The 144,179-nt window shown below is 43.0% G+C and overlaps 2 protein-coding genes and 1 long non-coding RNA gene across 4 annotated transcripts in view; all 3 read left to right on the top strand.

Moving 5' to 3' along the window:
* TSPAN32 (tetraspanin 32) overlaps positions 1–45,498 on the top strand; it is a 47,436-nt gene extending 1,938 nt beyond the window's left edge. Inside the window, exons 2-8 of one of the 2 annotated variants that reach the window (XM_075836961.1) lie at positions 4,144–4,258; positions 7,161–7,258; positions 18,146–18,220; positions 28,382–28,483; positions 29,318–29,398; positions 43,482–43,565; positions 45,194–45,498. In XM_075836961.1, coding sequence (XP_075693076.1) covers positions 4,144–4,258; positions 7,161–7,258; positions 18,146–18,220; positions 28,382–28,483; positions 29,318–29,398; positions 43,482–43,565; positions 45,194–45,358 — 720 coding nt within the window. In that variant the 3' untranslated portion in view covers positions 45,359–45,498. The remainder of the gene's footprint in view (positions 1–4,143; positions 4,259–7,160; positions 7,259–18,145; positions 18,221–28,381; positions 28,484–29,317; positions 29,399–43,481; positions 43,566–45,193) is intronic. The other variant, XM_075836964.1, reaches the window with a different exon arrangement.
* Positions 45,499–61,751: 16,253 nt separating this feature from the next.
* LOC142660359 (uncharacterized) lies at positions 61,752–76,334 on the top strand. The gene is made up of 3 exons (XR_012850469.1): positions 61,752–61,846; positions 62,151–62,256; positions 76,030–76,334. It is a non-coding gene; the product is annotated as an uncharacterized LOC142660359 (long non-coding RNA).
* Positions 76,335–85,796: 9,462 nt separating this feature from the next.
* CD81 (CD81 molecule) lies at positions 85,797–130,385 on the top strand. The gene is made up of 8 exons (XM_075837616.1): positions 85,797–85,955; positions 112,071–112,185; positions 114,035–114,132; positions 114,984–115,058; positions 115,768–115,878; positions 124,530–124,598; positions 126,977–127,060; positions 129,719–130,385. The coding sequence occupies exons 1-8, from the start codon at positions 85,890–85,892 to the stop codon at positions 129,779–129,781; spliced, it is 681 nt and encodes a 226-aa protein (XP_075693731.1). The 5' UTR covers positions 85,797–85,889; the 3' UTR covers positions 129,782–130,385.
* Positions 130,386–144,179: the final 13,794 nt, after the last annotated feature.

Here is a 144,179-nt window from a genome sequence, read left to right as displayed (position 1 = left end):
GTATGTCTTCCATTTTCTTACTATTGCACCAACAGTTGTCTCCTTCTCACCCAGCGTCTTACTTATGGTTTTGTAGCCCATTCCAGCCTTGTGCAGGTCTATGATCTTGTCCCTGACATCCTTAGAAAGCTCTTTGGTCTTGCCCATGTTGTAGAGGTTAGAGTCAGACTGATTAATTGAGTCTGTGGACAGGAGTCTTTTATACAGGTGACCATGTAAGACAGCTGTCTTTAATGCAGGCACCAAGTTGATTTGGAGCGTGTGACTGGTCTGGAGGAGGCTGAACTCTTAATGGTTGGTAGGGGATCTGTGCAGAATGCAAATAAATATATATAATTTTGACTATGTGATTTTCTGTTCGTTTTTTTATATAATCTATCTCTCACTGGTAAAGTTAACCTAGCCTAAAAATTCTAGACTGTTCATGACTTTGACAGTGGGCAAACTTACAAAATCAGCAAGGGTTCAAATACTTATTTCCTTCACTGTATGTTGTAAACGTGATGTACGGTATGTATGTATGTAGTGCTATGATTAGGGATGGTGTGCCCTGTGACGTGTGTGCACTTTGAATTCCTGGGTTGCATGGACTGGTGGGCCGCTATACGCAGCAGTGTTGCCATGTCCTGTCATGGTATCTGATAGCGGGACTGATCATTTTCGAGCTTTCAGCTAAGAGGAGAAGGTGCCAGCATTAGCGCAGGCCCAAAAAAGGATGACTTAGACATTGGTGTGTGCGATGTGATGCTGAAGGGCTGCACCACAATGTTGAGAGGAGGGCCAGAAAGAAGTAGATATAAAAGATTGGTTTGACGCCAAGGGGCTGAGTGTGGTTTGTCCACGTGAGGTGCTGGAGAACCTGTACTTGACCTAGAAAACAGTTAGGCCTGGGGCTTGTCCAACGAGTGTGAGTCGGCGGACTGGAGGATGGGAATGTGTGAGAAGGAACCTTAGGAAATGCTGTGTATGGATCACCTAAAGTACTGTGGGGACCCAAAGTCAAAAAATGCCATCATGGTGTCATCTAGCAAGCCATGAAGAACGTCACTGGGGAGCAGATGGGGAACCCACGACCACCTCTTATGGTGGCACCAACTGCAACAAAGAGAGTTATGGGATAAAAGAATCTATAAGTTGTTCAACATGGGCATGGAGACAGTGAGGACATCATGTTTGCTTATATCTCCTGAAGTAGCCCCAGAAGAAAGCAATGGTGCATAACTGGAACACAATCAACATTAGTACCATTAGTAACCCGCATATTCCCTTTACCAATATTCACACTATAGAACTGGATTTGCTATAGACATCTACTGTATGCTGCAAAATCATCAATGGACATTTATCAAACCTGTTTCAATATTGTAAACCATCATCTGAACTGAAAATATTCAATCTGAATGATTTTCCTATAGTCAGAATTAATATACAATAGAGAAATTGTTACATTTTATGTGATCTATTGATGACTATTATTTTTTTTTTCAGTTCTCTTTTTATTAAAGCTTTTATATTTACCATAAGTAAAAAACAAAAGTACATCACAGCAAATGTAACATAGTTGTCAGGATCCTGGGGTATATAAACCCACTAGGCCGCCCCGCCGTAGTGGAGTGGCAGCTGGCCAAACAACAGTCTATACAAAGTCTATGCAAAGTCTTTAGCCAAAGAGTACATGCAAGAGTCCAGACAGAAACGAGGTGCAGCAGAGGATTCAGCACAGATGGAGCTAGACGTGGCAGATGACACCAGACATGGTGTCACTGACACTGGGTTTGTGGACCCACTAGGCCGCTCCGCCGTAGCGGGGAGGCAGCTGACCAGGTCACAGTCTATGTGAAAGTAAGATAGCAGACAGTAATGCTTAGGTACCTGAAATAGTCCGGACGGTAACTGTGGCTTCAGCACGGATGGAGGCAGGTGCGGAAAGTGGCGCCAGACGTGGCGGGCAGTATCCGATGAGCAGATGGCACTTGATGTGGCAGATGGCACTTGACGTGGCAGATGGCACTTGACGTGGCAGATGGCACTTGACGTGGCAGATGACACTTGATGTGGCAGATGGCACTTGACGTGGCAGATGGCACTTGAACACGGGTAGGCACAGGAACAATGCGGAATACAGGAACGGTAACAGGGCACGGGTAACAGCTGGAACGGGAGACACTAAGGGACCATTTGCGAGACAGACAGGGAAAGACTAACAACGCTCAGGCAAGGATCAGAAGGGCTAGGGCATTCTTATAGGGCAGGAAATCATGTGGGTTAATGAACATTGTTTTCATGTGCGTACGCTGGCCCTTTAAGAACGGGGGCGAGCGTGCGCGCGCACCCTACGGGACCCGGACGGAGCGTAAGTGAGCGCTGGCATCTCCTAGGAGGGAGACGGAGGCCAGCGCTCACAGATCCATGGCTGCGGGCGTCGGGAGGTGAGTGAACCCGACGGCCCGCGGCCATGGGCGCTACAGTATCCCCCCTCTTACGCCCCCTCTTCTTGGGACCAGAGTGAGAGAGGAACTTTTTAATAAGAGTAGGGGCGCTGAGGTTCTCTTCTGGCTCCCAGGACCTCTCCTCAGGACCAAACCCTCTCCAGTCCACCAGATAGAAAGTCCTTCCTCCAACCCTCTTGCGGTCCAGGATCTCCTTTACCTCGAATACATCAGAAGGACCGCTGGAAGCAACTGTGGAACTAGAGATCTTGCTGTAGCGGTTCAGGACCACTGGTTTCAGGAGGGACACATGGAAGGAGTTAGGGATTCTGAGGGTAGGGGGCAGCCGCAGCTTATAGGAAACAGGGTTAATTTGTTGCAGGATCTCGAAGGGACCAAGGAACCTGGGAGCAAACTTGTATGAAGGCACCCTCAAGCGAATGTTTCGAGAGGACAGCCAGACTTTAGTCCCAGGAAGATACTGAGGCTCTCTTCTTTTGGTATCTGCCTTACGCTTCATGCAATCTACCGCCTGCAAAATAGAGGACCGGGTCTGTTGCCAGATTTGCAGGAAGTCCTCATATGCAGAGTCAGCAGCGGGTACCTGAGATGAAGTCGACACTGGAAGAGGAACTCTGGGATGTTGACTGTACACGATGTGAAACGGAGTGGAGGTGGTGGACTCACTTGTGTGGTTATTATAAGAAAACTCCGCCCATGGTAGAAGCTGTACCCAATTATCGTGCTGTGAAGAGATGAAGTGGCGGAGATAATTTTCCATGATCTGGTTGATCCTCTCAACTTGCCCATTTTTACTGGGGGTGATAGGCAGAGGAAAAGTCCATGGCTGCGGGCGTCGGGAGGTGAGTGAACCCGACGGCCCGCGGCCATGGGCGCTACACATGGCAGGTGACACCAGATGTGGCAGATGACTCGAGACGTAGCGGATGATACCAGATGTGGCAGATGACACACTCGACTCTAACTAAAGGCTTAGGCTCAAACACAAACCCAGCAACAGGATACAGGAAGTAGGATATGGGAACACTGGTAGCAGGAAACAACTAAGGGACTGTTTGCAGAACGAACATGGGTAGACAACAACGCTTAGGCAAGGAGTGGAAGGGCAGAGCCCTTTTTATAGTCCGGGGTGATCTGGGGATTGGTCAGGGAAGATTTCACATGTGCGCGCGCTGGCCCTTTAATAACGGCACCGAGCGAGAGGGCACCCTAGGGTTCAGAGCAGAGCAGGATGGCCGCATGTTATGTTGTCTCCGAGGAAGGAGGTGCTGGCCGAAAGCCAGAGGTCTGCGGTCGCAGCCGTCAAGAGGTGAGGAATGACAGCGGTCCGCGACCACGGCCGTTACAATAGTAGTAGGGGAGGACAAAAAGTCCAGAAAGTACAATGGAAAAACAATGTAACCGAGGTGGGAGAGGCAAGAGATGATGGTGTCAGGTACATATTACATATTTGACATATTAACCAATATAATTCTGTAAAAACAACAAAGGTTATCCAACAGCACCAAATTTTACAGAATTTGTGGTGGGTCCAAGATTCCCAAGATGAGAGTTGCTTCATGAGAACACATGTTTGTGGCCATCTATATCTTTGCGTCTCTGGCCATGTAAAGTAATGTTTGTGTCTAGTATTTGTATATAAGTTTTATAGCTATGTATTTATATTAAATTGTGTGCACCTGGTTGGTTTTAGGTCCTGACAGTTGGTTGCTGTATTTTGACTGTAATAACCGGGTTGGGCTCTCACTTCACCATATTTACAGAGGCCTCCCCCGCTGACAATACAATCAGATATCTGCATTATACCAGTAAGTACTGATGGGCAGTTGCCTAATTTTGTCTTTTAGTTTTAGCTTTCTGGGAACAGTAAACATTGTGCACATTGCTGGCATTTATCATTTCATATAACCTTATGTCATTTTAATAATCTTTTTCTGATACAGAGCTCCAAATCCTCTGCATAGACATTGTTAACATCCTGACTGCCTGCAGCCACCACTAGGGGGAGTTTAGGCGCTTACTGCATGTTGTTAACCCCTACCCGACATCCGTCGTATAAATATATATGAGGCGGAGGTCAGGTGGGGGAGTATGGAGCTTGCTCACGGGCTGAGCCCGCTCCATAGAACGAGCGTGTCAGCTGTATCTTACACTTTAGTGTAACGAGCAGCATCCCGCTCGTTTAGCCCCTAAGACGCCGTGGTCAATAGCGACCGCAGTATCTATGTCGTCAGAATGAGGGGGCAGCCCGCTCAGACGTGCCATTGGCTCCCAACGATGCAATTGTGGGGTGCCAATCGTCGTCATGGCCGCCGGCAGGGCTTCATAGGAGACTGTCAGCATCAATGTATACTACAATACATTAGTAAATCATGTAAGCGATCCAAGGATCGCTGGTTCAAGTCCCCTAAGGGAACTAGTAAAAAAAGTTAAAACTTTTACAGTTTTTTCAAATATATAAAAATACTAATATTAAAAGTTAAAAAAACCTTTTCCATTTAAAAAAAATTAACATAACTGGTATCGCCTCATCCATAAAAGTCTGAACTATCACAATATAACATTATTTAACCCGCACGTTGAACGCTGTAAAGAAAAAAAAGAAAAATGTCAGAATCATTTCCATCACCTCAATTCCCACAAAAAATTGAATAAAAAGTGATCATGAAAGTTTAATGTACCCCAAAATGGTACCGATAGAAAATACAATTCCACCCGCAAAAAATAAGCCCTCACACTGCTCAATCGACAGCCTTTCCGTTGAGGGGTTCCACCGACGGAAAGGCCCGACGGAACCCCTCAATGGAAACCAACGCTAATGTGAACACAGCCTAAGTTATGAACTTAGATGTGATCGGTAACAGCTCGATCCTACATGTCAGAGACACGTAAAAAAAACAAAAACTTTAAGCTGATCATGGACATTAGATAATAGGATATTTGGATTTTTACCTGTGTAATCCTTCCTTTCCCTCAAAAATAAGCAGCGCCTGAGATGTCTAACAAAAACGTAATCCCCTGATTTTAATATCCCCCCTTGAATCACCCAATGTAAGTAACATATACATTCAACTGAGCTTAATGTGTATGATAATTGGGAGGTATGGGGTCATAGGGTGAAGAACTGTTCACTCAACAACTATTGTCAGAGTCCCCATTTTGCCCCAATGCAAAATCCTTTATAATACTGGTGTCTTATTATGTGGCAGAGTGGCCTTTGGACGCTACCAGGCATCAGGGACCAGGTGTCACTGCTACCTCTGCACCCCCTATAGCTATGCCCCTACCTATTGAATATCTTCGGGCAGCTTTAGGGCACCTAAGATTTATAGGCTTTATAGACTTGAAACCCATGAAGGTGGTAATGTCTATCCTGAAGGTGCAGTATTCAGAACAGTCAGCAGAGGGCGGTGGTACACTGGTCGAGAGTGCTGCAATAGCAGAGGAGACCTAAAGAGGAAGTGGTGCGCACCGTTAGCTTCGGTGAGAAAGCGGGAGTAGGGTTTAACTCTGATAACAGAGAGTCTGGCATTAAGAAAAGCAGGCGCTTGCTGGAGAGAGAAAAAGGAAAGGGGAATCCAGCTAAGAGTCTTTCTGTCAGAGGGATTGCGCTTCTAAATACCTACCAGCTAGAGCTCGATAGGATAGGGCGGTGTCCTGCTTGCAAGGAGTCAACAGAGCGATCATTTGGAGTTCTTACTAGAATACTGTTTGGACAGAGAATCGAATTAAAAGCCCAAAGTGAATACATAAAGAATGAGACTCCGGGATGGAATAAGTGAGGAGTCACCAGGGGATATCACTTGAATATCACTATATCGGAGTGAAAAACTGTGATGCATTATAACAGGACTTAGATAGTAAACAATACCACAGCAACTTAGGCTATGTTCTCACGGAGTATTTTGGGGGAGGAATATCTGCCTCAAAATTCCGTTTGGAACTTTGAGGCAGATATTCCTCTCCCTGCACGCCGATTTTCGCGGCAATTATCGCGCCGTTTTTCGCCCGTGGCCATTGAGCGCCGCGGGCATAAAACAGCGAGATATACGCTTTCTCCTGCCTCCCATTGAAGTCAATGGGAGGTCAGAGGCGGAAGCGCCCGAAGATAGGGCATGTCGCTTCTTTTTCCCGCGGGAAAAAGACGCCGACGCCTCCCATTGAAATCAATGGGAGGCGTTCTCGGGCCGTTTCTGCCGAGATTTGCGACGCGGTTTCCGCGTCAAAAAACTCGGCAAAATACCCCGTGTGAACATAGCCTTAAAGGGGAGAAGTTAAAGACATTTATGCTAGTTCTAAAGCAATACTGCATGTGTGTTGTTATCTTACTACTATTCCAAGTAATGTGCAACTTCTGCCCAAGTAAAAGCAAGAAGAATCGGTCTATCCAACTCTGCGTCTATTATTACGCACATTACAGGCTCCAGCAATGGAAATCCAGCCATGAGCAAGTGATAAGAGATTGCCGTTATAGATGTAACCCAATCAGGAAGTATCTGAAGGAGAGATTAGTACATAATCTACCAGTACCCACCACTCAACACTGATGTGTTATCTATTGTATGTGTAGAGATGAGCACGGCGTGGTGTGTTGGCCGGAGGATGTCTCACTAATGTGTAGATGGAAAAGTTACTCTGTGTGCAGAAACTGTATGAAAAAACGAAGTCTAGATATAATTATATATGTATAATTCCCTCTTCTTTCCTCAGTGGTACTGTATGGCAGCTTTGTGACTGGGCTACTCATTCTCACTTTCCTACTCAGCACCATATCGGTTTTACGGGAATCCCAGCATTTCATGGCAACTGTAAGTGTAAAAAAGTTCCGAAAGAATAGAGATGAATTCACAGCAGAACTAAAATCTATCACTTTAAAGTTTCCCATGAGAGACATTTGTGACATATCTACAGGATATGTCATAAATGTCAGATAGATGCGGGTCCCACCTCTGGGACCTGCACCTATCTCTAGAATGGGGCGCCCTAAACCCCGTTTTGCCGCTCTGTGTTGCAGCAGAAGCAGGTGAATTCCAACCATGAATTAGGAAATAGCGTCGCTGAGCTACGCTGGTTCCGTAAGTCCCATAGAACTGAATGGTAGTTACAGAAACAGCGCTGCTCGCATATTACGCTGTTTCCGTAACTGCCATTCACTACTATGGAACTTACGGAAACAGCGTAGCTCATCGAGTTATGCTGCTTTCGTAACTCCCGACAATATAGTCAGAAAGTGGCAGAGGGAGCAGAAAAAGGTAGAACGAGGTTTAGGGGGCCCCGTTCTAGAGATAGGTGCGGGTCACAGAGGTGGGACCCACATCTATCTGACATTTATGACATATCCTGTGGATATATTATAAATGTCTCTGATGGGAAACCCCTTTAGCCCTTTCAGGACCCGACTCATTTTTGTTTTTATGCTTTTTTTTTTTCCTCGCTGCCTTCAAAAAATCATAACTTTTTTTATTTTTTAATTGATAGCCATATGGGGCTTTGTTTTTATGAGACAAATTGTACTTTCTGATGGTACTATTTAATATTATGTGTGAAAAAATTCAGAATGGGGTGGAATTTGAAAAAAAAACAACAGTTCCGTGAAAATGACACATTACCTTTAATCTGCGGGTCAGTGCGATCACTGTGATACAAAATTGATATAGTTTTGTTATGTTTTAGTACCTTTAAAAAAATGCAAATGTTTGAAAGAATTTACAGAGCTGTGTAAGACGTCTTTTTGTATGTGGAAAGATGTAGGTTTTATTAATACCATTTGGGGGAATGTCTGGCATTTGAAGTGACAAAAAAAAAAATACGATTCGGCTATTTTAACCTTTTTTCCCGCTACGTCTTTCACCGTATTGAAAAAATATTTCTAGATTTTTATAGTTCGGACATTTTCGGACGCAGGGATATCTAATGTGTTTATGTTTATTTTTATATGTGATCTAGGGAAAGGGGGGTGACTTGAATTTTTATATATTTTTTCTTACTATTTTTTAACCTCCCTAGGGGGGCTTGAACTTGCAATCATTAGATCGCTTATGCCATAGACTACAATATCACAATATTGCGTTCTATGGAAAATTAGTGCATTGCTATTGAGACCTGCCGCAGGCAATCTAGCAACCTTCCTCTAGCAGGGCTGGGAGTGTTCACAAGGCTCTCAGCTGCTTGAGGAATACACCGGCTCCCGCGATCTTGTTGCGCGGGAGAACGTGACCGGCCCCTAAGTGAAAGTTAAAACCCCTCAGATGCCAGTGGTCACATCTGATACCAGCATCTGAGGGGTTAAATGCTTGCAATCACAAATATTTCTGATCGTAAGCATTGCCGCTGGGTCCAACACAGCAGAGATCCGGCGGTTATGGCACCTGTTGGGCCTCTCAACGAGCGCCATTTTTAACGAGATGAATACATACGGTATTCATTCCATCAAGACTATGGAACCCTTGAACAATGGAGACAAACTGAAACCATTGGCACCGGATCCGTCACCATTGAAAACAATGGTGATGGAACCGGAAACCTATGGTTTCAGTTTGTGTCAGTCAGGGCTCCGTTCCGACGGAAAGCTCAGTCGAAACGGAGCCCTGACGCAGATGTGAACGAAGTCTTATATGTATGTAAATGTATCTGAAGGTTCTCAGAACTAGGGATATAAGAGATAAAGTAGTGGTCACAGGGGTGGAGAAGAACTTCACTGTCAGCCTCCAGGAATGGCTGATATCAGGAAGCAATAGATTGTATTCAAGTGGACCGTAAATGGATATATACCGCTTTCTGTCTTGTGTATTTTGTCAATACATATAATGTTTGTTTCTGCAGCTTGATGAAATTCTTGCCGCCTTATCTATAGGGGACATTTTTATAAATGTATATTTTTTATTTATTTTTTCCTATCTTTTAAAAAGGTTAAAAAACTGCTTCTATGTACAATCTTGAAGTGTTAAAATTAAAACTGCATTGCCCTCTACTGGATGACATACATTGTAGCTCCAGACAAATTATTTTCATAGCTTCCTTCAGTAACATAAGGATCAGCAAGTTCTAAAAAAAGTCAAATAAATAATTAGAATTGAAACAAATTTTCTATCACGTCACAATATGGCACCATATGTAAAAATGTCCATGATTAATTTATTTCGGCATCAGGCTGGGCTCACACATAATGGTGCAGAGTCTTCAACCCATCTAAAGACTTGACCACACGTAGCGGAATTGCTGCGTATATTCTGTTCTTAATTGCGGACGGAAATTACGCAGCGGAATACAGTAGCAGCAAAATGGGTGAGATTTAACAAATCTCATCCTCACGCTGCGTAAAAATTTCCGAGTAAAAATTCACCTGCGGTGCGTGTTTTTCATACCGCAGCATGTTAATTCCTGGTGTGGAAAGTGGACTAAATGTCAGCAAAAAAAATGCAGCAAAATCCGAACCTTTTTCTGCAGTAAAAAACGCAGGAAATGGTGCCGTTTTTCCTTAGCGAAGTGTGTGCTTGTTTTAACGGAAATGCTGCAGCAATCCCTTTTCGTGTGGACAAGCCATAAAACTGCGAGAAAATACATAGTTATTATATATATATATATATATATATATATATATATATATACCTGTCTATAAAGTATATGGTAGAAGACTATAAACAAAGCCCCAACATAAACAGTGCCAGCCGATTGTCTGCAATAAAAAAAATTCCAGCAGAGTGCCCCCAATAAACAGTGCCCTTAATAAACAATACCGCCAGCAGAGTGCCAATATTCCTGTAGTCATACAAAATTAGAGATGAGCGAATTTCCCAAAATTAGTTTTGTATCCAATCCAATCCGAATAAATTCACCGCAAATCTTAATGCTGCGATTGTCCTGAAAACTTGTGTCTGACCCTCTAACACAAAGCCAGTATTAGTCATGTCAAAGTGACAGCAACATATATGGGTAGGGGGAGGAATAGTGCCTTTTGTGAAGGCTGCCTGCAAGGCAATATGGTGAAACCGTCTGAGGTCATGTGATACTTTTTACAATCTGTACAAATGGCAGCCGTCGCTCACCAGCAGCCACCATTTTGTTATGATTCATGCGATGCAAATCCCAAAAGTTTCTGAATATTTGCCGAATCTAAAACTTTTGGAATATCCAGATGGAATTCGATTAGTGTAGAATTGATGATAGAAATCCATCCACCACTAGGGGGAGCTCACTCCATAGATATATATAGATAGTTCTGACAACAACCTAATGTGTAGCACCACAAAGTGTGAACCCAACCTAAGTCATGAGCTATGCTAGCGGCTAGTGTTGACCCAAAACTATGCTTGTAAGCCCCATCAATACGGCAGCATGCCGATCAACAGAAAGACCTAACGGGACTTTCCACTGACAGTACAGTCATTGCAACTATATTAACCATGTAGTCGTAGCCCATAGCACTCAATACCACACACTGAAAACCAAGCTTCAACAAGAGTCGTCCTTTGTGGCCGGCGCCTTCTGTTTTATGTATTTTTTCTAAACCACAATGTGAATTCTCCTCTAAAAGTGGTTAAAGTAGATCCACAAGGAAAAAGTAATAATCTCTAATGCGGTTACATAAAGCTCAATCCATGCATGCCATCTACTGTGTACATGATTTATGTTCTGTACTGTGTCTATATGTAGCGTTTATAATGTTATACAATGTTATACAAAAAGCTTCGCCCATTAAAGAGGATCTTGCATTAATTGAATTTATCAGAAATAACTGAGCATATGAATGGTGCTCTAATTCCCTAATGCTGTCCCTGAGATAAGAACCCCTTTAGGTTGAGTTTACCAAAAATTTTTAGTAGTACATGATATTTATTACAGCTTTTTTCATATATCTGCAAACAGTGGTGTAGCTCTAAGGGTTGCAACGGTCGCAATTGCGACCGGGCCCTTAAGCCTGGGGGACCTACGGTGCCCCCGTAGCCACACAGTGCTGACTGCGCTGGTCCCGCTTCCTGAATGCTGGAGCAAGAAGCTGACAGCTCCTTGCTCCAGCATTGACTCTGCCGTGAGCGGCTCGGCGCAGGCAGGCGCGATGTAGTGTGGTGATGTAGTGAGTCACTCACAGCACAGACAGGAAGAGAAGGATCCTCCACCCGTCGTGGGAACGGGATAGGTAAGTAATTATGTTATTATTTATCTATTAGGCACTATGCCACATTATACTGGGTAGGGATGGGGGCCGATATGGTGGCTGCTACAGGAGCATTTTACTATATGAGGGGCATTATACTGTGGGGGCATTATATTGTGGGGACAGCAATGGGGGGACATTATACTGTAAGGGGGGCATTATACTGTAGGGACAGCTATGGTTGGCATTATGCTGTAGGGGCAGCTATGGGGGCATTATATTGTGGGGGCGGCTATCGGAAGCATTATACTGTGTGGGGGCAGCTATGGGGAGCATTATACTGTGGGGACAGCTATGGGTTTATTATGCTGCATGGGGGCAGCTATGGGGGTATTTTGCTGTATGGGGGAATTTGTTTGGGCATTGTACTGCATGGGGCATCTCTGTGGGCATTATACCTTGTATGGGGGCATCTGTGTGGGCATTATACTGTGTGGGGCATCTGTGTGGGCATTATACTGCATTGGGCATTATTCTGTATGGTGGCAGCTATGGGTGCATTATACTGTATGGGGCATCTGTGTGGGCATTATGCTGTATGGGGGCATTTTACTGTATGGTGGCAGCTATAGGGGCATTATACTGTGTGGGGGGTATTATACTGTATGGGGTATCTGTGTGGGCATTATACCATATGCGGCATCTATGTGGGCATTATACTGTATGGTGTCATCTATGGGAGCATGATACTGTGTGGGCTGAACCGGGTGTGTATGAGCAGGGATTGTGTGGGATTATAGGTGTGGCTTAAAAGGAAAAAAAATTGCAGCTGCGCACCGCATCGAATGTCCCTCTGTGATACTTGAAAGCAGTGGCGGACACAGACTGCAAAAGGCCCCTGTGCAGATAATGTGCCAGGGCCCCCCCGCCCCCCCCCCAATACCGACAAAGTTACCTAAACATATATATGCATATAAAAATAAACCTTACTAATAAAAATTATGAAGGAAGATTTATATTGTACATTTTATTACCAGTTTAGAACACAAGTAACACATTTTTTTCCGGGTTAAATTCTTATCTAAACTAAGTCCCTAAATGTGGGCAAAGAAAATGAAAAACCTATACTCACCTCTCTCCATATACATACTGTCTGTCTGTAGCTGCTGTAAATATTGCAGCAGGGCTTCTCCACTCACTAATGGCTCTCTGTGGCTGTGTGTCGCTGTCAGCTCTGCTCTGTCCACAAGTAGCCGAAGAACTGTGGAAGCGAGCAGCAGAGAGCAGAGCGCAAACTCCCCCCCCCTCTCCAGCTGAACTGCGCCTTGCCGGCGCCACATTTCACAAGAACTGAACTGTGGCAGAGCGCAAAACTCCTCCCCCCTCCAGTTCAACAGCTGATCGGCGCCCTGCCGGCGAGCAGCTATGTGTAATACACGCTGCTCGCTCTGGCAACTAATATGCCACGGGGGACTGAACTGTCGCGAAACTCCCCCCCCCCGAACAGCTATGTAATACACGCTGCGCCACGGGGGGGGGGGGGGTGCTGATGGGCCCGTAGCTTCTGTCCACGGGCCTCCGACTCAGTGATAGGCCCAGCTACTGTCCACGGGGGGCCCGCTGATGGGCTCGCAGCTACTGTCCACGGGCCTCTGTCTCAGTCCTCAGCATCGCGCAGCTGAGAACTGAGTCGGCCAGCAGAGGAACGGGCCCCCTTCCCACGCGGGGCCCTTGTGCAGCTGCACCGGCTGCACATGCGGTATGTCCGCCCCTGCTTGAAAGTATAGCACTGTCTACAGGGAGGGCTGTATAGCACTGTATGGGGAGGCTGTATAGCCCTGTGTACAGGGGGCGCTGTATAGCAGTGTCTACAGTAGGGACTGTATAGCACTGTCTACAGAGAGGGGCAGTATGGCACTATTTATAGGGGGGCACTATCTATAAGGGTGGGCTGTGTGTGGCACTCAGAGGAGGGGGCCCCAGTCAAAAGTTTGCTATGGGGCCCAGTGTTTCCTAGTTATGCCCCTGTCTGTAAATCTATTTTCTACCACCCAGAATTTTTTTTTCAGCTGTTGAAATGTTATGATAGGAATATTAGAAATAGGCTTCATGATCCGTGTCATACAGACACATAATACAGCGCCCGCTATGAGCCCATACTGTATATCCATTTGCCTCTGATTTTATACAATGGCACATGGAGGATTTTTGTTATGGATTCATACGGAATCGTGGCATAGTCCAGTGCATGACATATTGCGAAAAAGCTATTCACGGAGGCATCATAGAGTGGCACACGGAGTGCCTAAGGATCCATAAAACAGCTTTGTCATGTGCATAACTCCTCGATAATATTAGAAATCAGCAGTTCACACTGATAGGCCATTTTCACACCGCAGTATTTTACATCAGTATTTAAAAGCCCAATCCAGGAGTAGATCCAAAAAACAGTAGAGGTGTAAATCTTTCCATTACACTTTCTCTCTGTTATGTTCCCCTCCTGGTTTTGGCTAACACATACTGATGCAGAATACTGACAAAAATACTGCCATGTGAAAGTGATCTAGCAGTGATTTCTCTTTGTGGCCTTGAGGGGGCAGTACTGAGTTGTCAATCCCCCTTTTCCAAATATCCTCTGAGTTTTCCAGTTCTTCGAAATTGATAACCTATTCTCAGGATCGGTCAGGGTTCGACTCCTGACACCCCCGCGATCAGCTGTTTTGAAGGGGCTGCAGCACTCGTACGAGTGCTGCAGCCCCTTCATTTCCTTTACTGTTTATACTGTGAATCGCCGACACACTTGTAGTGGCGGTTCACAGTCCTACAGCCTTGTCCCATTGAAGTAGATAGGAGAAAGCTGTAATACTGTGAACCGCCGCTACAAGGAAAAAAAGGGGAAGCAGCACGTCTATGATCGCTGCGGCCCCTTCAAAACCGCTGATCAGTGGGGGTGCCTCGGTGTCGGACCACGACCGATGAGATATTGATGATATATCCTGAGGACTGGAAAACCTCTTTGAGGTTAAAGTGTGGTTACTCTATTACTAATCCTCAGAGAGTACTTTTCTGATAATAATCTATTTTCTATAACAAACACTCGGCTGTAGAAATCATAATTTTTTTGGGGTCCTTTAACATGACATTGATGCGTGCACAGAAACTATAGTGTGGATCTATAAACACTGTGTGTGCTGCCATATGGTACCTCTACGAGCACTGTATTCTAGCCATGCTTCTAGGAGAGAAACCTTAGTAATAGGGCACGTGATGCAGCATTCCACGATTTCTGGGATTCTGTATAAATCAATGAAAAAATTAAAAACGTCAATGTGCCCCCATATGAAATTAGCATGTCCAGTAACGGCCCATAGTGGGCAACTGTGATCTATGGAGAACAGAAGGAGGCACAAAATGTATTGAGTGCCACATCCTGATGTATAAGTAACATAAAGGGCTTGTTCGCACTGGTCTATTATATTTTTATTTTTTTTTGCATTTGGAGCCAAAGCCTATCTTATTATCTAAATATGCTGTGGAGTTGAATGCAGTCTTTTGCTCTCTGTCATCAGACAATTCAGGCTTTAATGTTTCTTCAACTCACAAATGTCCAGTTCTGAGAACTTCCAGGTAAACTTACTGCGTAATATTATATAACAGTAACTAGTTTTACAAGCTTCACTTTCATAAGTCCAAGTTGGTTTAATTTATCACCTTTAGGGCTAGTTCACACTGAGTATTTTGGTGCTGTTTTTGACGCAGAAACGGTGTCGGAAACAGCACCAAAAAACTTCTGAAATCACCTCCCATTGATTTCAATGGGAGGCAGAGGCATACTTTTTCCCGCGAGTGGCAAAAAACAAACGCGGGAAAAAGAAGCGACATGCCCTTTCTTCGGGTGCTTCCCTCTCTGACCTCCCATTGATATCAAAGGGAGACAGAGAAGGAAGGAATTTTGAGGCAGATTTTTCCGCCTGCAAAAACTCCATGCAAACAGGGCCTTAGGTGTCCTTCACAATGGGGCAGATGTAATGCAGTTTGAGGTTTACACAGTGTAAATAAGGTGTCACAAAATGCGCCAAATTCATCACAGTGGTGAATATTTTATGATAAATTTGGCGCATCTTACTTGTCCTGCTAGACATTTTTATGCTTCTTATACCACCTTTGATTTGGCGACAGAATTTTGTGCCAGTCATAAGCCACGCCTCCCTTTCAGTAAAGCCACACCCCTTCCAGAACGCTTTTAAAATCTGCCAAGATGCGTCAAATTTTGGCACAATTTACGACACATTTGAGCTGCAGACACATTAGTACATCTGTCCCAGTTTTTTTCTTTTTTTTGTGTTTTAAAAAAAACGTCTGGAGTTTGAAGCATTTTTTATTCCATGCTACACAGGGTGGATACACTGCGTAAAAGTACACAGTGTATCTGTCCTGGAACCCACATAGAAATTCGGCTGAAAAACTGCGCCAAATTGTGGTGCAGTGTTTCGACCGGAATCTCTGCTTCAGAAAACAGTGGCTGAAAAAAAAAGTTTATACTTACCCTGGTCTCCATTGTCATAAAGGCACTTTCTTCTGTTCAATTCAGGCTGGCCTCCTGAGATGACGCTGCAGCCCTGGTGACTGCTGCAGCCTGTGATTTGGCTGCAGCAGTCACATGAGATGAAACGTCATCCCAGGAGGCCAGCCTGAAGAGAACAGAAGAAAGTGCCGTTATGACAATGAAGACCGGGTAAGTATAACATTTTTTATTCATTTTACAGCTTTTCCGTCGCAAAAATCGCAACATTTGCTATTTCCTTTATGCTACGTGTGAACATACCCTTGTGGTGTTTTTTCTACTTGCGTTTTTGGTGGAATTTTTTTATTTTGCGAGATATTGTACCTGCGTTTTTTGGAGAATTTTTGATAAAAACACCATTGACCAAAAAATACTATTCATATGCCACAAACTCTAAGGCCTTGTTCACACAGTGCAGATTTTGCCTGTATTTTTCAAACTCAGAATCAGGAACGGAACCTAAACAGAAGAAATATAAAAGAAAGGCCTTATAGGTCTGCTCTCCTGGATCCAATTCTGGTTTTGGCAAAAAATACGCATGCAACTCTGCACTGTGTGAACAAGGCCTAAGGGCACGTTCAGATGTGGTGGCAATTAGGCAAAGAATCTGCTGTAAAATGTGCATTTTTAAGTGTTCGTCTAGAGGAGGCAGATTTTGCAGCAAACTTGCCGCAGTAAAAATCTGCTGCTTTTCCTCAACAGACTGTTCATGCTGCAGAATATAAATTCCACATCACAAGCCAACTAAAAAGCCGAAAGGTCTGTTGCGGATTTCTAATGCTGCCTGTCCGCAGCAAATCTGCCATGCCTGAAAGTGTCCTAAGGCATCATGCACATGACCACTCCCGCAAAACTTGGATCCCAGTAGCTTTGCAAAAAAGAAAAACGGATGTGTGCATGGCCCCATAAAAGTGAATGGTTCAGTATGCTATCCGCAAAATAAACGGATAGGACATTGAAGAAAAGAGCGGTTGTGTGCATGAGTGTAGGTGGGCATTTTCATATTTCACTATAGACTGTTATTGAATATCTGGCCAGCTGTACTTAACACCCCACCCGAAACCAAAAAAAAAAACATTTCTGCAATCCCATTCAGATGAATCAGACAGTCGCAGAAATTTCTGCTTGTGAATATAGCCTCAATATTTTTGATATGTTATGTGATTCAATGCTGATGGTATAAAGTGGTTAACCCTTAGGCTGGATTCACACGAGCACATTATGTCCGTAATGGACGGAACGTATTTCGGGCACAAGTCCCGGACCGAACACACTGCAGGGAGCCGGGCTCCTAGCATCATAGTTATGTACGACGCTACGAGTCCCTGCCTCGCTGCAGGACAACTGTCCCGTACTGTAATCATGTTTTCAGTACGGGACAGTAGTTCCACGGAGAGGCAGGGACTCCTAGCATCGTACATAAGTATGATACTAGGAGCCCGGCTCCCTGCAGTGCATTCGGTCTGGGACTTGCAGCCGAAATACGTTCCGTCCATTACGGACGTAACATGCTCGTGTGAATCCAGCCTTAGAATAAAGCTACAATATCCAGCTAATAACAAAGTATTTGGGATATAATGTGATGCTCTCCACAATCCCCCATGATCACCATATATCACTTCTTATGTCAACTAACCAACAAATACTATTAATAATATACGAAACATATGTATTGGGTTTGATCGCCACTTGAATGTTGAGGGTTAAAATTGCTATTGTAATCCATTGCCTATGTTCTGTATGGCTGAACATTACACTGGACATTGGATTGGTGTCACACTAGAACCTATAAACTGTATGGACACAGCAGACAATATTAGCAGAGATCATTTGCTGTAATAAGATAGGAAGCGGAGTGCACTCACTGGGTTCTTCTAGTGTCCTATGCTCGCCATGGAGAGGTTTGGCCGGACATTATTTAATCATGCAGAACATGAGCTGCCTCTGCTCGCTGTATGGGGAAAACTTGAAACATGAAGTGAATTGAATCAGTTTATTTTTAGATAATTTCTTCAAGAACGGTTTCCTATCCTGCAGGCATTCATTGGGTTTGGCTTCCTGTTCTGTGCTCTCATGGCTGGACTGACTTGGACACAAGAATGCCAGAGTCAGGTAAGTGGATCATTGTCTCGCCACACGTATGGTATATAAAATAAAATTGAACCAAACCAATATTTCCTTTGCTGCATATAAAATAAGTTAAACGGTTATTCCCACCGTAGGCATTTATAGCATATTAAGAAGAAATGCCATAAATGTCTGATAGATGCGAGTTATGCCCCTATGTTGAAAATGGGCATGACCCGCGACCATCGTCCTAACTGGTGAGACGGACGCCACATCAGGGCAGAGAATGAATGGAGAGGCGGCCTGTTTCCATAACTCCCATAGAACTGAATGGACAGAGCACGCATCGGGCGACCACCTCCCCATTTATTCTGGCCGCCTCACCAGGCTGGGTTGGGACTACCGTTCTCGACATAGGTGCCGATGCCAGAGCTGGGACCCACATCTATTATGCATTTATGGCGTTTCATGTGGATGTGTCATACATGTCTAAGACGGGAATAACCCTTTAAAGGGTAACTAAACTTTCAGAAAACTTCTAACATGCCACAGTGATATATTAGAAGTTTTGATAGGTGGGGTCCGAGTACTGAGACCCCCTTGGATCGCTAAAACTAAGCGTCAGAAGCGCTCAGGTGGTTTCTGATCGGCCGAAGTAACGGTGTACGGGCTCAATAGAAAGTCTATGAGCCCATACACCACCTGCTCGGCTTTCCGATAAAGCCGATCAAAAACTAAGTGGCTCAGCACTCACCCGAGCACTTGGCCACTTCGTTTTAGCGATTGGTGGGGTGATTGGTCTCAGTGCTCGAATCCACACCGATCAAAATTTCTGACATGTCACTATGACATGTCAAAAGTTTTCTGAAAGTTTAGTTACCCTTTAATCAACTGTATGTATATATGTGCACAGTATAAATCCAGAAGACCAGTAGCTGAATGCAAAATATAAAATCCTCTTGCTGTGATAAAGAGACCTCTTGTGATCTACAAATTGTTCCCAACATCTTACATATATTCTGGTCATGATCCAGCAGTAACACAGACACATCATGATTACGATAGAAGTTGAATCCAGCGCTTCAGAGTAAAATGTTCAACCTTTATTTTTTGTTGGTTAAAAAAACAAACCAGTGACATCAGGGGGTGGGTGTACAAAGCCTACGCGTTTCTGACAGTTCTTCTGTCCTAACTCAAAGCTTTTCACACCCACCACCCCCTGATGGGACCCTGTGTCTGCTGTGTCTGCAATTGGGCACTGAGTTCAGTCTTCGTGAGACTGTGGGTGAGATGTGGCAGAGGCCTGGAGTCCTACGTTCCTGAGGGGTATTGCACCTGAACACGAATCTTGTGGTTGTCGCCAGGGGAGAAGTGTTAAACAATGACAGAGGACCTGCTCTGTAGTTTGGGAGCCATGGCTGGGTCCATGTGGGTTGCGAAAGTGCCAGCCCAGGGAGGGCGTGAGTAGCCAACGTCTATATAGAATATTTCACATAAAGAGTTCAATTGGCATATACACCACACACTTCAATAAAGCAACTTCAGCACTATCCACGTAATGGTCAAAAAACATGTCAGGAGATTTACGATGGTGCTCAGTGTCAACCACACGAAAATTGGAAGATAACGTAATATAAAAAATCAAGACGGAAAATAGACACGGTGCTGACCGATTCAATGTCTCTTCACTTGATTTTCTTTCCGATAAAAACGACATCGGCTGCAGGAGCAAAACACGGTATTCCAAACATCTGCACGACAGCCATTTCACGTCACATGACGCTTCATGCTGGTGCTGCCCAGGATGAATATACTTCCTACATGGCTACTTTCGTCCCCCCTGGGCTGACATTTTCACAACCCACATTGACCCAGTCAGGGCTCCCAAACTACAGACTAAAATGATCACTCTTAGTAAAAGGCGCTCCTGCGCTGATGTGAAAGATTGAGCCAAATCCCCAGTCGAGGCAGAGTATCACAGTGAGTAGAAATGTATTTATTTAAAAAAGACATGTGTAGTAAAACAGCATATATCTCAATGTCTAAGGTCTTTAACAAGCCTGATGAAGACCTTAGTCCGAGGTCGAAACGCGTAACTTCTTGGACCACCATGAGACATATGCTGTTTTACTACACATGTCTTTTTTAAAGAAATAAACTTCTACTCAATGTGATACTCTGGCTCGACTGGGGATTTTGCTCAATCTTTCACATAAGCGCAGGAGCGCCTTATACTAAGAGTGATCATTTTTTTCAAAATCATTTGGAACCTCTTCTTCACATCGACTCCTGCTGATTCTCCAGCCACCGGTATTCACTCTGAGGGCCAGCAGACTGCCTATATACGGAGCACCAAGGCTCCATACATTTGATGATCGAGTTGTGCCCACCACCTAGCACAACTCCAAAAGGTGAGTGTATTCTACACATACACATTAGTGCTATCACTGACCACCCTGTTTCTGCAGCATTACCCCAGAGGAGCGCTCTGTGTCTCTCTTTTATGCCCAATATAATTGTCAAACTACAGAGCAAGTTCTCTCTCACCGCTCAACACTCCTCTACCAGCGACAACCACAAATTACCTCTCTACCCATGCCTGGCAGCGATCATGTGAGTCTCTTGCTGCAAACACCCATAGAGGAAACACACAATTTTGCAGATTTACTATGGTGTCTGAATCTCGAATGTTTTTAAAAATACGCCAAGTTTTAGCAAAATTTGGTACATTTAATTTTATACTAGTTTAAGAACCAATGTTTGCACCGCACTAGACACTTTTAAAAAGTGTCTAGAAACAGGAAAGTGAGTGTGACTTAAAACGTGCCAAATTTTGTTGGTAAAAGGAAGAGAAAAGTGTCTAGCATGTCTAGCAAGATGCGCCAATCTTATCATACAGCATGCACCACTAGGATAAACTAACAGCGGCATCCATTAAACAAATACGTCATGAACTGGGGTCATGAGAGTTCATGACGTATCCATTAAACAGATACCATTACAGTCTATGAGTGCCAGATGCCTCTATTGGGCATCCGTGTAACGTATTCATCACCTATAGACTAAATGGCGTATATGTCATGGAAAGCAATAAAAAATCCCAATGATGTATACCTTAAACGGATGCCTGTGATGTGTGCCATACAGTGAATGCGTCAATCTTAGGCTCCCATGTTAAAAAAAGTTTTTTACAGGATTCCGTTACATGGAATAAGGTAGTCTTCTAAGCTATTTCATACCTAAAAAAATAAGGTATACTGACGTACCACCCTGTCAGGGCACTCTTTTGGCCTCCTAATAGAGCCCTGTGTACACATTTAGCGTCGACTCTAGGCCGTGAGCTTTCCCGACGTATACCCTAAACATAGTTCAATAACAGGAGGAGAACTTGGCCTTAAAAAGCAGTGTATCATGTTTGTTGGCAAATACAGTGCCCCCCTGCTCAACAATGCCTGCCACATGTTGTTCAATAATACCTTTTTCTTTGGAAAACTTTGCCAAAAATTCTCATTTGTGTCATAATGAAAGCCATACGTTTCTATGCCATTACCCCAGAAAATTAAATTGCTGCAGTGATAGATTTCCCCCATAGCGTTGTTACTGTTAATGCTGACTTACTTGCTGTATCAGTAGATGAGAGTTTTATATATTCAATTCCAGGGTGAGGGCATTAAATATTTTATTCCAAGAACCGCACGTCACTGTATTGATCCATGTCACTAAGAGGTGATGAATAAGCGTCTGCGGATATTGTCCCTGATTAAACAATGTTCTGTACAATCCCTGCATGGGAACATAGAGAAGTGAAGGGAAAAAGTCAATGTGGGGGTGGAGGACAGAATCAAATACAGTGAGATATAAATCCGGAAAGTGGGTGAAGAAGATCTGAGCAAATCAAACACTTCAGGAGACACAGACTTATCTGTTTCATGCTCTTTCTTGTGTTAACAGCAAGTAGTTATTAGTGTTTCAGTGATCTTTAGCCAGCGCTTGATGTGGGAGCCGAGAACTAGCTTTTAAGCAACATCCTACACTATTTCACTGTTACAATATACAGAAATTGTCCAGTATTTGTGTAAATAATTTGCTTTTCCTCCCTTGTACTGATTTTTAGTTAAAGCGTACCTAACTTTTCAGGTGACTTTTCAGAATAAGCCGTCATATGTGTAAACATAAGGAATAACACTACTGCCCATTATATGACTTGTATGTGGCATTATTTAGCAGTTTTTCCCACTGCAGGCTGTATCTCTAAGGCTTTATTCAGACGAACGGGAAAAACATCCGTGCAACGCGCGTGATTTGCACGCGCGTTGCACGGACCTATATGTGTCTATGGGGCCGTGCTGACATGTCCGTGATTTTTCCTCAGCGTGAGTCCGCTGAAAAAAAGTCACGACATGTCCGTTCTTTCGGCGTTTTTTGCGCATCACGCACCCATTGAAGTCAATGGGTGCGTGAAAACCATGCATGCCGCACGGAAGCACTTCCGTGCGAACTGCGTGATTCGCGTAAGAGCTGTCAAAAGGATGAATGTAAACAGAAAAGCACCACGTGCTTTTCTGTTTACTAACATCCAAACGGAGTGTCTTTGAGCTGAGCGAACCCGGACAACCGAACCGAACTTCACCGGGTTCGGCCGAACTCGTTTTGGCCGAACCCGGCAAAAAAATTTCGGGGTACGCGACGTCAGGAGATAGTCACTGTCCAGGGTGCTGAAAGAGTTAAACTGTTTCAACACCCTGGACAGTGACTTCCGATCCCAATATACATGAACGTGTAAAAAAAAAAGAAGTTCTGACTTACCGATAACTCCCGGCTTCTTCCTCCAGTCTGACCTCCCGGGATGTCAATTCAGTCCAATTCAGTCCAAGTGACAGCTCCAGCCAATCACAGGCCAAGCACAGGCTGCAGCGGTCACATGGACTGCCGCGTCATCCAGGGAGGTGGGGCCGGATGTCAAGAGAGGCGTGTCTCCAAGGACGCGTCACCAAGGCAACGGCCGGGAGGGAAGTTCTCTGTAAGTACGAACGTTTTTGGTTTTTTTAACAGGTTGCTCGATATTGTGATCGGAATTCAATGTCGAGGGTGCTGAAAGAGTTAACTGCCGATCAGTTAACTCTTTCAGCACCCTGGACAGTGACTGACGTCGACTAGCCTCATCTCTATGATGGCGGCTGCGCGAAAATCACGCAGCCGCGCATCATACACGGATGACACACGGAGCTGTCAAGTGGTTTTTGCGCGCACAAAACGCCGCGTTTTTGCGTCCGCAAAAACGCCACGCTCGTGTGAATCCAGCCTAATACTCAGTTGTTTCAAAGTTAGTGGGCGGTGCCTAACTGCTATAATTTCTTCTATACACTGCACTCATAGAAGAGGAGAATCCTGCTCTCCTGTCTTTATCTATTTTATATTATGAGTAGTGTAGCTGGGAATCCAGCACTGGGTTGAGTTTTACATTTTACCAGCAGTGCCTCTGTGTGTTTCTCTCTGCTTTTCCTCCACATGCTCCCCCTCCCATTTCCATAGACTTGTATAGGCATGCAGTGGAGTGACACCCCCCCCCCCCCCCACACACCTTCTGCAGCCTGTCTCTTCTGCTCTGTAACCGGGGTCGGCCAATGCTTTACAACAAGGGAGGACCTCAGATTATAGGAAGGGAGACACATAGTAGCAGTAACTTCACCCAGACTTTGCATAGATTTAAAAAAAAAAAAAGAATTTTAACTGTAAGTAAATGACAAAGTTGTTTTATATCAGATATACTATTAGATCAGCATAAGTTGTTTGAAAGTTAGCGTTTTCTTCTCCGTTGAGGTATAAAGCTAAATTCAGAGTTCTGCGGGTTTTCTGTTACCAGGGCATGTTGGTAACTCACATGACAGTTATACAGTTAGAGGTGTTGTAAGAGCAAAGGTTTCCCAGCAGAGAATAGATAAAGTGTTGTCTGTTTCCAAGGGCAACCAACAGAATTTTGAATGTAGCTATTTACAGGTAAAGGAATAATAAGAAAGTATATGAGATAAGTGAAAGTCCATCCTTGAACACCAGAATCACTTAATACTATATCTGTACAAAATAGTTAACAACCTCTATAGGAGCCATAATGGCTATATTTCCTGTTGTCAGATAAAAGAAACACTTACTAAAAGACGGTTGAACCGTGTGTTAAAAACATGAAAGAAGAAAAGAACTTGAGGACTTATTTTTATATATTTTTTTATATTTATTGTGATTTTTGGGTAGAAATGCTTTTAGGTAAAAGGAGTGGGATGGGTCGTCATTATGTGATTGGTTGGAGTTGGACCTTCTAAACCCTGCCAGTCACTAGTATCAAGGGACCTGTCCAGGCACAGTGGCACATTCGTACGTGTGGTTGTGCCTGGTACTGCAGCTCAGCCTCTTTCAAGTGAATGGGGCCGAAATGCATTACTAGACATAACCGAATAAACATTGAAGGGCCACAGCAATCACTGGATGACCACAGACCCTTCATTATGAAAATTGATGGGGGTCCCGGAAGTGGTATCCCCACGATCACACATTGATGACCTTTCCTAATCCCTGCCTTCTTGGTTATGTCCGGCCTCCTTAGCTGTCTGCCAAATGCAACTGGAGGAGATCAGAAGGAAATCAAATGAAATCTCTGCAGGATTTTTACAAGAATGTTTGTTGCAGGAAGATAAAGAATATCCTGCTGTCTGACAAACACTGTGGGAAAGTTTATCTTCTGTTTACTTTCATCATTCATTTTTAGGTTTAAAGAGGCTCTGTCACCAGATTTTGCAACCCCTATCTGCTATTGCAGCAGATAGGCGCTGCAATGTAGATTACAGTAACGTTTTTATTTTTAAAAAACGAGCATTTTTGGCCAAGTTATGACCATTTTTGTAGTTATGCAAATGAGGCTTGCAAAAGTCCAAGTGGGTGTGTTTAAAAGTAAAAGTCCAAGTGGGTGTGTATTATGTGCGTACATCGGGGCGTTTTTAATACTTTCACTAGCTGGGCGCTCTGATGAGAAGTAACATCCTCTTCTCTTCAGAACGCCCAGCTTGTGACAGTGCAGATCTGTGACGTCACTCACAGGTCCTGCATCGTGACGGCCACATCGGCACCAGAGGCTACAGTTGATTCTGCAGCAGCATCAGCGTTTGCAGGTAAGTCGATCTTACCTGCAAACGCTGATGCTGCTGCAAAATCAACTGTAGCCTCTGCTGCCGATGTGGCCGTCACGATGCAGGACCTGTGAGTGACGTCACAGGTCTGCACTGTCAGAAGCTGGGCGTTCTGAAGAGAAGAGGATGTTACTTCTCTTCACAGCGCCCAGCTAGTAAATGTATTAAAAACGCCCCGATGTACGCACATAATACACGCCCACTTGGACTTTTACTTTTAAACACACCCACTTGGACTTTTGCAAGCCTCATTTGCATAATTACAAAAATGGTCATAACTTGGCCAAAAATGCTCGTTTTTTAAAAATAAAAACGTTACTGTAATCTACATTGCAGCGCCGATCTGCTGCAATAGCAGATAGGGGTTGCAAAATCTGGTGACAGAGCCTCTTTAATGTTCCTTTAAAGAATGGAAAGAGTCACACTATGATATTGTCTACATAATAATTATGAGTTCTGCCTTGCAATTAGCACATTTTTACATTTATTTTTAGAACAGGCATATGTGTAATTAAAAGAGAAGTTCTGTATACTTAGAACAAACAAGTAATAAGTCCATGGGTGAGGTGTGTACAATGAAGAGGGTCCCTATAGCAAAATCCAAGCAAGTTACTCCTCTTCCCATGTAGCTCTGGATGATGCCTTGGGCCCTTCCCCTGAAACTAATAGTGAACTGGATAAATATTTAATAGTTTTTTCGGTCACTTTTAGGGCTTGTTCACAAATTAAAAGTACACATATATGGTATCGCCGCGACCGTAATGACTCCATTAATAAAGTTAATATGTCATTTAAACCGCAAGGTGAACACCGTAAAAAAAAACGCAAAAAACAATGGCAAAATTGCTAATTTTTTCCATTGCCCCCCAAAAAAGTCATAATAAAAATGAATCAATAAGTCCCATGCACCCCAAAACAGTACCAATCAAAACTACGTCTCGTCCCGCAGAAAACAAGCCCAAAAAATCACTACATTGATGGAAAAATAAAAAAGTTACGGCTCTTGGAAAGCGACGATGCAAAAACAAATAATTTTAGTTCAAAAGTGTTTTTATTGTGCAAAAGTCGTAAAACATAAAAAACATCTACATATGTGGTATCGCCGTAATCGTACCGACCCATAGAATAAGGGTAGCATGTTATTTATGTCGCATAGTGAACGGCGTCAATTTAAAAACGCATAGAACAATGGCGGAATTTCAGGTTTTTTTTATAATCCCCCCAAAAAAAGTTAATAAAAAAATTATATGTACCCTAAAATGGTGCTATTAAAAAGTACAACTAATCCCGCAAAAAAACAAGTCCTCATACAGCTATGTAGCCGAAAAAATAAAAAAGTTATATCTATTTGAATGCGACTATAGAAAAACGAATAAAATAGCTTGGTCATTAGGGCCTAAAATGGGCTGGTCACTAAGGGGTTAAATCTGGTACCTGTTGTACCCCAGTGTCGACCCCAGATTCCAAGCCGGGACTAGTGGAGAGAGGACCGTGCATGCGTGCAGCTCTCTCCATTCTGTTGTATGGGAGTTACGGAAACAGCCGAGCAGCGCTTGCTCAACTGTTTCCGTAACTCCCATTGAACTACAATAGACCCTGTCTAAAATCTGCGGCCAGCGGCCTCTGCACCAATCCTAGTGGGGATCAGGTGACCCCCATTGTCTATATAGGTGCGGGTCTCTGAGCTGGGACCTACATCTATGGGACATTTATAGCATATCCTGTGGATATGTCATAAATGTCTGAGATGGAAATACCCCTTTAAGTTTAGTGTTGCCAGGGATTACAATCAATAAATTGCAATTCTGTTAATCCTTTCACTCTGGTCACTTAAATGCAAGTTTCCATTGTGCTCTGTACACTTTTAGTCCTATCACCACAGGAAATAACAAAACAGCTGCATGTTACTCGGCTGTGCAGAAGTTGCTATTGGCTGAAGCTGCAACTCATAGACTTCCTGCTCTGCCCACACCCTACAGGCAGTCTGCACATAATACTGGTGATAGAAAGAACATCTAATATAACATCTAACACTAATATAATAATGTGTCTGATCTCCACATAATCTAGTGTTCCCTGCAAACAGATATTTCAGAGTAGAAAAGAGACTTGGATTTCTGACTGGATGTCTGAAAAAATGTGTGATCACTAGAAACACAACTTACTTTATCCCACATATCTCCAGTTCTGAGAACCACTAGAAACAATTACATATGAGTACACACAAGTGAAATCTATGTCAGCTCCTAGCTATTTCCACAATAATTTATGCTATAATTTACGCCAGTTTTCTGGCATAAATTAAAATACATTTGTCAGGCCACGGTGGTCCCACCCCCTTGTGTAAGCCACGCCTTATTTTCAAAAAGTGGCGAGGGCAGCGTAAAAGACCCAAAAGTTTGAAAATTCTGACTGTTGGGTCTGGCGTAGAAAGGTGGATATATTTCCCCCAAAGTATGTAAATTTATTACAGCAGCCAGGCATTATCACAGATTTCCATAAAGAGGTTTTCTGGTTTAGAAAATCCATTTTCAAATACCATATTAAAGAATTCTTAGATAATAGAGAATCTTCCACGTTAAGGATCCTCATGTATTAACCAGAGCAGAGAGCAGCTACATAGAGTGTCTCTCTCTCTCTCTCTTTAGTGGACCTGTCACGTCCGTGCATTACGTGGACAGCAAATTGATTTCAGTGGGAATTGTCTGATGCTTCATTTCACCTGTGGTGGTGCTGCAGAGGAATTTAGCATTTGTGGTTGGCTTGCTGTAGCCGATCGCTGAGGGTCACAGCAGCCTGACGTCCAGTGATCGGCTTATTTTTGAGGGTCCCTTCTACAAAAAAAATACAATATTAATAGGGGAGAACCCCTTTAGAATGATGACATCTCATCTTATATAACTGACTGGCACATTCAATGTGGTAGAAATATAGTTATTTCTGGGTTCTATAAGAATATAGTTTTACTTTATTGTGTACTCAGTTACTATGTCTCATGATCATAAACTATTTATCTAATTTCTGTCAGGTTGACGCCTCCATCTTGGATATCTATGATAATCTCTATGAGCAGGTTCTTAGAGGATATCCCGAAAAGGCACAGGAACGTCTTTTTCAAGCACATGACATAGTAAGTACTTTAGACAAAGGATGATGAAAAAAAAATTTGTGTTCACAACTGTTGGATAGTGTCCCAAGTTGCTGGGACTATCCATGTTCACTTATGGTGATGATCATTTCTACTCAGCATTAAGACAAAGTCTCTTTTCATTGAAAATTTTTGGGAGCCTCTATGGCTGAGCCTCTGCGGTTCTGTACTATGGAGTCATATGCACTATATGCTGCTCTGTATGGTGCCTCTGTACAGCACCATATTTTGTTCAACTCGGAACTTGAAAGGATATATTGTACATGAAAACTAAGGCTAGGGCTCCATGGAGTTAATCGTGAGTCATGGTAAAATTGCATACTTGCTATTGTAATGCAACTTTTTCCACCATAGGGAAACATTGAGGTTGTGCAAGGTGTGACAATGCTGCCATTTTTAACCATGACTCGCCATGGAACTTTAGCCTTGGATGCTCATTATTAGGTTAGGTAAAAGTTCCTGTAAGGGTGGGTTCCCATATATCAGTTGTTTTTTGCCTGAACCGGAAATAACTGATGAAGTTTTGTGCACCTTTTGCACCAGTCTGGCGTCCATATTTAGGCTAAAGCCCGGTAGGGAAAACGCTGTATGCAACATTCTTCTGTCCTCCAAGGGAAGACAACGAATGCAACTGATGTCAGAAACAATCCCATAGAAAAGCATAGGATCAGTTCTGGCATCAATTTCCCTCCGGAGTTCTGTACCTTATAATGAACCAATATGGAAGTTGGAAGTAAACAGGAATACGGTCAGTACATTTGTCCCAGTTTTTCTTTTCAAAACAATGGTACTAGTTATAAATTTTTCTGTTCGTAGTTTCAATGCTGTGGGAAGATTTGGGAACAACAGGGGACATCTACTCCACACATTCCCTGCAACAATACAGCAGATGACAAGGTACTTTCCATTTGGCTTGAAGCAATCTGCCAACTCTTATGTTTAAGACTGGGTTAATGTGGTTGGATATAATATAGGTAGAAAGTGTAAAAACATTGAAAAAATGTGCAAAATAAATAGTAGGATATGTATAAACATAATAGTAGGACAGACGTCATAGGACTCTGCTGGTAAACATGTCGTATAATGTCATTAATGGGATCTGCTTCGCAAGATAGTAAGGCACGAGGTACCAGTGAAATACATGCTTCCGTGTGGCGGGCATTGTTTTAACGCCCGTCACATGGATGTATACTACGGTCGTCTGAATTCGGCCTTAGGCTAAGTTCACATCTCGTTTTGTGCACACGTTTGTGGTATACCACGAAGTATACCTTTTTAAAGTTACAAAAACGCATGCATTTGTAACATATGCTAAGTTTTTTTAGAATATATGTCGTATACGTTTGTGTCTGTCCTTACTTTTAAAAACGTATAAGTTTTTTGTTCTTGAGCTAAATCAAACTGTGTAAAGTCAAGATTTGTAAAGTCAAAATAAAAAGGAAGAAGTAGGGAGTGGCTGCAGTGTTTTCTGGCGCCAGTACTGATGGGTTTGGCAGGGGGAGGCACTGTTTTATCTCATAATCTGGGTAATTTCCCATATATGTTGATGAAAACATATACGATTTTCCTATGCAAACATAGGGTTTGAGATTGCATACGTTGTCCATACGTCACCATTGACGTCAATAGAAATAAAAACGTATACGTGTGGTATACGTTTTGGAAAAGTACTGAAAAGCGTAGTAGACTACGCTTTTCATAACTTGGAAAAAAAAGGATAGAATGTAAGCACACAAAACTTATGCACAGACTACACCATTTGGGCACCCGTCCTGACCATAGAAATCTATGTACAAACTGTGGTGCATGTTTTCACACTGTTTTTTCATGTCAAAACGTGCACGTCAGACGTACAGTAAGGGCTTGTCCACACGTTGCGGAATTTTTGAGTTTTTTCCATCCGGAATTGCGGATGGAAAAAAAACGCAGCAGAGTACAGTAGCAGCAAAGTGGATGAGATTGAACAAATGTCAATTGTATCAACGCTGCTTATTTGTTGCAACAAATAGCAGTTGTTGCGTTTTTTGCAGCAGGTTCGCATGCAATCCCGCGGCAAAAAAAGAAACTCCCCAAAAAAAAAAAGCCAGATACTTACCTAGAAGTCTGTGTTATTTCCTCCAGCGCAGCCTCCTGGGGTGATGTTTCATCCCATGTGACCGCTGCAGCCAATTGGAAGAAATGTCATCCCAGGAGGCCGACCTGCCAAAAGGCCGGCTCATGCTGCAGTTTTCCGTAATGGACATTCCAGGCGAAAAACTGCACCACAGTCTGTGCAGTTTTTCACCCGGAATTCCCTGCATGCTTTTACGTATCCATCCCATGTGAACGCCTAAAAACGAGATGTGAACTTAGCCTTAGCAGCATGCTTACAGCTGTCAAACATGCCTGATCCTTTTTTCTGAGACAGAAGATGTCCGGGGACCCGGGACTTTAAGTATTTTGGAGGAGGAATATCTGCCTCAAAATTCCATTTGGAACTTTGAGGCAGATTTTCCTCTCCCTGCACGCCGATTTTTGTGGCGATTGTCGCGCCGTTTTTCGCCCGCGGCCATTGAGCGCCGCGGGCATAAAACACAGTGAAATACTCTTTCTCTGCCTCCCATTGAAGTCAATGGGAGGTCAGAGGCGTAAACGCCCGAAGATAGGGCATGTCGCTTCTTTTTCCCGCGAGGCAGTTTTACTGCTCGCGGGAAAAAGACGCCGACGCCTCCCATTGAAATCAATGGGAGGCGTTTTCGGGCCGTTTTTGCCGAGTTTTGCGACGCGGTTTCCGCGTCAAAAAACTCGGCAAAATACTCCGTGTGAACATAGCCTAAAGCTGACTCCATACCCAATTCCTCTGAATTTGACTGGTTCAATAAGTATGGCCAGTTTATCTGTAGTCAATCTGTTTTAAAGTAGTGTTTTTTCCATTTCTTCTTGTCATTAGTACACATCTGCAAAGGCGACTGAGAGATAAACTATTATGTTTCTTTTTATTCTTTAACTTTTTAGCTGGCGATGACCTGCTTTCCATCTGCTCACATACTCATGCTTACATAACGCTCGCATTGTCTTCATTTTTACTATTACAAAAGTGGACAAAAGGTTACTGCTGCCGACACAGGTTCATGCTGCTGTCTTTGATGAGAAAATCCATTTAAAGGATTAGTACCCCCACAGAACGTGATGGCATTTTGCTAGGAAATGCCATCACTTTCTGATCATTGACTTCCACCGATCGTGAGATTGAAGGGGCCCTTTACATTTTTTCTCTGCAAAGTGGTGCTGCCAACCACTGGCTTTTTCCCTCGAACTGCAGCATGGACCCATTCATTGTATAGCGGTAAACTAGCACAGTGCCCTCTTCATTCTCAGGATCGGTGAGGTTCCTGACAGTTAATATTGCAACAATCAGTGATAGGAATAAGCCTTAAAAGGCTTTGTACACCTCCGAGAGCGTTATATATATACACTACCGTTCAAAAGTTTATGGTCACTTAGAAATTTCCTTATTTTTGAAAGAAAAGCACAGTTTTTTTCAATGAAGATAATATTAAATTAATCAGAAATACACTCTATACATTGTTAATGTGCTAAATGACTATTCTAGCTGCAAACGTCTGGTTTTTAATGCAATATCTACATAGGTGTATAGAGGCCCATTTCCAGCAACCATCACTCCAGTGTTCTAATGGTACATTGTGTTTGCTAACTGTGTTAGAAGGCTAATGGATGATTAGAAAACACTTGAAAACCCTTGTGTAATTATGTTGGCACCGCTGTAAACAGTTTTGCTGTTTAGAGGAGCTATAAAACTGACCTTCCTTTGAGCTAGTTGAGAATCTGGAGCATTACATTTGTGGGTTCGATTAAACTCTCAAAATGGGTAGAAAAAGAGAGCTTTCATGTGAAACTCGACAGTCTATTCTTGTTCTTAGAAATGAAGGCTCTTCCATGCGAGAAATTGCCAAGAAACTGAAGATTTCCTACAACGGTGTGTACTACTCCCTTCCGAGGACAGCCCACACAGGCTCTAACCAGAGTAAAAAGAGAAGTGGGAGGCCCCGCTGCACAACTGAGCACCAAGACAAGTACATTAGAGTCTCTAGTTTGAGAAATAGACGCCTCACAGGTCCTCAACTGGCATCTTCATTAAATAGTACCCGCAAAACGCCAGTGTCAACGTCTACAGTGAAGTGGCGACTCCGGGATGCTGACCTTCAGGGCAGAGTGGCAAAGAAAAAGCCATATCTGAGACTGGCTAATAAAAGGAAAAGATTAATATGGGCAAAAGCACACAGACATTGGACAGAGGAAGATTGGAAAAAAGTATTATGGACAGAGGAATCGAAGTTTGAGGTGTTTGGATCACACAGAAGAACATTTGTGAGACGCAGAACAACTGAAAAGATGCTGGAAGAGTGCCTGACGCCATCTGTCAAGCATGGTGGAGGTAATGTGATGGTCTGGGGTTGCTTTAGTGCTGGTAAAGTGGGAGATTTGTACAAGGTAAAAGGGATTTTGAATAAGGAAGGCTATCGCTCCATTTTGCAACGCCATGCCATACCCTGTGGACAGCGCTTGATTGGAGCCAATTTCATCCTACAACAGGACAATGACCCAAAGCACACCTCCAAATTATGCAAGAACTATTTAGGGAAGAAGCAGGCAGCTGGTATTCTATCTGTAATGAAGTGGCCAGCGCAGTCACTAGATCTCAACCCCATAGAGCTGTTGTGGGAGCAGCTTGACCGTATGGTACGCAAGAAGTGCCCATCAAGCCAATCCAACTTGTGGGAGGGCCTTCTGGAAGCATGGGGTGAAATTTCTCCAAATTACTTATCTATATATATATATACAGTGGAGGAAATAAGTATTTGATCCCTTGCTGATTTTGTAAGTTTGCCCACTGTCAAAGTCATGAACAGTCTAGAGTTTTTAGGCTAGGTTAATTTTACCAGTGAGAGATAGATTATATTTAAAAAAAAAAAAAGAAAATCACATAGTAAAAATTATATATATTTATTTGCATTGTGCACAGAGAAATAAGTATTTGATCCCCTACCAACCATTAAGAGTTCAGCCTCCTCCAGACCAGTTACACGCTCCAAATCAACTTGGTGCCTGCATTAAAGACAGCTGTGTTTGGAGGAAGAGAAATGCTGCCTATGACCCAAAGAACACCGTCCCCACTGTCAAGCATGGAGGTGGAAACATTATGTTTTGGGGGTGTTTCTCTGCTAAGGGCACAGGAAAACTTCACTGCATCAATGGGAGAATGGATAGAGCCATGTACCGTCAAATCCAGAGTGACAACCTCCTTCCCTCCACCAGGACATTAAAAATGGCTCGTGGCTGGGTCTTCCAGCACGACAATGACCCGAAACATACAGCCAAGGCAACAAAGGAGTGGCTCAAAAAGAAGCACATTAAGGTCATGGAGTGGCCTAGCCAGTCTCCAGACCTTAATAACATCGAAAACTTATGGAGGGAGCTGAAGATCCGAGTTGCCAAGCGACAGCCTCGAAATCTTAATGATTTACAGATGATCTGCAAAGAGGAGTGGGCCAAAATTCCATCTAACATGTGTGCAAACCTCATCATCAACTACAAAAAACGTCTGACTGCTGTGCGTGCCAACAAGGGTTTTACCACCAAGTATTAAGTCTTGTTTGCCAAAGGGATCAAATACTTATTTCTCTGTGCACAATGCAAATAAATATATATAATTTTGACTATGTGATTTTCTTTTTTTTTTTTTTTTATATATAATCTATCTCTCACTGGTAAAATTAACCTAGCCTAAAAATTCTAGACTGTTAATGACTTTGACAGTGGGCAAACTGACAAAATCAGCAAGGGATCAAATACTTATTTCCTTCACTGTATATAGATATATCTATCTATATCTATATCCGGGCAAGCCGTGCCGATCCTATGCGCTCCAGGCGCCAGCTGACGGAAACGATCCCACTGCGAGCGAGAGAGCTTCAGCAACACAATTTTAACCCCCGGGCACATGTACCGCCACCACCCAAGCATTTAAGGACAGACAAACTAGCACTAAATGCCGCAACAACTGAACAACTGGGGGAGAGGACGCCGAGATATTATTGATAGCCAATACCACACCAAGATTGTCACAGTGAAAACGAATCTTCTTGTCCCGAAGCCTATTCCCCCAAATGGTCACAGCGACCACGATGGGAAATCGCTCGAGCAGGGCCAAGTTTTTCGGCAAACCGACTTCCACCAATTCGTACGGCCACCCCCGGCACACCACTAACCACCACAATAGGCCCAAAAACCACCCCCACAAGCTGCGTCTGTAAATAAATCCAAGTCGACAGTCGAGAGCCCCAGACATCCAGAGGGACCGCCCGTTGTATTGCCCCAAAAAAATATTCCACACCCCCAAGTCCGCCCGATGTTCAGCGCTCAACCGCACGAAGTGATGTGGCGCTAGCAAGCCCGCAGTCGCAGCAGCCAAACGTCTACTAAACACTCTGCCCATAGGCATGATTCCACACGCGAAATTCAACTTCCCCAATAAGGACTGCAAGCTGCGCAACGTAATATTTTTGAGACGACACGTCTGCTGCACCTCCGAACGAAGAGCCCTCAATTTATCCTCCGGGAGCCTACATTCCATCGCGACAGAATCAATTTGTATGCCCAAAAAACGAATAACCGTAACCTGACCCTCCGTTTTATCAGGAGCCACAGGGACACTGAAATCCCTAATGACCCCCTGCAAAGCGTACAGAATGTTAGCGCATACCGAGGATCCGCCCGGACCAATGCATAAAAAATCATCGATGTAGTGAATAACGGAATTGACCCCCGCAACCTCCCGCATCACCCGTTCCAAAAAAGAGCTAAAGGCCTCAAAATATGCGCATGACAAGGAACAACTCATGGGCAAACAACGATCGACAAAAAACTCCCCCTCCCAAAAACAAACCAACAATTGTTGGCTATTAGGATGTACCGGCAAAAGCCGCCTCAATGTCCGTCTTTGCTAACAGTGCTCCTTCCCCCGCTGCCCTAACTAAACCCACCGCCTTGTCAAAAGACGTGCACACCACTTAACATAACACTGGATCTATGCCGTCGTTAACTGACGCGCCCTTGGGAAAAGAAAGATGGTGTATCAAGCGAAACTTGTTAGGCTCGCGCTTAAGCACCACACCCAACGGGGAAACAACAAGATCAGCCAAAGGCGGCTCCAAAAAAGGCCCCCCCCCGCCATGCGAAATAAAGCCACTTCTTTGCGGATTTTCTCAGACACCACATCGGAGTACTGGTAAGCAGTCCGAAGATTCCGACGAGTGACTGGAACTTCGTATGGGGGAGGGGGGAAAACAAAACCTACACTGAAACCATTGGAAATTAAACCTGCCCCAGCCCTATCCGGATATCTACTTAGAAAGGGGGCCATCCTTTCCAACTTCACCGGCATATCCCTCTTGACCAGCTGAACCCGACTGACTGCCCCCTCTTTTGCCCTTTCGCAAGCACCTAGACGCACCATGGGAGGACCCGCTGCAATTGGAACAAACGTGCTTGAACTTGCACGTTGCTCTAAATTTACATTGGACGTCGTTAAATTGCCAGCAAAAACCGAGTTTCGAACCGGAAACCCTGACCGGACTGGCCGACCTGCCGCCCGGACCCACTGCTCCCTGGAAAGGACTGACCCGGCTTAACCGGAGCAGTTACCCTCAACCATAGCGCAATATCCTTCTGATCCCACCTAATGCTAGGCCGCACCGCCTTCCGCTGCTGGAACTGCTCGTCGTAACCGCGCCTCCCCGATAGAATCCAAATAACAAAAAAGGGCAGAACAATTGTCCGGTGCCTTCTCCCCAATCACGCTATATAGCGAAAGCTTGCAGCCAATTAACAAACGTCTGCGGAATGAGCCGATAACGCCGAAGTTCTTCCTCCTCCTTCTTACTCTCATCCCTTTTTCCCTTATCCAAATTAAATATAGCCAGGGGAAGAAGAGAAAATATTTCCACGTACTCGTCCTTCCAAATACGCTCACGAACCTCCTGTTTCAGATGCACCCCCAGCGGGCCTTTAAAGCACACAAAGACTTCACCCCATGCCGCATCATCAAGCCGGACCCTATCCCCATCCTGTGACGCATCCGTCTGCACTGAAACCGCCACAACCCCCGCAGAGCCCGCTATGGTCCCCGTGACCAGAGGCTGTCTAGCCACCACCGGCTCTGTCACCCCCCCCAAACCACCACCGGGGACACCACAGACGCAACAGGTGCCTGCGACCCATCCAAATTTTTAACTTTCTCGCGCAAGCAGCCTACTAGTTCCGCTAAACCGCCGCTACCCCCCCCCCCACTGGCATAACCACCCCCCTTAAAGACCCGTACGCGGCCGCGCTGCCCGACACACCCCCGACTCCCCCCGATATTAACCCCTTCCCGCTCCTTGACGTACTATTACGTCATGGCAGCTGTATCGTTCGCGCTCCATGCCGTAATAGTACGTCTCGGGAGTAACGGCCGTTTCGGCCGTCCTCCCGACACATACAGGAGCTGTGACGCTGCTGTCTTGTTCAGCAGCTGTCACAGCTCCTACAGCGGGGACCGATCGCTGTGTCCCCGCTGATTAACCCCTTAAAAGCCGCGTTCTATAGAGATCGCGGCTTTTTAGGGGTTAAGCTGCCATCGCCGGCCTGCTACGCGATAGCGGCCGGCGATGGTGACTATGGCAACCGGACACCAAACAATGGCGTCCGGCTATGCCATAGACGGAAGCCTAGTGGGTCCTGACAACGTCAGGACCCACTATGCTTGCTGTCAGTGAGTAGCTGACAGTTCTAATACACTGCACTACGCATGTAGTGCAGTGTATTAGAATAGCGATCAGGGCCTCCTGCCCTCAAGTCCCCTAGTGGGACAAAGTAATAAAGTAAAAAAAAAGTTAAAAAAAGTTGTGTAAAAATAAGAAAATAAAAGATTTAAAAGTATTAAAAGTAAAAATCCCCCTTTTTCCCTTATCAGTCCTTTATTATTAATAAAAATATATAAACAAACAAATAAACTATACATAATTGGTATCGCCGCGTCCGTAACGGCCTGAACTACAAAATTATTTCGTTATTTATCCCGCACGGTGAACGCCGTAAAAGAAAATAATAATAAACCGAACCACAATCACAATTCTTTGGTCACTTCACCTTCCAAAAAATGGAATAAAAAGAGATCAAAAAGTCGCATGTACCGAAAAATGGTACTGATCGAAACTACAGTTCGTTACGCAAAAAATAAGTCCTCGCACGGCTTTATTGATTGAAAAATAAAAACGTTATGGCGCTTAGAATAAGGTAACACAAAAAGTGAATGATTGTTTACAAAACGTATTTTATTGTGCAAACGCCATAAGACATAAAAAAAAACTATAAACATCTGGTATCGCCGTAATCGTATCGCCCCGCAGAATGAAGTGAATATGTCATTTATAGCGCACGGTGAACGCTGTAAAAAAAATAGAATAAAAAAACAATAGTAGAATTGCTGTTTTTTAGTCACCACGCCACCTAAAAATAGAATAAAAACTGATCAAAAAGCCGCATGCACCCCAAGAAAACTGCAATGGATTCCTCAAGGGGTCTAGTTTCCAAATTGGGGTCACTTTTGGGGGGTTCCCAATGTTTTGGCACCACAAGACCTCTTCAAACCGGACATGGTGCCTAATAAAAAAGATGCTTCAAAATCCACTAGGTGCTCCTTTGCTTCTGAGGCCGGTGCTTCAGTCCATTACCGCACTAGGGCCACATGTGGGATATTTCTCAAAACTGCAGAATCTGGGCAATAAGTATTAAGTTGCGTTTCTCTGATAAATCCTTTTGTGTTATAAAAAAAATGGTATAAAGAGGATTTTCTGACAAAAAAAAAATGTAAATTTCACCTCTACTTTGCTCTAAATTCCAGTGAAACACCTAAAGGGTTCATAAACTTTCTAAATGCTGTTGTGAATACTTTGAGGGGTCTAGTTTCTAAAATGGGGTGTTTCATAGGGGTTTCTAATATATAGGCCCCTCAAAGCAACTTCAGAACTGAACTGCAACCTAAAAAAATAAATAAATGAGGCAATACTTCGCTTCTTACATTATACTGATAATGAGCCGTGCCCACCCCGAGATGACCCCAGTTTTGACCGTTTGTATAAACGGAGACCCCTATTAGACCGTTCCAGTGCCCGGTTTTCCCCAGCATACACCCCTGAGAAGTGTATTTCTATTGATGAGTCCCTGGTACATTTTAAAGGGAGGGTTCAATTCCGCGAGTACCTGCCGGGTAAGAGGGCAAGGTATGGCGTGAAGATGTAAAAGCTGTGCGAGAGTGCATCAGGGTATACCTACAGGTTTAGGATATATGAAAGAAAGGCCACCCCCAAACCAGACTGCATCCTGGACTACAATAGGTACATGGGAGGGATGGACTTGTAAGATCAAGCCCTGAAGCCCTACAGCGCCATGCGGTGTGGTATAAGAAGCTGGCCGGGCACATCATACAGATGGCATTGTACAATGCGTACATGCTACGTCGATGTGCAGGCCAGACGGGAACTTTCCTGGAATTTCAAGAGGTGATTATCAAGAACCTAATCTTTAGGGACCAAGAAGGGGGGGCACCCAGTACTTCTGGAAGCGAGCCCACACGCATCGTACCAGGGCAACACTTTCCAGGAGAAGTTCCCCAAACTGGCAAGAAGGGAAAAAGTCAAAAGAGGTGCAAAGTCTGCTATAAGAGGGGGTAAGGGAGGACACAATATATCAATGTGACACGTGTCCCGAATAACCAGAGCTCTGTATGAAAGTGTTTTAAAATTTATCATACATCCCTTGGTTTATAATTTACCCCAATTTTACTTACCCTGATGCACTCCACACAGCTTATCCCCCCTCGTCTTTCCCCTCTGGGCCCTGCTGTGTGTCCAGGCAGCTGATAACAGCCACATGTAGGGTATTGCCATATCCGGGAGAACCCACATTACAGTTTATGGGGTGTAGGTCTCCGGTCAAAATGCTCACTACACATCTAGATGAATGCCTTAAGGGTGTAGTTTTTAAAACGGGGTCACTTCTTGGGGGTTTCAACTGTTCTGGTACCTCAGGGGCTTCTGCATACATGACTTCGCACTAGAAAATCCCCAGTAGGCCAAATGGTGGTCCTTTCCTTCTGAGCCCTCCCATGGGCCCAAACGGCAGTTTATCACAACAAATGGGGTATTGCGGCCCTCAGAACAAATTGCGCAACAGAATGGGGTATTTTGTTTCTTGTGAAAATAAGGAATTTTCAGCCAAAACTACATATTATTTGAAAAAAATAATTTTGTTTTCATTCCCAGCCCAATTCAAATAAGTTCTGTGAAAAAACTATGGGGTCAAAATGGTCACAACACCCATAAATGAAGTCCTTGAGGGGTGTAGTTTCCAAAATGGGGTCATTTGTGGTTGGTTTCTATTGCTTTGATACCTCTGGGGCTCTGCAAATGCGACATGGCACCCGAAAACCAATCCAGCAAAATCTGTACTCCAAAGAACACACAGCGCTCCTTTCCTTCTGAGCCCTCCCATGGGCCCAAACGGCAGTTTATCACCACAAATGGGGTATTGCCGCACTCAGGACAAATTGGGCAACAGAATGGAGTATTTTATTTCTTGTGAAAATAAGAATTTTTGAGCTAAAATGACATATTATTGGAAAAAATATATTTTTTTTTAATTCCCAGCCCAATTCAAATTAGTTCTGTGAAGAAACTATGGAGTCTAAATGGTCACATTACCCATAAATGAATTCCTTGAGGGGTGTAGTTTCCAAAATGGGGTCACTTCTGGTGGGTTTCCATTGCTTTGATACCTCTGGGGCTCTGCAAATGCGACATGGCACCCGAAAACCAAACCAGCAAAATCTGTACTCCAAAGAACACACAGCGCTCCTTCCCTTCTGAGGCCTCCCATGGGCCCAAACGGCAGTTTATTGCCACAAATGGGGTATTGATGCACTCAGGAGAAATTGGGCAACAAAATTGAGTATTTTGTTCCCTGTGAAAATAAGAAATTTTGGTAAAAAATTACATCTTATTGGAAAAAATGTCATTTTTTTAATGTCACAGCCCAATTGAAATAGGTGCTGTGAAAAAACTGTGTGGTCAAAATGCTAACAACAACCATAAATGAATTCCTTGAGGGGTGTAGTTTCCAAAATGGGGTCACTTTTGGTGGGTTTCCATTGCTTTGATACCTCTGAGGCTCTGCAAATGCGACATGGCACCCGAAAACCAATCCAACAAAATCTGGACTCCAACAAACATATAGCGCTCCTTTCCTTCTGAGCCCTCCCATGGGCCCAAACGGCAGTTTATCACCACAAATGGGGTATTGCCACACTAAGGACAAATTGGGCAACAAAATGGGGTATTTTGTTCCTTGTGAAAATAAGAAATTTTGATCACAAATGACATTTTATTGGAAAAAATGACATTTTTTTCATTTAAGAGCCCAATTCAAATACGTGCTGTGAAAAAACTGTGCGGTCAAAATGGTAACAACAACCCTAAATGAATTCCTTGAGGGGTGTAGTTTCCAAAATGGGGTCACTATTGGGGGATTCCTACTGTTTTGACACCTCAACACCTCTTCAAACCTGGCATGCTGCCTAAAATATATTCTAATAAAAAAGAGGACTCAAAATGCACTAGGTGCTTCTTTGCTTCTAGGGCTTGTGTTTTAGTCCACGAGCACAGTAGGGCCACATGTGGGACATTTCTAAAAACTGCAGAATCTGGACAATACATATTTAGTAGTGTTTCTCTGGTAAAACCTTCTGTGTTACAGAAAAAAAAATGAATAAAATTGAAATTCAGCAAGAAAAATGAAATTTGCAAATTTCACCTCCACTTTGCTTTAATTCCTGTGAAATGCCTGAAGGGTTAAAAAACTTTCTAACTGCTGTTTTGAATACTTTGAGGGGTCTAGTTTTTAAAATGGGGTGTTTTATCAGGGTTTCTAATACATAGGCCCCACAAAGCCACTTCAGAACTCAAGAGGTACCTTAAAAAAAAGGCTTTTGAAATGTTCTTAAAAATATGAGAAATTGCTGTTTATGTTCTAAGCCTTGTAACGTCCAAGAAAAATAAAAAAATGTTCAAAAAACGATGACAATCTAAAGTAGACATATGGGAAATGTGAACTAGTAACTATTTTGGGTGGTATAACCGTCTGTTTTACAAGCAGATGCATTTAAATTCTGAAAAATGCAATTTTTTCAAAATTTTCTCTACATTTTGAAATTTTTCACCAATAAACACTGAATATATCGACCAAATTTTACCACGAACATGAAGCCCAATGTGTCACGAGAAAACAATCTCAGAATCGCTTGGGTAGGTTTAAGCATTCCGACGTTATTACCACATAAAGTGAAATATGTCAGATTTGAAAAATGGGCTCTGAGCCTTAAGGCCAAAACTAGGCTGCGTCCTTAAGGGGTTAAAACAGCAGGAAAAGGTAAAGAAGGAGATAAACACCCACCTGGCTGCTCAGGCGCTGTGATCCCGCCAGCCGGACAGACTTGAACGCACTGATGCTCATCTACTTCTACGTCCTCCAATTCAGCCGCCATCTGCGGCCGCTGCCCAAAAAAGCAGTGATGGCACGGAGATCCCCGAGACGACTGGCCCGAGGGGCCGACATCCTGAAGAGGGCTGATGTTGAAAGGGACGGCCGCCTGCCGCCCATGAGGCGGTTTCCACACCGCAGACAGCACGCCACGAAAATCCGGACTCGTATCAATCTGTGATGCAGCCCCTGAAGAAGCCAGTCCCCTGGTTGGCACATCACCAGGTGGGGCTGCCGACATCCCTCCTTCATGCACAACACCAGACGGAGGGGGGGTATTTGGGAAGCCAGGAGCTGACCACCCCTCAACTGCCGGGAACCGCCGCGGCTGGGGATTTCTGTCAGGCCTGGACCGCCTAGGGGATGCAGCTCTCCCTTGTGAGCGGCCTGCAGCGACCCTGGAGGGGCTTCCCCTGCGGCGCCAAACCCGCGGGACCTCCTCAGGACTAAGCCTCGCCGGCGGGCGGGTACGCCGAGACTGGCAAGCCGGCGCAGCTGCAGGGGAACCGGAACCTGGAATGCTCCCAGGGGCTGAATACTAACGAGCTGCCCACCGCCAAGTCCAATACAGCGGGGGACGACATCGTAGGGGGAGGTGCGCCACACCTCGCAACGGACACCGCGCAATGTGAGTGCCGGGGCCCAGCTGCCTGAAGCACAGGCAACCCCACCAGTCTCGTCACTTGAGCCTCCAGCCAGCCTGGATCCTGCTGTTCGGCCGCTCCACGAGGCCTTCAAATGACGCCATTACCACGAAAGCAGGTAAGACTTCTTGACTTGACTGGGATTCACTGGATTTCGATGTATTTCTTCCCACTGTTTCCAACGCACTGAGGAAACAGTGGGAAGACCACGTTACCACCCCACTCCTCCCATCCAACCACTTCCATCTCCTTACACTATTCCAAACCCTCCCCATATCAACTTCAACACTTTAACCCATTCCTCACCTACTCCCTTCTATATCTGTCATGGTGGCCTCCCCTTACTACTTTCAGGGCGGCAGTGTGGCCGCCCCTGGACCCGCTGTCACTGAACCTTTTAGGCCCGCTGACCTGACTGATTTAGGTCTCAGTGCAAGATACAGCTGCTGTGTATACAAGAGACAAAGCAGCTGTATCTCAAAAAGTAAAAATACATTTTAAGAAAAACTAATTAAAAAGTTGCACCAAACACACTGATAGACATTTTTGTTTAAAAAAAAATAATTAAAAATTGCTTTTGAAAGTTCTACATAGCCTTTAAAGTGATAAATAAATAAAAAATTAGAATATACATCTGAAGTTTGAATAAGGTGGCTAAATACTTACATGCTTAACGCTATATATTGCTTTGAACCATATAGGACTGTGTTTCTGTAATCTCTCAAGTTCTGCATGTGCACTGGTATTGGGTCTGGACTTTGCTGCTGTCTTCATTGGGACTGACGGTACGTGCTACTCAACTACTTCATGTAGACCCGTGGGACTGAATTTATGGCCATTTTCCACATAAGATATACAGTGTTTCAATAGTGCATGTCCTGGAGCCTGAAGGTTTTTTTTTTCATAATGCCCATAGTACTGAAAGGTGTATAATGCATGCATTGAGTTTTAGCAACTGATTTCACATTTGCCAATTTACTTTCTTTGGCAGATTTCCCAACAGCAGGTGGTGAGACATCTGCCCACCTTGGGAATCATCTTAGGCTGCCAAACATATCTCATAGATCTCACCAGTAGCACATGAATGCTGAACAAAATCCTATCCTTTTACTTAACGAGGCTCTGTCACCACATTATAAGTGCCTTATCTTCTACATAATGTGATCGGCACTGTAATGTAGATAACAACAGTGGTTTTTATTTAGAAAAACTATCCATTTTGACGGAGTTATGACCTATTTTAGATTTATGCTAATGACTTTCTTAATGCCCAACTGTGCGTTTTTTTAGCTTTTGAACAGTGGGCATTGTAAAGGGAAGTGCATATGACGCTGACCAATCAGCGTCATACACTTCTCTCCATTCATGTATTCAGCACATGGTGAATGTGCTGTCACTTACTCACACATTAACGTTACTGAAGTGTCTTGAGAGTGAATAGACATCACCTCCAGCCAGGACGCGATGTCTATTCACACTCCCGACACTTCGGTAACGTTTGTGTTGGAGTTAAAGTGTAGCTAAATGTTCGACAAACTTCTGACATGTCATAGGGTACGAGAACGGAGACCCCCACCAATCGCTAGAACGAAGCTGCAGAAGCGTTCGTGTGAGCGCTCAGCTGCTTCGTCTGTTCGGCTTTTTCCATCATTTTATATATATGTATTTTTATATATATATATATATATATATATATATATATATATATATATATATATATATATATAAATGTCTAGCAGTGTGTTTGGTGCAACTTTCTATTGAAAATGATTTTTACTTTTTGAGATACGGCTGCTTTGTATATTGTATACAGAGCAGCTGTATCTAGTCTAGCGCACAGACCTGTATCCGTCAGGTCAGCGGCACTGACGGATTCAGTGTCAGCGGGTCCTATGTGTCATCCACCTATTATCAATTACGTCTAAGTTATGATCGGTAACATCTCGTTCCTGCATATCAGAAATACGCAGGACCTGCTGAGACTGAACCCGTCAGTGACATAGGCTTTAATGACTGTATTAGAAACGCACCCATTACACTAATGCAGTAACGTTCTTTGTTCACAAGAACTAAAACCCAATGTGATTTTTATTGATGAGTCTGCAATTTTAAGAGTCCCGAGGCAGGAATCGAATTGGTAGATGAAAGTCTTTGAATGTTGGGGAGTGTAATAAGTGTATTGACAACTAACAGTCGTCCCCCCCCCCCTTAACTTATAATGTGTCTTCCAGGCTTATTAAATAGAATGACACAACATTATACACTATTCTGACCGTCAAAAATCAAAGGAAGCCTGACGGAAAAAAAAAAAACCAAAGTGTGAACATTGCCTTAGTAATGACACCTATTCTATATTGCAGCCCACACTGATCTTGGCTAATACACCATTCTTGCTGTTTTTGTTTCTCGACAGGTATATGGCATGGCACTGTCATCTTTTCTTTATTTCTCCCTACCAAGAGGAAACATTTGGGAGAGAAGAGGAGAATATAGCTTAAATGGCGGCTTAACAGGACCCCCAGATGCCACAGCAGATACCCCTCTTATTCAGCTGCTGCCCTACCAGTCTGCACAATAAACATTGTATAAGTGTGCTTCATAGTTAGATCAAATTAGGAGAAAGACATAATATATAGTAAAACTTATTCAATGGCAGACATTTGACAGTAACCATTTTTGCACTTAAAGAGGAGCTGTTAACTCTCCTGACATTTCTGTTTTAGTAAAACTTATATTCCCCATAAAATAATAATTCTAGAGCATTTTTTCGCAGAACTCTGCATTGTACTGTTCCTCTGTCATTCCTCCTATAAATGAATACATTGACAACTAGGTGTTACCAGTTCGGGTGTGTCCCTACACAGACGGACACTGTCCAATCAGTGCTCACAGTCATAGACTGTGTTGGGACACGCCCCTTTGAATGGTAACAACCAGTTGTCAATTTATTCATACATTTCCAGGAGGAATAACAGAGGTACAGCACAATGCAGAGTTCTAAGAAAAGATGCTCTGGAATTTAGATTTTATGGGGAATACAATTATTCACTAAAACAGACATTTCAGGAGAGCTGACAGGTCCTACTTAAGTTATTTAAGGGATTATTTTTATCAAGACATTGCCTCTCACAGCACAAAAAATCATCTACTAATCAATATGGAAAAATATAACTCAATAACTCTGCTGAATGGCTAAGAGATCTCTCAATATGGAGGGGTGCATTTTTCTAATTATCCCCTCCAATTCCAGTGGGCATTTTAGGAAACTGTTAAGTGAGTGCAAATGCACTGTTAAGAAATGTCTGTCACTTTTAGGTTGTCTTGACTACCAGCCAAGCTTCTGAGTAGCCCTGGTTTGAGATGCACAGCCAATCTTATCTCTCTGTCTGCAACCTATCAGAGCCAAGGGTGGAGTATTTGAGTCTGTTAAATTTTCTCATTGTTGCTTGTGATTTTCTTGTGTATGCAAGTGTCTGATCAAGCTCCTGGTTACACCCTGAATCACCTTGACTACTTGGACTCTTGGAACTGGACTTCGGCTTTGTCTTTGGATTTACCCTGTGCTCACTGATTTGGATATTCTGCTCACAGCTGGTTTTGACCTCTGCAACTCCTGGTATTCTGTTTTGCAAATTGGACTTTTAGTCTCTCCTGGTTTGAACGCTGCATGTTGACCACCCCTCTGGCTATCTGGTTATCTGTTCTGGTATTGCCTGCAAGTTCACCTCCTGTCCAACACCTGATTCTGTTAAAGCAACCTGGGTTCTATGCGGCCAAATCCAACCTGCCTTGCGGCAGGCAGGCTCTGATGAAGACCAAGGTGTAGCCTTAGACTCTGCTGAGTGGTGACGGACTTGAGGTAGCTGATTTACTTGTACGCTTGATCCAGACTGTCTCCAGCTGCCTTTGGGGAATTGCTCGTACAGAAATTCCATAAATTTTCACTCTAGGGAATTTCTCATTCCTTGACATGCACCCTCTTGTTGAGGGTTATAAAGACACATAGAAGATGTCCTAATGATAATGTAAAATCATGGACCTTTGTGGGGCTGCACTCCAAGTGAGGATATCGGTTCAATAATCCAAAGATCCAATAGGATATGAAACACAGGCTTTATTAGCACTATTTAAAGGGTGTAAGACCTCAAATAGTAACGCGTTTCAGGGTAATGATCTCATTGTCTGAGGAAGCAGTGCTGTTTCCCCAAAGCGCGTTACTATTTAAGGTCTTGCACCCTTTAAAAATATCACTTTGATTCCGCCCATTTAACCCCTTAGATGCCGCAGTCAATAGTGTCAGCGGCATCTAAAGAGTTGGCGACTCCCTCCAGCAGCCCATCGCCCCCCCCCCACGATGTGATCGTGGGGTGCCCAATGGTTGTCATGAAAGCCTGGGACCATTAGTATTGCAGTCTATCGTGCAAGTGATTCAAACATCGCTGGTTCAAATCCCCTAGGGGGACTTCTAAAAAAAACTGTTCATTAAATTTTTTTTGTACATTAAAAAAACTAAGAGTTAAAAAAACAGGTATCGCCGCATCTGTAAAAGTCCAAACTAATATAATATAACATTATGTAACCCGCACGGAGAACGGCGTAAAAAAAACAAATTTTGCCAAATATTTTTTTCTTTATAAAACTAATAAAACATAAAATAAATATATACATCTGATATCGCTGTAATTATATCAACCCATAAAATAAAGTTAACATGTCGGAATCGCTATTTTATGCCCATTTTATCCCACAAATATTATTTTTTTCCAGTTTCCCAGAGCATTATATGGTACGTTGAATGGTGGTAAGAAAAACTACAACTTGTCCTCCAAAAAGCAAGCTCTCATATGGCTATGTCGACGAAAAAATTCAAAAGTTATGGCTTTTGGAAGGTGAAAAAAAAATAATAATTGGTATACTATATACTGAGACTAAGCAAATAGAGTTGTTTACTCTGTCTGTCAAGTAAAATATACACCTAAAAGAAAAATGCTTTTACCTAAAACTGTAGAAATCAAATTATTCTCTCCTGTTTGCCATTTCCATTTTGTATATATTTTATAGCAATTGAAGAGCTACAAGGCTATGTGCCACATACCAGGTCTGGAATTAATAACTTTTGCTGACCACAAGAATTACGACACAGCCCAAATATTGTCCAGCTATGCATGTAACCCCCTTATTAAAGTGAAGGAGTGGTCATTTTAAGAAAAGGTATAAAGTTCCAGATCTATTCACTCCAATGTGTGTGTGGTTATTAGACAGCTATGAGAAGTATTTGCACATGGGGGTATCTAAAAAATGCTCACCCTAAAGGATTCCCATTTTCAAATACCCTATTAACAATACTGAGTTAAAAGAGAGAGTTCCCCCATTTGCAACCTGCATATATAAGTCAGGACGGGGAGTGGCTGCAAAGACCAGGCAGCAGCAAGACCTTAGAGAACAAAATACATAATTATTTGCACAGTATAGCTGTGAGGCATGTATAATGTATGTGGGCACTGTATGGTGCTGTTACATGTGTACTGTATAGGACTGTTATATGGGCTCTGTTTGGCACGGTTATGAAGGTACTGTATGGACTTGTTATGTAGGTACTATATGGCATGCTAAGTGCACTCTGTGGGCAGATTGCTATATAGACACTGTAGGGTGCTGTTTTGGGAAGTCTTAATAGCGCTGTTATGGTCAATCTGTTTGGCAGAATTATTTGTGTTAAAGTGTAACTAAACGTTCAACAAACAACTGATATGTCATAGTGACATGTCAGAAGTTTTGATTGGTGGGGGTCCGAGCACTGAGACCACCACCAGTTGCTAAAATGAAGTGGCAGAAGCGCTCGTGTGAGCACTGAGCCGCTTTGTGTCTGTTCGGCTTTTTCCGGAAACCAATGAATCGAAGTACGGGTTCAATAGAAAGTCTATGAGCCCGAACTCCGATACATCGGCTTTCCGGAAAAAGCCGAACAGAAACGAAGCAGCTGACCCCAACCAATCAAAACTTCTGCCATGTCACTATGACATGTCCGAAGTATGTTGAACGTTTAGTTACCCTTTAGTTAATTTATATCTGTAACACTCATAACGTTTTTATATTTTTTGCTCTAGATGAGGTCTTCAAGAAAATGTTTGATCTAGGTTCACGCCCTTGTTAGTTTTGCCGGAAGCTGTGCCTGACGGACTCCAAGGCTGGAATCACACAAGCATGTTCGGTCCGTAAAGGACGGAACGTATTTCGGCCGCAAGTCCCGGACCGAACACACTGCAGGGAGCCGGGCTCCTAACATCATAGTTATGTACAACGGCATTCCCTGTGGTGTTCAGGGTGGATTCGCTGCGCAGCTTGACACAGTGTATCGGCCCTGAATACGTTTGTGTGTGTTCCTACCCTTAAAGGAAAATCTGTCACCACTTTTATGATGCCCTCTCTGAGGGCAGCATATGGTAGTGACCCACACACTGATTTTTGTCGTTTTTAAATCAGTGGTTGGAGGTTAGAGGTGGACAGGAGGAGTGGGAGCTCATGAATAGGTTATTAATGGAATCACTCCCTTTTGTTTTACAAATCCCACACTCAAGCATTTATGCCAGGCCGTCAGCAAATCCAGGCTGTGTTATAGTAGTAGGAGCAGCCTGTCAGTCCATTTACAGCATAAAGACTGACATAAACCACAGCCTGCAATTTGTTGACAGGTCAGCAGGGTAACCCTGTGGGAATCTAGTAATATATATCTGCGTAATTCATTAAAGCTTGTGCAGTTATTATGTAATTTCTGTGTGTAATAATCCCTAAAGTTCTGCATTACTTACTGCGGTTCTGCGTTGCTCATGCAGCTTCTAAATAAACAATTTATGAGAACTCTGAAGTGAAGTGAAATATTTTCCGGCAGTGTGTTGCAAAAATGTTTACATACATAAAACATATTATCACTAGGTATTCATAAGTAACATATGGAAAAATAGATGTATACAGTACCACATATAATACACTCCTATCACCCATGTAAGAAAAAGTTGCTGCCCCCTTAGTTGCTCAATCAACAGCTTTTGACTGATGTAATTGAAAATTTTTGAGAAGTGATACACATTTTTTGGGGCAATATATCAGTTTGGAAAGTGTTACAAGGTCATTGCTGACTTTTTGGGACTCCAGAGAGCGTTATTATTTTCCCGTTCTAGTTACCTTCCGTTATATATTAGTAAAATACATTAGAAGAACCGGTCTGGTTAGCAGCAGGAGTGGCCTGAAAACAGAGCAGGCGGTGGGAGAATGTTAACTTCTATCTGGGCACTATATGTACTACCTGTGCACTGTATTCAGTAAATGTAGGCACTGCATGCCACTCTGTGGGCAATATCTACACTATTTATCTTGGTATCATATGGCAATATTTTTCTAGAGGCTGTATGGCACTAAGGAAGTATTTTCATATATAAATATGGGCATTACTAGGGTGGAGCGCTGCACATTTCTGTCTCTTGTTTTCTCTGACATAGAATCTATTTTCTCTAACAGTGGGGTGTACTTTAATATTTTTTCCCTTTGATTATTAAAGTGGTCGTAAGATTAACATGTATCATCTATGCACAGGATTGGTGATAAATCTCTGATCGCTGAGAGTCCCAATCACTTGAACGAAGGTCTTGAATCCCCCCTTCTTCCTCTTCACTGCAGTGAGGAGGAGCTTGAATGGAGCGGAGGACAAGCATTCACCCTGCCACTCCATTCAATGTCTATGAGAATATACTCGGCTGTCTTTATCATTCTGATAAACTTTGAATAGTGCGTCATGGCGCATGCTCATCCTCTTCTTCATTCAAGCTTCTCCTCACTGCGATCATGAAGTGAGGTGAAGCAGGGGTTCGGGACCCTGTTCTAGTGATCAGTAAGGGTCCCTGCAGTGGGACCCCCAGAAGTCAGACATTTATGACCTATCTTGTGGATCAACTATTTAGAGACTTTTATATTTTGTAAAGATGTAGGACATGGGTCCAATTTAAAGTAACCGGAATACCCCTTTAAATGTGAGAGCATGGTGTTCCTTGTACCCTTCGTCTAATTAGTGGGATTCCTGAGAGTGAGACATAACAGAAGATTTAAAGCCTGAGAAAGCATTCCAGTGACGTACCGCGAACACTGTTGCTTAGGAAATAGAACTGATGAGGCATTCACAGGATTTCCTTTTTGCTTGGTAATAAATAAGGCTTTTTTAATTGTTCAGGTTTAGATGTAAGGCTTGTCAAAATCGACACAAAAATTTACCCAAATTGCTGTTAGACAACACACAATGCAGTTTAGGCATCTTAATTGTATTTCAGATGAGATTTTCGGTCATTTATAGAACTTTAATGGTTATTGTGTACAGTCACAGGTTATATATGACCTATGAGCTGAATTCACACAATAGTATGGGGAATTTCAGTTACAGTAGCATTGCCAGATGTTGAAAAGAGATAAAACTCAGTTGGCTATATTCCGCCTTCTGTGTGCTTTTATATCTTTAGTGTTTGTACTACTCATAAAAATGTCACATTCAACAAATGATTTTTGGGCGAAGCCTCTTACCGGTTTAATAACTTTATACTACCCAGTTATATCTGCACTTCTGCACCATCTCAAGCAGTTATGAAATGAAAAAAATGTTGGCCTGGGATATGTCCATGGTCTGTAATTCTTTATTTTATAGTAATACATAATCATAAGTGAAGAATTTGAAGTCGCTAGTGAAAAAGGATTTGTACTACTTTCCTCTAACAGAATTGCTGTCCTATCTATGGTGCCTTGATGAAGCCTTTACAAAGAACCAAATCATGGCACTGAAAAATAAGAGGTCCCATGGTCTTGTGTCCCTTGCCCTATTTGTCAGCCCTCTAACTTATAGACATGTTCCTTACTATATTTAATGTGGCCCTTATAAAACTATATCCAATCACTTGATTTATAGGTTAAAGTTCAGTCATATGTGTGTAAAATAGTAAGATTGAAAATACTACTAAATACTACTTTATTCATTATATTTATCTTGGGTGAAGGGTGGCGTTTTTGCTACGTTAGGCAGGACGTTTAATAGTGCACCCTCCCCACCGGCATTAGACATAGAAAATTGAAAGCGTAAAGTTTTTAGATTTAAAGCGTACCTACGTTTTCAGATGACGTTTCAAAAAAAGCTGTCATATGTGTGTACATGAAAAATAACAATGTCTCTGACCATTATATGACTTGTATTCTTCATTTTTTCGCAATTTCCCCCCTCTACAGGCTCTATTTGTAATTCTCAGTTGTTACCGAGTTTGTGGGTGGAGCCTAACTGCTATCTTGTCTTCTATACACTGCACACATAGAAGAGGAGAATCCTGCTCTCCTATCTCTGTCATATACAGTGAAGGAAATAAGTATTTGATCCCTTGCTGATTTTGTAAGTTTGCCCACTGTCAAAGACATGAACAGTCTAGAATTTTTAGGCTAGGTTAATTTTACCAGTGAGAGATAGATTATATAAAAAAAAAAAAACTAAATCACATTGTCAAAATTATATATATTTATTTGCATTTTGCACAGAGAAATAAGTATTTGATCCCTTTGGCAAACAAGACTTAATATTTGGTGGCAAAACCCTTGTTGGCAAGCACAGCAGTCAGATGTTTTTTGTAGTTGATGATGAGGTTTGCACACATGTTAGATGGAATTTTGGCCCACTCCTCTTTGCAGATAATCTGTAAATCATTAAGATTTCGAGGCTGTCGCTTGGCAACTCGGATCTTCAGCTCCCTCCATAAGTTTTCGATGGGATTAAGGTCTGGAGACTGGCTAGGCCACTCCATGACCTTAATGTGCTTCTTTTTGAGCCACTCCTTTGTTGCCTTGGCTGTATGTTTTGGGTCATTGTCGTACTGGAAGACCCAGCCACGAGCCATTTTTAATGTCCTGGTGGAGGGAAGGAGGTTGTCACTCAGGATTTGATGGTACATGGCTCCATCCATTCTCCCATTGATGCTTTTGAAGTAGTCCTGTGCCCTTAGCAGAGAAACACCCCCAAAACATAATGTTTCCACCTCCATGCTTGACAGTGGGGACGGTGTTCTTTGGGTCATAGGCAGCATTTCTCTTCCTCCAAACACGGCGAGTTGAGTTAATGCCAAAGAGCTCAATTTTAGTCTCATCTGACCACAGCGCCTTCTCCCAATCTCTCAGAATCATCCAGATGTTCATTTGCAAACTTCAGACGGGCCTGTACATGTGCCTTTTTGAGCAGGGGGACCTTGCGGGCACTGCAGGATTTTAATCCATTACGGCGTAATGTGTTACCAATGGTTTTCTTGGTGACTGTGGTCCCAGCTGCCTTGAGATCATTAACAAGTTCCCCCCGTGTAGTTTTCGTCTGAGCTCTCACCTTCCTCAGGATCAAGGATACCCCACGAGGTGAGATTTTGCATGGAGCCCCAGATCGATGTCGATTGACAGTAATTTTGTATGTCTTCCATTTTCTTATTATTGCACCAACAGTTGTCTTCTTCTCACCCAGCGTCTTACTTATGGTTTTGTAGTCCATTCCAGCCTTGTGCAGGTCTATGATCTTGTCCCTGACATCCTTAGAAAGCTCTTTGGTCTTGCCCATGTTGTAGAGGTTAGAGTCAGACTGATTAATTGAGTCTGTGGACAGGAGTCTTTTATACAGGTGACCATGTAAGACAGCTGTCTTTAATGCAGGCACCAAGTTGATTTGGAGCGCGTAACTGGTCTGGAGGAGGCTGAACTCTTAATGGTTGGTAGGGGATCAAATACTTATTTCTCTGTGCACAATGCAAATAAATATATATAATTTTGACTATGTGATTTTCAGTTTTTTTTTTTAATATAATCTATCTCTCACTGGTAAAATTAACCTAGCCTAAAAATTCTAGACTGTTCATGTCTTTGACAGTGGGCAAACTTACAAAATCAGCAAGGGATCAAATACTTATTTCCTTCACTGTATGCATATATATATATATATATATATATATATATATATATATATATATATATATATGTATATATATATATATATATATAAGCTGCAGCAGCATGGAGGAGATTATACAGCAGTAATGAGCAGTGTAGCTGTGAATCCAGCACTGGAGAGAGAAAGTAACACTTACCAGGAAGCTGAAGTGTCTGTGTCTTTTTTCACTCCGCTCCCCCCTACCATCTCCGAAGACTTCTATGCAGGCTGTGAAGAAACAATCCCCCACTTCCTGCAGTCTTCTCTGTAACAAGTGACAGATTGTGTTCGACAACAGGGGGTGGACAGCAGAGTACAGGAAGGGAGATACCTAGAGGCAGTAACTTCACACAGAATTTGCATGGATAAAACAACTACAGTTTAACAGTTAGTAAATTAAAAAGTTGATCTACATCAGGTATACTATTTGATGAACATAAGTTCACACTAGAATTGTATAACCCATTTCTCTGATCCGTTTTTAGATCAGAATAAGGATAAAAACGAATCAGTTAAAAATCCCTATGAAATCAAAATAACGGATGCAAACGGATTACAATCTGTTTGTATCCGTTTTACATTGACACCAATGATAAAAATAAACCATCCGTTAGACATCTGTTTTTTTTTTTATCATTGATCTCAATGGACGACGTAGGCAAATATGATTCTATATATTTGTATCCGTTTACACACAATCTATCAGTTTTTCTTTTTTTGTTTTTCTTCTATCAGTTTTCACTTTAAAAAAACGTATATTTTTTTAGGTAAAAAATGGTCAGAAACGTATACCGACCTATGAGTATACACTAAACGTACACGCTATAAAAAAAAAAAGACATAAACAAAAAATGGTACACGTTTGTATAAGTTTTCAATAGTCCAAGTTTTTATAAAAAAAACGTATATGCTCGGCCAGATGTTTGCACCTCACTAGACACTTTTTAAAAGTGTTCAGAGAGGGGGCATGGCTTAAATGAAAAAGAGGGGAATGGGTTAAATGGAATATGGGGTAAGGTCTTGAGATGCACCATTGTGCGCCAAAAAACACCAAATTCTGATGAAAAATAAGGCAATTTAAAGGTGGTATAAGAAGGAGTACAAGTACAGCTTCCAGCAGGTTAAGTAAAATGAAGCAAATTTATCATACAGCATTAACCACTGTGATGAATTAGGTGCATCTTCTAACTGCCTGGTCTAAATTAAAGGGTATCTAAACGTTCAACAAACTTCTGACATGTCATAGTGACATGTCAGAAGATTTGATTGGTGGGGGTCCGAGCACTGAGCCCCCCACCAATCGCTAAAACGAACACGTACTCCAATACATTGATTTCTTGAAAAGGCCAAATAGAAATGAAGCGGCTCAGTGCTCACACGAGGGCTTCTGCAGCTTCGTTTTAGCGATTGGTGGGGGTCTCAGTGCTCGGCCTCCACCAATCAAAACTTCTGACGTGTCACTATGACACATCAGAAGTTTGTAGAGCGTTTAGTTACACTTTAAATTATGCCTCGTTTTTGAAACAGCGTCATAACATTGCGCCTTAGATGCACTACCCAGGTTTAAACCATTGAAAACAATAGGAAGCCGTTTGCAAGTGTTTTCATGGCGTATTTCCTAGCATAATGCAACCGTTTTACACTCCGAAATATGCCTAAAAAAACTCTGTGTGAAAATAACCTAATACTTGCTTTTGCAACTCTCTATTTCTACATCTTACCACTGCAGACTGATACTAATATAAGTCGTTAGGTCAAGATATGTGTAACATCTTTCCAAGTATGTGAGAGAATCCTGACACAAAAACAATGCCGCTGCCTCTTTCTGATTCCCTTTCAGACCAATTTTTTTTTTTCTTTGTTTGACAGGACCTGGTTAAATGGGTTGCCTGCTTTTGCCAATTCCTTTTTCGTTAGATGGGTCCCTGGAAAATAGTCGTTCACAGGCTGTTCTGCTGCTGTAAACACCAGCGATCAGTTTTGATTTGTGTGAAATCCTGGTAGTAAATGTTCAATAACCATTAGCGCCACCACAGGGAAAATTAAGCATTACACAGTGCTTATTGAAGTCAATGAGTTGGCTGTGGAATGTATGGATGTGCCAGGTTCCTCTAGAGACAAGACAATCTTTGTAGACACTCTCCACTCCACCAGTTTATTTAACTGGACATGCCCTTTAAGGCTTAAATGTGTGGTTGACCAGCACTTCTTCTGAAACTAAGCTGTCTCTCTTCACACTCTCCTAAATGGGTATTCCAAGCGATATTGAGACCTGGGGCAGATATTCTTCTGCATCAATGATAATCTGCTCTACTACAGTACCAGGGGTAAACATTGACTGCACATGGGCCCCCTTGCAAAAAGTGAGTCTGGGACCCCCTTCGATGTAAACAAGGCTACTCAAAAAAAATTAAAATATTTATACAAACATTTTAATTAAAAAAATGTAGACGTTGAATATTCATACAGTACTTTATACAGCACTCACACCTTTATCATGTCACACATAGCCTGCCACACATACCCCCCCCCCCCCCACACACATCAGTCATATGTCGCAAACACGTCACTTACATATTGGACACATGCCGCATACATGCTACCCACACATTGGATACATGCTACCCACACATTGGATACATGCTACCCACACATTGGGTACATGCTACTCACACATTGGATACAGATCCGGCCAAAAATATCAGAAACAATAGCACAGCATGCTGAGCCATTGTTTCCTGTAAAATGACGGACACCATGAGGGAAACCTGATGGTACCCATTAAAGTTAATGGATTCCGTCAGGCGCTGATGGATTCTGTCATTTAATGGAACCGGCGCTATCTGTATTTTTGTTGTTCCGCTGCTCTGATGGAGCAGTACAACGCAGATGTGAACGGTTTTAGCACTAGCACAGATTTAATGCCCAAATGAGTAGTGTTAGGGCACGTTCAGACGTGGCTGAATTGCTGTGGAATTCCGCTGCGGACAGTCCGCAGTGCAAATCCGCAGCAGTTTGTCCATTGGTTTCCACACCTTTTTAGTTATCTTCATGCAGACGTTGTGGAAAACTCCGCTGCAGACCATAGGCTGCGGTGCGGAATTTGGTGTCTGCAGCATGTACTGTCTGTTGCGGACTTGATGCATACTTTTTGCTGAATTTCTCCATTGACATTGAGTCCATTGAAAAACCGCTCCAAAAACGGTCGTAAATTACGCAGCGAAAAACGTGAGTAGTTACAAAAATGTCTGAAAATTAGGAGCTGTTTTCGCCTGAAAACAGCTCCATAATTTCAGACGTAGTTTGCTAAGCCGTGTGAACATAGTCTTAATCTAGAATCTTTTAATAGTGCATGTACATAATCAAGTTGATATCCATCTTGATATTCAGAACACGTGCTCTTATATCAGCATAATGTACAAAATAAAGGAATAAAGGTTGAGACCTGTTAGGGTATGTTCACACGGCCTATTTTCAGACGTTTTTCGGGCCGTAAACGCCCCAAAAAAGTCTAAAAATACAGAGGCTGAAATCCTGCAAACATCTGCCCATTGATTTCAATGGGAAACACGGCGGTTCGTTCCGACGGGGCATTTTTTTACGCGGCCATTTTTTAAAACGGTCCATCAAAAAATGCCTAGTAAACGCCTCGGTATATTACATTCCTAAAAATGCCTGATCCTTGTTTCCTCTGATGGCTTCAGATCCCAGCATATCAAATAAACACACAAACACATATTTTTTGATATTTTATTTGAAAAATATTCCCATTGTTTATTAAAATAAAGAATATCCTGCTTGTTTGTGGTTTCCATGTAGCACCAGGAGATTTTATTTATACTACAATATGGATTTCTTATTCTTTCTATATGTGCTGCGTTGCATCAATCGAACGTATTGTTAGTAAAAAATTAAAGTTGTGAGAGTTGACAGATCCCATTTGCCTTTTCACTATGTTATATAGATATTGAATATAATAGAAGAAGGTGATCATTTCTTACGTCTATAACTGTCCAGACTAACCTACCTAGTGGACGGACATTGATCACTATGGCGTTTTTTTAGATGTTGTACACGAGTACAATGTCAATACAGACAGACCTTTTACCACAGTTTTATAAGAAATTAAGTCTCCCTCCTGACTCGTGCATGAAGAAGAAGCAAAACCACTGAGTATTAAACCGCATTGCTAAATAATGGGCTAATGGAAATGAAGGAGAGCAAAGTTTCTTCCATTGTTTATAATAAAGCCACAGTCATGTATTGATAGTATTGTAGCCAGAAATTCTCTCCAAGACTTTGCTTATATTGTTCCAGTCACTGTTCAAATAAAAGAACATTCATAATAGGCAAGGGAAATCTTAAAGGGGCTGCATGAGATTAGGAAAAAAATTCTGCTGTGTTTTTCTTTCCAGAAACAGCGCCACTCTTGTTTATGGGTTGTGTCTGGTATTGCAGATCAGGCTGATTTGAAAGAAAGGGGCTGAGCTGAAATCGCAGAATCGGACCATGGACAAAACTGGTGCAGACCATTTATTTCGAATCTACTAAACTCCTTTTACTTCTTATTAACTCCCCGCACCCCAGTCCTACAAACTCGATAAGCTGATATTTAGCAAATGTGCAGAGCATCAGTAATCAGAATCCTTGCCATTACCATTGTTATACAGGTACCAGGTATTTGGTTCTTTATATAGTATATGCTACGCAGCAGTTATTGGCAGAACGTATTCATTCACATTGGTTTCTATCTCCTATGGGGGCTCATATTTTCTCATGTTCTATGGACAATATAATAGAAAGTCAATTAAGCTATTAGTCTGTCATAAGGGTCAAACCAGAGTATTGGGGAAACCCATGTATAGATTATTCTGGTCATCTTTGAACCCATGGCCTCAGTACTGTTTGGGAGTACATATAACCATCGAATTACTGTATAGCTAAGGCCGGGTTCCCACGGGTCAGATACGCTGTGTAAAAACTGCGTCCGAACTACTATTTTCCAGGGGACCCATCTAAAAAAAAAGGAGATGTCAAAAACTCGCAGCACCTTCTGTCCGAAAAACCGAAGCACATTGTGGTGTGTTTTTTTGGAACTAAATTTCCGCTGCGGAATGCAGCACTGTGTAAAAAAACAACCATTCATACTCCCCCCCCCCCTACCTCTTCTCTGCGCGTAGTCCGGCCGCCCTGGATGAGGTTGCGGGCAATGTAACGCTGCAGCCTGTGATTGGCTGCAGCAGTCACATGGGGTGCAACGTTATCCTAGGAGGCCGGACTGCAGGAAGAAGGAGAGAGTTCTGGGTAAGTATGAGTTATTCTTTTCCTGAGTTGCGTTTTTTGCGATTCCGCTGCAAAAGTTGCAAGACTGGCTTTTTGTTGCAGGTTTTGTATCCCCATTGAATTCAATGGGGAGAACCCACAATAGAAAAGCAACGAAAATGCAGCATAAATTGACATTTTGCGGATTTAAATTCTGCACCGCAGGTCAATTTATTAGCGTTTTTTCCGCACCGTGGCCATGACATTCTTTAGATCTCATCCACTTTGCTGCTACTGTAAATGCTGTGGAATTTACGCACAGAATTCCGTTATGGAAATTCCGCAGCGTTTACTCTACGTGGGAATCCGGCCTAAACCTACAATAAATTGATAACACAGATATGTTTTGAAGCAATTATCCAAGTCTTTGTTCTATAGATTTGTCATTGTACTATACAGCGGTTCAGCTGTGGAGAGGGCCCAGCAAAATTATAAATGGGGGTTAATTTTTTATTGAAATAGTGTGTTATTATTTAGACATTGTAAGGCTGTGTTCACACGGCAAACAAAAAATGGCTGTAAAATACGGAGCTGTTTTCAAGGGAAAACAGCCTCTGACTTTCAGCCGTTTTTATGCATCAAGCGTTTTTTTATGCTTTTTTACGTCCATTTTTTGGAGCTGTTTTTCTATTGAGACAATGAAAAACGGCTCCAAAAATGGTTTAAGAAGTGACATGCACTTCTTTTTACGAGGTGTTTTTTTACGGACCGTTTTACAAAATGGCTGCGTAAAAAACGCCCTGTTGGAACCGCCGTGTTTTCTATTGAAATCAATGGGAGGCATTCAGCCTCTGTATTTTTAGACATTTTTTGGGGCAATTACGGCCCGAAAAACGGCTGAAAATAGGTTGTGTGAACATACATTTTGTGTGATCCTGGCCTAAAGGAAGTGTATTTTTAGGAGCTATGTTGCAACACCAAAAACTAGTATAAGTTTCACATAGTTCAGAAGTGGATGGTGGATCTCATGAAAAAAGGAACAAAAGAAGAAATCAGGACAGTCGGACATCTAGAATGGAATTCCCGCAGCAATCCAGGCATCTTCTGTAATATCTATGTCTTTCTACGGAACTGTTGAGTAATTTTCCCCATTAAATAACTGATTGATTGACTGGTTTTAAGCAGAAGCATTGCCTGTCTGGGGACCTCTTGGGGAATTACTCAGTAATCATCGCCGCATGCTTTTAGCACTAGTTTCTTCATCACTTAGTGAAAGAGGAAAAGAGCAAATAGGCGGCTTCTCCCCGTGGTCATACATTTAACTGTTTAACCTAGCAAAGAGCCGGCTCAACTGCAATTTTATGTGTAGCCAGTGATTTATGAATAATAATGATTTGGTAAATTACTGTAATATATTCAAGAAGACGCACTGTCAGGAAATGAAGGCCAATTCCGGATTTCCTGCATACTAATATCTGACGTTACCATTAAAAATGTCCTTTCACATTTATAAGATGAGAACTCTCCTTCACCTTTGGGTTGTGGCATCATTAATGGAACTTGTGCATTATAAATTGTCTCATACTTCCAGACACGAAGTGATGCTTGTAAGATGAGTGACAAAAGAACATCGGCCAACAAAATAAAATCTTGACCCTCAAATTCATTGTAAAAACAGCCATTATATAACACTATAACTGAGGGCTCATTCACACAGTTGTATTAAAGGGGTTGTTTGTGCATAGGGTGTTTTTTCATACTACTGACCTATCCACAGGATAGGTCATCATTTTATGATCAGTGGGGGTCCGACACCCGGACCCTGCACCGATCAGCTTTTTTACGGCTGCCTCCGACACCAGAAGTTATGCAGTAGTCGGTGCCAGAAGCAGATGGCTCCCTACACTATATAGCGGCCGTGCTGCAGTACTATAGCTCTGCTCCTATTGACTTGAATAGGACTGCTATACAGTTATCGGAGCCATCTGCTTCCGGCACCGACCACTGCATAACTTCTGGTGCCGGAGGCATCCATAACAGCTGATTGGTGCAGGGTCCGGGTGTCGGACCCCCACCTATCATATTCTGATGACCTGTCCTGTGGATAGGTCATCAATATAAAAAAAACACCCCATGCCCAGACAACCCCTTTAATGCCCCAGACAAGCGTTGCATTGTATAGAACTGTAATATTACACTATAGAAGTCTACCTTCGTTCAGAGACATACATAGGTACTACATCGGTAATTTTCCCCTAGAATCATTGCTTCTAGCCGAGTATATCTCCGTAATATGGTCCTGTATAGCGGAACCATGAAACGGCACACTGAGTGTATACAGCTCCATAGTACAATGCCACAGGGACACTCCTAGGCTCTGTTTATACAGCACTCCCGTGTGCATGAGTCCTAAGGCTTCAGTCACACTAGTATTTTATCTTTAGGGTTTATAATACCTATGAAAAATAAAGGAATAGATATGTTGAAAGTCCCCATTTACTCTTTTGGATTCAGATTATAATTTTGGCGTTATTTTACAATATTGAGAAAATGCATTGAGTTTAATGGTAAATAAAATGGATAATGGAACTATTGTTATTTTGGGGAAAATAATACTAATACTACTGCTAATAATGATAACATGTATTTATTAGGCCACGTTCAGATATGGCAGGTTTGTTGCAGATTTTTGTTTCAGATTTTGCACTGAAAATCTGCAACAAGGTACAGGCCCGGGAAGAAGAGGCGCCCAGGAAGAAGAGGTGCCCGAAGGGAAGAGGAGGCGCCCAGAGACTGAAGTGGAGGAAAAAGGACCCGGAAACGGTAGGTACATATGGGGTCTGTTTTAGGAATCAAATTAATTTAGTCTGATTTGGGTATAAATTAAATTAGAAGCCTGATTACAGATGCAAATTAAATTAGGATTCTAAATTTTGGGGTCAGGTTGGAATACTGAATTAATTTATGGGTCTGGGGTCTGAATTAATATAGGGGTCTGATTGGGAGTGTAAATTTATTTAGGGGTCTGGTTGGGGGTCTAAATTAATATGAGTCTGGTTGGGGGTTTGAATTAATTTAGGGGTCTGGTCAGGGGTATAAATTCATTTTGTATCTGGTGTCTATGCAGGTGACGTGTGTGCGACAGGTGAAGAGGAGGTGATGACGACTTTGTCAAGGTGTGGAAGATCGTTGAGTCTGCAGGAGCCAGAAACAGCAGCCCGCACTGCAACCTAGTGAGTGACTCTGCTGTGAAAAAGCAGCAGCTTTAGATCAATATGTTGCCCCCATCCACCTGTCTCCCACCATCCCCTCCACAGAGCCAGAACCCCTGTCAGGATGCATATCCCCCCTGGCCCCACTCCCGCCCGTCATTTTCTGTTCCCTTAGCCATCTCCCCCTGCCCACAGAGCCACTGCACCTAGTCTCTCCCTCTTGTTCCCTGACAAAGCCCCTACCCACCTACTGTCCCTGCCCTGCCTCTCCACAGAGCCACTGCCAGTTTGCATCTCACCCCAGTCGCCCTCATGCCATTTCCTGTTATTGGGGGAGCCCCACCACTTTAACTGTATGGGGCCCTAACGTTTCTGATGGCGTGTAACAGGTGAGAGGGGGTATAGGATGATTACTGCCCCGCAGAGGAAATTGCACAGCGAGAACTTGAGAAAACAGAGGCACAATCTTCACGGTTACAATATTTGGTACATAATCTTGGCGGTTTCACTAATAAATAGTTTCTATACTTGGCAGTATCTGATATAACTGGTGAGAACGGGACATGGTGTTGGCTAATGGTTCAGTATTAAGTTAAACTTGTGGTGCGATACGCCATTCAGCCCAGCAATACAAAGTCTTTTTGGATCAGTCACTTGGTAGCTTGCGTCCTACATGGCAATCTCAACTCGCCCTGCCCGGCTATCCAATCTGGCAGGTCTCGTCCTGCCCGGCTATCCAACAGTGGCACAGGCCCCCTTGGCAAATACACCCACTCTGTACCGACTTCTTTCTCCCTCTCCTGCTTATCCGACACACATCACTCTTTCTGTCTCTCTCCTCCATCACTCACCAACTGTCACTATAAAAAAAAATCATTGTTATTTTCTTTTTTAAAGACTAGGCTCCTCCCATTTTATTTTTTTAAAAGGGGCCGCACGTCGCAATTGACCTCTGATGCTAATGTGCAATCACAGAGTGCCATCTGTACAAAATATATAGTGCTCTATGGAAAATTACCTTTTATCCTATTACAAATACAGTTGCATTACATAACATGACATTAGGTGCTTAACATATATACACTCTACAATTCCCCCCGATTTTAGTAGACGCCGTCCTTGACACCTCCTCAGCAGCATTGCGCCACAGCACAGGAAATTGACTTAGGTAACTTGGAGGGAGTCTGAATAAAAGAGTGCACCTGGATTTCTGGCTGCGGCTGTACACTCATGGTGCACTCAACTGAGATACGGTCACCTTTTTCTGCAGTCATTTTTTTTCTTCGGTTGCAATATATAACCTGTGGATGCCTCACTCCTTCTAAAGCAGCAGTAGTGCCCTGCACGGGCGGAATCTCAGCTCTAGCCGCTGGTGACTCTATATAGTCTTGTTCCCAAGTTGGACTCGGTAGTGGAGAAAGCTGCCATTTAGTCCAGTAGCCCGTCTGAGCATAGGGCTTTTCCATCTCATTTAGTCTTGGTTACATCAGCCGCCCATTTGCCTCAGCCGATCCTTACCGACTACACCAAAATGTAACAGGTGAGAGAGAGTTTAGGATGGTTACTGACCCGCAGAGGAAATCACACAGCAAGAATTTCAGACGAGACAGGTATAAGATGCTGAACAGAACTTTACTCCAGCACAGGCACAATCTTCACGGTTACAATATTTGATACATAATCTTGACGGTTTCACTAATAAATATTCTCTATACTTGGAAGTTTCTGATATAACTGTTGAGGACTGGACATGGGGTTGGCTAATGGTTCAGTTTCAAATTAAACTTGTGGTTCAGGGGATATTTGTTCTCATATGAAGTCCTGAGCTGGCGATACGCCATTCAGCCCAGCCAATCTCAACTCGCCCTGACGGATTCGGTGCCAATGGTTTCAGTTTGTCTCCGTTGTGCATGGATTTCGTCATTTTGACAGTATCAATACCGTAGTCGATTACGGTATTCATCCCATCAAAGCAGCGTAACCCTTGCACAACGGAGACAAACTGAAACCATTGGCACCAGATCCGTCACCATTGAAATCAATGGTGATGGAAACGGAAACCTACGGTTTCAATTTGTCAGTCAGGGCTCCATTCTGACGGAAAGCTCAGACGGAACGTCAGAATGGAGCCCTGACGCAGATGTGAAGCCTAGTGTGCCTTCACAGAGTCCCGTCTGTACAAAATATATCGTGCTCTATGGAAAATAACCTTTTCTCCTAACACAAATACAGTTGCATTACATAACATAATATGTAATAATAAATAATAAAATAGCAATAAGTGGGTTCGGAGCATATCTTATTTTTAAATCCACAGCATGCCTGGTATATTGTGGATTTTCCATGGAGTTAAATCCCGGATTTCACCCTTAGGGTATGTGCACACGGTAGCAGGCTTTTACGTCTGAAAAGACAGACTGTTTTCAGGAGAAAACAGCTGCCTCGTTTCAGACGTAAATGCTCCTCCTCGCATTTTGCGAGGCTTCTCTGACAGCAGTAAATCTTGAGCTGCTCTTCATTGAGTTCAATGAAGAACGGCTCAAATTACGTCTGAAAGAAGTGTCCTGCACTTCTTTTGACGAGGCTGTATTTTTACGCGTCGTCGTTTGACAGCTGTCAAACGACGACGCGTAAATGACAGGTTGTCTGCACAGTACGTCGGCAAACCCATTCAAATGAATGGGCAGATGTTTGCCGACGTATTGTAGCCCTATTTTCAGACGTAAAACGAGGCATAATACGCCTCGTTTACGTCTGAAAATAGGTCGTGTGAACCCAGCCTTACAATACAAATCCACATCAAAATCCTGAACATAACGGGTATCTGGCGATTTTGAAAAGCATGCAACAAATCCGTAGCGGATTTCACTGCAGACTCACATCGGATTACTGGCAGAATCTGCGGCAGATTTTTTTCCACCACATTTGAACTCACCCTTACTATTAATTAATATTATTAATAACATTATTATTACTATTATTATTTTTTATTATTATTATTATTATTATTATTATTATTATTATTATTATTTCTTTTCCTACAAAGATGATGTCAGATGCAAAGATTTCTTTATTGCATTCAGGTCTCAATGAATGTAGTGTTACACTGGAGGAACATTTTAATGTCCGAAATCACTCCCACATTTTATAAAAACATCTTAACACTTTCTAACATTTCATTTATAAGGGTATATTCTTGTAGTGGCGTGTAGTTCTGAGGAAGGGGCTGACTAGCCTTAAAGGGGTTTTCCACTACTGGACAACTAATGACCTATCCACCGGATAGGTCATCCGTATATGATCGTTGGGGGTCCGACACCCGGATCCCGCACCCATCAGCTGCTCTGGCTGCCTTCGGGCACCAGACGTTCATGCCAGAAACAGTTGGCTCCAGTCACGGAATAGCGGCCGAGCTGCAGTACTGGTTTCAAGTCAATAGGAGCGGTCCTGCAGTTCTGCAGCACGACCGCCATGCAATGTACAGAGCCAACTGCTGCCGGCTCCGTACACTACATAGTGTGCAATGACATCCGGTGCCTGCAGGCAGCCGGAGCAGCTGATTGGTGCGGGGTCCAGGTGTCGGACACGCACCGATCATATAGTGATGACCTTTACCGGTGGATAGGTCATCAGTTGTCTGGTAGTGGAAAACTCCTTTAGAAGAGGACTTGTCATCTCTCCTGACATGTTTGTTTTAATAAATACTAGTATTCACCATAATATAACAATTCTCGGGCATCTTTTCTTATAACTCTGCATTGGGACGTTCCTCTGTTATTCCTCCTAGGAATGTATGAATACATGTACAACTGGATGTTACTATTCCCCTTGTCATAGACGTGTGTCCCTACACAGTCTCACTCTGTCAGCACTGATTGGACATTGTCAGTTTGTGTAGGGACACACCCCCAGCTGTAACACCCAGTTGTCAATTTATTCAAACATTTCTAGGAGGAATAACAGAGGAATGGCACAACGCAGAGTTCCAAGATAAGATGCTCCAGAATTGTTATTTCATGAGGTATGCAAATATTTACTAAAACAGAAATGTCAGGAGAGGTGACAGGTCCTCTTTAAGACGGTCATATAGCTAATCCGAATGGGTATGTTAATTCTATAGAGAGAGAAGGATAAGTGATTGCCAGACACTTTTGAACCGAGTATCAGACAATTAATAAATGTTGTTTAACCTCTGTCCTCCCCGCGTCCGCCTGTCTATCGCTCTAGCAGTTTATGGGTCAGTATGGTCATATATTCTTCAGATCCTTGTTGTCTGTATTGATGCAGATTATTATTGCACATGTCCTTATATACAATCATTTGTACATTCTCGTCTGCATCTGTATGATATACCTTATCTGATCCATGCATATGCTGTTTCTCACCTTATGTGCATGAGTTTCTGATGTGCGTCCTTCTTTTAGTGCCTGTGGACCCTTTTAGACGCCCTGTTTTAGTATTCTCAATAAAGATTACATTTTATATTTGATACCTTACAATTGCGCATTGGATCTTTCTTCGTTTTTTGGTTTGGTCATTTAGTCTGGATGCAGGCAAATATATACTAACTGACTTTTTTTGCTCAAGCCCCTAACAAAACAATTTTTTGACACATATTATATGTATTTGGTGGGTGATCACTACTGTATGATGTAGAAGTGATCGCAGGATTGCAGGTTCAAATCCTCTAGTGGGACCCCAAAATGGTGCAAATAAAAGATTGTAGCATTGTGAAGGAGTAAAATAGTCGGCGGCATTGCTCAGTTAAATATACTGTAATTTATTGCTCCCTGTTATCAGCTATTTCAGGCTGGGGAAAGGCTGTGTAGTTTTCCTAATTGGAATCACTGACAGGAAGTGCAAAAAAATCCCTTCCCCCATGGCCCTTTACCTCACATACATACCTCCCATACATACCTCCCAACCATCCCGGATCCGACAGGACAGTCCCGGTTTCTCACCGGGGTCCCTCCATCCCGGGCGGTCTGCAAAATGTCCCACTGGGCGCTGCAGCTGTATCAAAACAGCTGATCGCTGCTGACAGGCGCCCTGCATGCCAGACGACTGCAGCAGCGATCAGAAGAAGGCAGGAGTCTTGCGGCGGTGTTCTCACTGGGATCGATGCCGGCATGGGAGTGGACCAGTCCAGTCACCTCACCTGTCATCTGACCTCACCGGTCAGGTGACAGGTCAGGTGACTGGACTGGTCCACTCCTGGGCCGGCATAACTCCACTGCAAGACTCCTGCCTTCTGACAGTGAGTAACGTCAAAGCAGAGTGGAGAGTGGTAGCAGTAGGCTACCTCTACCGCTCTCCACTCTGGTGGCATTGTGGCACAAAGTATAAGGGGGTTGTGTTGCGCTACCTACAGGGGGGCTGTGTGTGGAGCTATCTACAGGGGCGCTGTGTGTATTGCTATGTACATGGGGGCTGTGTCTGGAGCTATCTACAGGGGGGCTGTGTCTGGCACTATGTACAGGAGGGCTGTGTCTGGCGCTATGTACAGGGGGGCTGTGCGTGGAGCTATCTACATGGGGGGCTGTGTGTGGAGCTATCTACAGGGGGCTGTGTCTGGCGCTATGTACAGGGGGGCTGTGCGTGGAGCTATCTACAGGAGGGCTGTGCGTGGAGCTATCTACAGGGGGGCTGTGTCTGGCGCTATGTACAGGGGGGCTCTGGTGGATGATTTTTCAATTGACCGGTAGCAGAGTTACACAACTGGAAAAAAAATCCCCATCATGTTTCTCTGCTACCTGTCAATTGAAAAGTCATCCACTACAGGGTCTCCCTCTTGACTTTCATTGTTCTCAGCCTTTTGGTTTGTCCTGCAGCTGCTGCTGCGATGAGCAAATGTTATACCCAAGTTAGGAAAAGTAACACAAAGACGACATAACCGGATCCATAATATCTGTGATATCCAGACAGGCTAGAGATCCACAGTGAAAATGTTCGCTTGTTATTTGCAGAAGGATCTGACCGTGATTTGATGTGTTTATGCGGAATATTGGGGGTGGTTACGGGCGCGGCTTAAAATGTCCCTCTTTTCCGAATTCAAAACTTGGGAGGTATGCACATATAATCATCTCTGAGAACCTCCAGGAATATTTCATACATAGGTGTAGACAAGTAGCGAGCAGGAATGTCGGGAGGGACAGATGACTTAAGCCTAAAGAGCGTGATGTAAATGTTCTACAGCATTCAAGCTCCATAAGGAATCAAAGCAAGTTTAAAAGAAAAAATAGATTTGGCCATTGTGAAAATGTGTAAAAACACTTAATAAATATGTTGCATTTTGCTCCTCGTATACATCAGATCCAGTTTATCCGCTTAAAAAACATGGTGTAGCATTCATATAGGAACGTGGTGATGTTAAGCAGCTCCTGGAAGGGGCCGTCACCTCATTTTTATCTTTGCTATGGGGGAAGCAATGGCAGTCATAATGCTGTAAACTACTAGGCCCTTCTAAACTTTACCTGCCCACCAGTCTCAGACTTAGGCTATGTTCACACGGAGTATTTTGGGGGAGGAATATCTGCCTCAAAATTCCGTTTGGAACTTTGAGGCAGATATTCCTCTCCCTGCACGCCGATTTTCGCGGCAATTATCGCGCCGTTTTTTGCCCGCGGCCATTGAGCGCCGCGGGCATAAAACAGCGAGAAATACACTTTCTCCTGCCTCCCATTGAAGTCAATGGGAGGTCAGAGGCGGAAGCGCCCGAAGATAGGGCATGTCGCTTCTTTTTCCCGCGAGGCAGTTTTACTGCTCGCGGGAAAAAGACGCCGACGCCTCCCACTGAAATCAATGGGAGGCGTTCTCGGGCCGTTTCTGCCGAGTTTTGCGACGCGGTTTCTGCGTCAAAAAACTCGGCAAAATACCCCGTGTGAACATAGCCTTAACTTTACAGAATTTTCTAATCTCCTTTCTCCAAGGTTTTAGTTCACATTCATGGATAACTTGAGTATTTTCATCGCTATCACCAAACCGACGCACATCAATTTTGGAAACAGGTGCCATAGCTGTGGATTTCCCATGCGAATGAATAGTAAAATGGATTATATGGCATGAGGGAGTCTGGGCAGAGGGTGTATTGAAGCACGATGAATGGCAGGATTAAGCCGCGTCCAGCAGAGCTCTCTATAGACAGACAACTGTTGGGTTACACGCCCCAGTAACCACACCGATCTCTCCCAGACACAGGATGCAGACAACATCTGAAGTCCATCTCAACTCCAGTCCTCATGTACTCGACAGGTTATGTTTTTAAGATTTCCTTAGTATTAAAAAGGTGATATAACTATTGTCAGGGCATCAGGAATTGTCCTCTCTGTGGGATATCCTTAAATCATGACATGTTGGGATTACTTAGGGTTGAGAAACATTGTACTATTCCACTTTGTTAACTCTAAACAACAAGGGGTAGACATACCCGGCTGCACAGGGGCCCAGAAAAAAGGGGCGCCCAGCAGCCAGCAGTAGGTAGACAATGGCTAAGAACTCCGCTGTGAGGTGAGAGGGGCTTAGAAAGGGGTTTCCTACATTCTATGTTTCAGACAAAGCAGGTGGGGTGTGACTTAGCACCACAAATGGGCAGGGAAAAGCACACTTGAATTGGTATAATTTGGTGCTCTGATCCGTTTTTAGATCAAAATAAGGATAAAAATTGATCCGTCAAAAACCGAAATTGAAATCAATGGGAATTTTAATTGCATCCGCTAGCATCCGTTGACATCCGTAATGTTAGTCATCCATTTTTTTTACGGAGATAAAACTGCAGAGTATAAGACCCTTTTCTCCGTTCAAAAAAAGCATGTCTAACGGATGGATGATTTTTATCATTGGTGTCAATGTGAAACGGATACAAACAGATTGAAATCCATTTGCATCCGTTATTGTGATTTCAATGGGATTTTTAACGAATCCATTTTTATTCTCATTCTGATCTAAAAACGTATTATACAATGCAAGAGTGAACTTGGCCTAAGCATAATGTCCTTAGCAGGTTACCTACAAAAGAAAGCAGATAAGCATTAAGTGTATTGAAGTGTTTAATTGATTTTTATAGTGTGAGTGATATATGTGTGTTGCATTAGCAAAATATGTCCAATATATGAGAGAAATATACAACTCGTATGAATAGTCTGTGTGTGGCATATGTCTTTGTAAGCAGGTGTGTGCATCTTGTGTCCAGTATGTGAGTGGCATATGTCCAGTATGTAATTGACTTGTGTGCAGCGTGTGTCTGATGTATGAGTGGCATGTGTCCAGTATGTAATGGGCTTGTGTGCAGCGTGTGTCTGATGTAGGAGTGGCATGTGTCCAGTATGTAATGGGCTTGTGTGCAGCGTGTGTCTGATGTAGGAGTGGCATGTGTCCAGTATGTAAGTGGCTTGTGTGCAGCGTATGTCTGATTAATGAGTGGCATGTGTCCAGTACGTAAGTGGCTTGTGTGCAGCATGTGTCTGATGTATGAGTGGCATGTGTCCAGTATGTAAGTAGCTTGTGTGCAGCGTGTGTCTGATGTATGAGTGGCATATGTCCAGTATGTAAGTGGCTTGTGTGCAGGGTGTGTCTGATGTATGAGTGGCATGTGTCCAGTATGTAATTCGTTTGTGTGCAGCGTGTGTCTGATGTTTGAGTGGCGTGTGTCCAGTATGTAAGCGGCTTATGTGCAGCGTGTGTCTGATGTATGAGTGGCATGTGTCCAGTATGTAAGTGGCTTGTGTGCAGTGTGTGTCTGATGTATGAGTGGCATGTGTCCAGTATGTAATGGGCTTGTGTGCAGAGTGTGCCTGATGTATAAGTGGCATGTGTCCAGTATGTAATTGGCTTGTGTGCAGCGTGTGTCTGATTAATTAGTGGCATGTGTCCAGTACGTAAGTGTCTTGTGTGCAGCATGTGTCTGGTGTATGAGTGGCATGTGTCCAGTATGTAAGCAGCTTGTGTGCAACGTGTGTCTGATGTATGAGTGGCATATGTCCAGTATGTAATTTGTTTGTGTGCAGCGTGTCTCTGATGTTTGAGTGGCATGTGTCCAGTATGTAAGTGGCTTATGTGCAGCATGTGTCTGATGTATGAGTGGCATGTGTCCAGTATGTAAGTGGCTTGTGTGCAGTGTGTGTCTGATGTATGAGTGGCATGTGTCCAGTTTGCAAGTGGCTTGTGTGCTGCGTGTGTCTGATGTATGAGTGGCATGTGTCCAGTATTTAATTGGCTTGTGTGCAGCGTGTGTTTGATGTATGAGTGGAATCTGTCCAGTATGTAATTGGCTTGTGTGCAGTGTGTGTCTGATGTATGAGTGGCATATGTCCACTATATAAGTGGCTTGTGTGCAGCGTGTGCCTGATGTAGGAGTGGCATGTGTCCAATTTGTGAGTGGCGTTTGTGCACTATATGTCCAAAGCGTGAGCAACATGGGAGCGACTAATGTGTTAGTGGGGTATGTGTGGCATGTGTTAAATGTGTGAGTGCTGTGTGAGAAGCATGACCTCTATATAGAAAGAATTCAAGTTATACAGTTTGATTTTTATTAATGTGTGTGTATAAATAAAATATACATATGGCCAAAAGTATGTGGACACCGCTTCTAATTATTCAGTTCAGGTGTTGAAGTCACACCCAGGTGCATAAAATCACGTACACAACCATGCAAACTTCAAAGACAAATATTAGTAGTAGTAGTATGGGACGTACTGAAGAGCTCAGTGACTTTAAACATTGCACTGTCACAGGATGTCACGTTTGCCACAATTCAGTTTGTGAAATTTCTGATCTGCTATATCTGTAGCATCTGTTGCAGCACAACAGAGTTACAAACGGCTTCTGTAAGTGACATCAGCAGAAGAACTGTGCGTCAGAAGCTTAATTAAATGAGCTTCCATGGTCGAGCTGCTTCACACAAGCCCTAGATCACCATGCACAAAGCCAAGCATCGGCTGTAGTAGCGTAAAGCATGCCGCCACTGGGCTCTGGAGCAGCGTGTTTTCTGGAGTGTTAAATGTTTTACTTTCTGGCAGTCTAATGGACATATCTTAGTTTGTTGGATGCCAGGAGATCACTACCTACCAGAATGCATAGTGCCTACTTTACAATTTAGTGGAAGAAGATTGTGGTCTGGGGCTGTATTTCCGGGTTTGGGCCCCTTACTTCCCGTGAACGGTAATGTTAATGTTTCAGCATACAATTACATGTTGGACAACTTTATGCTTCCAACATTGTAGGAACAGTTTGGAGAAGGCCCTTTTCTGTGCCAGCATGACTGTGCCCTAGTGCACAAAGCAAGGTTCATAGAGACATGATTTGACGAGTTTAGTGTGGTAGAACTTGACTGGCCCGCACAGAGCCCTGACTTGAACCCCATCCAACACCATTGGGATGAATTGGAATGCTGATTGCGAGCCAGACCTTCGCGTCCAACATCAGTGACTGACCTCACAAATATTATTCTGGATGAATGGGTAAAAATTCTCACAGACACTCCAAAATCTTGAGGCAAGCCTTTCCAGAACAGTGGAGGCTGTTATAGCCAACTTCATATTAACACCCATGATTTGTAATGGGATGTCCATCAAGCTTGTAATGTAGGTGTGATGTCTAGGTGTCCATATACTGTAGTTTGGATCTTATAGTATACATATGTGTGTGATATATTATGTCTTTGCGTAGCTTTGTTGCCATTGAATGGAACTGGGCCAAGACTCACTTCTTACACAATGGCCCTTTGCTGTTAGTGTCCGTCCCTGTGACCAACAGATGTAGTTTTGAGGTGTAATAAGGCAATTATTGGGCCCTGTATCATATCATTAGTTAATCTAATCCTTGATTTCTTAGTTAAGACCACATGCACCTAATTTTCAGACTGCGGATGTTCTCCAGTACCATAGCTGCAGATGGGTGGGGGTAGTACGTTTTTCATTTTTATGTGTCCATATAGTAGCCTATATAGCTGCATATTTTGTTTCTAGAGATCAATATGTGTATTGTATGCAACATACAGCACGTTGCAAAGTAAGAGAACCCTTAGTTCTCTGTTATTTAGTTATATGAACCGCAAACAGTGCCTGGTATTTGCCACCACTATAGTGCACCACCCCCTATAGGGAGAAAGACGACATGATGTACATTGTAGAAGACAAACTTAGGCTTTATTCAGACGAACGGGAAAAACGTCCGTGCAACGCGCGTGATTTGCACGCGCGTTGCAGGGACCTATATGTGTCTATGGGGCCGTGCAGACATGTCCGTGATTTTTCATCAGCGTGAGTCCGCTGAAAAAAAGTTACGACATGTCCGTTCTTTCGGCGTTTTGCACGCATCACGCACCCATTGAAGTCAATGGGTGCGTGAAAACCATGCATGCCGCACGGAAGCACTTCCGTGCGAACTGCGTGATTCGCGCAACAGCTGTCAAAAGGATGAATGTAAACAGAAAAGCACCACGTGCTTTTCTGTTTACAAACATCCAAACGGAGTGTCTTTGAGATGAGCGAACCCGGACAACTGAACCGAACTTCACCGGGTTCGGCCGAACTCATTTTGGCCGAACCCGGCAAAAAAATTTCCGGTACGCGACGTCAGGAGATAGTCACTGTCCAGGGTGCTGAAAGAGTTAAACTGTTTCAGCACCCTGGACAGTGACTTCCGATCCCAATATACAGGAACGTGTAAAAAAAAAAGAAGTTCTGACTTACCGATAACTCCCGGCTTCTTCCTCCAGTCTGACCTCCCGGGATGACAATTCAGTCCAAGTGACAGCTCCAGCCAATCACAGGCCAAGCACAGGCTGCAGCGGTCACATGGACTGCGGCGTTATCCAGGGAGGTGGGGCCAGATGTCAAGAGAGGCGCGTCACCAAGGCAACGGCCGGGAGGGAAGTTCTCGGTAAGTACGAACTTTTTCTTTTTTTTTTAACAGGTTTCTCAATATTGTGATCGGCATTCACTGTCGAGGGTGCTGAAAGAGTTAACTGCCGATCAGTTAACTCTTTCAGTACCCTGGACAGTGACTGACGTCGACTAGACTCATCTCTATGATGGCGGCTGCGCGAAAATCACGCAGCCGCGCATCATACACGGATGACACACGGAGCTGTCAAGTGGTTTTTGCGCGCGCAAAACGCCACGTTCGTGTGAATCCAGCCTTACTCCGAGGTATAAAGAGTCAGTGCCCAAATCATTACATTCCTGTCATTGCTGTGAGACAGTAACCAATATCCCTGTGTTGTCCCTCCCTAAGGCTGGGTTCACACGACCTATTTTCAGATGTAAACGAGGCCTCGTTTACGTCTGAAAATAAGGCTACAATACGTCGGCAAACATCTGCCCATTCATTTGAATGGGTTTGCCGACGTACTGTGCAGACAACCTGTCATTTACGCGTCGTCGTTTGACAGCTGTGGGTATGTGCACACGGTAGCTGTCATTTACGTCTGAAAAGACAGACTGTTTTCAGGAGAAAACAGCTGCCTCGTTTCAGTCGTAAATGCTCCTCCTCGCATTTTGCGAGGCTTCTCTGACAGCCGTAAATTTTGAGCTGCTCTTCATTGAGTTCAATGAAGAATGGCTCAAATTACGTCTGAAAGAAGTGTCCTGCACTTCTTTTGACGAGGCTGTATTTTTACGCGTCGTCGTTTGACAAATGTCAAACGACGACGCGTAAATGACAAGTTTTCTGCACAGTACGTCGGCAAACCCATTCAAATGAATGGGCAGATGTTTGCCGACGTATTGTAGCCCTATTTTCAGACGTAAAACGAGGCATAATACGCCTCGTTTATGTCTGAAAATAGGTCGTGTGAACCCAGCCTGTGAAACGACGACGCGTAAAAATACAGCCTCGTCAAAGAAGTGCAGGACACTTCTTTCAGACGTAATTTGAGCCGTTCTTCATTGAACTCAATGAAGAGCAGCTCAAAATTTACGGCTGTCAGAGAAGCCTCGCAAAATGCGAGGAGGAGCATTTAGGACTGAAACGAGGCAGCTGTTTTCTCCTGAAAACAGTCTGTCTTTTGAGACGTAAATGCCTGCTTTCGTGTGCACATACCCTTAGTCATGAAGCCACGGTAAAATTTAAACCCAGTCTGAGCAACTCTACCCAGTCTTCGTTTCAACCCTGCCTTAACATCATATGGCTGTTTTATGGAGTAAGTGCCTTGACCATCTCCACTCCTCCTCTTGGAGGTTGCAAGATTTTCCAAATGCGAAATCCATAAAACTTTAAAAATATTTCTTTATTGATTTGGTAATTTGGCCGTGCCGCAAATGTTCATTTTCCAAGAGGTAAACTGGATCATAATTGCAGAGTGAACCTAAGAAGACCAGACACATCATAGGAGAAGAGTTTCCAATGAAAAAGCAAGATCCTCTGCAAAAAGGGCTGACTGAATTTTCCCCCTTTGATTTCAAGTTGAGGCAGAGACATTTTTTTTCCCCAAGCCGCTCACAGAAAAAAAAAGTGGCATGCTCTTTCTTCGAGCAGTGTCTGCCTCTGACCACTCATTAAAATTAATGGGAGGCCGAAAAAAACTAGTTTGGAGTGTTTTATTTGCAGCGATTTTTGCTTGCAGTTTTTGCATTAGATTCAACGGCTGCGGGCAAAAATCGCTGTAAAAACGGTGGAGAAAAAAGGAATTTTGAGGCAGATTTTTTCTGCCTGCAAAAAAAGTCTGTGTGAACTGGGCCTTATTCTTTGGAGCCTCAGGACTCACTCTATCAAGTAAACAGCACCAGCCATATATTTTGCACATTTACTACCATTTCCTTGATATTTCCCGACTCATTTCTATATTTATTCATTCAGGGTCAAGACTACAACATCTGCATTGAAGACCTTCCTCTCTTTCTGTTGGAGCTCCTTCCTGCTTTCTTCTGACAACTGCTCAATGTCTAGGTAGGGACATCCTGACAGCCGCAGAGACTTCCACTATAGACTATAAAACTAAAAGCACTTGAAAAATTCCACTGTCAAAGAATACTACACTGTAAGCCAAACCATATTCTCAATACTAAATCTGGAACTTGCCATATACACAAAAATGTAGAAGGGTTATAACGTTGAAATACATGGTACTGTAATGCCCATGTTATTAAACAAAGCCATTATTGCAATATCAGGTGACTGAGAATTAATATTTTCTTTTAATTCCAATAAATTATGTCACCATATTTTTTTTTTTATCTATTCCTTCTCAGCTTTCAGAAGGCTATCAGGTTATTAAATGAACAATCCAGCCAAAACGTTTACACTGATATACTGTTGTATGCCTGGTATAGATCCTGAAGGATCAGCAAAAAAAGAATCCCTGTGTCATGCGCCTCCCCCTCAGGGCCTGTCCTTGGAACATTACAGGATGTCAGTTTTGCCCGGAGTGTTATTTTAAATGTCACGATTTGAAGTGACCAACCGGCTTGATCTACATATTGACATGCCATAAAAACATGGCAAGAGATAACATTGGTAGCGTTCTGTGGGTTAAGACCTACACCGATTGCTAGAACCAAGGTACCCCATCACATAATAGTCCCATTCATTGACATGAACTGTCATCATGAGCTTTGAGATCTGGATGCAGAGCTGCCCATAGTATTTCTAGCACCCCCTGACAGCATTTTGGACCACCTTCTAATTTTTACTTCTGGGGGCACAAGAGCCAAGCAGGGAAGAGCACATTGTAAGCATTTGCTCACTTATAAGTACTTACAGTTTATATTTGTGTCGCGTGGCCGACCTGGCAAGTGATGAGTCCAATGATATGCATGATATTCCCCGACTGCCTCTTCCCGCCCTCCAGCCGCTGATTGACACATTTCTCCATATGCACAGTGTCAATTAGTGGCTGGAAGACAGGGGAGGTGGAGGGGGATATCATGTATATCCTTGGACACACCGCCTGCAGCACCGGCCGTGTACACATATGCTGTATAAACTTCAAGTACTCATAAGCTACTGAACGTGAACTAAATCAGCGTGCCTGTCACTATTTTATGCTACCATCAGACAGGGCAGTATAAAAATCTGACAATCCGCTTAAGGGACTAAGGGCCTTTTTACTCGGGCCAATGATCAGGCAAACTAGCGTTCATATGAATGCTCATTCCCAATCATTGCCGTGTGTAAGCATGGGGATGCGCTGCCGACATGTTGTAAATATATGTGTCATGTTGGGTACGTGGATCCACTGGACCGTACCGCCTTGACGGTATGGTAGCTGGCCAACAGGACACAGGTCACAGTCTATAGTTCATATAGTGAACCTGTGGTAGCTCAGACAGAAGCATGATTGGCTCGGCTGGGACTAGGCAACAGGCAGGCTCCAGGCGTGGTGTAGCAGGATAGGCGTGGTACACAGCACAGCACGACTTCAGCTCAACACGGAACTTGACCAGGATAGCACGGGATACAGGTTACAGGTGGCAGTAACGGAAAACACTGGGAACTGGGAAACACCAGGAGACCGTTTGCTTAGACAGACTAGAATAGACAAAAAGGCTCAGGCATTGCAGGGAGGGGCACAACCCTTCTTATAGCCCAGGGTGCTCTGGGAGCAATCAGCTCAATCTCCCACTTGTATGCGCTTTGGCTCCTTAAGTCTGGACTGAGCACCCTGGTGGTTACTGTGGAACAGGACGGCCGCATGTGCAGACATCTCTGGAGAGAAGGGCATCGACTGGATGGAAGGAGTTCGTGGTCAGCGACCACGGATGTTACAGTATGTCAGTGATCGATCATAGTAATGATCACTTGTCTCCGATACATCACCAATCATTGCTCCTTGTGAAAGGGGCAAGCAAGCACTGATCAACAAGCTGTCTCGTTGAGCGACACTCATTTTCACGGTCCATAATTGCCAGTGTAAAAGGACCTTAATGGTTATATCCTTTATGATTTGTGTTCCAAGGTGGATAGGATAGTGAAAGTGGTAATGCCAGCACCCCTGGTGGACTCTGATAGTGAATAGTGAAGATGTTAAATTTCCCCATAGACAATAAGCTTGAATCCACAGATTGTGGATGTGACTTTCAATAGGAAAGGGAACAAAAGATGCTGCCAAACACCATCTATCTCCTGGGGAACAAAAGACCATGCATGCTGAACTCCATCTTGACCGATTCTTCTTTCCCACAACGACAGATCTCACTAGACAGTCAGGCTTCTCCCAATGCAAATTTGGGGCCGTCCATCAAGGGCTGGCTTTATGGATGTGCGACCTGTGCAAGCGTGCGGTATCCTTTCTGCATGTAGGGGGCGCCACTGGGAAGGCCGTTTGAGCTCTAAGTCATCTGCTCCCAGGGGAGAGCTGGACAGGGGGGTAGTGAGGCATGTGCCCCCAGGCCTGTCCCCCAGTAGAAGTTTAGGGCCACACCTGCCAGTTGCTGCTATTAGGTGCAGAGCTGGCCATCACTCTCCCACTGTGTAAGGTGCGGCACAGCACATCAACGGTAGAGAGCAGACTGTCAGAGTGAGAAAACTAGGAGGTGTAGGACCTGTAATGACATCACAGTCACATAATTAAGGTACTGTAGGCTGTACCCAAGCACCGCAGAGGAAGAGCCTCACTCTGGTAAGTGTGTGTGTGTGTGTGTGTGTGTGTGTGTGTGTGTATGTGTGTGTATGTGTGTGTCTGTGCATATAGTGTTTGTATAGGGCATATTGTGTGTGTGTATAGAGTGTGTATATACTACATATATGTGTGTATAGTGTGTGTGTGTGTACGTACGTACGTACGTACGTACGTACGTACGTACAGTGTGTGTATAGTGCATATATTGTGTGTATAGTGCATATAGTGTGTATGGTGCATATAGTGTGTGTAGTGTGTGGTTTGAATATATAGTGCGTGATGTATGTGTGAATTGTATATAGTGTGTGTGTCTATGTGTGGGTGTGATGTACAAAAACAAAAAAGTACATCTCAAAAAGACCCTCATACCACAGTACAATGGGATTAAATTGGAATAAATTGGAAGAAAGCCGGAATGGCCGGAAAAGAGGGGGAAAATGGCACTCAGTTACAGAGATAAAGACTAATAAATATCTTTATTAAATATAAATATTGAAATATTTCAGCAAAATTAATAAAGTGATCCTGAATCAGAGAAAACGTCACACGCGGGCAGGTAGGGACAATCCACACCCACACACTTCATATATGTAAACACCAACATAATACATAAATGAACATCAATATATCATAGAGTATCCAAAGGTAATTCAGATATGTACATCAGTATTATTTAGATGGTCAATTCATCAATAAATAATACAGTATATATATTGTGTGGTGTGTATAGTGTAGTCTATGCAATGTATGTAGTGTGTGTGTGTGTATATAGTGTACATAGTGTGTGTTGTGTACTGTGTAAAGTACTAGCAAATGAGAGATGGGCTGGGAGTCCGCTGCTGATAAAAATCATTGTGTAGTGGTATGTGTATAGGATAAGTGTAGTCCAGGGGCGTTGCTAGGGTCTTAAGAGATATGGGGCACAAGCCCCGAGAAATATATTTACCCCCCCAAGAAAAAGAAATACGTTTTTACATACATATCGGAGATAGCATTCTAAGACTAAGGCTCCTATAGCTACAACGCTGAATAGAATTGGATGCATTGTCTCAGCAGACAGTATCATACATTATAGGCTTAGATACATGGCCCCAGCACAGAGTATCACACATGATAGGCTGAATGTAGCCTTAGACACAGGGCCCCAGCCGTAAGTATCCTTGTACTAAACCTCAGAGGCAAATTTAACATTTCTGGGGCCCCAAGCAAAGTTATGTCTATGGGCTCTAATCGAAGACACCTGTAGAGAGTTCCCCACACAATGCCCCCTGTCTATAGTGTCACAACCCCCTCTATGGTTCCATACACAGTCCCCCTGCCATACACCCCCTTGTAGACAGTGCCATGCAGTCCCTTGTAGGTAGTCCCACATATCCATCTTGTCTCAGCAGACAGTATCATACATGATAGGCTTAGATACATGGCCCCAGCAGAGAGTATTACACATGAAGGCTTAGATACATGGCCTAGCAGACAGTATAAAAAAAAAGTGCGTGTATGTATGTGTGCATATATATATATATATATATATAAAAAAGACAGCATATCTATAGCACTATGACCCTATAGCTATGGATAGTATTAGATACAGTGGCTCAGCAGACAGTATCACACATGATAGGATTAGATACAGTGGCTCAGCAGACAGTATCACACATGATAGGACTAGATATAGGCCCCAGCTCGCTGACATTGCGGCTCCAGTGCTGGACCCAGGAAAGGGTGCTGCTGCTATGTTGTATTTGGCTAGTTAAGAAAAATGGGAGGGACCGGACGTTTATTCCATTTTTTTTTTTTATTACGTGGGGTCCCCCCCATTTTTGATAACCAGCCAGACACAACATAGCAGCAGCAGGCTAGCATTACCAGCCTAATAGTACCAGCCTGCGGCCGCCCCGATACCCGTCCATCACTACAGATGGTCGGGTACTGGATCGTACCCAGCTCTTCCCAGTACCTCTGGTGGAGGTGAGTATCGGGGTAATAATGGGGGTTAGTGTTAGCCTCTGCACCGGCTAACACTAAGAGCCGCGTTAGTAATGGACGCTGTCAATCAGCCAGCGGCCATTACTAAGGCGGTAGTCATGAAGTTTAAAAGAAAATACCAAGACATAGAAAAAATATATTTTATTAAAATAAAATAAAAACTCACACAACCCTCATTAACCATTTTATTGAAAATAAAAAAAGTCATCATCGAAGTAGTCCTCAAATCCATTGTAGTCCAACAACCGAACCTTTAAAAAAACACAAACACACAAAAAACCCATTAGTAACACAGGTGGTAGGCTTAGATACAGGGCCCAGCAGGGAGTAATGATGTTACACTTACCCAGCGCTTCAGTGCAGCGGATGTCCCGACACCATTCAGCGCCATGACGTCATGCGCGGTGCACAGTGTCGTGACGTGAGAAAACTTCTGCTGCGCTCGGGAAGGAGGGTAAGTATGGTGTTCATTACTATAGTAACAGGGGCCCGTGTATTTTATGACATAGGCCCCAGTTACTATAGTAAATTTCTATAGACGCTGTGCGGGGTCCGCGGCCCGGTTGCAATCGTGACCGCTGCCTGGTCACAATTGCAACCCCTGTAGCAGCAGTCGCCCAGGGATCCGGGGCACCAGGCCAAAGATCCTGTGCTTAGGCCCCGGATGTCCGGTGCTAGCGACACCCCTGGTGTAGTCTATGCTATGTATGTAGTGTGCGTATGGTGTGTTTAGTGTATATATTGTGAGTGAGGTGTATAAAGTGTGTGGTGTGTATGTGTGTGTCCTGTGCATTTAGTGTGTGTGTGTGTGTGTGTGTGGTGTATATAATGTGTGGTGTTTATGGAGTGTGTGTATAGTGCATTTATTGTGGTGTGTGTATATATAGTGTGGATTATATAGTGTATATAATGTGTGGTGTGTATGGAGTATGTTTGTGTGTCTGTATATAGTGTGTGGTGTATAGTGTATATAATGTGTGGTGTGTATGGAATGTGTGTATAGTGCATTTAGTGTAGTATGTGTGTGTGTATATATAGTGTGTGTTGTGGCAGTGTGTACTGTGTACAGTACTAGCAAATACCAGATGGACCAGCGCTGAGAGGGCTGGGAGTCCCCTGCTGACACAATCATGCCTGCTCACTACCGCTGTACCAGGCATAGCAGAACCGCTACCAAAAGTGCCCATCACTGGCCACTATTGGATTTGTGGATTTGATATTCAGAAATTATGTAAATCAAATACAATGGATGACGGCCGCCATTACTTATCACTCCTCATTCCTCTCCACCTCGGTCCGGCACTGCGGTAGGTCCTTACGCGTCCAGCCCCTATAGTGATTAATGAGGAAACTTTTTATTTGCATGACTTTTGCATGACAATTTTTTCATATGATGGTTCAGGAGCGCCAAAAGAATATTCCGCACAGGGTGCAATTAAACCTAAGGCTGGCCCGCGTCCACCTACCATGGCTACTTATGGTACTGGTGTATTCTTATGTGGCAGGGGAGCACAAGAGCTCAGGTGCAACTGCTACCTCAGCAGCCCCTATAGCTACATCCCTGGTTATAAGTAAATGGGCCTTTACCAAGCAAAGGATTCTATATATGTGCAATATTTATCAATGTTTGTGCGATAAAACATTTGGTTGCTTTGGGTAACATGGAGCCTTGTGTTGACCATGTTGCTGCAGAAGTGTCATAGTGTTAAAGTAGGTCAATGGAGAAATCTGAACAACCTTCCAGCATCAGTAAGACATGGATAGATATTTTTATTACAATGTTTAGAGATGTCCTTCATGTAGATACAAACCCCAGCAATCTGATGTAGAGCTAGGAAGCAAGGGCCTCAATACCCACTTGGGTGTCTGTGACAATAAACAGAGACTGGAGGCTGGGGAATTTCCAAAATGTCATTGAAATAGTGAGATTGTTATGTCAGTCACAATGAAAGGGTAAAAGTAAAAGCAGACTGCAGTGGAGAACCAGCCTGAATTATTTATAGCATGGATATAGATAGATAGATAGATAGATAGATAGATAGATAGATAGATAGATAGATAGATAGATAGATAGATAGATAGATAGATAGATAGATAGATAGATAGATAGATAGATAGATAGATAGATAGAAAATATCTATCTATCTATCTATCTATCTATCTATCTATCTATCTATCTATCTATCTATCTATCTATCTATCTATCTATCTATCTATCTATCTATCTATCTATCTATCATCTATCTATCTATCTCTCTATCTATCCACACTCCCCAACACTGAAACATAAGGACAAGCCGTAAGGTTATGCAAATCGAGGAAGTGGCAGGTGTCACTAAGATCTGCAAATAATCAAATTTTCAAGCACCTAGCTCCAATCTGTGGCATGTGAGGGGCATAAAAGACAGATTGAGGCCTCATGCACACGACCGTATTTTTTCCCACCCGTAAATACTGGCGTAAATACGGGTCCGGTGTCACACGTATTCCACCCGTTTTGCACCAGTATTTACGAACCCGTGCCCGTAAATATGGGTCCGGTGTCACACGTATTCCACCCGTATTTACGAGCACGTTTTTGGCGGCAAAATAGCACTGCACTAATCGGCAGCCCCTTCTCTCTATCAGTGCAGGATAGAGAGAAGGGACAGCCTTTTCTGTAATAAAAGTTAAAGAAATTCATACTTACCGGCCGTTGTCTTGGTGACGCGTCCCTCTCTTCACATCCAGCCCGACATCCCTGGATGACGCGGCAGTCCATGTGACCGCTGCAGCCTGTGATTGACCTGTGATTGGCTGCAGCGGTCACATGGCCTGAAACGTCATCCAGGACTTCGGGCCGGATGTCGAGAGGGACGCGTCACCAAGGCAACGGGCGGGAGACCGGACTGGAGGAAGCAGGAAGTTGTCGGTAAGTATGAACGTCTTTTATTTATATTTTTTACAGGTTTATACTGATCGGTAGTCACTGTCCAGGGTGCTGAAAGAGTTACTGCCGATCAGTTAACTCTTTTAGCTCCCTGGACAGTGACTATTTACTAACGTCGCTTAGCAACGCTGCCGTAATGACGGGTGCACACATGTAGCCACCCGTTATTACGAGAGCTCCATAGACTTCTATGGACTGTCCGTGCCGTTATTACGGCCTGAAATAGGACATGTTCTATCTTTTTCAACGGCACGGGCACCTTCCTGTGAGAAAACGGGAAGGCACCCGTCGCCAATAGAAGTCTATGAGCCCGTTATTACGGGTCGTGATTACGACCCGTAATAACGGGCGTTTTTACGGTCGTGTGCATGAGGCCTGAAAGCAAAGTTTTTTAGCCACAGGAAACCTCAGAAATCGGATCAAGTGGTGTGGGACGATTGTGCGATGACTCCAGTTCATCGACGTGACAGTTATCGCCACTCGTCGCAAACTAAGAAGGACAGAATCCTTGAAATGAGAGATCTTGGTTTATCACTCCGGCAGATCACTGCACGCCTAGGCCGAGATATCAGCACAGTTCAACTTTGCGTGTTCAGAATGTTGGGAGAACAACAAAGAACAGGAATGACAGCAAGAGGTGTGCGGAGGAGATCCCCATCACGGACGGATCATCTGATTGGTAGAATGGCGCGTAGTGATCCATTCTGTACTGCAAGCGAAATTGGACGTCACATCCCAAGCCTAGGGCGGCAACCGATGTCGACACAAACCATCAGAAGGTATTTGCACGACATTGGGCTACGGGCCAGACTTCCAGCTACAGGTGTTCCATTGACCACATGCCACCGATCTCAAAGGCTATCATGGTGCAGAGCAAGACGGCAATGGAGGCTGGAATAGAGGTCTATCCTTTTCATCTGTGTCCCGCTTTTGTCTCGGACGCAATGATAGCCGGAGGTTGGTCTTGAGACAACGCCATGAAGAGGCCTTCATAAGGGAACGTCCCATCGGTCCTAATCCCGGGATTATGGTGTGGGGTGGCATAATGTACAGTAGCTGGACCCCTCTAGTTTTCATTTCAGGTAAATTAACAGCTCGGCGTTACATCGATACGGCCATTTCTACAAAAGTGTCCCAGAAGCCATTTTTCAACAGGACAACGCCACGCCGCATGTTGCTCCTGCTAATGTGAGCAGCCTGCATTGCCTAAACGTGCTACCATGGCCTCCAGACTGGTCTCCCATCGAGCACATCTGGGATGTCATTGGTCGGCAATTGCAAAGGGAGCTGCCAGCAGCCAATCTTGATGATTAGCGTGCCCAAGTGTATTCAGCGTGGCAGAACATCCCTCAGACAACCATTAATAACCACATTGATAGCATGCCAAGATGTGTAAGTGCTTGTATTTCTGTGGGTGGCGATCATTCTCTAATACTGAATAAAGATGTTTGTATATATCCATCCCTCCATCTATCTATCCCTCCATCTATCTATCTATCTATCTATCTATCTATCTATCTATCTATCTATCTATCTATCTATCTATCTATCTATCTATCTATCTATCTATCTATCTATCTATCTATCTATCCCTCCATCTATCTATCCCTCCATCTATCTATCCCTCCATTGCACTCTGCTTTTACTTTTTCTCTTTCTTTGTAACCGACATAACAATCACACTATTGCAATGAAGTTTTGGAAATTCCCCAGCCTCCTGTCTCAGTTTAGTGTCACAGATCCTCTATAAAGCCCAGAGGTCCCCAGCTCTTCATCAGTTCTCTCCGGAATTGGATCTACATCTATAATTACAGTACATAAAATAAAAAAGTAGTCAATGTGTTTCTTTTTCCATATGTTAAATACTTTTGTGCCAAAAAAGACAAAAGTATTGTAGTTATCATACCTACAATACTTTTGCCTTTTTTGACACTAAAGTATGTAACATTGCATATTGTTTCTGGCTAACACGGTACTACACCATTTTTTTCCATAGAAGAAAATAAACTCCCCCCATCCTCCTTGCAACCCCCCTCCCTTTCAAAGAGGAGGGGGTGGCAGGAGGAGTGGCACTAAGTGCAGCATGGGGAGGGGGCCTGGGCTCTGTCTGCTCCCTCCTTCTTCTTCAGTCACTCATCTGTGATCCTCTTTGCAGCCCGGATAACGGACCCTGAAGCAGTCGCCATGGGGGTAGAAGGATGCACCAAATGTATTAAATACATGCTCTTTGTCTTCAACTTCATCTTCTGGGTGAGTCCTCCATGCTGCAGGCTGCGGATGTCTAGAGAATGTGCTGCATTTATCTACAGCCTCCTACATGTTTGTGTCTGAGCATCTCATAGGGGGGGGGTGGGCTGCTGGCTTGTTGTGTAGATCCCCCTAATGTGCCTCTGCTGCATATGCTGCATGTTAATAAGCTACAATGTATAAACATCCTGCCAAATAATATAAAATGTATCAAAATGTTACAAATAATAAAAGCGAGGGCTCAGGGCGGATGCAGATTTTAGAATGTATATACATGTTGGTGGGTGGAAGGAAGCCTATAAAAAAAAAACATCTCTATGCAGGGACCCCCAACCCCACATTGTGCGGTAGGTGATCAGTGCTGTATGGGTTTCTGGGGAGGAGGGGTGAGTCCCTGGTACCCCTCCCTGTCACTAGTCAATGCTCTCTCAGAGGGACAACAAAGCAGCTAACAAGTGGTGGGGAAGTCACTAATGAAATACATATATATAACATGCAGTCCTATGCAAACAACTCCGCTCTGCTATATGCTTATACATACCATGTTCTTATTACATCCCTGGCTAATTACTACTCACAATAATGATCGTAATCATCGGATTGATCTGAAATGTTTCTGAAAATCTGAAATTGTATCCAATATCTTATGATTGAAAAGATTTTCTCATGAACCTATGGAATGATGTACGTTTTCTGAAGGGACCTTTTTAGTCAATTTTTGTTTGCCATATATAATACGCTATAGTATCTGGCAACCGAGAATCATTTTTAAGCAGATCTGATATATTTTCCTGAATATTGCATTGGACTGATTACTTTGTCTTGATGGAGAGTGGTCTGGACTCCTGGACAGTAATGATCATGGGTTCCTTACCATCCATCATAGCGATAATACCTTAAAACCAGGTAGCACAATACCTTTGAGCATCATTTATCTCATGTACCTCTTGGTTTTAATGTTTTTTTGTAGCAGCTTACATTTCAATGCCACTCACTCAGAAGCAGTGGACATTTTCTGGCTAAGGGCCTTATGCCCAAATGTTCATTCAACCCGTTTATCATCATAAAATTATGCTAACTGTTTATTATGGTGGTAATGTGGTAACACTAAGGATCCCTTGTGCCATAATGACCATGAGCAGCTGCACAGATGGTACGCCAGCCCCTGCAATGACATCACTCTGGAATGTATGGTGTTATGTAGGGTCTGGATACACAATAGAGCTTACACCTGTTTCTCATCTACAAGTCTCAAGCTCAGTGCTGGAAAGTCAGTCAATGTCTAATATATTTGCTTTCTATTGATACCTTTCTTTTTTATAAAGGGATTTTTCTAAATTTTTCTTACTTCATTATGCTAGAAATTTGATGACTGAGGTTAGCGCACATAAAATGTTATTAAAAATACTGCCAGTGGGCCACCACTATCAAGATGGCTCCATGTAAACAATGTGGTTGCAGGTAACGTGTCATCCAATGCAGGATCATGCCACTTGACCGCCTGAAAAGATATTTAGCAATTTACCGTTGAAAATGACTTCACATTGGACCTCACATAACAAGCAGCCACATAGACTAGAGCTGCGGGGAATTGACAGGGGGACCAGTGCTCAAATTTTAATCACATTATTATTTTAAATTCTTTAAAATCCATTTTGTTTCTTGAATTTGCCGTGTTGTACACCACCCAGAGAACATTAGGTGGCCCTAAGTTTTCATCTGTCTCAGCACAGTGTTCCCCTTCTTCAGCTCATGGATGGACTTCTTCAGCTCAGTGTTTCCCTTCTTCAGCACAGTGTTCCCCTCTTCAGCTCAATGTTCACCTAATTTAGCTCAATGTTCCCCTTATTCAGCTCAGTGTTTGCCTACTCCAACTCTGTGTTTCCTTTCTTCAGCCAATTGCTCCCATTCTTCAGCTCAGTGTTCCCCTTCAACTCAATATTCCCGTCTTTAGCTCAATGTTCCTTTTCTTCAGTTCAGTGTTCCCCTTCTACAGCTCAATGTTTCCCTTCTTTAGATTAGTGTCCCCCTTCTTCAGATCATTTATCGTCTTCAGCCCAATGTTCCCCTTCTTCAGCTCAATGTTTCCATTCTTCAGCTGAGTGTTCCCCTTCTTCAGCTCAATTTTCCCCCTTTTCTAGCTTATCGTTCCTCTTCTTTAGCTCAGTGTTCCCCTTCTTCAACTCACTGTTCCCCTCTTTAGCTCAATGTTTGTTTTCTTCCGCTCAATGTTCCCCTTATTCAGATCAGTTTTTGCCTTCTACAACTCAATGTTCCCCTTTTTCAGCTCATTGAACGCCTTATTTAGTGCAGCGTCCCCCTTCTTCAGCTTAGTGTTCCTCTTCTTCAGCTCAGTGTTTCACTTCTTCAGCTCAATGTTTCACTTCTTGAGCTTGATGTTTCACTTCTTCAGCTTGATGTTTCACTTCTTCAGCTTGATGTTCCCCATCTTCAGTTGTCTTTCCCTACTTCAGCTGAATGTTCTTCTGCCTCAGCTCAGTGTTTCCTTTCTTAAGCTCAATTTTTACCTTCTTCAGCTCAGTGTTCAACCTTCTTTAGCTGAATTTTCCTCTTCTTCAGCTCAATGTTCTCCCTCTTCAGCTCAATGTTCTCCCTCTTCAGCTCAATGTTCTCCCTCTTCAGCTCAATGTTCCCCTTTTTCAGCTCACTGTTCCCTTTTTCAGCTCACTGTTCCCTATTTCAGCGCACTGTTCCCTTTTTCAGCTCATTGTTCCCCTTCTTCAGCACAGTGTTCCCCTTCTTCAGCTCAATGTTCCCCTTCTTCAGCACAATGTTCCCCTTCTTCAGCACAATGTTCCCCTTCTTCAGCTCAATGTTCCCCTTTTTCAGCTCAATGTTCCCCTACCTAAGCTCAGAATTCTCCTGCCTCAGTTCAGTTTTACCCAAACAATGTTGGGCTAATCCGCGAGCAGATCTGTTGGCACATCCATATCATCCTCGATTTCTGTTACATATTCTTTTAAAAGTCTACATCGGATTTGGTAATAGCAAATCCTGAGCATGTGAACAAACAAGTATTCTTGACATTTGTGTGTTTTTGTTTTGTAAAAGAATTTGTGCAATTACATTTAAACTAGTATCAGCAATGAATTAGGCCTTGATCAGCTTTTGCTACAAATTACCAAAAATTACCAATAGTATGAAGTGATATGATGCATAAAGAGGCATGAATAGGCATCTATCATTATCACCATGATATAGAAGAGTAAGGTTTTTTTGTTTTCTATAATGGCAGTGATGTACATCAGCATAGCTTTTGGAAGTAGTCCATTCACAGTATATAGTCTGATCTATTCTTCTGACAACACCAGTTAGGATTGATTTATTGGTCTATTCCAATAATAATCTTATATTAAGAAAATGCTTAGAATGCCACTAAGATATTAAAGTAACTGCAAATTGGAGCTTTACTTTAAAGGGGTTGTCACATTGCCTTTCACAATGCCCATTTTGGACATTATAGGAGGGGGGCATGGCTATCTTTAGTGGGTGACAAACTGGGTAATTGCCCAGGACACCAATTTTCTAGGCAGCCCCCGAGGACTTGACCTCAAGGAGCAACCTAAGAGTGAAATCTGTGAACCTTCAATGCCCTGGACCACAGGGAAATTTATCAATAACCACTTTGCTATTTAGGCTGTATTTTGTGGGCATTGTATAGAAGTATTATTTGGCATTGTATGGCAGTATTGGCATATAAAACTTTGGGTAAAATGTGGAAATGTACATGTGTTTAATTTTTAAATGACAAATCTAAAATGTCTAAAATTGGCGAGAGAGGTGGCCCCACTTTATTATTGCGCAACTTCTGCCGGCTTCATTTAAAAAAGGAGTTGTCGAGATGGGATCACTTCTAGTAAAACTGTGTACTACCCATGTACTTGCTACATTGCCAGCATAGGAAACTTACATGAAATGGCCACTTTATTAGAGACACCGATCTAGTAGTGTGTTGGACCTCCTTTGGCCTTCAGAACCGCAGAAATTCCTTGTGGCATAGATTCCACTAAGTGTTGAAATCGTTCTGCAGGAATATTGGTTGATGCGGACAGGATAGCTTCTTTCAGTTGCCCCTTCTGCCATAGGGTAAACAGCTGCCATGAAGGGATGAACTTGGTCAGCCACAATGCTTAGGTAAGCCCTACTGTTCAAACGTCCATCCATAGTTATCAGAGGACCCAGGGTGTGCCAAAAGAACATTCCCACACCAAAACTCCACATCCACCAGCCTGAACTGTTGACACCTGAAAGGAAGAGTTCAATGATTCATGCTGCTTGCGCCAAATTCTGACCCTCCCATCAACATGGTGTAATAGAAACCTGGGTTAATTCGACCAGGCGATGTTTTTCCATTTCTCAGTGATCCAATTTTTGCACTCTTTTTCCCACTGGAGTCTTCCCTTAGACAGCAATGGCCGTCAAACTGGTTGCTGTTATAGCCCATCTGTGCTAAGTTGTGCATTTGGATATAATAGTTGGAGCACCAGTGTTGTATTCGACTTCAATTTGCTTGATTGTGTTAATCAGAATGGTGCTTCATATCTTCTGACCCTTTTTGAAGACAAATTGTTGACATCTACAGGATAACTTTTCGATGGATGTATTTCCTCAATCACACCATTCTTGGTATACTCTAAACACCGTTGCATGAGAAAACCTGACAAGGTTGGCAGTTTTTGAAAAACTTGCCCCGGCTAGTCTATTAGCAATGATGACCATGCCTCGTTTAAAGTCGCTCATATTGCTAGACTTTTCCCTTTGTAATGTGGATCCACACTGAAACTGGTCCACGGAAAAAGTACTCACTTGATTTTATGCTGCACTCCGGGGCCACGTGCCCTAATTTCCATACAGGGATGCTGTAATCAGGAAAAAGGCAAGTGTAAATACACTATAGTAGAGTCGTATCACAAATTTGAATGGAGAAGCTTGAAGCCAAACTTTCCCTGTAAATGGTAGTCATTGTAATATACATAGTATTACAATGTTTTTATTGTGGTTGCTTTTTAATTTGCCTTGTGGAAAGGACTAGACAATTATTCCAAATTAGTTTTGATTTCAAAATTAGTCATCCTGACAGTATAGTTGAGTCCCTAAGTTCCTAAGTTAAATGACAAAGCCATTTAAAATATTTTTTGTCTAAATTTAACTCCCATCATGCCTCTGGATGGACTATTTTTCTATTTCATATTTATATATATTAATTTCACACTTTCCTCTTGTGGTAGGAGCTTTCTCTTGTGCTCTTTGTCTGCCCTGCTGAGGACAGCAAATTCTTTGACCTGTCAAAAGGAGTGGGATATGGCATGTAATAACTTGTGGCTTCGAAAGTGTTTGTGTGGGTCTCACCCACTACATGAAATAGTACAAATAAGACATATGTGAATAGTTCATTGTCCATAGCTGAGGTCCACCATTAATATTGCAGTGATTCAGTAGGCGTGGTTATGGTACCCGGCCTGGACATCTCTGCTAAATAACCCTGGGAGTGCTGGCATTCCTGCACGGGCCAGATGAACATTTCTCTCCGTATGTTTCAGACAGGGAACCCCACTAGTGGAGACTTCAGTGGAGCTTGAGATGTCCGATTTTTCCGATTTGGCTTGTTACAACTTGTGAAGAGAGAGTCTGTGGTTTTAAATTTATTTTAGAAAATTACTGTTTATGTAGTTTCTTATTTCTCGCATATGTGTCACACTGAATGTTTTTTATTTTTTTAATCAGTTGTTCTCAACAACCCAGACATGTTATAAAAGTAAGTTATGTGGGGGTCCAATTTCTGGGAACCCCACCATTGACAAAAAAGAGGGGCTCCTAACCCCTGTTCTTGGCCGGAGAGCAGGTTGAGCATGCACTGTCACTCTCCATAGAATAGAATGGGAAGGTCAGAAAAAGCTGACCGTGCTCATTTAGCTTTTTTGTGACAGTCCCATTTACATTTGTTTTATGACTTTTTGGATTAGTCATTGCTGCGTCCTCAGAGTAATTTACAAAGGTTGGCAGTGGAAGTGTTCTTGAAGAAACTTTATTAAAGTGGTTGTATAAGGGCACGATCAGACGTGGCAGAATTTTTCCGCTGCAAATGTAGGAGCAGATTTGGGGCAATTACGCAACGAATCTGCACCAACATTTGCATATTTGACAGGTAATTCAGACGGTGCAGAAAACACAGCGGACTTGTCACAGATTTCAGTTTTTGCATTTCAAAGGCTGAAATACGCAGTGAAATTCCGCTTCTTCTCCGCAACAGACAGTGCATTGCGCGCACTGAAAATTCCGCACCGCAGCCTATGGTCCGCAGTGGAGTTTTCTGCAACGTCTCCACGAAGATAACTAAAAAGGTGTAGAAACCAATGGACAAACTGTCTGCTAAGGATTTCCACTGCGGACTGTCCGCAGCGGAATTCCACAGCAATTCCGCCACATCTGAATGTGCCCTAAAGATAGAAAGATGTCTTGTCCATGTATTCTATTGTTGCAGTTCAACCCCATTCACTTGAACCCCTTTTATTTGTATAACTAATGGGGCAGCTACTTTTACATGGATAATATGGGTTGGATACCTTAAATTAATGAAGTAATATTTCAAAAACTTTCAAAAATTCCATTTTGTATTAAGATCAGTAGCCATTGAGCATGGTGAATATGCAGTACCAATGAGCGTCTCCAAGGCGAAACATCATTTTTCACTGTCTAGATTTTCCAAAGATAAACTCTCATATTATAGGAGTTTTCCGAGTTAATTAAAAAAATAAGTAGCCAAGGAAGAGAAATGCAATAAAACAATAAAAAAAGACGTTACTCACCGGACAGACCCCCAGCATTCCATCGTCGCTGCTCCAGTCCTGCCCACAGTTGGTTGTTCCTTCCACCTCCACCCTTTGGCCACTTATTTTATTATCTTATAAAACCTGTTTAATGTGAAGGTTTGTATTCAATAAATCTACACTCCCACTTGAGCTCATGGAAGTTGCCTAAAAGGGTTGTCTTGTTTAGAAAAAAATCTTCAAATACACCACGTTCCAATTTATTATGCAAATGTTATTTTTCGCTGATTTTCCTAAATAGTCGATGCAAATGACAGTCAGTATAATCTTCAAGCCATCAACCGTTGGAGTATAATGCAAATTTTATTGAACAAATCTCCTAATGATAACTCAAAATGCACTGTTTCACATTATTATGCACAACAGAGATCAAAACATTTTAAAGGTTGTAAAGAGAACTAGAATGGTCATTTGTTGAATTTGCAGCATCAGGAGGTCATATTTACAGAAATCAAAAGCTCTTTCAATCAAAAAAAACTTAGCAGGCCAAGTTACATGTTAACATAGGACCCCTTCTTTGATATCACCTTCACAATTCTTGCATCCATTGAATTTGTGAGTATTTGGACAGTTTCTGCTTGAATATCTTTGCAGGATGTCAGAATAGCCTCCCAGAGCTTCTGTTTTGATGTGAACTGCCTCTCACCTTCATAGATATTTTGCTTAAGGATGCTCCAAAGGTTCTCAATAGGGTTGAGGTCAGGGGAACATGGGGGCCACACCATGAGTTTCTCTCCTTTTATGCCCATAGCAGCCAATGACACCGAGGTATTCTTTGCAGCATGAGATGGTGCATTGTCATGCATGAAGATAATTTTGCTACGGAAGGCACGGTTCTTCTTTTTGTACCACGGAAGAAAGTGGTCAGTCATAAACTCTACGTACTTTGCAGAGGTCATTTTCACACCGTCAGGGACCCTAAAGGGGCCTATCAGCTCTCTCCCCATGATTCCAGCCCAAAACATGACTCCGCCACCTCCTTGCTGACGTCGCTGCCTTGTTGGGACATGGTGGCCATTCACCAACCATCCACTACTCCATCCATCTGGACCATCCAGGGTTGCACGGCACTCATCACTAAACAACACGGTTTGAAAAATAGTCCATGTATTTCTGAGCCCACTGCAACCGTTTCTTCTTGTGAGCATTGTTTAGGGGTGGCCGAATAATAGCTTTATGCACACTTGCAAACCTCTAGCGGATCCTACACCTTGAGGTTCGCGGGACTGCAGAGGCACCAGCGGCTTCAAATACCTGTTTGCTGCTTTGCAATGGCATTTTAGCAGCTGCTCTCCTAATCCTATTAATTTGTCTGGCAGAAACCTTCCTCATTATGCCTTTATCTGAACGAACCCGTCTGTGCTCTGAATCAGCCACAAATCTTTTCACAGTACGATGATCACGCCTAAGTTTTCTTGAAATATCCAATGTTTTCATACCTTGTCCAAGGTATTGCACTATTTCACGCTTTTCGGCAGCAGAGAGATCCTTTTTCTTTCCCATATTGCTTGAAACCTGTGGCCTACTTAATAATGTGGAACGTCCTTCTTAAGTAGTTTTCCTTTGATTGGGCACACATGGCAAAGTAATTATCACAGGTGTCTGAGATTGATTGCAATGATCCAAAGAGCCCTAAGGGTATGTTCACATGCTGAGAGGCATTTACGTGTGAAAAGACAGACAGTTAACAGCTGCCTCGTTTCACACGTAAATGCTCCTCGTAATTTACGAGGCGTCTGAGACGCTCTGAGACGCTCGTAAATCTTGAGCTGTGCTTCATTGAGTTCAATGAAGAACAGCTCAAATTACGTGGCAAAGAAGTGCCCTGCACTTCTTTGCCGAGGCAGTCCATTTACGCGTCGTCGTTTGACAGCTGTCAAACGACGCCGCGTAAATTACAGGTTGTCTGCACAGTACGTCGGCAAACCCATTCAAATGAATGGGCAGATGTTTGCCGACGTATTGCAGCCGTATTTTCAGACGTAAAACGAGGCATAATACGCCTCGTTTACGTCTGAAAATAGGTCGTGTGAACCCAGCCTAAGACACAATACCATCCATGAGTTTAATTGAAAAACTAATAATTAAATGTTTATGACACTTAAATCCAATGTGCATAATAATTTGAAGCACGGTGTACTATATTATGGCATTCTGAGATAATGGGGTTGTCTGGGATTAGAAAAAAGGGTCTTCTTATTTTTCCAATTCCAGACAACTCCTAATATCAGACAATGGTGCTTTATTCATAAGTGAAGCTAGAGTGAAAAGCAGCTACAAAAAGCTGTCTCTCTTGCGGACCCTGTTCACTGGCAGATCATTGGTTTCAATGGCCAGCATGTAATGCTTCTTTCCTCCTGTGGTGGCACTGCAGGGGAATTAAACACTTATTGACAGTCAATCAATAGGGTCACTAGGGTCCCAACAGAGGGATAGCCTGCGGTCAGCTTATTTTCAAGAGGCCCCTCTAAATAATGGGAGCACAAGTCATTTATATAACAATCACACCATATAGCACCAACATATTCCATAGAAATGTAAAATAATGATATTCATGCACATCAGCTAGCAGTGATGATGAGCTGTGTCTATTTTTGGTTGAATAAACTAACAAACTTCATTACAGATAAACAAAATTTTATCAACAGCCTAAAACATCTGTCTCCTACTAGTAACGGTCATGTTCCTCTTTCACTACATAATATATTCCACCTATGTTTATTTCACAGTTGTATTATAACAGGGACTATCTCAGGAAATCAGCACGCGTATATAGTAAAATCAGATCTATGTATGTAATTTCGGAGCACTCTTTAAAATCCATCTATTTATCCACACTGTACTTAAAAGGAACGTGTTACGTTATACTTACTGTCCTATCTGCAAGCAGCATGTTATAGAGCATGGGGAGCTGAGTATATTGATATTTGTTGGAAAAGATTCAGTATAACTTGTAATTTAATTATTGAAATCATTGCTTACTCTAGGCTTAGGAGTGCAGTGGGCGGTTCTATTTAGTGATTGACAGTTATTTCTGTGTGCTCATAGAGCGAAGGCTGTCTATCATTGAGTAGCACCGCCCACTGGACACTGAAGTCCAGAGTGAGCAATGATTTAAATCAATAAATTAAGTTAATCTTTTCCCGCAAACTATACATCAATCTACTCAATAAATCCTGCTCTATAACCTGCTGCCTGCAGATTGGACAGTAAGTTCAATATGGCAGGTTCCCTTTAAAGGGGTTTTTGAGGAACTGATACTTTAAACTTAAAAAAAAATGTCTAATATACTCGACTTTTACATCAACACATTTCCGACCGTTTCAACTGCGCTTGTCATCCATTGCATTCTGGTGCGATTGTGCTTTGCTCATCAATGCCTCACTGTGGTGGGCATATATTTCCTGTCGCAGTCATGTGGTGCTGGGCGACATGTCACACCCTGTGATGTCTACTGAAAGCGGTGGGGGATCAGATTGACCAGCAGTGTGGGAAAAGGTAAGTATAATAGAGATTTATTTTGTTCTAACATGTTTGAGCCACTTAAAAGTGACTTCTAAAGTTAAAAATAACTTCTTGTTGGAAATAATATCTGCTATTAGGGTACGGCAGTGTATAGGGAAACCAAATTCCTTATGGCTTCCATTCAGGCTGTCAGCAAACTCACAATTTCTACCCTTTTGAGAACCAAAAATACATTGCAAAAAGTTGCCATGTAGTCCTAGCAGTCCTTTGATTAAAGGAGTTTTCTAGGATTAAAACTTTTTGAAATTGATATATTGAGAAACAGCTTTACTAAAACTCCGTAAATGCAGGGTTACACGTTTATCATTTGCTAGTATAATGAGGGGCACAAAATTTTAAAGGTGCTCGCTTATGTAAAAAAATTCTACATTTCTTAATAGGCAATCTAAAAAGTTACATTTCTATAAACGAGCTCTAGGTTGGTAGGTCGGCGTCTGCAGAAGGAAGTAACTTTTTATTTACTTAATTATAGATATTGTATGTACATAAAGATCAATGAACAAGAACTGACTGGTACACAACTGGTAAATAACCACTGTTTCACCCTGCAGCTGCTGAGATCCACACTTCATATATGAGCCATAGTTATAAGAAAAGTAAAGAATCCCTTTAATTAATGCAATACGTAAGTCCTTGACATATTGGTGAGTGGTACTGCCTGTTGTCTTTCATACTGGTCTAAATCATGCAGCTGTATCCAGCATGTGACAAAATTGTATTTGTATGAATGCCCCTCCTGCTGTCATCTCCAAAGTTTTTACAGTCTTCATTCGATGAAATCATCCTCCTCATTTCCACTACTGAATTGATTTGTCTCACCCCCCCCCCCCCCCCCCGGCTATTTCAGGGGAGCGCAGCTTGAATCCAAAAAGAAGCAGCAACTTGTAGCAATCAAAGCTAATTGTGGAAAAACTGTGAAAATATCCATTTTCACACGTCCGTATTCTGCTCAGTATTTTGCATCAGTATTTGTAAGCCAAGGCCAGGAGTGGTTCCAAAACACAGAAGAGGTAGAGATTTTTCAATTACACTTTTTCTCTATTGGTTCCACTCTTGGTTTTGGCTTACCAAATACTGGTGAAAAATACTGATCAAAATACTGCTGTTTGAAAGTGGCCTAAGGGTGAGTCAACATATAGCAGTTTCATTGTGGTTATGCTTCGTTTTTTCAATAATTGCCTCCCCAAGAGTTTTCTTTAGTTCTTATTGTTGAACTAACCAAACTACAAACTTTTTAAATTCATGTCTTATTTGGATATTTGGCAGTGACAGACTGAGAGTGACCCAAGTATTCGGCTGGGTTCCCACGGGTCCAATACGCTGCGTAAAAGTACGCAGCGTATCCGACCTAGAACCTGCAGTCAGATTTCACCGGAAAAAACGCACAAAATTGTGGTGCAGTTTTTCAGGCAGAATCTCTGCTGCGGAAACCCAGCGCTTGTAAAAAAAAGTCTGTACTTGCTTCGGGCCATTGTCATGTATACTCCGCTGTCAATGCAGTTTGGCCTCCCGTGATGATGCTGCAGCCCATGTGACCTCTGACAACATACTATGCAGCAAAGAAACTTATGCAGAACAGACTAAGATTCCAAAAATAGTTTTATTTGCGATAGAAGTACACCCTTGAGTATTTGCATTCAGAGAAGTCCTATGGGATGATATAAATATTGCAGCTTATTTTCTTATACACATGGCCATCACACGGATGCATGTATTTCAATGGGGCCGTCCATTGAAAAATAGAACATGTCCTATTTTCTTCCGTTTTCACAGATCCCTCGATAGACTCAAGTCTATGGGGATCCGTAAAAACGTGACCCGCACGGGTACAACTCGGACGTGAAAAATAGTTAGTTTTTCACGTCCGAGTTTGTACTTGTTTGTCTGAATCTGGCCTAACTGTTACATTTTAGCCCTTGAAACGGCAAGGCGGTGAGAGAGTGGCATGGTTTACCCACATCTTGTACAAAGCTGTTATATATAGAACTCAACTAATGTATATTAAAAAAATCACAGATTGAAAAAAAAAGGCAATACTAACTGATACAAGGGCAGGCTCAATCACCAGCTCCCAGCAGGATGCAGACAATCACAATGCCACATGGAGGAAGTTTGCACTGGTGAAAAATACTGATGATATCCACTCTCGCACCTACTATTCATGAGGGGGTGGATGCTTAGTATTATCACTGCACACAGATAAAGCTTATATAAGGGTGCCAGTCACATGGTTAGGTCTAGTGTGCCGTTAGGGCTTACAGCCTATTAATCACGTCCAGACTATTAGATTAGGTGGGCTGCCCAGCACTATCTAGGTGCACCACACAAAGTACCGACACCCCATTCTCCCCCAACATTATAAGGCCAGGCTGTATCCTGAAAAAATATACATGATAAATATGAGTTATTAGTTGATATTTTGGCCAAAATACACAAGCTCGTAACCCATATCAAGGATCCTCATCATCAGGGGTCCTCATTGTCTCATCTTGCAAGACGATGAGGACCCTTGACACGGGTTGCGAGCTTGCATATTTTGGCCAAAATATAAACGAATACCTCATGTTTATCATGTATATTTTTTCAGGATGCAGCCAGGCTTTTTAAGGAGGTGCATTTAGATAGTGCTGGGCAGCCTGCCTAATCTAATAGTACGGGCATGAATAATAGGCTGAAATCCGGCGTGGTGCACTACATGTAACCGTGTGACTGGCACCCTTGTATAAGCTTTATCTGTGTGCATTGATAATACTAAGCAGCCTCCCCCTCATAAATAGCAGATGAGAGTGGTTGTTCATCAGTATTTTGAAACTGTGCAACCTTCCTCCATGTGGCATTGTGCTCGTCTGTATCCTGCTGGGAGCTGGTGATCGAGCCTGCCCTTGTATAAGTAAGTATGGCCTTTTTTATGTGATTTTTTTTTAATAGTAATTTATGTCCCTTTTTCTGTGGTTTGTAATGAACTAATGTATATCTCTCATAGGCTTGAATAGAGAGTAGTTGCGAATACAAGGCTACATTTCCACTGACAAAAAGAACAAGGCATCTATTTTTCTTTCTCAGTGTCAGTAGAGTTCATAGTCATTGGACATTAATGGCACATCCCATCTCCAGAAATCTAGTACCTATAACTTGTAATATTATATCTCTCAAGAAAGGCATTCAGGCCCCTCAATGAGTCACAACATCTTAGTCTCACTGCTCTTACAGTAAAGAATTTCCATCTCTAATGATGTTAAAACCTTCTTTCCGCTAAACTCAGAGGACGACCCCTTGTCGCGGTTACAGACCTAGGTATAAAAAGATCATTCGAAATGTCTCTGTATGTCCTTCCTCCTACACAGTTGCCCAAAAAGTATATGCAATGTTTCATGTGTGGTCCGGTATAGAGGCAAAAGTATATTCTTGTTATGTTGTGCCCAACCTGATAGCTTGTGGAAAATATCGTTAGTTTGGCAGGTATTATATAGTGAAAAAAAACCACAAAAAACTAGCAGTTACATTAGCCTGATGGCCAGTTACAGCCTAGCGCCAGTCTGCTGGGTAGTAAAGCTCAGTAGCTGTGCCAGTTCTTATGACACCGATAATGGCAAGTGGGCAAGTTATACAGTGGACAGGATACAACTTTTTTCCTGCTGCTTTTTCTCAGATTTTTCGACCAAGTAAATTTGTTATTTTAATGAGAAGCAGTTGTTTAGGAGTGTGTGGAATACATTTTACATCATCTTGAATCCAGAATGTCTCTTTTCCTCATTTCCTCTTTGTCCTAATGCATTTCCAACGTCTACTCAGCATTCTTGTGTATACTTTTTCTGTCTGCTGGGGGCCGCACCCTTCCTTTCCCAGCTTCGAGGGGCTCCATCAACCACATTCCTTATGTTACCGCTCAGTCTTTTTATAGACACTCGGAAGACGGTTCGTAAGTTTCTGCTGTTGGGCCGGTTTGTAAAGCTTGCTCTTGGCAGTAAAGAGATATAGACAGCTGCAGCCAGTAGGACCTGCATTAATCGCACAAGCATCGGTATCAAAGTCTTGGCAGGCAGCAAACTAAACTTAGCAGATGGAATCCAACAGTTTTAACAATTATACATAAGAACTCTTCTCCCATTTCCCCTTGATCTGAATGATAAAAGTAAGGTCTATGGTGATGGGCGTAACTATAGCCGTAGCAGCTGTTATGGGCCCGGAGGTTGGTGCGGCCCACTCAGGTACAAGAACATTGTTCCGTTTTGTGGAGGATAAGAAGTTGGTGTTTTTTTTTCTCCATCTAGCACTAATATGCGGGTTCTCTTTTATAGAGTTTCCTGTCACCAGGTGGTGGGGGCCCCTCTTATTTTGCTATGGGGCCCTATGAATTCTAGTTACGCCCTAGGGCAGTAGAATAAACGAAGGCAGTTACCTAAACTTGAAGTAAAGCTCCATCTTTGGAGCCATTGTAAAGACTATATTAAGGAATTGTCCTCCTGAGGTTCTTCACTCTTGTCCGGCAGATCTGTCAGCAGAATGTAGGAAAGTTTTATAAAACTTTTGGGTTCTTCAATTTTTTCTTATAATGTATTAAAGTCCCAGTAAACATGGTGCAGGTTTTGGTTGGTATCCACTATGATTGGCTGCCAGCTGATAGTATGTAAGGGGGTTGAACACTATGCTCCCTCTTATGTAGGACGACTGAGAGTGTATCCTACTAGAGCATGCAGTGGAGATAAAGCCACATCCTATCAGGGAATATTGCATCCTGTGGGGACAATGGTCGGTGTACTAGTTTGGTTAGGTGGTTAAAATTAAACTCTGGGTCAGCTTTCCTTCTCAAAAAAATCTTTATTGGGAAACTGCCATGTGAATTATATTCTTCCGTGGTCTCATACTACCTGCCTTTGTCTTAATCATGAGTCGCAAGTTGCCCGCACAGAGCTTGTCATGATCATCCCATCTTCTAGAAATGAGGCATCTGCTGAATAATACAGGATCTAGCTGAGGGATCTAGCTTTTTATAAAGATGACTGAGCAGATAAGACCAACCCCATGCAGAAAATAAAGTAGTTATTATTGGGGGAAACCCGGAAAGGAGGTGCCCTAAGATCGCACACTTTAAAGGGTATCTAAACTTTCAAAAAACTTTTGACATGTCATAGTGACATGTCAGAAGTTTTGATCGGTGGGGTCCGAGCACTGAGACCCCCACCAATCGCTAAAATGAACCAGCAGAAATGCTTGGGTGAGAGCTGTGCCTCTTCATTTCTGATCAGCTTTCCTCGGAAAGCCGAGCAAGTGGTGCATGGAAAGCCGATTAGAACCGAAGCGGCACAGCGCTCATCCGAGCGCTTCTGCTCCTTTGTGTTAGCGATCGGTGGGGGTCTCAGTGCTCGGACCCACACCAATCAAAACTTCTGACATGTCACTATGACAAAGTTTATTTACCCTTTAAAAGGGTTGTGCGGTGAGATAAAATTGATGATCCATTCACTTGAATAGGAAAAGGCTGTAATACTGTGCCCTACCGCTACAAGTATAACTGCGTTGTATAGTATGGACCAGTGTAAGGAATTAAGCAGACGCAGCCCTCCCTGGATCGGCAGGGGTGCCGAGAGTCGAACACTCACTAATCAGATGGGATAGGGCATCAATTTTATCCCATCTCATAACCTCTTTAAAAAGAACCTGTGACCTCTCCTGACATGTCTATTTTGGTATACACTTGTATTCCAAATGAAATAACAATTCTGGAAAATATTTAACATATCTTCTTAGCACTTTGTGCCTTACCTCTGTTATTCCTCCCAGAAATTTTTTAAAAGATTGACAGCTGGCTGTTACCATTCCATTTGTTAAAGGGGTATATTCCTACACAATCTAACTCTGTCATCACTGATTGGACATGTCAGTCTATGTTCAGACACACCCCCGACTGGTAACACCCAGTTTTCAATTTATTTATAAATTTTAGTGGGAATAACCGAGGAACTACACAACGTATAGTTCTAAGAAAAGATGCTTCAGATTGTTATTTTGTGTGGGAAACAAGTATTTATTACAACAGACATGTCAGGAGAGGTGACAGCTCCTCTTTAGGGAGCCTCAAATAAGTAGGATACGGTCTTAAATCTGGCCATAAATTAGTGATTTCAGACGGACGTTTTCTGAATGACTTTTTGTTCATGGTTGGTCTGTGAAGGTTGTTGTCTTGGACGAGAGCGCGGTAAGTTAAAACAAGCCAAATGATCTCTGCCTTAAGTCAAGGCTTCTATTGATCTTTAGTTTGACATTAACGACTTTCACAGAAACGCACCTGACAATGCCTGAAAATATCCAACACGGCAAATCACGTTTTCCACAGGAATCTGCCTTCAGCCGGCAACTGTCACGCTCGTTTGTGTAATGAAAAGGTGCCGACTCTCACTGGTCTAAATCTGCCTTTTTATTTCCTCCAAAATCTCTAGTATATGGCCAGTAAACTTAATTTACTAACTGCGGTTACACTTCAATAAATAAACCAGGCATCAAGTACTTTCTAAAAATAATTCAGCAGTGGTCTCCAGTCTTCATATGTCAGGGCATGCTGGGAGTTGTAGTTTTGCTTCAGGTTGAGGTTGGAGCCATCTCAAAGATGCTTGCATTTCTAAGCTGCTCTTGGAATCTTGATGCTATGGATAACACTTCTGCCTGTTTTTACATTGTTTTAATGTGTCTCCGGATTCAGGAGTGAACTGGTCGGTGGAATGTACGTTTGAGTATTATTCATAGGCAAAGGTGAAGTTTAGTAAAATAAAGGTGTTCCCTTTTAAATCATTTACATAGCTTTCAAGTATCGCAAAGAGGGACAACCGTAGTGTGCCGTGGCAATTTTTTTTCCTTTAAAGCCACGCCTTTAATCCCACCCTATCCCCAGTTCAGCCCACACAATATTATCCTCCCATAGTGCCTCCCACACAGAATAATGCCAAATAGCTGCGCTACACAGTATAATGCCCTCTAGCTGCCACCATACAGTATAATGCCCCCATAGCTGCCACCATACAGTATAATGCCACCACAGCTGCCCCATACAGTATAATGCCCCTATAGATTAACCTATACAGTATAATGCCCGCATTGCTGCCCCCATACAGTATGATGCCCCCTTAGCTGCTACCATACACTATAATTCCCACACAGCTGCGTCATACAGTATAATGCACCTATAGCTTCCCCATACAGTATAAAGCCCCCATAGCTGCCCCAATACAGTAAAATGCCCCTTTAGCTACCACCATACAGTATAATGCTCCCTTAGCTGCCCCCATACAGTATAATGCCTCCTTAGTTGCCCCCATACAGTATAATGCCCCCTTGGCTGCCCCTAGTGCCAATGCCTACATATAAAGTGCCAGTGCCCACGTAGATATCTCCGCAGTTCCCATGTAGATAGTGCCACACACAGTGTCCATGTAGATAGCGCCACAGTGTCCCCTGTAGGTAGTGTCACAGTGCCCATGTAGATAGTGCCACACCCCCTTAAAGATAGTGCCACACCCCATGTAGATAGCACTACCCCCCCCCCCCCCTTTAGCCATTGGGACTCCCACTAGGGGTGAATCCCCAGCCAGAGCATCATCCACGCTGTGGCCGGGGATACTTTAAGCGTTGAGCCCGGGGAAGCCCTTGATGTATATGGACAGTGACGTCAGGGGTTCGCTCTAGGAGCGGAATCCCCAGCCAGAGCGTCGGCAACGGTCTTGTCCTAGGATCCGCACCTGAAGGTGCCACTGAGGACGCAGATACAGTTGACACCAGGAGTCCGGGACAGCGGGACACCGCACGAAATCCGGGACTGTCCTGCTGAATCCGGGACATTTGGGAGGTATTAATTTACAAGTCAAGTTTTGGTTTGAGTGGATACTTGGCCATGGCAACTCTTTACTCCTTGGCTTTTGTTTTTGAGAACAGCTACATGTAGCCCTGAGATACTTATTATTCCTTGAAACAATAGTTGGTCTGTTTATTTTATTATAATTAACTTTAGGGCGAGCTTGACACGTCACATGACCAGAGAACTTTTCCAGGGTATTTAACAGGAAATGTGTTTTGTTTTGTTTTTTTTGCAGGCTTGTGTATTCAGAATCACAGAAAATATACTGCATGTATACGGGGAAATACTATAAGACCTTGTTCACACAATGCAGATTTTGCATGCATTTTATTAAGCCAAAACCAGAATTGGATCCTGGAGAGAAAACACTTTAAGGCCTTCCTTTATATATTTCTTCTGTTTAGGTTCTGTTCCTGGTTTTGGCTTAAAAATACATGCAAAATTTTCATCAAATCTGCACTGTGTGAACAAGGTCTAAGGGTATAAATAGAATCTGTCATGGTAGACAGACTTTTTTAAGTATTATATAATCCTGGTTATGAAATAGAAGTGTCACATACCAGTGTAACATTTATTTCATATTGTTGATTATATATTTGTCAGCAGATTACAGGCTGCCACTAGCCAGTTTTTTTTCTTATGAAGCAGCAGACACTGATTATCTTAAAACAGCCTGCATCTGCTGACAGGAAGACAAAAGAGACACACACAATGCCTCAGATGCCCCCAGAGTGCAATACACTGATGCCCCCCAGATTTTTTAGGTGTTGCTCCTTCACAATGTATAAAATGAACCTACCCATCCCCCACTTCCTGGATTTAGTATAGGCCGGGTAATAATATAGTAATAATAACTAATAGTTTATACAAGGTGTGGTGTTCTAATGTATAGTTATAGACCAGTCCCTGCGTTACATCCTATCTCTATCTTTCTGACACTTCTGCTCTTCCTGTTTTCTTAAGTTATTTCCTGTGTTTTTGTAAAACATGCTCAATGGTCAGGTTTGTTATAGAGACGTTATTAGGTCGGATTTACACTAACGTGATTTACGTCCGTGCAACCCGCGTGATTTTCACACGTGTCACACGGACCTATGTTAGTCTATGGGGCAGTGCAGACTGTCCGTGATTTTTGAGTGAGTCCGCTGCTTAAAACTCACGACAGGTTCTATATTTCGGCGTTTTTCGCGCATCACGCACCCATTGAAGTCAATGGGTGCGTGAAAATCAGCACTTCCGTGGGACGCGCATTATTCGCGCAACAGCTGTGAAAAGGATGAATGAAAACAGAAAAGCACCACGTGCTTTTCTGTTTACAAACATCCAAACGGAGTGTCATAATAATGGCGGCTGCGTAAAAAGCACGCAGCCGCGCATCCATATGAACATAACACACGGAGCTGTTAAGTGCCTTTTGCGAACGCAAAATGCCGCGTTTTTTGCGTGCGCAAAACGCACGCGCTCGTGTGAATCCGCCCTTACAGTGACTGCCGGTTCACCTTCCTTTTATTGGAGCTCTTTTCAATACATGAATACAATGTATCTTTAGATGTTAGGCTGTGTTCACACGGAGTATTTTGCAGGCAGAATTTCTGCCTCAAAAGTCCGTTTGAAGTCAATGGGAGGTCAGAGGCGGAAACGCCCGAAGATAGGGCATGTCGCTTCTTTCTCCCGCGAGCCGGTTATACCGCTCGCGGGAGAAAACCGCCCCCGCCTCCCATTGAAATCGACGGGAGACATTTTCGGGCCGTCTTTGACGAGCTTTTTGGCGCGGTTTCCGCGTCAAAAAACTCGTCAAAATACTCTGTGTGAACATAGCCTAAGAAGTGATGTGGAGTATTTTAATTTATGGGATTTTTTTGCCTGTTTAGGGCCTGTTCACATCAGCGTAGCAGTCGACTGCGCTATTGATTCTGTCAAAAAGACAGAAACCTTACACAACGGTGACAAACGGAAACCATTAGTAAAGGAAGCATTACCATTGAAATCAATGGTAATGCAAACGGAATCTATGGTTTCCGTTTAGCTTTCCATTGAGGTGTTTCCCCGACGGAAAGGTCAGATGGAACCCCTCAGCGGAAACCAACGCTGATGTGAAGAAAGCCTTACTTATACAATAACCTTCCAAAAATTAAGAAAAGACTAAGTGCACATGACATTTAATTTTAGTGCGCAATGATCTACGCCACATGCAGTGTTTGGGATGTGAACATGGGGCAGATTTTCTGCAATGGATTTTATTGCGGAAAATCTGTAGCGTATTATAGTACAAAAGGAGAACAAATCTCATGAACACGCTGCGGGAAAAGCCCCACTACGAAAACATGCATAAATTGACCTGGGGTACAGATTTTTAATCCGCAGCATTTATGCTGCGGAATCGTTGCACTTTTGCTGCGGTTTCTCCCCATTGAGTTCATTGGGACGGTAAAAGATGCAAAAAATAGCAAATGTTGCCATTTTTGCAGCGGTAAAGCTGCGATTTTGCCACAAAGATGGCAAATCAGAATTTTGTACGGAATTGCCGCTGCTGAAAGCAGAGCAGAAAAAAAGGATGATACTTACCTTAACTGGTGTTGTCATAGCAACGGCTCCTTGTTCCACCAGCTTTTTCCCAGACTGCTGGCCTCCTGGGATGACGTTTCATTCCATGTGACTGCTGCAGCCAATCACCGGCTGTAGCAGTCACATGGGTTGCAGCGTCATCACAGTAGGCCAGGTTGCATTGAGACCAGAGGTGGGGAGCAGGGGCGCATTGCTATGGCAACACCAATGAATGTAAGTATTGACTTTCTGCTCTTCTTTCTGCTCTTCTTTCCGCAACGGAAAACTATCTTCATGCACACCAGATTTGGTAATTCAAGTATATGAGCGGCCATCTACGAGTATGAATAGAGTTGACCGGCCGGGTTAGCTTCATGAGGCAGAAGATTTGTGTTAGATTAAGGGCTTATTCAGACGAACGTGGGGAAACTCAGATGTGAAAAACTGCCATTTTTCGCGGCCGCGTTGCCCCTGTGCGGGTCCCGTTTTTCACGGATCCTGATAGATTTGAGTCTAGGGAAGTATCCGAGAAAATGGAAGAAAATAGAACATGTTCTATTTTTCAATGGACCCTTCACACGGTCCGTTGAAACAACGGCCGTGAAAGAGACCCCATTGAAATACATGCGTCCGTGTGATGGTCGTTGTTTAAACGGCCGTCACACGAACGTAGTCAACGTTCATCTGAGTAAGCCCTAAGTGATTCAAGCAGAGGTGTAACGTGAAGCTCCTGGACCCCAATACAAAATCTGTAACAAGGCCCCCCCACCTACCATGTGCCAGACTTGTGCCTTCTTATATGAAAGAGGAGCATGTGGACCCCTTTAGGCACCAGGGCCAGGGTGTGACTGCTACCTCTTCACCCCTTATAGCTACACCCCTGGATTCAAACATTCAACCCACTTAGTGGTCCCATTAGGACAATCCCTTTTCTATATGTACGTGGAGGGGTCTGCTGTGAATATGAATGAAGTGGGGGGCGGTTGGTGTGTCTACTGGGGAAGTGGATAGCTTGCTCTTACAACTGGGGAAGTTTGTTGACAGCGTTTTTGCTAGTAGAGTAGAGGACAATGCTATCACTACAATTTAGGGCGCAGTCACACACAGCAGATTTTTTTTGCAGAAACTTTTGTGCGACTGAAAATCAGTTCCATACATCTGAATGTGGTTGTTTCTGCAGCAGGGGCATGGATTTCTGCAAGCTTTATTCAGATGTATGGAACTGATTTTCATTTGCAGAAAGTTTGCAACAAAATCTGCCGTGTGACTGCACCCTAAACGGAAACTGTTCTGCAAACCTTATGTGACTTTTTTTTTTTTTATTTGTCCAGGCCTGAGCCAAAGGTAGCGGTACCAATAATTGTAGATTTGGCAATTGCTATACATGGAATTGCCTGTTCTTGGCTATAAACTAGCCCTTCACTATTAGGCCTCGTTTACACGAGCGTGTTATTCATCCGTGCGACGCGTGTGATTTTCACGCGTGCCGTACAGACCTATAATAGTCTATGGGGCCGTGCAGACAGTCCGTGAATTTTGTGCAACGTGAGTCCGTTGCAAAAAACTCACAACCTGTTCTATATTTGTGCGCTGTTCGCGCATCACGCATCCATTGATGTCAATGGGTGCGTGAAAACCACGCATGTCACATGGAAGCACTTCCGTGCGAACAGCGTGATTCGCGCAACAGCAGTGAAAAGGATGAATGAAAACAGAAAAGCACCACGTGCTTTTCTGTTTACAAACATCCAAACGGAGTGTCATAATCATGGCGGCTGCGCAAAAAGCACGCAGCCGCGCATCATATGGGGATGACACACGGAGCTGTTATGTACCTTTTGCGCACACAAAACGCCGCATTTTTTGCGTGCGCAAAACGCACACGCTTGTGTAAACGAGGCCTAAGGGTCAGTTCATACGTTGCATAAATACTGCGGATTTTCCGCAACGGGATTTATTGCGGAAAATCCGCAGCAAATACAGTAGCAGCAAAGTGGATGAGATAAAACAAATCTCATCCACACGCTGTGTAAATACTGAGCACAAAAAAAACGCTCAGAAATTGACCTGCGGTTTGGAATTTTATTCCGCAGCATGTCAATTGTATTTGCGTAAATCCTGCTTATTTGTTGCGGGTTTTCCCCATTGAATTTGTTGCGTTTTATCGGTGGGTTCGCAGCAATTCCGCCGCAAAACATGTGACTTAGGAAAAAAAACTCTTTTACATACCTAGGAGTCTGTGTCTCTTTCTCCAGGCCGGCCTTCTGGGATGACGTTTCATCCCATGTGACCGCTGCAGCCAGTCACAGACTGCAGCGTTCTCCTGGGATTAAACGTCATCCCAGGAGGCAAACCGAGCAATGCCCCAAATTGTGCCGATGGTCACAGTGACTGATATAATAAACCAGAGAGAGAAGAAAAGTCACGACCAAGTATTTGCAAAATTACAAACAATCTTTATTTCAGTCAAAAATACACAGAAAAAACACATTACAACTATACACAGTAAAAAGAATGAACCCTCATAAAGAGATGGAATCCGAACATGAAAGCAGCCTGGTCCCCCAGATGTTAAAATGGTCACAAGATCCCACAAAGAGCATAAATCAATATTTTTAGGCAGGTGCTAAGCATAGTACATTTGCACAGATAGATACCTAATAAAATACATGCAAAGTGCAGTCATAGGCAAACTAATGAGCAGTATACCTACACCTACGTAGTGGAAAATGAGCAGGAGATCAGGACCGGGAGGGGAGACCGCTGCCATACCCGACGCGCGTTTCGCTGGTGCATCCCAGGAGGCCGGCCTGCTAGCATGCTGGCTAGGGCTACATGCACACGTTGCGCATTTAGCTGCGGAAAATATGCAGCAAAACCGCAGGAAAACGCAATAAATTTGCAGGGAAAAAATGTACCAGAAGGTACATTTTGATACGTTTTTTGGTACGGTTTTTACGCTGTGGGTTTTGCTGCGTGTTTCTGTAGAACTACAGGGATAGAATTCGCAAGCGGAATCGCGAGATAAATTGACATGCTGTGGTTTTGAAAATACGCACCGCGGGTCAATTTACTTCCCGGAAAATACCGCAGCATGGACATGAGATTACCTGAAATCTCATTGTCTATGCTGGTACTGTATTACGCTGCGTTTTTGCAAAACCGAACGTAATACGCGTTGTGTGCATTGACCTTAAGTGCTGTCGTTTTCCGCAGTGGACATTCCGGGCACCACTGTTTGGTGTGGTTTTTTGCCTGGAATTCCCTGTGGCGCACAGGGCGGATACGGTGTGTGCTTTTACGCAGCGTATCCGCCCCGTGTGCACTAAGCCTTCCAGTGTTTTCTATAGGACATGGCTACCTTTGTGAGCTGATGCTTGTCATTCCTTTAGTTTATTATATATATTTGGAATCTGGTTACATTTTTCCCAGGGGTTTAAAGTGCTGCATCCGGAACTTCGCAACCTATCAGGGTTAACTGCTTCTGTGTGACTCTTTGACCTCCTGCTGCTTGTAATGGAAGATATGATCCTGCTATTCTTTACTTAAAAACAAACTAAGGTTAAGATTTCCTTCCCAAGGAAGAGGAACTGAGTCAGTAAAAAAATATTTGTGCCTCTGATGACCTTGTGCAAAGAAGATATAAGGCTGCGTTCACATCACATTTAGTAAAAACTTTCAGAATACGCAATGGGAATGCTCCCAGGAATGTAGACTTGGGCCCTCATTCACCCGACGGAGGCCAAATTGGTGTCCTTTTGCCTCCCTCGGGGTGGTATGCATTTTATTTACAGCAGACTGCACTTTACTATACAGTGGGCCACAGCAAAAAAAAAACGATACTGTGCGATATGTTGATTTATTTTTTTTACACTCTGGCTTTACAGTGGCATTAGTCGGAGTTATATGTCAGTGAATACTCCAGACGTATACCTCCGATGTATAGCCCCAGTGGGATGTAAACGGGGCCTAAATTTTGCTTCTGAGCGAATGTAAAGTTCCATAGCATCCACTGCTACCAACTCCCGAAATAGCTTTTCACAATGATACTCCAGGGCATAAAATTGCTGTGGGCACCATTTTGTGGCACCCTGAGGGTTTCTCACTACCATTTTTCCTCACATAATTGATAGGGAAGTGGCTTGGTTGGCCAAGGTGGAAGAGTAGTAGTAATATGGTATTTGGACAGCCCAGAGAGGTCATTCTAGGATCAGGATAAAAGTATCTATAGGTGATATCTCTCATCCAGTCTTCGTTGGACATAGCATGTACATCTGCATGCAAAGTTCCATGCTCCCTCTCCTACAGCCCCGCATGTTCGTCTTAGTTCCAGTATTGTATTGAAGAACTGAGACATCTCTTGTTAGCTCCACAAAATCATGCTAAGCGAATGGTTGTCATTTTTTTCACCCCAAGATGAGAGATCCCAGATGAGAGGGGCAGATAAAAAACTGGAGTATAGGTATCTGGCAGTGGACAATCTTCAAAATATGGAGGAAGGATATTGCACTACAATTCCATATGTATTTGCTCTTCAGGCTTTTGTCTTTAAAATACTAAGAAGAATTATTTGGTGTCAGTTAGGGAGCAGCAAACACACCAAACATATTTTCCCCACTCCTGTAAGAGCCCTTACCTTTCAGAAGTAATAAAGTTATCCAAAGAACCTTCTCTATAATGGTCGTTTTATGGAAAAGCTTCCTTGGATAACTTACTTACCTTAAGATAAGGGCTCTTATTGATAATATAAGTGATCCTTTCACAAATCGAGTGATCGCAGTATATGACCATCTCCCAAGGAGATGCCAAACAATACGAGCAGGTAAAATAAGAGTATATTTAGCATGCACCCAACAGGCTGATAATGGACTATGGCGCTGAGTGCTGGGTTAATCTGCTGAGAACATTTATGCCCTTGCAGACAATATTGCTTAGCACTGTTGTCAGAAAGATTAATGCGCAAAATCTTTTTAACAGTTCCTTGGTGTTGGCAGTGCCTTTTACAAGCACAATGAGCTCATCGCAAGTCTTTGGTCTTCTGATTTTGAGGGAAGGATTATAATATGGATTTATAGGAGTGTGGAGTAGGGCCCTATGCAGCAGAAAAATCCAACCCGACCTGTATCGTTCGTTCTTGGTGGTACAAAGATCAATAAACTTTGTAAAAGAGATTTTCAAAATAATCTAATAAAAATAGGATGTTTTTCTACTGATTTCTATATTCTTGCTATGTATAGCGAAGAATGTACTTGGAACATATGTAGGAACATAGCTTGAAGAACGCTCGCGGACCATGGAATTGGTCATTAAAAATCCTATTTTTTAGTTTAAATTCATTACAAATATTTCCCTTAGTTGGCAGGAGGAGTGATACTTGGTGTTGCTCTATGGCTGCGACATGAGCCTACGACCTCCAATCTACTGATCCAGCAAATTGGGGACAAGCAAGTTCCAGCAACCTTTTACATTGGTGAGTGTGTACTGCTCTGATTTGTAAATATGTCTACTTTTAAAGAGTAACTGTACTCTAACTTTTGTTAGGTCATAGAGACATATCAGTAGTTTTGATCGGTGGGGTCCGGGTGCTGAGAACCCCACATCTGAAACGATTGGCCAGAAGCGCTCAGCTGAGCATCCTGCATCTTCAGCTCTGATTGGCACTGTATGTAAGGCTGAAGATGGCTCATATAGAACGTCTATGTGAACCGTCTTCAGGCTGACGTGAACCGCCAATCACAGCTGAAGATGCAGGGCACTCAGCTGAGCGCCCTTCATTTTAGCGACAGTGGGGGCTCAGAACATGGACACCTACCAATCAAAACTTCTGGTATGTCTCTTTGACATATCAAAAGTTTTTGTAATGTAACGTCACTCTTTAATTTATTTTTTGGTTTAGTTCATCCAATTTATTTTTTGGTTTAGTTCATACATTTGATCTTCTGCTCGAATTTTATTGACCAGTCATTACCATATGAAACTAATTGCTTACATAACGATGAGTATACTCATGATAAGCCCATAATGTCTCATCTTGAAGATTTAAATGAAAAAAAAAATTGCACAAAAATGAGTCCACCCACCCACTACATTTATCTGTTACATAGTTCCCTGAACTATAAGAAAAATAAAATAAAATTAGGGTAAAAAAAAACTTACTCTGCCAGTCCTGTCTGGAGAGATATACTAATATCTCATCAGCACATCACGTAAGTGAACTGATATTGTAGAAGTTATCAGGATCGAGAATCTCTAGGCAAATTTTCACTTTTTAGTTCCACATTCATTTTTTGGGTATACCCAGATAATAGCCATGGGGTGCTCTTTTTTGACACCCTCAAAATGTATGTTTTCTTCAGAAAACGTTATTTACCATATATTACATCTTATTTGGTTGTTTGAATACAGTAAAATTAATGGGTGTGAACATTTATCTGTCAATTCCATTTGGTTCACCATTCATATGGCATGATTCAGAATTCCAAAGAAGACTTCTCCTGGTGACATGTCCCTTTTAGGCTAGGGCTACATGGTGAATTTGGCTATGACACAGGTCACTCGGCCAAAGATCGCTGTGTTGTGCTGCCGGCATCGCAGTGTGCATCTACATTGTGATTCACAGGTTGCCGTTGCTGAGTGTCACATTCTGGCCAAAATAATTCCCATTACTGCGATGCATCAGTACAACACAACAATCGCACATCGCTCTTTGGCTATGCATCCTGTGACATATCCCTAAAGCCTAAGGCTGGGTTCACATGCCCTATTTATGGACGTAATTCGGGCGTTTTAGCCTCGAATTACGTCCGAAAATACGGCTCCAAAACGTCGGCAAACATCTACCCATTCATTTGAATGGGTTTTACGATGTACTGTGCCGATGGTCATTTTTTTTACGCGCCGCTGTCAAAAGACAGCGCGCAAAAAAGACGCCCGCGCCAAAGAAGTACCGGTCACTTCTTGAGAAGTAATTGGAGCCGTTTTCCATTGACACCATGGAAAAACAGCTCCAATTACGTCAGTAATGGACGCAGCGAAAAGCGCCTGCACATGCCATTACGTCTGAAATTCTGGAGCTGTTTTCTCCTGAACAGCTCCGTAATTTCAGCCGTAGCGGAGGCTGCCGTGTGAACATACCCTAAATGTCAGGGATCGAAGAGTAATTATGTGCTTCCATTGCAACTAATCATTTACAATGTATCATACTCCAACCAAAATAGGATCGATTGTCATCTGTTACAAAAGAACTTGGTTGAAATAACAGTCATCTACCACAGAATTTTCTATTTCTACTATAACCTTATTTTATAATATTGTTTCAGGGATCTATATAATTATCGCAGTTGGTGCGGTCATGATGTTTGTGGGTTTCTTAGGATGCTATGGAGCCATTCAGGAATCCCAGTGTCTTCTAGGAACGGTAAGAAATGGACTATACAATATATAGTACACCATATTCTTGTTGGATGCTCCTGTAATGGTATGATCAGGCAGCAGTGTAGGGTAGAAGATCACACACAGTGATTGAGATGTGGCTTTTATTCACGTAAAGCGATTGTCTGCTTTAGACAATTCATTTTTGTTAGCAGGGTCCCCGGATGATAAGCACAGGGTGACCCTCTATTAAGTTTCCCAGCGATCAGTAGTAATCAGTGGAGGAACAGCCTTCAATTCCCCTGCATCGCCACCTCAGGGCAAGTGGAGTATTGCAGTGTTCCCATTAAAATCATTGGGCTATCCGTGTAATGCATAGATGTGCCAAGTCCTCCAGTGCGTGTTAAGTTCTAGGTGCTCTCCACTAATAGGGTCCTAAACAGGGAATCCCCCCTTTAAACAGGGACATCCCATTTAATAAATCACCACATATATGAGTTACTAAAGGGCATGTATTATCAGCAGACCTTTGATTAAAAATGTCCTAATAATCAGAACCCATAATCATGGACACAGAAAAGGCTATGGTTATGTGGAGTCACCAGGGTTGACCAGCGGTTTTCTTACCTCAGCTCCTTTTCCTTCTCACCTTCCATCTACGTAATAATCCTGTGAGCTAATCCTAATATCTCTAAGAGGCTATCTTGCTGACAAGTGGACCTGTCACTTAGAATTAACAAGTTCTAATTATTAATAATGTTAGATAATCCAAATCGATATATAGAAATGTATTTCATTTAATTATGTTTCATTCTCTTTGGGTATACCATAAGAGACCCTTATACTCTTTTATTATCCTCCAGTTCCTCACCTCTGTTCACCTTTCTGTCTCTGCAGTTCTTTGCCTGTTTAGTAATCCTGTTCGCATGTGAAGTAGCTGCTGGCATCTGGGGTTTTGTGAACAGAGAACAGGTAAGAGAGCACATTAAGTTTTATTTGTATTCTGTATAAAGACTTAGCAATATAAATTGAGAATCAAGTCCTCATGTGGAGACTTCAAGAACCGTAATGCCACATGGACATAATAGAAAGTATTTTATTCTGTTATTTGGGCATCCAGCCATTACAATGGCTAGAAACATACCCCCTGATGCCTCTCTCCCACTGTCCTACTTGTGTAAGTGTCAGGCTTTACTGTATTTCATGCATTATTTTCATGAATCCGGAAGAACTGGATGAACAGTGCAATAGGTCCTATCCATATAGAGAAGTATTAAATAATGGTCTTGGGATATAGTCAGTGGGTGGTAAGAGAGAGAGATTGATTGTCAAAATCACCCTTCTGTATGAAACATAAGATTCTTCATTTTAAACCTAGACTTATGAGTAAGCATTGCTGTCATACACAGAAAAGAGGGGGGGGCAATAGCCTAGGTCAAAATGGGCACCTATTATGGTGTCAGGTTTTTAACCCTGGACAGCAGGGCCTAGTATTTCCCCCACCAAACCCTTTGCATCATCCTTAGGCCAATTCCACCCTTGTTTGCTAACAAAGCAGTTCCTCTGAGGAGGAGTTCTGCAAAAGGTTCTTGCCACCAGTAGCAAAGGGGAAAGGACCAATCAGGGCGGGGCCCCCTCTCTCCAAAGGCACCTTACAAAATGGCATTTTCTGTCTTCTCAGGTCTCAAAGGAGATAAAACAGTTTTATGATGAAGCTTATGAGCAAGCGAGGAGTGTGAAGAAGGAAGAAAGTGAGAAGGCCAAATCTGTCATCAAAGTTTTCCATGAGTCGGTAAGAAATTCCTAGAAGGAAAGAAAAAATTTTTCAGTCCCCAAAAATATTCCTTGCTAAAGTAGCAGAAGTTTAATAGTGATAGCGGGACATGCTGATCTGAGAGCGGGCAGTCCAGTTGCCTAGACAACTGTATGATGAAGCCTCTGATGCACCTAGCCAACTGTATGATGAAGCCTCTCATGCACCTAGACAACTGTATGATGAAGCCTCTCATGCACCTAGCCAACTGTATGATGAAGCTTCTCATGAACCTAGCCAACTGTATGATGAAGCCTATCATGCACCTGGGCAACTGTATGATGAAGCCTCTCATGCACCTAGCCAACTGTATGATGAAGCCTCTCATGAACCTAGCCAACTGTATGATGAAGCCTCTCATGCACTTAGGCAACTGTATGATGAAGCCTCTCATGCACCTAGACAACTGTATGATGAAGCCTCTCATGCACCTAGGCAACTGTATGATGAAACCTCACATGCACCTAGCCAACTGTATGATGAAGCCTCTCATGCACCTAGCCAACTGTATGATAAAGTCTCTCATGCACCTAGCCAACTGTATGATGAAGCCTCTCATGAACCTAGCCAACTGTATGATGAAGCCTCTCATGCACTTAGGCAACTGTATGATGAAGCCTCTCATGCACCTAGGCAACTGTATGATGAAGCCAAGCCTCTCATGCACCTAGGCAACTGTATGATGAAGCCTCTCATGCACCTAGGCAACTGTATGATGAAGCCTCTCATGCACCTAGGAAACTGTATGATGAAGCCTCTCATGCACCTAGCCAACTGTATGATGAAGCCTCTCATGCACCTAGGCAACTGTATGATGAAGCCTCTCATGCACCTAGGCAACTGTATGATGAAGCCTCTCATGCACCTAGGCAACAGTATGATGAAGCCTCTCATGCACCTAGCCAACTGTATGATGAAGCCTGCACCTAGGCAACTGTATGATGAAGCCTCTCATGCACCTAGGCAACTGTATGATGAAGCCTCTCATGCACCTAGGCAACTGTATGATGAAGCCTCTCATGCACCTAGGCAACTGTATGATGAAGCCTCTCATGCACCTAGGCAACAGTATGATGAAGCCTCTCATGCACCTAGGCAACTGTATGATGAAGCCTCTCATGCACCTAGGCAACTGTATGATGAAGCCTCTCATGCACCTAGGAAACTGTATGATGAAGCCTCTCATGCACCTAGCCAACTGGACGCACTGTCATTTTTAAACTTCCTGCGAAGGTACGCATCATCATAGGAGGTACCCTTAAAGGTGTAATATATTTAGTGTTCATCTTTGTTTTATATAAAGATCCAATTTGTGGCTCGGGCCAGCTGCTGCTGCACTGACATCCATCATCCAAAACAAAAATGATTTTTTTTCCTCATTACTGCTTACTAATGCTTTTTAAAACTGTAAAGACCAAGTCATTTTCAAAGTTTACTGTTAGTTGGAGTGCCAAAAATATCAAATAAAGATTTGTTTTGGCTTTTCAAGTGCACCACGAGCACTCACGTGCCAGCCTATCACTATTGCTTAGACATGTTTTATGGAGAGACTGCTCTAAAAGAGTCTGCGTGTGTAATGGGAGTCCCCTTGGCACTTATGACTAGCCAAGGGATCTCAATGAGTGGGAGTAGCAAATCTTAATTAGCAAAGAGAGGACTCAGGTGCCAGCATTTCACTATAGCTTAGACTTGTGTGAAGGAGAAAGTGCTCTGACAGAGTCCTACGGTGTAATGCGACTCCCTTTAGCACTTATGACTAGCATACACAGGTCATATCATCAGTAAGGTCTAATAGGTTAGTTGTGAATCAACCCATAAGGAAGGGACTCCAGTGACAAGTGATTGTCTCCCAAGTCAACTCCAAATGAGGTTGTCCTCTGCTGAACCTTTAGGGCCGATTATTCAGAGCCTTGGTCTATCAGAGGATCCCCTGGTACTCTAGTAGGCCAGTCCAACCCTAATGGGACCCCATTGATCATCTATAATCTGTGGGTGAAACAGGCAGCAGGTGTTTCGGTTTCCCTGCAGCCCCTGCACACTGGGTACTCCAAAGCAAAAGACCCTCTTTGTAGTCGACTACTTTATTGTTTCCGCCAAAACAATTCAAACTTTACAGACCGGAAACAAACTGAAACCAACTGCAACGGAAGCATTACCATTGAAATCAGTGGTATTGCAAACAGAAGCTATGGTTTCCGTCGGAAGCCCGACGCTGATGTTAATAGGCCCTAAGCCTCAGATGCTTTCCAGAGTACCTGCTACAGAGATGTTCTCTAGAGGGCCACCAACTATGAACTCCGAAGTGCCTGCCACAGATGCTCCTCAGAGTGCTTGCCTTAGTTTCCACATTGCCTGCCATAAGTGCCCTCCATATAGTCTGTCACTGAGATGAGATAGATAGATAGATAGATAGATAGATAGATAGATAGATAGATAGATAGATAGATAGATAGATAGATAGATAGATAGATAGATAGATAGATAGACAGATGTGAGATAGATAGATGTGAGATAGATAGATAACCTGGATAATACAGACTCCATGGAAGACAGGAGGAAGCAGGACTAAAAGTTCTTCATGAAAAATAAGAAATATAAAGATTTGAAAGAAAAAACAAGAATTTTGCTTAGAGGACAGACTGCAGCAGAGAACATCAAGTCTGACCGAGTCCAGAGATCTGAGCATCCAAAAGGTAAGAACTTCCTGCAACACCAACACAATCCTACTAGAGAGAAAACACCAGAGATATAAGGATTTATCTAAAAAATGGAAAATCACAATTTAGAACAAGAAATGCAGAATAAAGTAAATGTCCATAAGACGGAGTTTGGGATAGAAGATTTAGACAAGAGGGGGTCAGGCACCTTGGAGATCACATACTCCGAAGGGCAGAGGAGCATTCAAGCGAGGAAAGCCATAAAACTTGACACAATCAGACGAAATCCAGAGACACTTTTTGCTGACTTTACCTCTAAAGAAGAAGTCAAGAGGAAAACAAATGTATTATTCTTGTATTATTCTACACTGAGCACCGCTCCGCCTGGCACACAGCACTGTGCCAGCACTATAAGGACATATCAAAGTGTGGTATCAATAAGGGCCGACAGATCAGAATAAAAGGCACAGGAAATGATGGGAGTATTACACTTACCATAAGTCTATATAATAACGGCACCGTTCTCATACAAGGCAATGAGGACAACCTAGAGGAATTCCAAGAAATCTTTCATCATATTAAAGACCAGGCCCAAACTTACAAAGAACAACAAACTCCAGCAACCCAGACCAGAGATGGACATACAGAGACAATCTCCAGCGACACCCCCGCTGTCCCATGTCCCAATGTCCCACACCCCTCACCCGACACTCTCAGAGACTGTTTATCTCAATTAGAAAGAGACTTTGTACAATTCAAAGAAGAACTTCAAAGAAATTTCGGTGGCAAAAACACAAATGACCAAGTAATTAAAGAGATAAACAAACTGAAATGTGAACATGCATCAGCTCTGCAGGAAATACAACGTACACTCCGAGAGCTGCAACAAGAAAATGCAAAGCTCAGATTAGAGATAGAAAATCTAAAACCACAAACACAAAGTCTAGCAACAAGGGAGAGCGCTGACATAAGGACAGCCAATGACCAGCATGCTAGTACATCAAATCACCCAAACCCAATAAATATTCCTGAAATTAATGAAAACAAACTAGGAGAAAACAGAGCGATACAAGTGGGTACAAAGCCGACCGCCAACCAAACCTCCAGCACAGAACCACAGCAGCACCACATACCACCACCAAGCAGGACCCAGGACACAAGCATCAGACAAGCCGCCCCCAAGTCACAATGTCCTGATACTGTCCTAATAATAGACTCAAATGGCAAATACCTTAATACACGGCGACTCTTCCCAGAAAAAAGGGTCAGTAAAATTCACTGTGCAACTATCCAACAAGTCACATCAGTCATCAATAACCCACATTTTACCAATCCAAACCATCTCATTATACACACGGGTACAAACAACATCCAAGACCAGCAACAGCAGATTGCAGAACAACTGACCCAACTAGCAAAGATGGCACAACAAAAGTTCCCCGGCAGTAAAATAATTATATCATCCGTGCTCCCAAGAAAAGATGTACCCAACGAGATCACGCAGGCCATCAACACAGAGCTGGCAGCGAACAACAGCTCAATGTCAAACATCAGCCTGGCACAACACTCCTCCATAGAGAGTCACCACCTGTATGACGACAAACACCTCAACAAACGAGGGGATAGCCTTCTGGCCAAAGAACTGAAAGACATTGTGCTGAACAGACCCCCCAGAGCTGAACCCCACACCAGCCAAAGCCAAAACATCATGGAATCATCACAAATAATGAAAAGACCTCAAACTCCACACACCTCACTACACCCAGGAGAAAAAAACCTTTACCCAAGGTCAGACCAACAGAGGCAAAAGCCATCGAGGAAACCCCCTGCCTCACACAGAGACACGCAGGGGAGAGACATGGAGGAAACCCCCTGCCTCACACAGAGACACACAGAGCAGAGACATGGAGGAAACCCCCTGCCTCACACAGAGACACGCAGAGCAGAGACATGGAGGAAACCCCCTGCCTTACACAGAGACACGCAGAGCAGAGACATGGAGGAGATAAAGACCCTGCTCAGCACTCTATGTAGAAAACTAATGTGACTGTACAACACGAGAACATCTACAACACATCCAGCAGTCACATCTCCAGCCCGTCCTACACAGCGCCGCTCATTACAAGGTATATGGATACACAACGACGTCCTTTATAATCAGCAGCTGGAATATTCAAGGCCTCAACGCCTCAGCCTTTGGATGCAAAACTAACGATCCAGACTTCAACCAAAGACTGAAAAATATTGATATACAAATCCTCCTGGAAACATGGACTAGGACAGAGAATGAATCCCTGGTGCCCACTGGATACAGGGAAATCTCTGTCCCCGCCCTGAAAAATAAACACATCAAGCAGGGCCGGTGTTCAGGAGGAATATTAGTCTGGTACAAAGAGGAGCTCCATGAGCAGATCAAAGCCGTGAAGCGAGGAGAAGCCATATCTGGATAAGAATAGGCAGATCCATCCTCACCTCCCAGTCTGACATGTACCTCTGCGCAACGTACATCGCACCGCCAGAGTCCCCGTACTCCAACCCAGACAGCTTTGAGATTATACAAAGGGAAGCCGCCCATTTCCAGACTCTGGGCAGCGTTCTCATCTACGGAAACCTCAATGCAAGAACGGGGAGAGATAAAGACTACCTGACCAATGATGGAAACATCTTCATCTTTGGAGCAGAGGCCGACTGTCATAACTCCCTACAGAAAGAGAGAAACAGCTATGACCGCACCGTCAACAAAAGCGGGAAAAAACTACTGAATCTATGTCGAAGCTTAGGGCTACACATACTGAATGGCCGCACCAAGGGAGACTCTTTAGGAAGGTATACACTAAACTCCCATGTAGGCAGCAGTGTAGTAGACTATGCCATCACGGACATGGACCCCGCAAACATTGGCGCACTCATAGTCACTCCACAAACGCACCTGTCAGATCACAACCAATTACTTCTATACATCAAATCCACAAACAAACCATCTGCACAAAACCACATCAAACTGGCCTCTTCAACCTGCCCCCATCTTTTAAATGGCCCAAAACGTCAACTATAAAATATAAAGAGACAATCAACAGACCAGAAGTGCATGAGATGCTTCACAACCTCTACAACAAGGTGTATGAGACAAGCCCAGGAGGGGGGTAAATCAGGCCATAAATGACCTCAATAATATATTCTATACCATGGCAGAGAGGTCCGACCTGAAAAGATGTGACTACAAGAGGCCACAAGAAATACATCCTAATGGTTGGTTTGACCGTGAGTGCAAAGAAGTACGGAAAACCCTAAGAAATGCCTCAAATAAGAAGCACCGAGACCCAAACAACACCGGTCTGAAGGAGGCCTACAGCAACATACAGAGGCAATACAAGACCATTCTCCGAAAGAAAAAACAAAGGCACATCTCCACCAAACTTACCCAACTCCAAGATGCCCTCCATGACAACTCGTTCTGGGAATTATGGAAATACATGGGCAAAAATTGCAAGAAAAACAACCTATCCAAAATGGCAACATCTGGCTCCAATATTTCAAGGACCTCTACAAAGATATCCCGAAAGAAGAACAAAGCCAAGAACAAAAACAAATAATATCAAAATTGAAGGCGATGGAGGAAACACTGAAAGATTCTCAAAACCCCCTGGACGCACCAATAACACTTCAAGAAGTAACAGAGAGAACCTCAGACATAAGGTGTAAAAAATCCAGCGGCCTAGACGGAATTTCACCAGAAATGATAAAACACAGCCCGCCAGAAATACAGGCCGCAATAGTAAAACTATTTAATATGGTGCTGAGTGCCGGCTACTTCCCTCAAATCTGGAACCAAGGCCTTATAACACCAATCCACAAGAGTGGGGACAGGTACGACCCGGCCAACTACCGAGGGATATGTGTCAGCAGCAACCTGGGGAAACTGTTCAACAGCATCCTGAATAAGAGAATCCTCAGCTTCCTCACCCAGCACAATGTCCTCCACCAAAGCCAAGCTGGGTTCATGTCAAACCACCGCACCACTGACCACATCTACACCCTGCGCAGCCTCATCAAGAGCCACGTCCACAATACAAAGCATGGGAAGATTTACGCCTGTTTTGTGGACTTTAAGAAGGCCTTCGACTCAGTGTGGCACCCGGGCCTATTCCTGAAACTGCTGGAGAGCGGAATAGGAGGTAAAACCTATGACGTCATCAGAAGCTCCTACACAGAGAACAGATGCAGCGTGAAGGTGAACGGGAGAAGAACGGCTGATTTCCAGCAGAGCCGAGGAGTCAGACAAGGCTGCAGCCTCAGTCCAACGCTCTTCAACATCTACATCAATGAACTGGCCACAGCTCTGGAATCCTCCTCAGCACCAGGTCTCGCCCTCCATGACACCCAGGTGACATTTCTGTTGTATGCAGATGACCTTCTGTTGCTATCACCAACCGAGAAAGGTCTCCAAGACAACCTGCAAATCCTAGAAAAATTCAGCTCTACGTGGGCACTACAAATCAATGCAAAGAAAACCAACATCATGGTGTTCCAGAAGAGAAACTCAAAATCCCCCAGGCACCCGACCTTCACGCTAAATAACGCCACACTCACAGCGACCGACAGGTACACCTACCTGGGCATAGAAATCAACCAATCAGGAAGCTTTAAACAAGCCATAGAGATACTGAAAGACAAGGCGTGCAAAACCTTCTATGCCATCAAAAGAAAACTCTATCACCTCAAACCACCAGTAACGGTCTGGCTGAAAATCTTTGACTCCATCATCTTCCCAATCCTCCTGTATGCCAGTGAAGTCTGGGGTCCGGACACATACCCAAACTGGTCAAGGTGGGATTCCAGCCCAACAGAAATTTTCCACCTAGAATTCTGCAAACACCTTCTCCAAGTCCATCGGAGCACCACAAATAGTGCCTGTCGGGCAGAACTGGGCAGATTCCCACTACACCTCACAATCCAGAAGAGGGCGCTATCATTCTGGGCCCATCTACACAGCAGCAGGCAAAGTTTCTATCACCATAAAGCCTTGCTACACCAAGGGGTCCCAGGTAAACCAGGCCCCCCAGAACATCTCACCCTGACCCGGCCTGAAGAAAATGTCACTCAGCGCGGCCTCACAAAAGCCGAAATCAAGAAGACAATAAACGAGAGCCAAGAGGAGTATATCAGTGACTGGAGGAACGACATAAAGACATCCCAGAAACTGACAATAAACCGGAGTCTACAGCGAGAATATAAACTGGCGCCATATCTGGAGAAACTGCCAAACCCCAGAGACAGATAGATCCTGAGCCGCTACAGACTGAGCGCCCACAACCTGCTCATCAAATCCGGGCGCCACAGACAGACCCACAAGGCAAGGGAGAGCCGACTGTGCCAACAGTGTGACCAGGAGGCCGTGGAGGATGAGGCCCACTTCCTGCTACACTGCACCAAATACTCAGCAGTGAGGGGCACTCACTTCAGGAGACTCTCTGATCTCTTACCGGACTTCAGCTCCATGGAAGAGGAAGAGAAACTGTACATTCTGCTGGGTGAAGAGGAAACCACAGTGGGCACAGCGGCACAATATGTCACTGCATGCCATAGACTGAGAGAAACATGATATGCCATGGACTTGTATAACCCCGACCCTAGATGTGTCCCTATCCCCCAATCCCTCAGTCCCTATCCCTCATTCCCTCATTCCCTTACTTCTTACTAGATAGATAGATTATAGATAGATAGATAGATAGATAGATAGATAGATAGATAGATAGATAGATAGATAGATAGATAGATAGATAGATAGATAGATAGATAGATAGATAGATAGATAGATAGATAGTATATTACAACGTTAAATACATATGCACATTTTACTGGTACATTACATCACATATTAAACTAGCTTTATGTCCCTGTGGTATTTTTTAGGTTTGGGTATTTCTGTGTTCATTTTTGTTTACTCGCTATGAAATGTTTCTTCTCTTATAGCTGCAATGCTGTAAAATTGACATGAGAAACCTGGGCGACAACCTTTGTCCATCTGGAATGTTGAATGTGGTGAGTAGACATAGTTGATGATGACAATGCCGATAGTCATGCACTTATTTATAGTTACATAGTTACATAGTTACATAGTTAGTACGGCTGAAAAAAGACACATGTCCATCAAGTTCAACCAAGGGAAGGGAAAAGGGAAGGAAAAATTTCTACACATAGGAGCTAATATTTTTTTGTTCTAGGAAATTATCTAACCCTTTTTTAAAGCCATCTACTGTCCCTGCTGTGACCAGCTCCTGCGGTAGACTATTCCATAGATTCACCGTTCTTACTGTAAAGAAGCCTTGTCGCCTCTGCAGCTTGAACCTTTTTTTCTCCAGACGGAGGGAGTGCCCCCTTGTTTTTTGAGCGGGTTTTACAAGGAACAGGATATCACCATATTTTTTGTATGTGCCATTAATATATTTATATAAGTTAATCATGTCCCCCCTTAGTCGTCTTTTTTCAAGGCTAAATAGGTTTAATTCTTTCAATCTTTCCTCATAACTTAAATTCTCCATGCCCCTTATTAGCTTCGTTGCTCTTCTTTGTATTTTTTCCAACTCCAGGGCATCCTTTCTATGAACTGGAGCCCAGAACTGAACTGCATATTCTAGATGAGGCCTCACTAATGCTTTGTAAAGTGGCATTATTACATCCCTGTCCCGCGAGTCCATGCCTCTTTTAATACACGACAATATCCTGCTGGCCTTTGAAGCAGCTGATTGACACTGCATGCTGTTATTGAGTTTATGATTTACAAGTACACCCAGATCCTTCTCAACAAGTGAATCCGCCAGTGTAGCGCCCCCTAGGACATATGATGCATGCAGGTTGTTGGTACCCAGATGCATAACTTTACATTTATCTACATTAAACTTCATTTGCCAAGTGGACGCCCAAACACTTAGTTTGTTTAAATCTGCCTGTAATTCATGAACATCTTCCATAGTCTGAACTATATTACATAGCTTGGTGTCATCTGCAAAAATAGAAATAGTGCTATTAATCCCATCCTCTATATCATTAATAAATAAGTTGAATAATAGTGGTCCCAGCACTGAACCCTGGGGTACACCACTTATAACCGGGGACCATTCAGAGTAGGAGTCATTGACCACAACTCTCTGGATACGGTCCTTGAGCCAATTCTCAATCCAATTACAAACTATATTTTCTAAACCTATAGTCCTTAATTTACCCATTAGGCGTCTATGGGGGACAGTGTCAAATGCCTTTGCAAAGTCCAAAAACACTAAATCCACAGCGGCCCCTCTGTCTAGACTTCTGCTCACCTCTTCATAAAAACAGATTAGGTTAGTTTGACAACTTCTGTCCTTAGTAAAACCGTGCTGGCTGTCACTTATAATGCTATTTATTGTCACATAATCCTGTATATAGTCCCTCAATAGCCCCTCAAACATTTTCCCCACGATGGATGTTAAGCTTACTGGTCTATAATTACCCGGGGAAGACCTAGAGCCCTTTTTGAAAATAGGCACCACATTTGCCCTGCGCCAGTCCCTTGGCACTATGCCAGTCACTAGAGATTCTCTGAATATTATGAAAAGGGGGACAGAAATAACTGAACTAAGCTCTTTAAGAATTCTAGGGTGTAACCCATCTGGTCCTGGGGCCTTGTGCACATTTATTTTATTTAATTTAGCTTGGACCATCTCTACATTCATCCAATTCAGTATATCAACTGATATATTAACAGCACTGGCACCGGCTACATCAGCTGCTCCTTCTTCTGTTGTATATACAGAGCTAAAGAACCCATTTAGTAACTCTGCCTTCTCTTGATCCCCTGTGATCAACTCCCCATTACCATTATCTAGGGGTCCTACATGTTCAGACCTTGGCTTTTTTGCATTTATATGCTTGAAGAATTTTTTAGGATTTGTTTTACTATCCTTGGCCACCTGCCTTTCATTTTGTATTTTTGCTAATTTTATTACATTTTTACAGATTTTATTAAGCTCTTTATATTTTACAAAGGCTACAGCTGTACCCTCAGATTTGTATTTTTTAAATGCCCTTTTTTTGTCATGTATTGCCCCTTTCACAGAAGGTGTAAGCCATGTGGGGTTTAATTTGAGTCGTTTATACTTATTACCTGTAGGAATAAATTTTGCACTATAATAACTCAAAGTAGATTTGAAAATCTCCCATTTATCATTTGTTCCATTATTTGACATTAGTTCTTCCCAGTCTATATCCTGAATTGCCGCCCTCATCCTGGGGAAATTGGCTTTCTTAAAATTAAATGTTTTTGTCCTCCCAGCCTGCGTTTGTTTTTTACAGTATAGGTAAAATGTAACTATATTGTGATCACTGTTACCGAGGTTTTCACGAACATTGACAGATAACATTTTAACATTCCTTCGCTTCTATAGGATTGCCATAAAAAAATTGATGAGCTGTTCCAATCTAAGCTACACTTGGTCGGTATTGCGGCTGCTGTAGTGGCTGTTATTATGGTGAGACATTAAACTTCCTTCTTGTCAATACACTGTATTCTTCAGATTAGTCGGCTGTTCCAACTCTCACAATGCCATGAGTTATATCAGTATAAGCTGGTTCGCCACTTAAATGTATCTTTGCTTACATCAGATTAATATGGCAGTGACAACTAGAGAAAGACATCATGTTTACTCTTTGACCCATATTGCGGGCTGCATAATTTTATTTCGGGTTGGGTGAAAAACTTCTGTAAACTATCCTATTCGGGATATGTGTGATACGGATCCCAGATATGGTCATGTACAGGAGGCAAAAAAGACAGAGAAATTCTAGGTTTATCTTCAGCCAAAACTTCCTTGCCCCATACATACTTTGCCAGTTCTCCCTTGGCTACACCCCTGTTATATATTGACAGGATAAGGCCTGAGTCCCATAATAATGTTGTTAGAGCATATGAATATTAACAAATGCCTTAGTGGAGCTAATAAAAATGTTGTCAAAAAAATTTATTCTTTCATGCTGAATAAAATAAATAAATCCTCACTGAAGCTCCATGTTCTAGACCGAAGTGCATTCCCTGAATAACAGTCCAAAGGGAATCGGAAAAAGGCATAATATTACAAAATATTGCAGAAAGAATATATTTATACAAGGCCAATTTCACGTGAGCGTATTTGGAAAAAAAATGCACATACCACGGATCAGATTTCATCAGTATTTCCAGTGGTGGACATGCCATATGTGTCACTTGTGCAGTTGCACAGGGACCCAGTAGATAAAGGTGCCCACTGCCACCATAGAGGCACCTAGGAGATTTCTACTGTCTATTAAATTGCAGCTCAGGGCAGTACTGGCTGTCTTTGAAGAGACCCAGCGGGTGTATGGAGACCTATTTAATGGCAATGCTCCATGGGAAAAGTGGGTTTTGTACTGATGAAAGACAAGAACCCCTATACAGTTGTCTGCAGGTGGGTCTCTTTCTTTAGGAGGAGTCTGGTCTGGCTAATATGAGCTAATTTGCATATTTTTTTCCCATGGAGAATTGGCTCTAAATATATCTCCATATACTCTCTGAGTCTCTTTAATGAGAGTTAGTACCTTTACCTGAAGTGCATTTAAAACGTCTTATTCAGCCAACCAGTAAGCTGCTCTGTAATGATAAAGGACAAAAGACCCAATACCGTCCCGGCTGCAGATCATTTTCCCTTTCCTCTGAAGTGCTCCCTGGTTTGGGTGATATGAGATAATTTGGATATTAGATTGCATCAAAGGGACTCCGTTAATAAGTTTCATGTCTCTCTATTACTGGTGGATTGAACATGGGGGCCATATACTGTCCCGCTATCTATAGCCTCATAGATTAATAAGAACTCCAATTGCAGATAGAAAAAAGCGCTTGTGTGAAAGCAGCCTAAGGCCTTATTCACACGAGCGTATTTCACGTCCGTGTTACACGAGTTAAAACAACGGACATCACACGGACCTATGCAATTCAATGGGGCCATTTAGACATTCAGTGTTTTTCACGCAACGTGTGTCCGCTGCGTGGGTTTTTTGTGCATCACGCACCCATTGAAGTCAATGGGTGCGTGAATATCACGGACAGCACGCGGACGCACATCCGTGTGCCATGCGTTTTTCACGCAACAGTTGCTAAAGAAAGGATGAGGGGAAAAAAACACCTCCTTCAGTTTATTTTGCTGACGTAAAAAATGCGTGACATACGGATGACATATGCGCGTAAAAACACAGACACGCACTGTACTCGGATGTCACACGGAACTGCAACGCAAGAAAAATGCTGCGTTTTTTACGCACCCAAAATGGACACGTTAATGTGAATAAGGCCTAAGGCTTTCTTTAAATAATAAGATAATCCTAATATACCTCACTGACAGGGGTTTAGGAAGCTGAGAAACGAGGAGTTGGCAGGATCCTCAGACTAAAGAGTGGGTGGTCACAAGGATTTTTTTTTCCCTGAATACAAACCACCAGGTCTGCTGTCTGGGGATCCTGCCAAAGAACTCCTCATATCTCAGGTCCTGGACGCTGTGAGTAGGGAATATTGGAGATAACTGCAGTCAAACCTGAATTTTTTAGTGGTTTCAGGATTTAAAGTTTATCCATCCTTGCGAAAACTAAATAAGAGACTGACGTTTCAAAAACAACATTTGCAATTTTTTTGTATTAAAGAGAACCTTTTATCTGTCCTCATGTCTGTTTTAGTAAATACTTGCATTCTCCATAAAATGTAAATTCACAAGCATATTGTCTTCCTCCTGCCGTTCCTCCTGTACTCCTCCTGGAAATGTATAAATAAATTGACAACTGGGTGTAAGCATTCCCCTTGCTAAAGGGGCGTGTCCCTACACCCTCTGAAACTGTCCAATCAGTGCTGATAGTGTCAGACCGTATAGTTGATTGGTAGCACCCAGTAGCCAATTTATTCATACATTTCCAGGCGGAATAACAGGAACGGCACACTACATGGTTCAAACAAAAGGTGTTCCAGAATTATTATTTCATAGGGAAGTATTTACTGTAACAGACATGTCAGGAGTGCTGACAGGTCCGCTTAAAATTGTGTCCATTTTTATATTGCTCAGTACAATTAAATCTTTTCCTAGCAGTTATTCCATTTGATGCATTTTTATTTACTTTGTCTTTTCTTTTAGATCATCGAGATGATTTTCAGTATGGTTCTGTGCTGTGGCATTCGGATCTATTCTGTGTACTGAGAGCCGCGGTGCTTCCCACGTGTAAATAACACCCACCTCCCCTATTCTCCTTCTTCCCTCCCTGAGTTTGTCCTTTATTAACACTTGTTCACCGCTCTTGTGGAGCTTGTGCAGATGTTTAATCCTGATGAGAAGCTGACGTTTGCTTCTTAACCGGTCATGAGGATCTCTTTCCTCTATACTGCCCTTCCCTGGAGGTTACAGCAACAAGGCACTCGGGAGCTGGGGTCCTGCAGAATGTACTCCCTTCGAATTTAGGGCCCCGCGCTCCTAGCCTTAGTGTGAAGTAATGTCACCCTGTCACTGCCATAAAATCAGGCCTTCTGGAGTTGACATTCGTACTGAATAAATGATGATTACGCATCAGTCCAACTCTTGGGGGCATGCCAGTGCCTTATTGCATAATCTCTCTGCCCGCTCCTGTGTAGAATATATTGTGTTAGTACTGTCGGGGGAAGGACCAATCCTAACAATACCCCTTTCCTGCACGATCCCTCCACACCAATCTGTCATCTGATGGAAAAGTGATTATATATAATTATATATAAACATGTATAAAGATTCTCATTAAAAACTTTTTTGGGGGCTTTTCCTCCCAACACCACTTGACTTTTCTTCTTTTTTATACATTAGGAATTAAATGTACATAAAATACGTTAGCGTCCGTATATCACAGTAGTTTAAGATCATGGCAGGCTTATAATGTGGTCTTTGGTGAGTTTATTTTTGCCATCATGAAATTTGTAAGTAAGAATTAATATGACGACTGCTTTTCTGTGTAGGCCTTGGGCAACCTCAAGAGCTTGTGTCTGGGACAGTATTTACTGTTCTCCACCACCATACATAGGGATGTCACCTATAGGTCACCTTGTTAGGCCAGACTCTTGATCTCATTTGTGTACATGAACTGTCCTCTGGGTTGATGTAACCTACGTATTCCTATGACTTGATCCCGAGTTTATCCTATACTTGAGAATAAGCATTGTCACCGCATGTACACGCTCCTAAAAGTGCCATTGATAAAACTCATTATAAGCCACTTATGAAATGCCACTTCATGTCAAGTATAATGTGTAGTGGAATCACTACATATGCTGCTCAATGATTCTACGACCCTTCCCCTATGTATTCTAGCTACGGACACCGCTCTCCTGCCTGTGAAATAAGATTTAATGGGGAGATTTATTCAAATAAATGCCCAATCAGATTACACCTTTTATTTCTCAGAGGCCTTTTGAAAAATAAAAGCAGCAACCTCATTGGTTGTCATGAGCAACTACTCCACTTTTCCTTTGCCCCAGTTTTGACAGAACTACGTGACTGTGTGAAGACGTCTTGTTTTGAACTGGTTACCGACCAGGCCTGTTTCCTGACTTTGTGACTGACCGCTTCCTACCCTTATCCGTGCCGGTTACCTACTTGTGAATGAATGCCACATGTCCTGATATACAGTCCATGGACTAAGTTGCCCGCTTTGATATTCTGTTTTCTCTGACTACAAGTCTGCCTGACATCTCGGCTGTTGCTATGTAAACTCTTCTGGGAATTGCAATGTAAGGTTACCTTCCAGTAGAGACCATCTTCACTTCCAGTCAAGATTGGATAATCCTTTATTCCCAACTGCACCCTAGCCTAAGCCCAAGGCAAATCCAATAGCAGCCTAGTGGTTGAATCCAAACCTAGGGCAATAACAAAGAGTGAATGGAGCCTAATAAACCTACAGCAATTGGTTTGACAACACTCACATCTCTTCTTTTACCACAGCCTATTTGTTTGGTTGGGACACGTCTACATCCACAGCCTGTTTGGGATAATCTTTTGGCATTCCCAATAAACGCTCCCATTCAAGAGGATCATTATGAAACATGGAGTCATTTTAGGGTCAGTCTTGAAATATCAAGCCAGTTTCTATTGCAGCCATCTCATCATACGTGACCAAAATAGTGTTAACAAATAATTTTTTCCAGGATGAGCCATCTCCACCCATTATATTATTTAAACATTTGTCTTCTTTTATATGAAATACCTCGAATTAAAATGATCTAAACATTTTTTTCAAAGATACAAAAATAGACGGATGAAAACCCTGGATTATGGTACATTATCTGTACAAGACCTCTCATTTGTCACATGCAATGACTTCCCATTTTATAGGATATATGTATCTACCTAACTATCTTATAAAATTGAAGTATTACTTGGTACAGATGTAGCCAAGTTTATCTTGACTCTGATAACTTGCTGTGGCGTAATATCACACAACAAAAGCCATTGAAAAGGTCAAGTTAAAGTTTCTTGCCACTGTGTATTTAATGCGTGAACAGTCAAGATAAAGATGGCTACATCTGATATACAGTATGATAGCTCTGTGTAGTGTTGCTACAATATTGCACAATTTTCTCCTTTGATCCGCCCATTTATAGAACTGCTGCCCCCCTCCTTAGACACCAGGGCCCGGGTGCACCTGTATCCTCTGCACTGTCTTTAGTTATGCCAGTGTTGCAAAGTCTGTGTGCCTTGCAAAATGTGTCCTACATAAGAAAAGCCGGACTGCATGAATATTATAGAACGCCCTGTATTACGCAAACATACTTTACTTTTTCTTACCAGCAGGTGGCTCTGCAGACCCCTTGCTTTCATGCTAAGTAAAATAGAATTGCAAGGATGAGTAATTCCATCTTGAATTCAATATGGATAAAGCATTTTCTTATGGAGTCATGATTTTTGTGTTGAAGAACAAGATATTATATTCATTATATGTTGCACTTATAATTACTTTTTCTTGGTCTAGATCCTTTTAGTGCTCTTGCACACGACCGAGATCAAGCCTTGAAAAACGGTCTGAGTGTCGGCTGGATTTCCCAGCCCAACCACGGTACAGGTGAACGGGGTTCCTGGCATCACAGACATTTTATGATGCCAGGAGTCCCTGCCTCCCCTCGGAACTGCTGTTCTGTACTGTACAAAATGATGCAGTGCGGAACAGCAGTTCCGCGGGGAGGCAGGGACTCCTAGCATCCTAAAATGTCCATGATGCCAGGAGACCTGTTCACCTGTACCGTGGCCGGTCCGGGAAATCCACTCGGACCGTTTTTCACGGCCCGATCTCGGTCGTGTGCAAGGAACCTTATGTTACAAACTTATTTTAAGGGTATGTTCACACGAGGTCATTACGTCCGTAATTGACGGACGTATTTCGGGCGCAAGTACCGGACCGAACACAGTGCAGGGAGCCGGGCTCCTAGCATCATAGTTATGTACAATGCTAGGAGTCCCTGCCTCGCTGCCGGACAACTGTCCCGTACTGTAATCATGTTTTCAGTACGGGACAGTTGTCCTGCAGCGAGGCAGGGACTCCTAGCATCGTACATAACTATGATGCTAGGAGCCCGGCTCCCTGCACTGTGTTCGGTCCGGTACTTGCGCTCGAAATACGTCCGTCAATTACGGACGTAATGACCTCGTGTGAACATACCCTTAGGCATATTCCAGGCGTAAAAACATAGAAAAGCCTTATTAAATAGTGGCCACAAGACTTCGTTCCTCTAGAGAGACCTCCTCTCCTTATATCTATCAGTCACTCCATTTAATTTTTTATTGGTAAGCCATGCTAGTAAAGTTGCCTATAGCGTTTTCTTTGTCATATCCACAACTAGAAAAAAAGTTATCGAAAGCATTTTTTTTTTAGAAATTACAGTAAAGTAAACCGCTACAAAAAAATATGGCACGTGTGAAGACAGATTAGGTCTCTGGAACATGATTCAAGTCTTCTCCACAGAACTGTGGTGAATCTAACCAGAAGTGCCTTAACCAAGGACAATGTTCATTATTCCATAATATGATACTGTATAGCTTAAAGGGGTTGTCCAGTCATAAGAAATTGATGGCCTATCCTCAGGATAGGCCATCAATATCTGATCGGTGGGGGTCACACTCTCAGTACCTCCGCCAATCAGCTGTACTTTATCTGCTTATACTGTGAATCGTTGACACACTTATATCGGCGGTTCACATTGTTTTAGCCTTCTCCCATTCACTGTAAGGCCGGATTTACACGAGCGTGTGCGTTTTGCGCACGCAAAAAAACGTGCCGTTTTGCGTGCGCAAAAGGCACTTAACAGCTCCGTGTGTCATGATCATATGGTGCGCGGCAGCGTGATTTTCGCGCAGCCGCCATCATTATGACACTGTTTGGATGTTTGTAAACAGAAAAGCATGTGGTGCTTTTCTGTTTGCAATCATAGTTTGCCTGCTGTTGCGCGATTCACGCACGTCCCACGGAGGTGCCTCCGTGTGGCATGCATGATTTTCACACACCCATTGACATATAGGACCTGTCATGAGTTTTACGCAGAGGACTCACGCTGCGCAAAAATCACTGACAGTCTGCACTGCCCCATAGACTAGCATAGGTCCGTGCGACGCTCGTGAAAATCACGCGTGTTGCACGGACGTATTACACGTTCGTGTAAATCCGTCCTAATACTGTGAACCGCTACTACGAGTGTGACGTAAATTTACAACATGAGCAGTGACGGGAATGAAGGGGAAACATCGCTTATACGAGCGACAGGGCCCCTTCCAAACAGATGATCGCGGGGGTGCCGGAAGTGGGACCCCCACCGTTCAGATATTGATGGCCTATCTTGAGGATAAAAAGAAAAAGCCATACTCACTTGATACAAGGGCAGGTTCAAAAAACACTTCCCAACAGGATGCAGACAAGCCCCAATTGCTATGTAAGAGGAGATCCCACAAGTTCAAAATACTAATAAACTGTTCCTCTCACCTGGTATGTGCTGGGCAGCCCGCCTGATGGAATACTATGGGTGTTACTAATAGGTTGTAAGTCGGCACGGAACACTACACGTTATCGTGCGACTGGCATACTTGTGGAAGCCTTATTTGTGTGCAATGATAATACTAAGCAGCCATCCTCTTTGCTTTTTGTGTATTTGTAGTAAATATATGACCCCTTTTTTTGCTGTGCCTATCTTGATCAAAGGCCATGAATTTCTTATGAATGGACAACCCCTTTAATGGCAGAAAATACTTTTTCATATCACTGCACACCATGCTCATGAATAAGAGCACATTGGATTTTACCCACATCCTACAGACCTGATAATCTTTAGGCCTTGCTCACACAGTGCAGATTTGATGCAGAATTCGCTAGTATCTTTTAAGCCAAAACCAGGAACGGAATCTAAACATAAGAAACTGATAAAGGTCTTAGGGCATGCCCCCACGTGGCGGTTTTCCTCCGCAACTGTCCGCATCAATTTCGCACAGAAGCGTTGCAGATTCTGCGGCGGATCTGCCCAAAATGTGCAGTAAATTGATGCGGACTAGCTGCTGCGGACTGCGGTCAAAGTGCTTCCCTTCTCTCTATCAGTGCAGGATAGAGAGAAGGGACAGCACTTTCCCTAGTGAAAGTAAACCAATTTCATACTTACCGGCCGTTGTCTTGGTGACGCGTCCCTCTTTCGGCATCCAGCCCGAGCTCCATGGATGACGCGGCAGTCCATGTGACCGCTGCAGCCTGTGATTGGCTGCAGCCGTCACTTAGACTGAAACGTCATCCTGGGAAACCAGACTGGAGACAGAAGCAGGGAGTTCTCGGTAAGTATGAACTTCTATTTTTTTCACAGGTTGCTGTATATTGGGATCGGTAGTCACTGTCCAGGGTGCAGAAACAGTTACTGCCGATCGCTTAACTCTTTCAGCACCCTGGACAGTGACTATTTACTGACGTCTCCTAGCAACGCTCCCGTAATTACGGGAGCCCCATTGACTTCCTCAGTCTGGCTGTAGACCTAGAAATACATACACTACCGTTCAAAAGTTTGGGGTCACCCAGACAATTTTGTGTTTTCCATGAAAACTCACACTTATATTTATCAAATGAGTTACAAAATGACTAGAAAATACAGTCAAGACATTGACAAGGTTAGAAATAATGATTTTTATTTGAAATAATAATTTTCTCCTTCAAACTTTGCTTTCGTCAAAGAATGCACCATTTGCACCAATTACAGCATTGCAGACCTTTGGCATTCTAGCTGTTAATTTGCTGAGGTAATCGGGAGAAATTTCACCCCATGCTTCCAGAAGCCCCTCCCACAAGTTGGATGGGCTTGATGGGCACTTCTTGTGTACCATACGGTCAAGCTGCTCCCACAACAGCTCTATGGGGTTGAGATCTGGTGACTGCGCTGGCCACTCCATTACAGATAGAATACCAGCTGCCTGCTTCTTCCCTAAATAGTTCTTGCATAATTTGGAGGTGTGCTTTGGATCATTGTCCTGTTGTAGGATGAAATTGGCTCCAATCAAGCGCTGTCCACAGGGTATGGCATGGCATTGCAAAATGGAGTGATAGCCTTCCTTATTCAAAATCCCTTTTACCTTGCACAAATCTCCCACTTTACCAGCACCAAAGCAACCCCAGACCATCACGTTACCTCCACCATGCTTGACAGATGGCGTCAGGCACTCTTCCAGCATCTTTTCAGTTGTTCTGCGTCTCACAAATGTTCTGATGTGTGATCCAAACACCTCAAACTTTGATTCGTCTGTCCATAACACTTTTTTCCAATCCTCCTCTGTCCAATGTCTGTGTGCTTTTTCCCATATTAATCTTTTCCTTTTATTAGCCAGTCTCAGATATGGCTTTTTCTTTGCCACTCTACCCTGAAGGCCAGCATCCCGGAGTCGCCTCTTCACTGTAGACGTTGACACTGGCGTTTTGCGGGTACTATTTAATGAAGCTGCCAGTTGAGGACCTGTGAGGCGTCTATTTCTCAAACTAGAGACTCTAATGTACTTGTCTTGTTGCTCAGTTGTGCAGCGGGGCCTCCCACTTCTCTTTCTACTCTGGTTAGAGCCTGTTTGTGCTGTCCTCTGAAGGGAGTAGTACACACCGTTGTAGGAAATCTTCCGTTTCTTGGCAATTTCTCGCATGGAATAGCCTTCATTTCTAAGACCAAGAATAGACTGTCGAGTTTCACATGAAAGCTCTCTTTTTCTAGCCATTTTGAGAGTTTAATCGAACCCACAAATGTAATGCTCCAGATTCTCAACTAGCTCAAGGGAAGGTCAGTTTTAAAGCTCCTCTAAACAGCAAAACTGTTTACAGCGGTGCTAACATAATTGCACAAGGGTTTTCAAGTGTTTTCTAATCATCCATTAGCCTTCTAACACAGTTAGCAAACACAATGTACCATTAGAAAACTAGAGTGATGGTTGCTGGAAATGGGCCTCTATACACCTATGTAGATATTGCATTAAAAACCAGACGTTTGCAGCTAGAATAGTCATTTAGCACATTAACAATGTATAGAGTGTATTTCTGATTAATTTAATGTTATCCTCATTGAAAAAGAGTGCGTTTCTTTCAAAAATAAGGAAATTTCTAAGTGACCCTAAACTTTTGAACGGTAGTGTAGGTCCAGCCAGAATGAAGAAATGTCATGTCAAAAAAGCAAGACGCATCCGCAGCACACATAACATGTGCATGACAGCTGCGGACTTCATTGCGGAAATTAGAATCTCCATTGAAGTCAATGGAGAAATTCCGCCATGAGTCCGCAACCAGTCCGCCACAACTCCGCAACAGCCCTAGCATGCTGCGGACACCAAATTCCGCTCCGCAGCCTATGCTCCGCAGCGGAATTTTACGCATTGTCTAAACGAACACTGCTAAATAAAAGTGGAAGTCAATGGACAAACGGCTCCGCTGCGGATTAACGCTGCGGAGTGTCCGCTGCGGAATTCAAGAGGAATTCCGCCACGTGTGGCTTTGGCTTGGCCTTATAGGACTGCTCTCCTGTAAGCAATTCTGAATTTGGCTTAGAAAAAGCAAGCAAAATCTGAACTGTGGGAACATACATTTAAAGAGGCTCTGTCACCAGTTTATAACTTCCCTATCTCCTACCTAATGTAATAGGCACTTTGATGTAGATAACTACTGTTTTTTTTAAAAAAAAAACATTTAGGGTATGTTCACACGGCGGGGGTCCGTAACGGCTGAAATTACGGGGATGTTTCAGCCTGAAAACATCCCCGTAATTTCAGCCGTACCGGCATGTGCAGGCGCTTGAACGCCGCGTCAATTACGGCCGTAATTAGCGCTGCTATTCATTGGAGTCAATGAATAGCGGCTCCAATTACGGCCAAAGAAGTGACAGGTCACTTCTTTGACGCGGGCGTCTAGTTACGCGCCGTCATTTGACAGCGGCGCGTAAATATACGCCTCGTGTGAACAGACAAACGTCTGCCCATTGCTTTCAATGGGCAGATGTTTGTCAGCGCTATTGAGGCGCTATTTTCAGACGTAATTCGGGGCCAAAACGCCCGAATTACGTCCGTAAATAGGCCGTGTGAACATACCCTTATTATTGACCAAGTTATGAACATTTTTCGATTTATGCAAATTTTTCAAAATGCCCAACTGCTAAATGGCCTCCAGCTGTGCCAAAACATTTATCCGAATCTGCAGCGGCTGGAGGCGGTCTGTTCAGTCTTCCGTCGCTCCGGTGAAGGACCTGCGGGAGGAAGTGACGTCACAGCGTGATCTCGCAAGATCACGCTGTGCTGTGAATCAAGCTGGGCTGGAATGAAGAGATTGGTCAGCGTCATACACTCTTCTATACAACGCCCCACTTGGTGAATAGGAAAAAAAACGCCCAGTTGGACATTTAGAAAAAATTAGCATAAATCGAAAAATGTTCATAACTTGGTCAATAATAAACGCTGTTTTTTAAAAAAAAACAACAAACAGTAGTTATCTAAAGCGCCTATTAGATTAGGTAGGAGATAGGTAATTTATAAACTGGTGACAGAGTCTCTTTAAAATGAATTTGTTCATATTTTAGGCATAAATTAAATTCACAGATTGGCAGATTTATTTTTTCAAATAAATACATAAAAGATGAAAGCTTTGTGGTTTGGAACACTTTGTATGCTGTAATGTCAATGACGGAATTGTCCATCTAGTACATTGTATCCAAACCTGTTCAGCATTTGTAATGTCAGCACTTCCCACTCTTGCACCTCTGCTCAGAGCATAGCCTTCGTATTGTATGTGGCTAGACTTCTGGTTTTTCAAGGTCTATGAAACTCAACAATATGTAATGGATGACTAAAAAATCATTGTAAGTGCAAATATGTCCACTGTTTGTATATGTAACTTACCACATTCATATCACGCATCCAAAAATAGAAATACACGTAAGAGCTTGTCTTACGGCTATTAGTTGCAAAAGAACCATATAAAAACCAAAACTTTCTGTTCAAACATAGAAACTAAACACATGAAAGGAATGTACAAGCCCAAGACGTAAGTGTGCCTTGATGAAGATAAAATCTTTATGCTTTTGGAGAAGTAAATAAAACGGAAGTATGCAAAAACGGCTACATTCACACGAGTGTGACGGATTTACGTAAAAAAACGGTGTAAATCTGTCCGTGTGTATTGCGTTTTTGCATCAGTGTGCTCTGCGTGTGGTATGTATTTTTCACACACTTGCTAGCACTTTCTTATTTTTTTCAATGTAACTGATGCGTAAAACACGGACAGCACATGGATGTGCGTCCGTGTGCTGTCCATAGTTTTCACACACCCATTGACTTCAATGGGCGTCTAGGTGCTTGAAAAGGCACCAATATAGGACATGCGATGGCCACTCACGTGAAAACTCATGCATGTGTGAATACCGCCATTGAAATCACTGGGTCCGTGTGCTGTGCGTTGTTTCAATGCACAGCACATGGACGAGAATCATGCTCATCTGAATGAGCCCTTACCTAGAAAAGGCTTGACCATTTAGGCCTTGTTCACACAGCGTGCATTTCATGCGTTTTTGCTGCGTTTTACACGCTGGAAAAACGCGTCAAAAACACTTGCTTTAAATTTCCCATTGACATCAATGGGAAAACGCATTGTAGTGCATACCATGCAGGGTTTTTTTCCGCTCGTGTGTTTAAAAAACGCGTTGTGTAAAAAAAGAAGCGTCAGGTAAATTCTTGGGGCCAAAAACGCGCCTAATTGCCATAGTCAATAAGAGTCCTAATTACACGCCAAAAACACGTAAAAAAAAAGCTGCAAAAGACACGTTAAAAAAATGACTTAAAGTGCTTTGCAAAGACGCTAGCGTTTTTGACGCGTTTACAAGTCTTTTTTTTTTTAGCGCCGTGTGAAAAAGGCCCTAGAAGTGAAAAAAGAAAGTTTTAGGGTATGTGCGTTTTACGCCTCGAATTACGCCTGAAAAGACGGCTCCAATACGTCGGCAAACATCTGCCCATTACTTGCAATGGGTCTTACGATGTTCTTTGCAGACGAGCTGTCATTTTCCGCGTCGCTGTCAAAATACGGCGCGGAAAATGACGGCTCGTCAAAAGAAGTGCAGGACACTTCTTGGGACGTTTTTGGAGCCGTTTTCTCATAGACTCCAATGAAAACAGCTCCGAAAACGGCCGCAAAAAACGTAGCGAAAAACGTTAGCCGTTTTTTGTGCTGTTTACAGCCTGAAAAATGGCCGAAAATAGGAACCTAATACACAATGACACAATCTGGCAAAATCAGCACCTTCAAACATGTCAATTACTCTCTGATTGGCTTATTTGTCTTTTAGGGATGTAAAGACATCAGCTACCAACGTTGATGCTATGATGTTGCCCCCCCCCCCACCCGCAAAAAAAATAAATGCATTTCATACCATACTTAATAAACCATTCTGCATAATAGAGCTTTAAGATCTATGCAAACACCAACTCAGAGAAGAAATGAGGGATGAGTAAATCCATGTGTTATGGGGCCCTGGAAGCAATATATGTGGTTTTGTAAGGATGTACTATGATTTTCCCACCATAACATGTCAGAGGATGAAACCACCAGGGAAGCCACATGTGCGTACACCCACACTATGAGAAGCTTTGAGTTTCATTGGTGGTTTTGGTTTATTGCTCCGTATGCGGCAAATATGCCAAAAAAGTAAACTGTTCTTTGCAGAAAGGGGGTTTCTTGTACAGCATATTGGTTTATCAAAAATATATCAAGGTCTTTTTTTTTTAAAAGGGGTTTTCTAATGAAGACAACACTTTATAAAACGCCCTCTAAGGTCATATGGACATGATGGCTCTATCTCAGCTATACTTTTTTTTCATACAAATTTATGGCCAGCTGCCAAGGTGGCTTCGATTTAAATAGGGCTTATGTTTTTGAGAAAACTCCTTTTAACACCTATTGAGGTTATGGTAAAGCTAACCATGGAAACCTTTGGCGCAGGAGCAGCAAGGGATTTTATAGGTAAATACTCTTTTTTTTAATTTTAAACCACCTTCAATTTACTTAAAACTAAATGATTGGTCTGGAAAACCCCCTTAAGGGCAAACCTGGCTTTGTTCTGATGGGTTTTCCCCAAGGAACGTTGGGGAATGTAGTGTAAAGTGTAACTAGTTTCTCTTTCCTTAGCTTTCAATAGAAATCAATATAGCTGGCAGCCTGAAAAGAAAAGACCTGGAATACTTAACCACTTAATGACCAATGATGTGACTGTACATTATGGCCGAGGGGCAGAAGCATGGAACTGGCTCAGGAACGTAATAGTTAAAAAAAACAAAACCTTTCGCTATATTTCTCCTAAAGTAAAAAATAAAAAAATAAACATAATTGGTGTCACCACGTTCATAAAAGTCCGAACTATTACAGTATAAAATTTTTAACCCGAAGGGTGAACGCCATGAAAAAAAGAAAGACCACCACAATTGCTGTTTTTTGTCCTCAAGGATTTAAAGAGGTTTTTCCACAATGGACATCAATTTTACCTATCCACAGGATAGTTAATAAATGTATGTTCACTGGGGACCCCAGCACTCGGACCCCCACTGATCACTAGAACGGGGGTCCCGGATGTTTCAGCATGGATCCTCTGAGCAGGTGATAATTGGCCATTGTGGGAAGATACATTCACATGGCTCTTCCCACCACATACATTTATGGCATATTGATAGAATATTTTATAAATGTCTGATTGGGGGGGGGGGGGATCCAATGAAAGGGTGCTGGGTCCCATTTCACGTGCGTGGTCCCTTTTTATTAGATAAGGAAAATGCCAAGCATGGTCACTCACCTTGTTCTCTGGATCTAGTCAGACCCCCACCGGTCAGACATTTATGATACATCCTATCAATATACTATATATGTCGATGACAAACAAATGAATGTGGCTGTTTTATTGTACAGTACATCCTGGAGATACGGACCCTGAATACTTTTTGTTCAAATTTCTAAAAAACATATTTAAAATTTTCAAGGCAACAAAGAGAAGACCAACAAGTACAAACCACATGTTCCCAGTAAAAATGCCTCTTGAGTGTATCTAGCGTATCCTGACACAAGTGTCCATTACTACTGTTATACTAGTTATCCTAGAAATGCCTAATTTTTGGTTGTGGTTGCCAACTCATGACTTGTGATCCATTATTAACACATGCAAATTATATACATTGTATGTCTAATTAAAATCTGAGTGATATATAGACTGGCCATACTCATCCACATACCTCACATAATTTACTTGGTCCAGAAAATATCCCATTCATAACTGGAAGATAATAAAATATTTAGCCCAAAACAACAATCTTTATGGACTTCATTTGTGTATGTGAATTAATATAAGGAATGGTGAATGTGACAAGGCTGGTTTCCTTTTACCTTCTGCACTGGAAGTCCTTAAATGTCCTGATTACATTGAAGGGAGCAGATGTCACATGACAGCCACTTCTCACCATAAAGCAATGCTGCCCATACAGTACATATAAGGGATTTGAAGAAATTAGAGCAGCACTATATTTAAAGCCAGTTGCAAAGCTTTAGGAGGTCTGACCTCACCCCTCTAGAGTATCCACAGAAAATAAAAATGTGAAGCAGCACTCCTTAAATTTACCCAAGGTTTAACAGCAACGTTTCACCTCTTCCATAGAGTCACTTTCAAGCAAAAATGCGCAGAAATGCCTCTATGGAAGAGGTTAAATGTTGCTGTTAAACCTTAAAGGGAACTTGTCACCAGCATTTCCCCTATTAAACCAGCAATACCTGGTGGAAGTCGGTGAAAAATAATTTTTATGTAACCTATAATTATCTTCTACGTTTTTAGTGTTCCTGTGCCATATACTAATTAGCATAAAAGAATCATATCTTCATTCCCCAAGCCTTTCTGATTTAGCCCCGCCTCCTTTTTTTTTATTGACAGCTCCTCGCCTCCACCCAGCACATGAAATCCCGCGCTTGCGCATTGGTCTGTTCTGGTGCGTGCGCACAATGGGACACCATAGCATGCGTAGTAACTAGATTTGAGGTGCATGCACGCTATCTCAGACAAGATTTTTGCATTCAGCGCGGGCCAGTTTTAGGTGGTGGGCGGGCAACAGAAGAGGAATGAATGAGACTGATGGATTAGTACCATAAAAGGCGCAAAATGTTTGCAGACTGTTATTTACGGTCGGAGGAGGAGTTTAGGAGAGGGGATAAAGGCAATGAACTTTTAACAGCAGCGGCCAGCGAGGGGTGAGTAGAGTTCAATTGGTGAAATGCTGGTGACAGGTTCCCTTTAAGTCAATAAACACTATTTTCACTGAATTAAAGGAGTGTTGCTTCAGATCCTTATTTTCTGTGGGGACATAATAGGTAAATATCTAATGTGTATGGGAGCAGCCCAACAGTCCCCCAACATATAGATATAAACATGTCTGATCCTCCGTTCCCCAAGGAAATAAGCACTACTAGAGGTTATTGGTTTTGGCTTATTCCGGTCTCCGTAATAACAGAAACCCTAAAAGTAGTCATCCAATAAGAGATCTATCACTTAATACTTATTTTAAGTTTTGGGGGGGAAGAAAGCAGATAGGGTTAGTAACACTAGACAAAAAGTACTTAACACAAGAGACACATCATTTGACACAAGCGACTGGGCCTTTTATTTCTGTATACCAGACACCAGAGTACCAAAACCTCAGGAAACCAGGATAAAACTGGGGCACAAAATCCCCTTACATGACCCCGAGAAATGTTAACAAAGTACAGCCACTGCAGTAGTGTAGCTGTGTAGCCCTGCAGGCTACAAAGATTAAAATTTAAAGGGGTTGTTTGGTTGAGAAAACCCATTTTTAAATACCTTATTAGTGCAAATAGAGTTCAGCCCACAACTTAGGACCCTTATCTATCAGTAATAGGCTAGAAAGAGCATGTCTATTTCTGGAGGACCAAATACATCCGTGCATTACACGGAGACAGGGTTGGACTGGCCCACCAGAGAACCAGAGGATCATCCGGTGGGCCCAGGCTCTGACACAATAAAGGTCTTTAAAGGTCCAGCAGTAGTCAACCCCATTTGGAGCT

Source organism: Rhinoderma darwinii, chromosome 9 (genome assembly GCF_050947455.1).
Source record: "Rhinoderma darwinii isolate aRhiDar2 chromosome 9, aRhiDar2.hap1, whole genome shotgun sequence".
Taxonomy (NCBI): Eukaryota; Metazoa; Chordata; class Amphibia; order Anura; family Rhinodermatidae; genus Rhinoderma; species Rhinoderma darwinii.
The sequence above is the reverse complement of the archived record's forward strand: the minus strand, read 5'-3'. Positions and strand labels throughout refer to the sequence as shown.

What these genes read in the sequence shown, in the direction of transcription:
- CD81 (XM_075837616.1), top strand. Translation starts at nt 85,890, where the DNA reads ATGGGGGTAGAAGGATGCACCAAATGTATTAAATACATGCTCTTTGTC. An exon ending in CCCAGTGTCTTCTAGGAACG is followed by an intron (nt 114,133 to 114,983) that starts GTAAGAAATGGA and finishes CTGTCTCTGCAG; the next exon opens with TTCTTTGCCTGTTTAGTAAT. An exon ending in TCAAAGTTTTCCATGAGTCG is followed by an intron (nt 115,879 to 124,529) that starts GTAAGAAATTCC and finishes CTTCTCTTATAG; the next exon opens with CTGCAATGCTGTAAAATTGA.